Genomic DNA, 144,179 nt, shown 5'->3' with positions numbered 1-144,179 from the left:
TCATGCACTTTGTTTGGCATTAGTGACACCTTCTGGACGTGTCCCACCTAAGAGATCAATCAGAGCAGTGATGTGGTGGTGATTACTGTGTGTGAGAGAGAAACACAGGGTACAAATGAAATAGAGGGGAGTGATGCATCAGCACATTACTCACCCTTATCCCCTCGATTCTTGTTAGGGAAACATCACGCAGAAACTCAGGCTTTGATGGCGGACGTCGCGGCTCGGGGTGCTGGTGGTTACTGCTCGGAGCATCACGACTCTGGTTGGCATCTTCCTGCCCGCTGTTGTAGTGAACGTAAAATAGCAGTAATATAACATTAATGATGTATACGTGAAAAAAGACCATCACTACCACGAAGTAGGAGCGGGAGCACACGCTGCTCTTGTTGCAAGGGAGGCGGTCGATCGGCGGCCGGAGCGGCAAGGTCGCGCTCCTGGACGGAGAAGTGTCTTCCTCAGCATCTGATGTTTCCTGGTTGTCATTCATTTTCCTGATTTACGACCGAGTTGATACTTCCTCAACAGCAAAGTCCATCTGATTAATCCAACGATAGGGTGAGCGTTTGCTGGCTGCTTATTTAGATGTGCCGACTGACAGATGTTAGTTTAATTAAAAAAAAGAAAGCCAGATTCTCAGCTGCAGAAATTAAGTCGTTGCGCACTGCACTGAAAAAAAAAAAAAAAAAAAAAAAAAAGCACGGAGGGTTCACCATGAAACCGTCTTCATCTACCATTGACACTGTGTCGTTATCTTGTTGCCCACTGACAGCAGCGCTGCAGGCTCGGACGGTCTTGTTTACACTGCAGCAGTGCCAGTCAGCAGCGGCAGCAAAGCGCACTGCGCATCCCAAACCACGGCGGAGCTCATCTCAAAAGACCTGCTCCATACACCTGATCCAGCATAAACCGAGTACAATAATCACTATCTAAAATAAATAACTAAAATGAAAACAGGAATAACATAACACCACGGTCTGCCGTATATCCTACTATACATACGCCATCGACCGAGCTCCATTCACAGCAACAGTCTGCCTACCGCGCAATGGTGACCTCTGGTGACCTGAACAAATAACACACTCCTGTCTTTATACACATCTCTCTCTTTCTTTGTCTCTTTACATTGCCAAAGATATATATAGTGTGCAACATAAACAAATGTACGTCTAATAACTAAAGATCTACTAGAATACAGTAATGTGTTAATATTCTGTACATGCATTTATATATTTGCATGAATGTACAGAACATATACCTCTCTCTTTTTGCACCAGTGATCTACAACAATGCTTTAGATAAGGATTACTTTTATGATTGTTGTATTTTATTACCAGCTTTTACTTATTGTTGCTTGTTTTGGTTTTATAAACTTGAGGGTGTTCACGTCCATATTGGGACACTGTAAGACTTGTGGACCCTTGAACACATTTTTTTCCCCATACAGAAACTCAAATACAAAGCAATTATTAAGGTTTTATGGCCATAAGACAAAGTTTTTGACTGGCCAAATCCTGATCGCAATCCAACTGAACAGTTAAGTATAGATGGATGCACTAAAGTATACTGACCAGGCAGAGAATTATATAAGATTTTTTTTTGCTGTTGGCAATGTCTATACGTCGGGAAGTAATTCATTGCAAGGGATATACAACCACATAAAAAATGAACTGACTTATAAATATTATCTTAATTTATTTCTTTCCCAAATAATGTTTTGCACAGAGATATAGGCCTGGACTTTATGAAATAGAAATTGATAGAAAAAATATATATTTACAAAATAATTTATCTAAAATTATTATTTGTGTGTGTTTGTGTTTTTTTTGTTTTTTTTTTACAGCTTTCTTATTTAGTTATTTTAACCAACTACAGGTTCTCGATCCAAATTATGCCAACAGACAGCCCATCATTTTCTTATTATTTTCCTGGAATTGATAACAATAGTTGTGAGACATCCCAAGAATGAACGTTAAGAAATTAACATACATATTTCTGGGAATTGTGATAGCAAAAGTTTTATTTTTGATCTTGCCTCTAGCCAGACAACCAGTTTGTCACTTCCAGTTACCATCTTTGTTTTGCTGAAAGAGTTGCAATTTGAGAAACAGGTTAAAAAACAAAAAAACCTTACTTGTGCAGCCCAGTGAATGTTTTTGTCCCAGATAAAGATAAGAGTTTTGAAGCATCCTGAAATACCTTTTAAACAATGTTAAGTGCTGCCAAACATGCAGTGTTTGAATTGTAGCGTTGAGTTATAATACCATCTACATCTTTGAGATAAATTAGCTTAAACTCTAAAGTTACCAATATTGTAGGAGCTAACGGTAGCAGTTCAAATACAAGTTAGCTTAATTGCCTAAAGAGGTTAATAAGAACAGTAGCTAAATGTTTGAGAGGGATAATCTGGTCTTTAAATATATTACATTAGCGTCACTTTACTAAGTTAGTTAGCATTAGCCCTAACAGTACTGATATATTGTTGTTTATCTACACTTTAAAATACCATCATCTCAAGGCGGGTGGATTCTAAAGTTGTTAGTACAACACCATGTTTCTAACATTAACATGGAACTTAGACATTGATTTGGGACAGATAATGAATCATCTCTGTACTTGGTGTCAGAATACAAAGAGGTAGAAATGGTGTATCAGTTTGGGAAGCTAAACATATCATTGTGTAAAAATGACAATTAAATTAAATTATTTTATGTGATTATATATGTTATTTGGAAATAAAGTTATACAGTGTACGCTATGCTTATTGGGTTTACAAAGTATACATTTTTGAGAGAAAAAATAATTTGATTTATATAATATTGAACTTGAGAACATGAATTTAAACAAAAGTGTTATATCAGAATATTTCCTTTTCTTTAAATCCCTTTGAGTCTTGTAGGATTAGCATGCAGTAAATCAGTAACCTTGAACTAACTTGGACTAAAGGGACATACTGCAGCGCTAATTGTTTATTCATTGTATTGTCTGTAAAACATTGTGCCTTATTGTGTATTGTGTGTACATTGCATTGTGTCTTATATTTGACCATACATTTTTTACTTTTTATCTCATAACTTATTTGTGTTACTACATTGTCTAAGCTACATAATGAATCAAAATGTAAGCCCCCAATGGCTTGAAAATGTCAGTATGCATGTTAAATATTCCCTCATTAAATCAGTAATCGAAATGAAAGGACGTACACAAAAAAGATGCAACAAACTACTTTTTATTGACTTTTGGTTATGGCAGCATGCTTAGGAGTGAACAAGTAACAATATTCTCATATTGTATGGCTTATTGCTACTGTATAACCACGATTTGTTCCTCACTCTTCATCCTTGGTCTGAAATGACAGAACAAAAACATGTAAAACATTTGTCCAGATCATTTCAATTTAAAGGTCCAGTGTGTAGGATTTTGGCATTAGGTGATGAGGTTGAAAATTATTATTATTATAAACACATTGCAAAGTTGTATCCTTATATAAAATGGTATTTTATACACACTTGATTCATCTCAGATAGTCATCTTTTTTACCTTGGTGATTTCCCGACTCTTTGCTCTCAGCTTGTTGACCTGAGACTCAGCGATGTCAGCTCTCTCCTGAGCTTCCTCCATCTCATGCTGCACCTTCCTGTACCTGGACAGGTGAGTGTTGGCCTGCTCCTCCTGTATGACAAGCCACAGTGAAGTCAATACCTGTGGACTGAGTGACATTTTCTGTGTGTCTTTAGCAATAATTAGGTGTACTCACAGCCTCCTCAGACTGCCTCTTGTAGGATTTCACTTTCAGCTGCAACTTGTCCACCAGATCCTGAAGTCTGGCAATATTCTTCTTGTCCTCCTCAAACTGTTGTAAGACAGGAATGATATAACATTGTAATTCAGTCTCAATCCTAAATTAAGCCTATTGTTTTCATTACCATTTTTACCATTTGGATTTAGAGTTGTTTAAATTTTAGTATTTTAAATTGAAATTTACCTGATAGTTAAGCTCCTTTACTTTTCTCTCATATTTTCGCACTCCCTTGATAGCATCAGCACCCCGCCTCTGCTCAGCATCAACTTCAGCTTCCAATTCTCGAACCTTGAATGAAGAAGATGTTACAGAAAAATCATTTATTGTATTAATGTTGTATTGACTTTCAGCAAATATGAAAAGGTTTGTCTTTATGGCACTTACTCTAGCCTCCAGTTTCTGGAGCTGCTTCTTTCCGCCCTTCATGGCCAGATTTTCAGCTTCATCCAGGCGGTGCTGCAGGTCTTTCACTGTCACCTCCAGGTTCTTCTTCATCCTCTCCAAATGAGAGCTGGTGTCCTGCTCCTTCTTCAGCTCTTCTGCCATCATGGCAGCCTGAAATTTTGTTGATTTTTTATATTATTGATACAAACTTATTGCACTCTGATGTTTCAACTGCTAGAGCACCATCAATTGAGAAGTGGCCTAAAGTATTATTTTATGCGCATGTATCTCTCAAATCTGACACCCAGCATGTCCATTCTCTCTATATGCCTGCTCACCAAAACGTTGCTCTGCGCTTAATAAGAGTAGTTACCGTTATGGTTGTATCAAAAATGTCAGTTTATACATTTAAAGCTTTGATTGTGGTTTGTGTTTGAGAGTTTCTTTAAGTTTTCTTTAAGTTATTGATAATAATAACAATAATAATAATAATAATAATAATAATAATAATAATAATAATGATTATTATTATTAGAATGTCAGAATTATGAATTAAGCTTTGAACTATTCTGTACAGCCCTACCACGAGTGTGATGTGATTTGGATTGTAATATTATAGATAAGGAAAATAGCTTAATGTTATTGATGCTGTGCTATTGTCCAACTGTGCACAGACACATGGACTTTAGGTAGTCGCTGTTGAAAAGAGGAGACATTGCTATTAACCAGATTGTTTTAGAGGTTAGATATTTTAAATAAAATGTTGTATTTATGTAACTTGTACTGTCCTACTTGCAAAAAGCTTAAAGGTTATGTTTCAAAGGTCCTACAGAACTGAGACACATGGCACTGCTTATTGGCGGTAGGTTCACCTATTATCGATCTTGAGTATCCATGATTGAACGCTAAGAAAAAAGAAACAATCGCACAACCCTAGTTAAGTTGCGTAAGGATAACTCACATCAGTGATGGCCTTCTTGGCCTTCTCTTCAGCATTTCTTGCCTCCTGGACAGAATCTTCAACTTCACCCTGGATCTGAACGAGGTCAGCCTCCAACTTCTTCTTGGTGTTGATGAGGCTGGTATTCTAAACAGATAATAGTGTGGGTTGGACTACATAGTGTCATTTTCTGTTGTTAAGTGTTTCACATGTCATTGTTGGAATCTTGATTTACCTGAGAGTGCAGCAGTCCCACACGCTCGCTGGCATCAACCAGCTCCTGTTCAGCCACTTTGCGGCTTCTCTCCGTCTGCTCCAGTGCAGCTCTCAGCTCCTCGATCTCAACCAGCATCAGGGTGTTCCTGCGCTCCACCATGGCAACCTGCTCCTTCATGTCTTCCTGACCTCTAACAGCTTCATCAAGGTGCAGTAGCGAATCCTTTATGAATAGTTATAAAAATATATAAATATATAACATTTGCAATGCAGTCTGAAAAAAGAAAACTTTATTTTAAAAAAATGTCAACAAGCCACTTTACCTTAAGTTGTCCCTGCACGTTCCTCAGCTGTTTCTGGGCTTCAGCTGCCTGACGGTTGGCGTGGCTCAGCTGAATCTCCATCTCATTCAGGTCTCCCTCCATCTTCTTCTTGATTCTCAGGGCATCATTCCTGCTCCTGACCTCGGCATCCAAGGTGCTCTGCATGGACTCGATCACTCTCTGGCTGTTCCTCTTGATCTGCTCGATCTCCTCGTCTTTCTCTGCAAGTTTTCTGTCAATTTCACTCTTGACTTGGGTGAGTTCAAGCTGAACACGCATAATCTTGGATTCCTCATGCTCCAGGGTAGCCTTGACACAAAAATAAATATATATTGTGTAGCCCCAGGCTGCAGCATCATTTCAAATTTAATGTAATGAGATATATTTGGCTAGACAGTACCTCTGCCTCTTCAAGGGATGTCTGGAGTTCGCACTTCTCTACCTCTACAGTCTTTTTCCCTTTCTCCAGTTCATGAATGGTTTTTCCACTCTCACCAATATGCTCAGTTAGATCGGAGATCTCCTCTGTAAGAAACAAGGTATAAGTGGTTATGTAAGTAAGTGTAAACTGAATTATTTGTTTAGTCTAGGACCATGCACATTAATCATGTTTGCCCACTAGGGGGCCCACTTTTCCTCCTTTCCTCCTGTCCTTTCATTTAAAGCATATGCCACAGCTTCCTCTGGAAAACTCTGTACAACCAGACCACTTTCAATGGTTTCCATTAGTGGTCTATTTGAGTAATCTGCCTTTTTAAAAGTTTGCATACGTTGCAGGTTTTTGTTCTCTCTCTTCAGGGTCTCCAGGTGGTCCAAAGCTTCCTCATATGAATTTTTCAGCTTGAACATCTCAGTGCTGAGCGAACGAGACTCTTTTAGAGCTCCCTCCAGCTCTGCCTGGCTTTCCTCATACTTCTGCTTCCACTCAGCTAGAACCTGAAGACAAAAAAACACCCACGTGTTTCAGTAATTGACAACTCTAGGGTCTTCATTTAAACAAACAATGCACAAATAGAAATTGAACCTTGTCAAAGTTCCTTTGCTTCTTGTCAAGGCTGGAAGCGAGAGCATTAGCTCTCTCCACGTCAATCATCATGTCCTCGACTTCACCTTGCAGTCTCTGTTTTGTCTTTTCCAGAGAGGCACATTTTGCATTCACAGCCTCGATGGATTCCTCTGCATCCTGAAGACGCTGGGCGAGCTTTTTCCTGTTAAACCACACAGTAAACAGGTTCTGTAATGATTTACCCGACCAGTGCATGTGGAAACAGTGTGATTTCAGGACAGTTCATTACTTGGCCTCCTCCAGCTCCTCAGTTCGCTGAATGGCATCAGTCTCGTATTTGGTTCTCCACTGAGCCACCTCGCTGTTTGCCTTTGACATTGCCCGCTGCAGCTCACATTTGGCCTCCTGCTCCTCCTCATACTGCTCTCTGAGCAGGTCGCAGTCATGACGAGCTGACTGAACAGCATGAGCCAGGGCGTTCTTGGCCTTACAAATAAATAGAGATTTATTTTATTAACTGAAACATGTGTGACTTAACATTGCCGTCCTGGGACAGTGTTAGTGGTTTTAATGTGCAAATACCTTCACTTCCTCTTCAATGTGCCTCTTGAGCTCCTCAATTTGCTGGGTATAAGCCTGCTTGCCCCTTGTAAGCTGAGAGACCAGGGCTTCTTTCTCCTCCAGCTGGCGACCAAACTCACCTAAGTAGAGACAGAGATTTAGAACTAATCTAAATGCAAATATGGGCATTGTATTGGAAAGATAAGATTAGATCCCACCATTCTCTGTTAGCAGTCTTGCTCTTTGCGCCCCAATGTCATTCAGCTGTCGCACATGTTCTTCATCTTTGGTCTTTATCTCACTCAGTTGATCCTCAAGAGTACGACATATTTTCTCAAGATTGCCCTGAAATTTAAAGTTTTGTTGATTCAAAATAATTATTTTAGTATAATTCAGTGAATGTCGAACAAAGGCAGAGTAAGTGAAATATGACCGTTATCTTTCGCTCCCTATAAGGAAATGTAGTTCTCTCACCTTTGATTTGGCAATAGACTCCATATTGCTGCTGAGGTCATCGACCTCCATCTTGTATTCGCTTTTCTCTTTCTCCAGCTTCTGTTTGACTCTCTGCAGGTTATCAATCTGTTCTCCCAGCTCGGCCACACTGTCAGCCTGCTTCTTGCGGAGAGCTGCAGCGGTGGACTCGTGCTAGGGTGGACTCTTCAAGATCACGACGCAGCTTCTGAAACTCGGCCTCACGCTTCTTGTTCATCTCGATCTGAGCAGACGTTGCTCCACCAGCTTCTTCCAGCCTCTCACTGATTTCCTCAAGTTCCCTGGAGAGATCAGACCTCTGTTTCTCCACCTTGGCCCGAGCAGCCCGCTCAGCCTCAATCTCCTCCTCCAGCTCCTCAATACGAGCCTGAAACACACAGGGGTTACATGAAAATCTTTCAAGATATTTGAAAGTTCCTGTTACCTTTGACTAGTACTAAAAGTTGCACCTGCAGTTCCTTAATCTTTTTCTGTAGCTGGATTCCAAGAGTCTGTTCATCCTCAATCTTACTCAGGAGCTGGCTTATCTCAAAGTCCTTCCTGCAGGGGACAGAATAAATCGTCACATTTAAGTTAGGTGTAAGTAGTGCCTCTAATGAAATCATTTATTTCAAGCACGTAGAAGGATGCCGTTTGTTTATTCTTACTTCTTTATTTTCTCGTCAGACTGCTGCTTGTCATTCTCTAGGTCCATTATGGATTCCTGGGCCAGTTTCAGATCTCCTTCAAGCTTTCTTTTTGCTCGCTCGAGATCCATACGGAGTTTCTTTTCCTGCTCCAGAGAACCTTCAAGCTGTCCACGAAAATAGATTTTTATATAATTTAAGTGATAATTGTTAATACTTTCAAAAAATCTAACACCCTTTTTGATGATATATGTAGTTTGGTGTTGTATGTTATCCAGCACAATTTTGTTTAGTTGATAATAGCATCAGTGCTTATTGTTCACTCTTTTAACAGTGTGTCAAAGCTGTATTAAGTTATAATAGATAATTAAAATGTGTCTATAAAGCAACATTCATATTGTCAGTGCTGTTAAAACGGTAACCATGGGTGTCATCAAATTAACCATGACTGAGATAATAATAATCAAGTTAAACTTTTGTTTTTAAATGCAGATATTCCTCACATCGTCCACTTGCTGCTCCAGCTTGGTCTTGGCCTTCGTCAGAGTGTTGACTTTGTCTTCCTCTGCCTGCAGATCATCAAGGGTCTGCTGATGGGCCTCTTGGAGGGCTTTCTTCTCTTTGGTCAACTTGTTAATGGTCTCATCTTGAGATGTCATTTCCTCAACCAGGTTTTTAACCTGCATTCACAACATTGTGAAAACAATTTTAAAGGTTTAAGCATTTTACAAAGAGCTGACTTTAAGGCCTTATGGAAGATTTACCAACCTTGTTCTCAGTGGCATGCTTCTCCTTTTCTACTTTGGCCAGGGTGAGCTCCAAGTCATCAATGTCTTTCTTCAACTCAGAGCACTCATCCTCCAGCTTCCTCTTCTTTGCAGTCAGCTCAGCATTCATTTCCTCCTCATCATCCAGTCTTTCAGACGTCTCTTTGAGTTTAGCCTCAAGCTGGATTTTTGATTTGATGAGCCCCTCACACCTTTCCTCTGCATCGCTGAGGTTTTCACCTTCCTAGATTTGACATGACATTCAATTTAAATATTTAGTTAGTTGTGAAAACTTGGATAATTGAAGTAACAAATGATCTTGCTCAATGTAACGTACAGACTGAATTTGTAGCTGCAAGTCATTCTTCTCCTGCAGCAGAGAAACCATCTTCTCCTCCAGTTCTTTCTTCTTAGCCAGAGCCTTTGCTAGATCCTCTTTCATCTTTACAAAGTTCTCTTTCATTTGGGCCATTTCTTTCTCAGTCTCGGCAGTCTTCAGCAGAGGCTTGATCTTGAAGTACACCTTCATCCATGGCCAGGTTTTGACATTCATGAATGCGCGAATGTTGTACTGGATGGAGTAAACAGCCTCCCTGGGTAAAACAGGGATCGAAGTAAATAAACAAAGTGATTTAGATTCTTAAAACTGTATTGTACGTACTTATTTACTTATTTATAATACTTGTTTTGATCTAGTTTTTTACTTATATCTCTTGTTTGCACTATCCACTCTGCTGCTGTAATCCTGCAAATGTCCCCGCTGTGGGACTAGTAAAGGATTATGTTATTTTATTGATAAGGGGCTTTGGGATTTGGGCTTTCGAAGTAAATATTTGGGTTGAAAATTACAATCAATTTGTCATCTGTAAATTACATTACATTACAGTCATAAATGTATGGTTGCCCTTTGATGTATGAAGCTAATTGTCCACATTACCTCCTCTCCATCATCTTAATAAACTCTGTCCTCATGAGGAAACCTCTGCAGAGAGCTTGAGTCATTGTGACCAGCTGAGCCAGTTTCTCGTCTCTCATCTCCTCCAGAGTTCCCAGCAGACCGGCTTTGAAGAACACCTGAGAGTCAATGATTATAATTATCTTTAAGCAATTAATTAGATATGATATTTAATCTTATACCTCGTTGTAAAATGTATTGTCCTCTACCTTGGTGTGGCCAAACTTGTATTGAGTGTGGTCCACATTGATGGATCCCAGCAGTTTCTCTGAGGCCTTTTTGTTGTCAATGAATTGTCCCTCAGGGATGACACTAGCATTCAATACTTTGTATCTGAAAGTAAATATTTATTTCAGTTAGACACACTAGCTTAAAGATAATGATAATTTTTTCAATGACTGTCAATGTCATATTTCTGCTACCTCTGCTTGAAGTCAGCGTAGAGGATTCTGCTGGGGAAACCTTTCCTGCAGATCCTGATACCCTCCAGCACACCGTTACACCTCAGCTGGTGGATGACCAGGAAGTTCTCCATGAGACCTTAAAGACATGCCAAATTCAGTCTTGTTTTGCATAATTACAGTAGTGTTTGAATAAATGAAACTTATATTAGGCTTACCAGGTGTTTTTGATTCATTTGGAATCAAACAACGTACAAAATGAGGATGAGTGCTTCTTAAGTTGGTCATCAACTTGCCTAAATTCTCCTGAAATATTGAAAAATTCAATTTGTTACCGAATAACATAATAACATGGCCTATTTCCCTGGTTCTTACATTTTGCAGTATTTTGGAATTTACAAGTTTACATGTTTAATTGTAGTTATGTATTGAGATAGTCATTTGTGATACTTACCCTGAACAGAGCAGATACAGTCTGAAAAGACCCACCCTTTTTCTTGCCGCCTTTTTTTGCACCACCTTCAGCTGTATCATAAACATTTAAGTTGAATTATTAACTTGTGCAAATGTGATACATTTAGTCATACTCAATTCACAGTACTGTAGCTACAAATCAACCAATGTAATTTAAGTTTGAGAACACCTCCAACTTGTGTTCTTTCAAATTATCACCTTCTGATCCAGCATGTGATGCATAGAGGTGAGCCAACAGTTTGGCTGAAGACTTCTGGTAGAGCTGAACCACTGAGTCGTTCAGGGGGTCTTTGTTCTTTTCCAGCCAGCCAGTGACATTGTAGTCAACTGTGCCAGCATAGTGCATCAGAGCAAAGTGAGCCTCAGCTTTGCCTTTGGCAGGTTTGGGTTTCTGGAAGGAAGGACTTTTACCAAGATGCTGGTCATACAGTTTGTTCTTGAAGGTGACATCTGTTGCCTTGGGGAACATGCACTCCTCTTCCAGGATGGAGAAGATGCCCATTGGCTGTCATGAAGAAATGATTATTTAAAACAAAATATTAAAAGTCATGGGATAGTTGTCTGTGTTTGTGAATATTCAGCGTGTCTCTCACCTTCTCAATCAGCTCAATGCAGGCAGCCAAATCCATACCAAAATCAATGAACTCCCAGTCAATTCCCTCTTTCTTGTACTCTTCTTGCTCCAGGACAAACATGTGGTGGTTGAAAAACTGTTGCAGTTTTTCATTGGTGAAGTTGATGCACAGCTGCTCCAAGCTGTTGTACTAGAAATTGAAATATCAAAAGCCAGCAAAGGCCTTAAGTGATAGTCCTAATTGAAGATGCATAAGATTATGTAGTATAAATCAGCAAAGGATACTTACATCAAAAATTTCAAACCCAGCAATATCCAGGACACCGATGAAGTACTGTCTGGGCTGCCTGGTATCCAGCATCTCATTAATTCTGACGACCATCCACAAGAACATTTTCTCATAGACAGACTTGCAGAGGGCACTGACGGAATTGTTGACCTGATTTAACAAATCAGTAATACTATATTAATGAGGATATTGTGAGAAATAACAAAATTGATTCTACATTTACAAACCTAATGAAAGCCATAATATGTTAAATTGTCTTAATTGTGAAGATAGTAGAACAAGTCATCTGTCATCATGTGTAATTTTTTTCTTATTGTCTGTGTGTGTTCTTGCTGACTTCCCATACCTGAGGGACAGTTTGACCTTTGGTCACAAACTCATTTCCAACCTTCACTCTCGGGTAGCATAGTGCTTTTAGCAAATCAGCAGAGTTCAGACCCATGAGGTAGGCGATTTTATCTGCCACTAAAAGAAGAACACAAACAGTCTTCTATAAAACCTGGTCTAGGATAACTTAATAAATATACTTTTAATTCACATGTTTTTTTTTACATGGCGAAAATTTGACTACTACATTTAAGCTCATGGTGTTTGGGTTTCATACCCTCATTGCCATCGGGCTCAGCCTGCTCTTCACGCTGCTTCTGCTTAAACTTCATGTTTCCATGATGCATCACAGATCCAGTCAGCTTGTAGATGTTTGCCTTCTCTTCTGCAGTGAAGCCCAGGATGTCAATAGCAGTCTGTGAAATAAAGAGTCAGTTTGAATCACAAACCTACATAAGTCTTGGAGGTAAATAGCTGCAATATAACTACTTTGCTTTAAAGCAAACAGCAGCAGTATTCTGTCAAAAATCTAAATGGTGTATTATTATTAGTTTAAAATTAACTTTAAGTAGTAATGATATGTATAAGATATAACAAATAAGTAATTTAGTGTAAAGTTGTCATTACATCAGTGGCAATGAATTCTTCAATGTCATCGATACTCTTGACGGTGATTTCACCCTGACTGATCATGTGATAGTCATAAGGATTTTTGGTGATCAGGAGAGCATCTAAAGAAAAGGGGGGGAGTATGTTAATATAACAATATATATATTGTGATGAACCATTGTTGTTTACTTTCTGTAGAATATTATTTACTACTGTAAATATACTCACCTATCAGCTCAGGTTTGTGGCCTGTCATGAGCTGATAGAAGATGTGGTAGCTTCTCTCAGCAGACAGCTGGAACGTCACTCGAGACTTCTCCAGCAGATCTGTATTAATTTATGTTGTGAAAAAAAAAGGGAAATCTCCAGTGAAGCACAGTTGAAGGAGTTTGAAATGTAATAAAACAGATTATTCTCAATGAGTTCCACAAAAAATCGAGCAGACAGCTAGAACGTCACTCAAGACTCTTCCAGCAGATCTTTAAAACAAGGTGACAATAAGCTGGTTTACAGTTTGTGCTTTCATCAAACCTTCTGGATAATGATGGAGGCTTACATGTTTCAATATCAGCTGAAGCCAGCTTTCCAGTTGTCCCAAAGTGGATTCTGATAAATTTTCCCTTTACAAAAATAGATTTTAAATTAATCTCACAGTGAATGATTGTTGCCACAAAATAACACACAATTTCAAGTGAAAGAGAAATCCTCCAAATATCTTACAAAACGTGATGAGTTGTCATTCCTCACAGTCTTGGCATTACCATAAGCTTCCAACAGTGGGTTTGCTGCAATGATTTGATCTTCCAGTGACCCCTAGAAATAAAATTAAAGTGGGTTATTGTAACAATACTTGTAATATATATACATATTTTTATTTCCTATTTATATTGTCCAACTTTTCTCACCTGTATCTTGCCAGCAGTTTGCTCAGGTGCCTTTTTTCCTCCAGCCACTGCGATTGTCGCAAAGTACTGGATGACACGTTTGGTGTTGACGGTCTTTCCTGCACCGGATTCTCCACTGTGTGTTCATGAATATAATTAGATTTTACTCCTGTTACCAATACTTATATGTAGATAATATGAAAAAAACGTCACTTACGTAATCAGGATTGACTGGTTTTCTCTATCTGCAAGACATCAAAATAGTGTACAACAGTTAGGAGTTCTCCTTAAGTACACCTGCTATATTTCTGGACACTAAATGGTTTACAAACGGAGTGATACCTTGGAGCATGAACTGATAGGCGTTGTCAGAGATGGAGAAGATGTGTGGTGGAGCCTCAATCCTCTTTTTGCCTCTGTATCCTTGTACAACCCCTGCATCATACACTGGGAGCCACTTGTAGGGGTTCACAGTCACGCAGAACAGCCCTGAGTAGGTCTATAACAGTAGGAAATATGAAAGAATGATCCATTTTTCTACAAATACATTTCTATGTAATCAAGGTTATGTCACTCCTTAACAAAACTCACGTAGATCATCCATGCTGCATAGCGCTCTTTGAGGTTATACAGCACAGAGGGCTCACTGAGGTGGGTCATCATGGCCATGTCCTCAATCTTATCATACTTCGGAGGGTTCATGGGAAAGATTTCCGTATCTTTTACAGTGATAGTCTGTTACAAGGACAAGAGGCACACAAATAAGATTAGTTGCTGTCCAGCAGGCAATTGTTGTCTAATGTATTGTCAGATTTTAGATCTTAGTAACGGATCACAAATTATTCATGTCTGTTTCAACTGTTCATTTAAATGTTTTAAATCATCAAATAGTTGACATGTCAGAGCAGTCCAGTCTCTAAATCAAAAATGTTAAGCACTGTAAAACTATGAATTCTAGGTCACTCATTCTCACCTTTCCACAGAGCGTTTCCACGGTGGCTTTGCCGCCCTCTCTCTTAGTAAGTTTCCCCTTGAGGTACATCTCTGCAGGCTCGGTCACAAAGTATGCAGATTTAGCATCAAAGGGAGTGTTTTGAGCTTCAATTCTCTCTCGTTCTGGCTTCCGGAGGTAGAAGGCCGCCGCGCCAAAACACTCCATTTCCGGTTCGAGACTCATGATGACCCTTTACTGCACAAGAGGAGACAAGGTCATTCATTTTAAATTCAAGGGAAGCTGGATGGGTGCCCAAGTAGTGACCTCTATAACGTCCTATAGTACCGTAGTCAATTGAGTGCTTGACCATTAAGATTGGTTAAATAGAGACAGGTACTGGCATACCAGAACTCAGCAAAGCAACAAGTTTGTGATGTTCAAAGGGGACAAGCTTAAGATAAAAGTACATATGCATTGGTAATAAAACAATCAGATTTTTGTTTCATAATCATTCAGCACTATAATTACCTTGTATGACACCAGGTGAGCAGGGGTTTTCTGAAAGACTTCAATGCAGACTTCTGCAAAAAAAAAGAACAAACATGTAAGGTTCAGAGAGGCTACATCAGAGAATCTATCATATTTTATTTTAAAATAAGGTAAGAAATTAAAAGTCTAATTTAAATATATTAATTTACAAACTGTTTTTAGTCATATAAATGTTTATCTTCTATTTTTTAAACGCCATATAAACTTGATACAAATAATGCATGGCATTAATAATTTATCTTTAACTCAAGTAGTTTAATGACTAAATAAGTCCAATACACAAACAATAGGTACCTTTGCTGGCTCTCTGTCCTTGGTGGAGACATGCTGTGCCTTTTTATTCAGGGTGATGGGAGCATATCACATGTGTATTTCTGTATTTGGTCATGTGGCATGGCATAATGCCTGTACAGCAGTTATTACCGTTAGCCTTGAAGGGTCATTGTCAGACTTTGAATGTGTTGGAAATAGAGGTTTTTTTTTGTTTTTTTTTTATATAATCCATATTCCTGTGATTATTGGCATAAACAATTAGGGTTTTTGTGTTGCCTTTAGTAATACATGTTGTCATAAATTGATAAGATAAGAGCAATTTTTTGAGATGTAACCACACATTTATATATTTTTTGTAGCTATTAGTTTAACATGTTAATGTAGCAGGCAGATGTGAAGTTGGTTCTGCGTCTGCACAAGCTTAGTTACAGACAGTCCAAAGGTGTGACTAATGCATCTTTGGCACAACAGAAGTTTTTGAGAAGCTTTAAAAAGTCACTGATATACAGTTTCAGAGTCCTTACAAGTCAGACATCATATAAAAAATATGCATTGAGTGCCAATGAGCTTTAAAGAAAAGGAAAGGCTTGCCAAGGGATTCTCTCTAACAATAGTGCGAACAGCTGTTTTCCTTCCTGATCTTAGGGGATAAACATGGGAGACTGAGACAGTCCCCAAATGTGGAGTAGCTGAGTGATGGATTCCAGCTGTACTTCCTTTATGTTTTACAAGTCACCTCACCATGATTGTTTTTATGTATCAACGTTCACAATGTTTAGGGCATTCCAACCTAAACAGTTTTGTTTGATACAATCTTCAGTATGTGGGTAGAAGATGTTTTTAGTTTACTAAAGTTTACTTGTCAGCAGAACATAGCACAGAAAAGTGTGGGTATACAGCTATTAGGCACTATTTCCATTGGAAAGAGTATCTACATTTGGTAGTGATTAAGAAGAAGAAATTCTGAAGTGGTTACCAACAAGATATAATGAGCCACTGTCTTCCATGAACACGTGATACACGATACCTTCTCTGACATCTTCTGTTGTATTAGGGCAAAACTCAAATATAGCACCAGGCTTGTATTGATGCTCAAGCCAAATGCTTGAGAGGCTTATTGTGTTTTTATGATCTTTCATTTGTCAAACAGCAACAGCTGGACTCCAAGGGGAGTGTTGAGTAACATTCCAATCTACAAGTTGGTCACAGAGCATGTATATGCATTTACAGTAACAGTAGCATCCATATTTTATATTGTAAGTACAAACTTTTTGAATACATTTGTTAATTGCAATTACAAATCTGCATGTTATATTTTAATTGATTAATTAATTAATTAATTAATTCTATAGATGAATGCTGATCTGCCTGTGTTTTAAACTTCACTAATTGGACTGACTTTCAAACCCTGTTTTTGGAGTTTGACTGTATGTTGTGATGTGGCAATCATTCAGACTATTTGGAATTTTACTAATGGTTGTTTTTAGAAGAGTAAAGTAAAACAATTCTAACTTTCGGTGCCCATCTTTTTTAACTTTATTACCATTATTAAAGTACAACAAAATTGCATTTGTGTCAGACTTCTTGGCAATTAGCTGTTTTTCAGCCTGTTTATGTGTGCGAGAATGTGTTCTTCTTTTTAAGAACGTCTGTATTGAAAATGCTTTGGTGTCATTCATGCATCAGGACGTACATTTCATTTGCAATTGCAATCCTTCAATGAAATTCACTTTAAGCTGTAAAAATAATACCCCATGAACCGGTGACTTTCATTTCGAAGAAAGTCACACCATTTGGTTGTGACAACGTCAAGGGTTTGTTGGTTAAAATTAGATCTCAGTGTTGAATTCTGACCCTGGTCACTTATCCATCTTGCAGTAGAGCCCCTGGGATAAGGGTGTGAAAAGTGGGGAGTGACCATGGACTCCAACAATCTATTAGTCACACATGATATTTTGGAAACTTCTGACTTATGTGCGTTGATAAAATTTGGCATGACACTCTGCATCATCTATATGATAAAAATCAATTGTTCTTTTGAAACCTTTGTGCAGTAACAACTTTCCTTAATGACCACATTGACCCCGATTGCTTGGGGTCCTGTGAGTTCCTTGGCAGTGTGAAGGACTGTCACAAGGATTATAAATGTTTGTGGTGGGGGTCACTGACATCGTATAAACACAGCTGCTTATGACACCAGCCAGTCATAAACCTATAGTGTCTTGGCAGTACACCATGTCACCAACTTATGCATTAAGTAGTGACTTAAGTACGGTATACAAATGTTAAAGACTTTCTCACAAATTAGACTTACATTTTAAAAATACAAATATGCACACAATTTTTTTTTCAAAATAATAGCTATGTAAATAGATACATTTCTGTAAAAAAGGGCAAAGTTGATTTCTTACCATTGCCATCCTTGTCAGCTTTGAGCCCAGCATAGATTTCTCGCAGATTCTCCGGTGTGAGCCAGATGCCGTCCCTCACTCGAGAATGAGTCAGTATCTATTAGAGGCACAATAGTAAAGACAGGGTGAGTTAACGAACTCTGAACCAAAGAACGACTGTAGTCATACAGTACATGCCCATGATTCCACAAACTGACATACACCTCATGGAGCTGCAACTGTCCATCCTGGTTGATATCCAGAAGGTTGAATATCTCCTCTGGGCTGAGGTTGAGCTCCTTGGCCAGCTCCTCCTGGCCTTCTTGCACCATTAGCTGACTCTCCATTAGACCCTTTAGCTGTGCAAGTTGCATTACCACACGGCACTCATCCTCCGACAAAAACCCAGGGATCTCTGCAGGAAAACATAGACGGACAGTTATTAACAGAGTAAAATCTCTTGGCTTAACAGGAGTGCAGCATTTTCTCTGCTGCATGCTTCCTATTTTCTGATTTGAAACAAATCTTATTGTATTGTAGTTTTATCTAGAAGTCGAATCAATTTTATTTATATAGCCCAACATCACAGATTTGCCTCAAGGGGCTTTACAACCGGTACAGCATACAAAACCCTCTGTCCTTAGACCCTCGCTTCAGAAATGGAAAAAGAGTAAAGCTGATGTGGTATATTTTCAGGTCTTGCACAATACAGCGAAGGACCTAAGTGTTTTTGTCTTACATAGGGTGCAGGAAGCAGATGGACAGGATACCAGGGGCCAAATGTGATTAAGTGTGTATAATGACGGAGCCACATACATTATCTTGACTTTCCCCCCCAAATGTGATTAACATGTATCCTATATAATGAGGTGTAAGAGCTCGAAAGTGAGGGAACTCACAGATTCGACTCGAGACCTCCGGGCGCTCTAGACGTCCGTCATGACATGTGTTGCTTGTTTGTAATAAACTTTATTATACCAGCAAGAACAGTGTCTGCGGAGCATCCTTTCTCATCACTACAACAGCACTGTCGCATGAAAGATACGACAAATTTGGCGTCACGAACAGGATCGGAGGTGGCCTCGCGGTTTTCTGCTACAACTTCACATACGGTGAGCGCACTCGATTGAATGCTTGTCATAAATTGGGGCTGTTATGTGGAGTTGTTTGGTCACACCGTAAATTAAGAATCTTCTTGTTATGGACACGTCCTGATGATTTGATGTTTAAAGTGAGGCTCCGTGCTAAATTAAATGTAAAAAGGGGGAAGATAAAAAGTGAAGAAAAGAAGTATGAGAAATACTAGGAATAGTTTAGAATAGCTTCATGGTAACGATAAGGTGTGCTAAACAGTATCGTGCAAGATTAATTGAAGAGGGGCCCTCAACTTCTTAACGGTAAGACACATGCATATTAGCCACTGCGTAACGATGGCTCTGACATAGTCCGGAATTAAGTTAGAAAGACAAAATTGGGGAAACCTGGATCCAGGTAATTTGAATAAATAAATGTAAAAAGTGATAAGGAAATAAGGAAATAAAGGAAATAAAGGAAATGATCATATGACTGAGCCGCAAAATCGGATAGGATAGAGCCCTCAAGAGCAGGAGCATGTAGTACGGGCCGAGTAAAACCTGGAACGACATCTTATGGTCAGTTTAATAACTGGAGAGTGTAGAATCACAATTCGATTGACTGTTACCACTCTGACATTTGTTGACGAACGGTGTCTGATGCAGCCTCTCATCGAAATCTACATCTCAGAGGTAGCATAAATTTTATAAAAAATAAGGAAATAGCGGCAATAAGCATGCTGTATGAATGAAGGGATCTAAAACGGGTGAAGAGAATGAGTGTGTGTGTTTACTTTGGGATGAGAAGAAACAGGGGAGAATGGGTGTGCGTAGGAGTGCTGAATGTGTGTGTGTGAAACTTGGCTGCTGATGTGTTCCAGCTGTGTGCCATAAAATGCATAGGAAAAGAATAGATGTGTTAAAGTTAAAAGAAAGAAAAACACATTATGATTGAATAAACATGCATAGGTGGTGATTTGAGAACGGGACATTTAATAATTTGTGAGGATAGATGAGCTTCTTTTTAGAAGACGTAATGAATTGAACGAGTTAGTAAATAAAACATGAGCTCTTCTTAAAAGGGACGTAATATAATAAATAAGCTGTTAAATGCACAATGAACTTCGTTTAAGAAGGGTAGCATTTGAAACCCCCCCTCACTCGTCTCAAAAAAGGCGTTCGGTGACACTTTCTTGGGAGTTACAAAGAAGTCCTTTGCCGTTTGAACTGTTTGGTCCAGTCGGGGTTCACTAAATACTACAATGTTTAGGTAGGGGTTTAATTTAGGAATAAAATGTATGATGCTGTTAAAGGGACCTAATGGGTTCACAAGAGACTAAATCATTGCCTGTTTCTTGTCTGTTATGTCATTTACGGTGAATGAGAATTGAGACGGGAGGCAAGGCAGCGGGCCGGCACATCACGGAGTGTGGCTTGCTGACGTCCACGGGGAGGCTTCCGTTTCAATCTACTAAAGGCCGGTACAACTTTATCCACAGACTCTTTGGCAAAAACAAAACCTGCATTTTCCATATTTGTATGTGTTCTCAGTCGTAGGTAATATTGATGGTACACATATAAACCTGCTTTCATTTATAAGCCTAAGAGGATGCTGACCTGCTCCTATACACATGAAAGAATACATGCTCTAGGCAGTTAGGAGAAATAAATAAATAAATAAATAGAAAACTTGGCAACTGATTGACTAGTTAATGCATTTAATTGATTAGTGGCATATGATTGTTTGGTCTAACCTCTGCTGACAATTACAGACGTCCATTTTTGTTATTGTGCGTGGTTTGTTCTGATCTGTGCTGTGGTGGACATTCAATATGGTGTCTGTTTGACGATTTGAGCTGAATATTGGGTAATTGGTTGATTTGTTGATTAGCTAATTGGATAATTGGATAATTGGATAATTGGGTTTAAAAAAAAAAAAAAAAGAAGTAATCTAAATAGCCTTGAGTAGTTTTAATTTTAGCAATTACTTCTTAAAGTACAATAACGAAACATAAGGAAGCCGTTATAATGGGGAAAAAGAACACTAAAAATCCAAAAGTAATCACTCCTGTTGATATAGTACAGAAGAATAATCCTTTAATTAGAGGCATCGCAAACATTGCAAAAATATCGGAAAAATGGCACAAACGCTGGCCTGAAATTGACCAACCATGGCCAGTGGAGGGGACTCTTAACCCAGATGTAATTAAAATAATGCTGGTACTTGTATCCACATACAAGGCAGAGCAAAAGAAGGGAAAAAAGGGGAGAAAACGACTTTTTAAGGCGGGTGTTTTAAGGATAACACAGGATCCCCAGAGCAACACGCCTTTGTTGCAGATAAAGAAGCCAGATAATTCATATCGCCTGACACATGATTTAAGAGCGGTCAATGAAGTGGTGGTTGATTTTCCAGCAGAAGTGCCGGATCCACATACTTTGTTAGCCCAACTTCCGCCAAATGCGACACATTTCACAGTGTTAGATTTATGTGGTGCGTTTTTCAGTGTTCCACTTAGTAGGGAAAGCCAAAGCTTATTTGGGTTCACGTACAACGGACAATCTTATGAGTATGAGAGACTGCCACAAGGGTTCAAACATAGTCCTCACATTTTCAACAAAATAGTGAAAGACGATTTGGATGGGATAGAGCAGGTATTAAAAAGCAATGTAATTCAATACGTGGACGACATCATCATTTGTTCACCAGATGAGGAGACATGTCATAAGGACTCAATTAAATTGCTACAAATACTGGCAGAGAGGGGTCACAAGGCCTCTCTGAAGAAACTGCAGTATTGTCAGGAGAAGGTAACTTATTTGGGTCAAACAATAACGCAGGGACACAGAAGCATCTCTGATAGTCACGTGGAGGCTATTCGCAAGGCTCCAAAACCCAGAACAGTCCGAGAGATGATGACATTTCTTGGTATTGCAGGATATTCTTCAGCATGGGTTGAGGATTATGCTAGCTTGACGGGGCCTTTGAGACTATGATTAAAAGTACTGGGAATGCTAAGCTACACTGTAATCTGTCCTGGACACACGATGGCCTTTTGGCATTTGAAACAACAAAAAAGAAGTTGCAAGAGGCTCCGGCGCTAGCAATTCCAGACTACTCTAAGAATTTTGTGTTATATGTATCGACTTCTACTGGGGGTAAACATGCATGTGCAGTTCTTTGTCAACCAACGGGTACGGGGACGAGTCCTCAACCCATTTCATATTACTCCACGGCTTATTCAGAAGTGGAGCTAGGGTTACCACTGTGTTACAGAGCTATGGTGGGAGTTTCTCTAATGTACAATAAAGCATCATCTGTAACAATGGGTTATCCAGTGACAATTCTTACACATCATAGTCTCAGAAATCTTTTGAATTATGGTAAGAACAACTTGACTATGTCTAGGCTCAGAGACTATCATAGGCTCTTAGAGCAGGAAGATGTTACCCTAGCAAGGTGTGTTACGGTAAATCCAGCTGAGAATTTGCAACTCCAGAAGATGGTGAGCCACACGATTGTGTTCAAGAAGCAGAGAAATACTCTAGGCTTAGATCAGATTTACAAGCTCTCCCATTGCATGTGGTGGACCTGGAGTATTGGACTGATGGGTCTTGTTATCGTGTGGGCGATAAATTAAGTGCTGGCTATGCGGTAGTAAAAGCCCAAGGAACTGGATTTGCAGTTGAGAAGGCTGAAGGGATACCACAGCCTGCATCGGCACAACTTGCTGAGCTGGTGGGGCTAACTGAAGCGTGTTTGTTGGCAGAAGGGAAGCGAGTGACGATATATACCGACTCTGCATATGCACATAATGTGTGCCACTTGTTTGGAGCAGTGTGGAAGAACCGAGGGTTTAAGAAAACGGATGGTTCGCCGATACAGCATCACGCTCAGATCATGAAATTGCTACATGCTATGATGAAGCCTAAAGAAATAGCAATAGCTAAATGTGCAGCACATAGGAGGGATGCATCAAGGGTTTCAAGGGAATAGAGCGGCCGATGAAGCTGCAAGAGCAGTCACAGGAGCAGATAAATTGGGCAAAGTTCTTCTCGTCACGCATGAAGTGAACTTGGAAGACAAAATTACGCTCAAAGATGTGATTTTAATGCAGGAAGCTGCTCCTGAAATGGACAAACAGTTGTGGCTAGACCGAGGTGCCACCCGAGATTCTACTGGACTTTGGAGAAATCATGAGGGGCTGATACTATCACCTCCAGACCTGTTGGGTCTGATGATTCAGGAGGCGCATGGTTTAGCTCACGTTGCAAGGGGGGAAGTTAAGAGAAAGATTACAAAAGAGTATGGTTTTTGGGCACCATGTTTGCTTGAACAGATTGATTATGTCATAAGCAGGTGCACTATCTGTCTGAAAAACAATGTTCGGAGGGGAGTGACGGTTCCTCCTGGCTACATCCCAACTCCAAGGGGTCCTATGCGTGAACTAGTTGTGGACTATGTTGACATGATAAAACCGATTGAAGGGAAAAGATACATGCTAGTCGTTGTGGACAGATTTTCACGATGGCCTGAGGCTTGTCCAACAAAACGGAAAGATGCTCAATCGGTCGCCAAGTTCTTATGTAGAGAGGTCATAAGCAGGTGGGGACTTCCAGATCGAATATCCTCAGACAATGGGAAAGAGTTTGTGGATAAGACGGTGAAATTGATTTTGCAAAAACTAGGAATTAAACAGCGTCTTGGTGCAGTCTATCATCCGCAAAGTCAAGGGATGTGCGAAAGAATGAATGGTGTTCTGAAAAATCGGATTGTCAAAATATGCCAGCACACAGGGTTAAATTGGATAGCAGCGCTTCCATTGGCGTTAATGGTATGTCGCTCTAGTGAGCTCCGCGATTTACATATGACACCTCATGAGTTGGTTACAGGACGACTGATGCCAACACCTTGTCTGCGGACAAGTGGGAAAGGTCCAAGTCTGGCCCTTTTAGAAGATGAAATGCAAACATATGTCACATACATGGTTAATCTACATAAAAGAATATCCACATATGTGTCTGACAGGCAAACTAAGGAGGAGGTGCAGGAGAAGCTCAATGAGCAAAAAAGGATCACAGTGCAACCTGGAGACAAGGTGTTCGTGAAGGTGTTTAGACGGAAGTGGTATAACGAACGCCGGGAAGGACCATTTGAAGTAGTTCGCAGTACTGGAACCGCGGTCCAGGTTAAAGGGTCTCCCACGTGGTATCATTTATCACATTGTGTCAAAGCGCCAAGTGAAGAGGCGCCACATTCACCGATCCAAGATGTTGAAGGCTCAAGAGAGCCCGAAGACAATGTGGAAGAACACACACCGGAGAGGGAGATGCATGAAAATCCCCAGAGTCAGAATTCAGAAGGAGAGATCGTCCAAGTTGTGGACAATGCTGATGTTTCTGTGCATATTCCTGATGATGCCAGAAATGACTCGGCAGTTGATGGACAGGAAAGAAGATTTAGAGACATTGTCTTTCAACATGTCCCAAACCCAGCGGGACCTATTTCAGTTGCCTGCAAAGCGCCAGAGATATCAAAGGGCGGTGACTCCGCTGCAGGACAACCCAGGGATCCAGTTAGACAAAGGAGCCCGAGACCAGTTAGGAGAAGAGTCAAACCAAACCGTTACAAGAACCAGGGTTGAAGCAACCTTGGGGGAGTCAGTTCGGCTTCCATGTCAGTGTACAGAAGAAAATAGTGGTAAAGGGAAACTCAGAGTTCAGTGGAAAGATGGCCATGGTAAGATCCTAGATCTGTCAGAGACATTACCAGTAGGGAAATATACATTACTTAATGACAAAAGGAGAGTGAAGGGTGAGGGAGACTGTAGTCTCTATGTACACAAGCCTCAACAGGAAGATCAGGGTGATTACAGGTGTACTTTTTACGATCGACATATTGGAAGTAAGCGGCCCGAGTTAGGATTTAGAGTTCGCATAGTGTCTCTAGTGATACTAGGGGGGAATAAGAGTATGGACTTCCAAGATGTTGGGGAAACAAGAGAATTGACAACAATGACATCAACTCGCCAGACGAAAGCTGGGAAAATGGAAGAGAAATCTACTCTTTCAATGGCAAAAGCTATTGGAAGTATAAATGCATCACATGTAACTACAAAGGCGCCTCAGATGGTATCTATAACGTCACCTCCTTTGAGTACTGTGATCAGAGTTAGGTTAGGAGGAACAGCTTACCTTCCTTGTCAATGTGGGAGATGGAACAGTGGTGGTAACTTGCCTCCCAAATGGGAGAATAGTCGTGGTGAAGATTTGTTGTTGACAAGACCTGAAGATGACATTGTGCCTCGTGATCAAAGGAAGTATATTTTGTTTAATGAGATGAGGTGGAAGAAAAGTACAGATGATTGTTCACTTGTCCTGCGTAACGTTACTCGGGAAGACGAAGGAGAATACATGTGTACTTATGTAGAACCTGACTCTTTTAGTGACCACTCTATGATTTTTTGTATTTGGAAAATCAAAGTGCCTTCCTCCTAAAATGATTAAAGTAAGACAATTTAATAAAATTAACCCTGAACACTTCACTCAGGATATACTAAATATAAATTGGGAGAGATTCAAATTAATCCCATCTGTTGAAGACGCTTGGAATTTATTTTATACTGAGTTTGTCGAGATAATCAACAAGCATGCTCCTTTGAAATCAATTATGGTCAAGGGTCGACATCTACCTTGGATCAAGGGAGATCTCATACACTTATTCAAACAAAGAGACAAGGCCTGGAAAAAATACCGTAAAACAAATGATGCTGCTGACTGGAATGCTTATAAGGAGCTAAGGAATAAATGTAAAACCAACACAAGAAATGCTAAAGGAAATTACTATAAAGACTGCTTATCAACTGATTTTAAGAACCCGAAGAAATTTTGGAAGAGAATCAATAGTATAACCAATAAATCCACAAAAAGCCCTACAACGCATATTAGACTAAATAATCAAACTGTGAGTGAACCTTTATTAATTGCAGGCATTTAGCCAGCACTTCGCTACAATTGGTAGCTCTTTATCTGGTTACTCTGGTCTTACCTCGAATCAGAATAGGTGTGGCAGCTCTTTTTGCTTTAAAACTATCTTTCCAATTGATGTTCAGCGGGTTATTGATAGTCTAAGCTCTGGATGCAGTGCTGGTCCAGATGGTCTGGAAATTAAGTTCTTTAAACTTGCCTCTCAAGTTTTGTCATTTCCACTGGCTGATTTATTTAATTTATCTTTCGCAACTTGTGAAACACCGTCATCATGGAAAAGCGCTAGAGTAACCCCTCTTCATAAAGGAGGTGACACCTCAGACACCAACAATTATAGACCAATCTCAATTATCAACAGTATAGCAAAAATATTTGAAAAACTAATATTTAATCAATTATCTAAATACCTTGCAGACAATAACATATTATCTCCACACCAATCAGGTTTTCGACCTAATTACTCTACCACCACTGCTCTTCTAAAATTTACAAATGACATATTGTCAGCAGCTGACAGCAAGATGCCTACAGGTGCTATATTTATTGACCTTTCAAAAGCATTTGATATGATCGATCATTATCTTCTCTTAGATAAATTGTATGCTATTGGTCTTTCTACTAACTCTCTATTATTTTTTAACAATATTTTTCATTTTAGAAGTCAGTGTGTCTCCTTTCAGGGAAGTCTATCAGAATTTAAGATCAATGATAAAGGTGTTCCACAAGGCTCATCCTTAGGTCCTCTTTTGTTCTCGATCTTTATTAATGATCTTCCTCAAATCTGTTTGGACTCTCAAATTCATTTATATGCAGATGACACTGTATTATACTCATCCAGCTCTGATATCTTACAAATTCAACACTCTCTACAATCTGATTTTAATTTGGTTCAAATATGGTTCTCTTCAAATAAGCTTCTGTTGAATAAGAAAAAATCATATAGTATGTTGTTTTGTACTCAACCTGATCATTTGTTGTCAAGTAACTGGTCTATTAGTCTTCTTGATGGAACAACAATAGAAAAAATTGAAGAATTTAAATATCTAGGCCTCTGGCTTGATTCTCAGCTATCCTTTAAACCCCATATTAATGCAATCACCAAGAAAATCTTTGGTTGTCTGAAATCTCTTTATCGTTCTGTTGACTGCTTCTCACAAGAAGTCCGGAAAAGACTTATAATGCAATTAATACTCCCAATATTGGACTATGCTGATGTTATCTATGGTAACACTTTTGAAACAAATCTCCGTCCTCTTAATGTGTTATATAATAGTCTTTGTAGATTTGTGCTCAGGTGTCCTTATATAACCCATCACTGCCTCATGTATGAGTCCCTGAACTGGCTTGCCCCTAATTCCAGAAGGCAATTCCATTGGTCAATACTTACATTCAAATGCATCCATCTCAATTTCCCTTCATATTTGAAACAACTCTTAATCCCTTTAACTTCTCAATACAGCCTACGGCACATGGACCACCTGTTTCTAATTAAACCTAGAATCAGAAAAGAAATTGGTCGTCGGGCATTCAAATTCAAAGCTCCATCAGATTGGAACAACCTTCCCTCCTCACTTAGGTCTATTACTTCTTTCCATATCTTCAAATCATCTTTAGTTTTGCATTATAAAACATCCTGCTCTTGTTTCTGATCTATCTTACCTTTTCTCTCTAGGACTCATTCTACTCATACCTGCTTTCCTTTTGTCCACTATACTATTTACATGTGTGTATCTGGGTTCAAATATGTACTGTATATTCTACTTGTGCATGCAAGAAAATGTATTTATTGTATGTAATGTATATTAATATATTTGATTGTACTCTGTGTAATACTGGCTGGTAGGGGGTGGGAAGGGGGGTAGCTATGGGGAGCATTGTTGGAGTGTGTGTGGGTGTGTGAGTGTGCGTGCGTTTGTCCTTGTGCTTATGTGTTTGAATTTATGTTTATAACTTACTTTTTACTTTCATTGTATTATTTGTCATTATTGTAAGGACCCCTCGAAAATGAGATGATACATCTCAAGGGGCTATCCTTGAAATAAAGAAATAAAAAAAATAAAAAAATAAAAAAAGAACCGGAGTTTAAATTTGTTCCATATCAAAATTATTGGATCGAAGGTCGTGTAACTCGTAGAGTGTCACTCCTGATAAGAGATTTGGGGCCTATTGGAGTTTCTACGAATACTAACGGGGTTCAGAAACAATTTACTACAGTAACTACTCCAAAGATGATTAGTACACAGATGAAGCTTGTTACGTTAGTTCCAGAAACAACTAAGAATGGTCATACACCTACTCAGGCTACTACTCTAGCTATGACTCCAAAGGGGATGAATGCTACAACGGTGACGACATCTGTGGCATCTACGACATTTGTAAATATAACGCAGACATCTAATATGACATCTTGGACATTTAAGGATGTGATTAATGCAACCCAGAAGCTAATGTCAAAAATAGAGCCTAGCGTGAACAGCAGTAATGACACTGTTGAAGTTAGAGAACAGAGGATAGAAGAGAGGTATGTAGAGTCATCTATGACAGCTCAGAGGACTATGTCAAACGTAGAGAATAACTTTGTTGACTCACTGAAAGAGAGACACTAAATGGAAGGCATTTGGGTTTGATCCTTCAGTGTTACACATCGCAGACCCTTGGGCAGGTAGGAACTTATGGTTCCAGCAAGTAACCCACTCCGTAAGATCGGTTGTGAAAACGGATGGTCCATGTCTGGTGAAAGTCCTATCGCCGAACTCATGGCCTGCGATTTTAGAGACTATACCAGAACCACTAACCGATAGGTGTCAAAGTTATGCATTATCATGGCTGTTGTATCACCAGCAGTCAGCAGTAGATATAGTGATGTCTTTGTCAGTGCATCTGTTTAGGCCTAGATTTACTTGTTCTTGGTTGATGGAATTACCATATGTAAATTTACTTGATCAGCATGAAGATATCAGAACTGCGTTCCCTGATGTAATGGAGGTGACAGAAGTGGGAGCTACCAGCTGTTTTTGTTCAAATACAACTTATGATGGGCCGGGAACGTTTATGGGGTTATCAGATTGTGATGACTATATGATGGACTTGGGTAAAATGAAACATGGGAATAGTAATGATTCGTATGAAGCATCTTTTCAGGTACCAGAACACAAAAAGAAGACAATTTTAAGGGTACATAACCAGATATTGCCGGGGAATGTGACTATAGGAAATTTCAAAGATATTTGGTGGGTCTGTGGTAATAAGGCATACATATTTCTACCATATGGGTGGACAGGATGCTGTTATATGGCACTGTTGAAACTTCCATATGAGGTTCTTACGATCCAGAAGGGAGTAGGGCCAGATGGGGTCCAATCCGATGTCGCTTCAAGTAATAGGAAGAAACGTGAGTTGGCACAGTTCCACAATTTGGAATCTTACCATTGGAGAATAAGTATAGGAGAGAAGTGGGGTATAGGATTATTTCCATGGTATGGGGTGACATTCTTGGCAGATCACATCGACAACATTACCTACACCTTGCAGGGCTTTGCGAACGAAACCATAAGAGGTTTTGAATATTTGTCAAACACTCAGAAAAGCCACAGACTGACGTTGCTAAAACATGACATGGCTCTTGACTATATTTTGGCCAGACAAGGGGGCCTTTGTATGACTTTGAACTTAACAGGGTCGGCTTGCTATACGTTGATTCCTGATAGTTCTGATAATATGACTAGTGTCATAGAGGCATTGAAGCTCATAAGAGATGCGTTTGGCCCGTCAGAAGACGCGGGATGGTCTGCAAATGCTTGGTTGCAGGATAAATTGGGGCCACTAGGAGCAGTGTTAGTTCAGGTTGTGGCAGCGCTCGTTCTGTCGTTGTGTGTGATGTTTTGTTTTTGTACGCTGTTGTTGACCTTTGCAAAGGCTATGATAATTAGATGGGTTGGAGTTGTGCTGCCCGGCGATCAAACTCTGATGCCATTATTACACGAAGCTGACACGGACGTGGATGAGGATGACGCGATACAGATCGAATTGGTGGAGGAATATCCATTTTGAATATCTCATATGATTATAATCCTATTATTTACCTCTGTTATCGCTTGCGTAGTTTGTAGTGTTGATTTTGTTTTATTTTTTCGAGACTTTGTGTAAGTCTCGAAGGGGGGAATATGTGGTATATTTTCAGGTCTTGCACAATACAGCGAAGGACCTAAGTGTTTTTGTCTTACATAGGGTGCAGGAAGCAGATGGACAGGATACCAGGGGCCAAATGTGATTAAGTGTGTATAATGACGGAGCCACATACATTATCTTGACTTTCCCCCCAAAATGTGATTAACATGTATCCTATATAATGAGGTGTAAGAGCTCGAAAGTGAGGGAACTCACAGATTCGACTCGAGACCTCCGGGCGCTCTAGACGTCCGTCATGACATGTGTTGCTTGTTTGTAATAAACTTTATTATACCAGCAAGAACAGTGTCCGCGGAGCATCCTTTCTCATCACTTCAACAGCACTGTCGCATGAAAGATACGACACTGATCTTATAAGTCAATTAATCAATTAGTCAGTTAATAGAAACTTCATCAGCAATTATTTTGATATTCGATTAATCATTTCATCCATAGAGGAGGAATGCAAAACTTTTCCAGCTACTTCACTTGAAGGATTTGCTACTTTGACTCATTTGGCCCCTGCAAATTTGACATGTTTGTCTATTTTGTACGATTTCATAGAGAAAATAATCAGCAAAAAAATGTAGCTGTAGCCCAAATATAGACAATTATTTAATTGATCACATGTTTTGCAGAGCCAACCACGCAGATTAGAACCATTCATATCAAGAGTTTACTTCTTTCTACGTCAAAATCATAGTAAGACATAAACAGTTAAATGCTTGTTACCAAAACGAAACACAAATAAAGAGAACGACAAAAACAAACAATATAGTAGACTTTACATTTTTCAACTTCAAAATGTTCGTACCATCTTTACTCCAACACATCTAATGACTAAATGTATGTTTTGAATTGTGTTAGGTCCAGATCTATTTCTATTAGCCCTTCATTGGGGTAGTTGCCTCAGGACTTATTGACCTTTTTCATGTAGCCTTGATTGACCTGAGCATCCGCATATGTTCAAACTAGGTTATGTGTATAGGGGTGGAAGTGATGAAGATGAAAACAAGGGTGAGTGTGTGGTGAATGCATGTCTGCTTTCATCATCAGAAGAAGAGGAAGACTCTTTGGCCACTCGAGGCTCATGCTGGTGTGCTGCAAATTTGTTTTGACACATGGGTTGTCTCGGCTCTTACCAAACAGCAGTGGTTTCAGACTCAGAGTCCGCATTTCATGCACTTTGTTTGGCATTAGTGACACCTTCTGGACGTGTCCCACCTAAGAGATCAATCAGAGCAGTGATGTGGTGGTGATTACTGTGTGTGAGAGAGAAACACAGGGTACAAATGAAATAGAGGGGAGTGATGCATCAGCACATTACTCACCCTTATCCCCTCGATTCTTGTTAGGGAAACATCACGCAGAAACTCAGGCTTTGATGGCGGACGTCGCGGCTCGGGGTGCTGGTGGTTACTGCTCGGAGCATCACGACTCTGGTTGGCATCTTCCTGCCCGCTGTTGTAGTGAACGTAAAATAGCAGTAATATAACATTAATGATGTATACGTGAAAAAAGACCATCACTACCACGAAGTAGGAGCGGGAGCACACGCTGCTCTTGTTGCAAGGGAGGCGGTCGATCGGCGGCCGGAGCGGCAAGGTCGCGCTCCTGGACGGAGAAGTGTCTTCCTCAGCATCTGATGTTTCCTGGTTGTCATTCATTTTCCTGATTTACGACCGAGTTGATACTTCCTCAACAGCAAAGTCCATCTGATTAATCCAACGATAGGGTGAGCGTTTGCTGGCTGCTTATTTAGATGTGCCGACTGACAGATGTTAGTTTAATTAAAAAGCGCAAAGCGCAAAGCGCACTGCGCATCCCAAACCACGGCGGAGCTCATCTCAAAAAACCTGCTCCATACACCTGATCCAGCATAAACCGAGTACAATAATCACTATCTAAAATAAATAACTAAAATGAAAACAGAAATAACATAACATCACGGTCTGCCGTATATCCTACTATACATACGCCATCGACCGAGCTCCATTCACAGCAACAGTCTGCCTACCGCGCAATGGTGACCTCTGGTGACCTGAACAAATAACACACTCCTGTCTTTATACACATCTCTCTCTTTCTTTGTCTCTTTACATTGCCAAAGATATATATAGTGTGCAACATAAACAAATGTACGTCTAATAACTAAAGATCTACTAGAATACAGTAATGTGTTAATATTCTGTACATGCATTTATATATTTGCATGAATGTACAGAACATATACCTCTCTCTTTTTGCACCAGTGATCTACAACAATGCTTTAGATAAGGATTACTTTTATGATTGTTGTATTTTATTACCAGCTTTTACTTATTGTTGCTTGTTTTGGTTTTATAAACTTGAGGGTGTTCACGTCCATATTGGGACACTGTAAGACTTGTGGACCCTTGAACACATTTTTTTCCCCATACAGAAACACAAATACAAAGCAATTATTAAGGTTTTATGGCCATAAGACAAAGTTTTTGACTGGCCAAATCCTGATCGCAATCCAACTGAACAGTTAAGTATAGATGGATGCACTAAAGTATACTGACCAGGCAGAGAATTATATAAGATTTTTTTTTGCTGTTGGCAATGTCTATACGTCGGGAAGTAATTCATTGCAAGGGATATACAACCACGTAAAAAATGAACTGACTTATAAATATTATCTTAATTTATTTCTTTCCCAAATAATGTTTTGCACAGAGATATAGGCCTGGACTTTATGAAATATAAATTGATAGAAAAAATATATATTTACAAAATGATTTATCTAAAATTATTATTTGTGTGTGTTTGTGTTGTTTTTTTTTTCTTATTTAGTTATTTTAACCAACTACAGGTTCTCGATCCAAATTATGCCAACAGACAGCCCATCATTTTCTTATTATTTTCCTGGAATTGATAACAATAGTTGTGAGACATCCCAAGAATGAACGTTAAGAAATTAACATACATATTTCTGGAAATTGTGATAGCAAAAGTTTTATTTTTGATCTTGCCTCTAGCCAGACAACCAGTTTGTCACTTCCAGTTACCATCTTTGTTTTGCTGAAAGAGTTGCAATTTGAGAAACAGGTTAAAAAACAAAAAAACCTGACTTGTGCAGCCCAGTGAATGCTTTTGTCCCAGATAAAGATAAGAGTTTTGAAGCATCCTGAAATACCTTTTAAACAATGTTAAGTGCTGCCAAACATGCAGTGTTTGAATTGTAGCATTGAGTTATAATACCATCTACACAGTGGTGTATAGTAACTAAGTAGAAATACTTCGTTACTGTACTTAAGTCGTTTTTTTGGATATCTGTACTTTACTTTACTATTTATATTTCTGTTGACTTTCACTTTTACTTCACTACATTTTGCAAAGAAAACTGATACTTTGACTCCGCTACATTTCCCCTGAAACCTTCGTTACTCGCTACAAAATCAAATCTATCTTTATAAAAAAAATGAATCATGAGACCAACGTCGGGGACTGTGGTGGAACACAGACTGCAAGCAAGCAGGTTAGTGAATCAGTGGTCCTAGCTTGCAAGTTAAATCACTGGTTAATCACGTTAATGCGCAATTGCAAACACGTGCTCTCAAAGCCGCGGTTTTTTTATGCCCAGGATGCCAGCTAGCGAGCGACCACACTGCGATGACTGATTTCATGATGGAAGCACCTGCTACTCCCGCAACAAACCACGGTGGAGACGAAGACCAACACCCGTGGCCATATTTGCGAGACATGTTTTCTTATGTTGGAGTGAAAGACTCTTCGTACCGGATGAAGTGCCTCTTATGCTTACCCAAAGCTACTGAAATATTGGCATTCAAAAACTCCCCATCCAACCTCAGGAAACACATTGAGGTTAATTAAGATTAATCCCATGAGCCGCAACGTTAATGTTTAGTTATCATAATTAGCATAAACCTGTTAAGATATCTAGCAGTGTTTCCCACAGGATTGGAGTATATCTTTGGAGGGGGGGAGACAGGTGTCTGATCTTCTAATTTAGCTACACATGGTGTATGTTAGGCTAACGTTTGCTAGCTATCATAAATCAAATGAGACAATTAGTGTAGTAGACAGATCGCTAGCGAGTTAGTGAGCTGAGGAAGTGTTGACAGTTGTGAGATTTTGTTGATTTGAGTCATCTTAGCTATAATCATTGCAGCACTAGTTAGCTAACTTAACGTTAGCTAACGTTAAGTTAGCTAGCTTAACGTTAGCTAGCCACCACACCATAGGATTGACAGGAGCCGCAAGAGCGCAGCATTACGATTTGAACCGCGTTGGAGATGCATGGAAGTGTGTGTAGCAAGTGGGGCTAGCTAAACTCGTTATGCTTACAAAATGTCTTTCTCTCACTGTTTCAGAGAAAGCATGTACACCACCTTAAAAAATATGGAGAGCTGACATCAACAAAGAGAAAAAGGGCACCTGAGACTCCCTCCACCAGCAAGCAGACCACATTAGTGAACACCTTGACTGTGTCTCAGAGGTCCATTGACAAAGCTGTCGTGAGGAATGTGGTCCAAGGGCTCCAGCCATTCTGTGTTGTTGAACAAGAACCATTTAGAGATTTTGTGAAGGAACTGCAGCCTAATGCAAAAATGATGACACGGCTGACCCTGCGCTCCATGATTGATGACGCCTCCAAGGGAATGAAGAAGGCGGTGACTGAGGCCATGAGGGGAGTTGACCATATCGCCACCACCACCGACTGCTGGTCTGTCAGAAGGCGGAGCTTCATTGGTGTTACTGCCCATTGGATTGACCCTGACAGTCTCAAAAGATGCTCAGCAGCCCTAGCCTGTAAACAACTGAGAGGTTCGCACACATTTGATGTGTTGGCAAACGCCCTGAATGACATCCATTCCGAGTAAGAAATTTGCGAGAAGATTCAGAGAACAACAACAGACAACGGCTCTAACTTCATAAAAGCTTTCCAAGTTTTTGGTGAAGATGAGAACAACAATGAAGTCGGACGTGATGGTGATGCATCTCAACCAGCAGAGGATGAAGAGGATCAAGAGGGGGGTGAAGAAGTGGAGTTTGTTGATGTGTCGGCGCTTCTGAATGAAGATGATGGTTTGGAGTTCCAGCTCCCAAAGCACCAGCGCTGTGCTTGTCACCTACTCAACCTAATAGCTACGGTTGATGCCCAGAAAGCAACATCCAATGAGGCATACAAGAAAGTGTACCGTTCAACATTTGGCAAGTGTAATGCACTTTGGAACAAATGTGGAAGATCCACACTTGCAGCCGAAACTGTTGAAGATGCTTGCTCTCTCCAACTGCTGCGCCCGAATGCTACCAGGTGGAACTCCTTGTTCCTGGCAGTGGAAAGACTGCTGAGGATAATCAAAGACAAGGGAGAGGGGCCCATCAGAGTCATCTGCACAGACCTAAAGGTTCCGATGTAAGTAAGAATTATGTATGTTTTATTATTTCATCATAATTGAACATAATGTCTTGAATGTCTCTAGAACTGTGGATGTGTTTCCCCACCCTTTCTTGGGCACTAATAACTGTTTCACATTGTATCCCAACTTCCACTTATCATTGATCCATTTTAGTTAATTACTCATCCAGCAATTTTTTGTTGAATCTGATGAAATGGTTATATAGTGTTATAAAACGGTGTTTTTGTTTTCATCACAGGTTCAATCCAGTGGAACTCGCATTCCTCACAGAGTATGCCGCTGCCATGAGCCCAGTCGCCCAGGCAACCAACATCTTGCAAGCAGAGGCAAATGCTCAGATGGGGTGGCTACTTCCAACAATCAACCTGCTGACTGCCAAACTTGACAGAGTCAAGTTGCCATTGAAGTACTGCAAGCCTTTGGTGGATGCTCTACAGGTGGGAATAAAGAATCGTTTTGGCCACATGTCAGGAGACCCTGAGTTGATCGCAGCTGCGATTCTTCTTCCAAAATTCCGAACAACTTGGACAAAGGATGATGCCACAATCAGAATGGGTAAGACAACATGGGGATAGTGAAAAATAAGTGTATGGGTGTACATTTTGACTCTTTGTAATATTGGCAAATCCACAAATCAATTATGGATGCATGGACAGTGCATGAAACTAAATGTATAAACCTCAAATTAAAACAAACTATTTAGTACAAAACCTTAGGTTGGGGTCATGACATGTTAGAAAGTTGTATTAATCCTATTATTTATATTTTCACCCTCACTATATTTCAGGAATGGACTACATCAAGCAGCACATGGAAGAACCCTCCCTGCAGCTAGGTGATGCCACCAGGTCCAGTTCATCTGATGAAGATGACTTCTTCTCTGCCCTGCAGTCGTCTCAAGCACGAGACAGCACCAAACAACTGGATGGATACTTGGCCTGTTCAGCAGATCACATGACCTTGCTGAAATCCTTCCCAGCTGTGTGCAAGCTGTCTGTGAAGCTGAACACACCTCTACCTGCCTCAGCGGCCTGTGAAAGGCTATTTAGCATCGCAGGACTAGTCTTCAGCCCAAGAAGAGCAAGACTGAATTCTCGCAATTTTGAAAACCAACTTCTTTTGAAGATGAACAGGACATTTTTCAGTTTCAAGTAATGACTGGGTTGTTACTTTCGGTGCTGCTTTAGTATTGATCATGTTTTGTTCGAGTTATGATGGTAGCAGTCGCCCAATTGCAGATTCAGCTTGAGCAAAACCTTTGCCCATTGTGTTCAACATTGTTGCTCCTGGATGGATCACAGCCAACCCAATTATTTTCAACACAACTCCTTGTCCTTGGTCATGGTGGCCACAACACTTAAAAGAATAAACCTCATAATTCTCAAAATTCTGACCCTTTGCTTTTTTATTAACAGCATTTACTTGTACTTTTACTTTCAATACTTAAGTACATTTAATATCAGAAAATTACTTTTGATACTTAAGTACAGCAAATATCAGATACTTTAATACTTTTACTCAAGTAGTATTCTAATAGGTGACTTTTACTTTTACGAGTCATTTTCCAGGAAGGTATCTTTACTTTTACTCAAGTATGGCTTTTGGGTACTTTATACACCACTGCATCTACATCTTTGAGATAAATTAGCTTAAACTCTAAAGTTACCAATATTGTAGGAGCTAACGGTAGCAGTTCAAATACAAGTTAGCTTAATTGCCTAAAGAGGTTAAACATAATAAGAACAGTAGCTAAATGTTTGAGAGGGATAATCTGGTCTTTAAATATATTACATTAGCGTCACTTTACTAAGTTAGTTAGCATTAGCCCTAACAGTACTGATATATTGTTGTTTATCTACACTTTAAAATACCATCATCTCAAGGCGGGTGGATTCTAAAGTTGTTAGTACAACACCATGTTTCTAACATTAACATGGAACTTAGACATTTGGGACAGATAATGAATCATCTCTGTACTTGGTGTCAGAATACAAAGAGGTAGAAATGGTGTATCAGTTTGGGAAGCTAAACATATCATTGTGTAAAAATGACAATTAAATTAAATTATTTTATGTGATTATATATGTTATTTGGAAATAAAGTTATACAGTGTACGCTATGCTTACTGGGTTTACAAAGTATACAATTTTGAGAGAAAAAATAATTTGATTTATATAATATTGAACTTGAGAACATTGATTGATTGTCTTTATTTCGAACATGCAAGCAATAAAAAACATGATTATTAATCAATTAATGATTATCAATTGATTATTAATAGATGAAATAAAAAATAAAAGAGACAACAAAAGAACACACAAAAGAAGTAAAATTTAAAAAAAAACTTTCTACATGCTCGAAAGGGGGTAGGAGGAAGTAAAAAAACTTATCTAGTCCTACCCCTTAATAGATCAATTTAGCTTGGATAGATGTCACCAACATGTCAGTATAATGCAAGCTATAATAATGCATACAAATATGAATACAGAATACAGAATAACTGTGTGTATATATATATATATCTACGCATATATATCTACGTATATTTATAAATAGTCAATATAATCACACACAAATATTGTAAACAATTATATATATAATTGTATACAATTATATATATATATATATATATATATATATATATATATATACTATAAACAATTTATATTACATTATAAATACCTATACATGTATATTATAAGTTACTATATATATAGATATTACAAATATAAATACAAATACCATGTATATTACAAACTACAGTCTACATATGTCAATGTTACAGAGGCTTTTCTAAATTTCTGTACTTTGTGAAGACGATGTCTTTATATTTGTTTTTGAACTGTCTTATGCTTTGGCTTTTCTGTACTTCCACACTTAACTTATTCCACAATTTAACTCCGTAGATGCTGATACAAAAGCTCTTTTTCGTTGTGCGTGTGTGGTGGACCTTGAAGTTCAGCTGTCCCCTTAAGTTATAACGTCCCTCCCTTTCAGAAAACATTGCCTGTATGTTTTTTGGTAGCATATCATTTCTGGCTTTGAAGATTGTTTGGGCAGTTTTGAATTCAACCAGATCAGGAAATTTGAGAGTTTTGGACTGTATGAATAGTTGATTAGTATGTTCATGATAAGTTACATTATGGATTATTCTAATGGCTCGCTTCTGAAGAATACACAACGGTTGTAAAGAGCTTTTGTATGTGTTTCCCCAGATTTCTGAACAGTAATACAAATATGGTAATATTAATGAGTTATAAAGAATATGGAGTGATTTAATATTCAGGAAGTGCTTGGCTTTGCACAGGACTGAGATGCTTCTTGATAGTTTGGTTTGTATGTGTTTTATATGAGGTTTCCAGCAAATTTTGTCGTCAATGATTACCCCTAGAAATTTGTTTTATACCCTTTCTAAGTTTACACCCTCTATTTGTACCTCAATGTTTTCCGATTTTTTACAGTTTCCAAATATCATAATTTTAGTTTTATTTAGGTTTAGAGATAACTTATTTCTGTCAAACCATTTTTTTAGTCTACTAATCTCTACGGTCAATGTGGACAGAAGTTGCTGCAAATTTTCCCCAGAAACCAGTATATTTGTGTCATCTGCAAAAAGTATGAATTTCAGAGATTTCGATACGTTGCAAATATCATTGATATACATGTTAAATAACATTGGTCCCAGCACTGACCCCTGCGGAACCCCACACACAATGTCCAAGCATTCTGACTTAAATCCATCCATCATCACAAATTGTTGCCTTCTCTCTAAATAGCTCCTCACCCAATTCAAAACGACCCCCCGGATCCCATATTGTTCTAGTTTTGTAATTAATATATTGTGATTTATAGTATCAAATGCTTTTTTTAAGTCTATAAATGTCCCGATCGTAAATTTCTTATTGTCTGTGGCGTTAGTGATTTCTTCTGTGAGTTCTGTTAAGGCTAGTGCTGTTGACCGGTTTGTTCTGAATCCATATTGACTGTCGGTGAGTAATTTGTATTTATCTATGAATTTGCATAATCTGTCATTAAAGAGTTTTTTCAACATGAATTTAAACAAAAGTGTTATATCAGAATATTTCCTTTTCTTTAAATCCCTTTGAGTCTTGTAGGATTAGCATGCAGTAAATCAGTAACCTTGAACTAACTTGGACTAAAGGGACATACTGCAGCGCTAATTGTTTATTCATTGTATTGTCTGTAAAACATTGTGCCTTATTGTGTATTGTGTGTACATTGCATTGTGTCTTATATTTGACCATACATTTTTTACTTTTTATCTCATAACTTATTTGTGTTACTACATTGTCTAAGCTACATAATGAATCAAAATGTAAGCCCCCAATGGCTTGAAAATGTCAGTATGCATGTTAAATATTCCCTCATTAAATCAGTAATCGAAATGAAAGGACGTACACAAAAAAGATGCAACAAACTACTTTTTATTGACTTTTGGTTATGGCAGCATGCTTAGGAGTGAACAAGTAACAATATTCTCATATTGTATGGCTTATTGCTACTGTATAACCACGATTTGTTCCTCACTCTTCATCCTTGGTCTGAAATGACAGAACAAAAACATGTAAAACATTTGTCCAGATCATTTCAATTTAAAGGTCCAGTGTGTAGGATTTTGGCATTAGGTGATGAGGTTGAAAATTATTATTATTATAAACACATTGCAAAGTTGTATCCTTATATAAAATGGTATTTTATACACACTTGATTCATCTCAGATAGTCATCTTTTTTACCTTGGTGATTTCCCGACTCTTTGCTCTCAGCTTGTTGACCTGAGACTCAGCGATGTCAGCTCTCTCCTGAGCTTCCTCCATCTCATGCTGCACCTTCCTGTACCTGGACAGGTGAGTGTTGGCCTGCTCCTCCTGTATGACAAGCCACAGTGAAGTCAATACCTGTGGACTGAGTGACATTTTCTGTGTGTCTTTAGCAATAATTAGGTGTACTCACAGCCTCCTCAGACTGCCTCTTGTAGGATTTCACTTTCAGCTGCAACTTGTCCACCAGATCCTGAAGTCTGGCAATATTCTTCTTGTCCTCCTCAAACTGTTGTAAAACAGGAATGATATAACATTGTAATTCAGTCTCAATCCTAAATTAAGCCTATTGTTTTCATTACCATTTTTACCATTTGGATTTAGAGTTGTTTAAATTTTAGTATTTTAAATTGAAATTTACCTGATAGTTAAGCTCCTTTACTTTTCTCTCATATTTTCGCACTCCCTTGATAGCATCAGCACCCCGCCTCTGCTCAGCATCAACTTCAGCTTCCAATTCTCGAACCTTGAATGAAGAAGATGTTACAGAAAAATCATTTATTGTATTAATGTTGTATTGACTTTCAGCAAATATGAAAAGGTTTGTCTTTATGGCACTTACTCTAGCCTCCAGTTTCTGGAGCTGCTTCTTTCCGCCCTTCATGGCCAGATTTTCAGCTTCATCCAGGCGGTGCTGCAGGTCTTTCACTGTCACCTCCAGGTTCTTCTTCATCCTCTCCAAATGAGAGCTAGTGTCCTGCTCCTTCTTCAGCTCTTCTGCCATCATGGCAGCCTGAAATGTTGTTGATTTTTTATATTATTGATACAAACTTATTGCACTCTGATGTTTCAACTGCTAGAGCACCATCAATTGAGAAGTGGCCTAAAGTATTATTTTATGCGCATGTATCTCTCAAATCTGACACCCAGCATGTCCATTCTCTCTATATGCCTGCTCACCAAAACGTTGCTCTGCGCTTAATAAGAGTAGTTACCGTTATGGTTGTATCAAAAATGTCAGTTTATACATTTAAAGCTTTGATTGTGGTTTGTGTTTGAGAGTTTCTTTAAGTTTTCTTTAAGTTATTGATAATAATAACAATAATAATAATAATAATAATAATAATAATAATGATTATTATTATTAGAATGTCAGAATTATGAATTAAGCTTTGAACTATTCTGTACAGCCCTACCACGAGTGTGATGTGATTTGGATTGTAATATTATAGATAAGGAAAATAGCTTAATGTTATTGATGCTGTGCTATTGTCCAACTGTGCACAGACACATGGACTTTAGGTAGTCGCTGTTGAAAAGAGGAGACATTGCTATTAACCAGATTGTTTTAGAGGTTAGATATTTTAAATAAAATGTTGTATTTATGTAACTTGTACTGTCCTACTTGCAAAAAGCTTAAAGGTTATGTTTCAAAGGTCCTACAGAACTGAGACACATGGCACTGCTTATTGGCAATAGGTTCACCTATTATCGATCTTGAGTATCCATGATTGAACGCTAAGAAAAAAGAAACAATCGCACAACCCTAGTTAAGTTGCGTAAGGATAACTCACATCAGTGATGGCCTTCTTGGCCTTCTCTTCAGCATTTCTTGCCTCCTGGACAGAATCTTCAACTTCACCCTGGATCTGAACGAGGTCAGCCTCCAACTTCTTCTTGGTGTTGATGAGGCTGGTATTCTAAACAGATAATAGTGTGGGTTGGACTACATAGTGTCATTTTCTGTTGTTAAGTGTTTCACATGTCATTGTTGGAATCTTGATTTACCTGAGAGTGCAGCAGTCCCACACGCTCGCTGGCATCAACCAGCTCCTGTTCAGCCACTTTGCGGCTTCTCTCCGTCTGCTCCAGTGCAGCTCTCAGCTCCTCGATCTCAACCAGCATCAGGGTGTTCCTGCGCTCCACCATGGCAACCTGCTCCTTCATGTCTTCCTGACCTCTAACAGCTTCATCAAGGTGCAGTAGCGAATCCTTTATGAATAGTTATAAAAATATATAAATATATAACATTTGCAATGCAGTCTGAAAAAAGAAAACTTTATTTTAAAAAAATGTCAACAAGCCACTTTACCTTAAGTTGTCCCTGCACGTTCCTCAGCTGTTTCTGGGCTTCAGCTGCCTGACGGTTGGCGTGGCTCAGCTGAATCTCCATCTCATTCAGGTCTCCCTCCATCTTCTTCTTGATTCTCAGGGCATCATTCCTGCTCCTGACCTCGGCATCCAAGGTGCTCTGCATGGACTCGATCACTCTCTGGCTGTTCCTCTTGATCTGCTCGATCTCCTCGTCTTTCTCTGCAAGTTTTCTGTCAATTTCACTCTTGACTTGGGTGAGTTCAAGCTGAACACGCATAATCTTGGATTCCTCATGCTCCAGGGTAGCCTTGACACAAAAATAAATATATATTGTGTAGCCCCAGGCTGCAGCATCATTTCAAATTTAATGTAATGAGATATATTTGGCTAGACAGTACCTCTGCCTCTTCAAGGGATGTCTGGAGTTCGCACTTCTCTACCTCTACGGTCTTTTTCCCTTTCTCCAGTTCATGAATGGTTTTTCCACTCTCACCAATATGCTCAGTTAGATCGGAGATCTCCTCTGTAAGAAACAAGGTATAAGTGGTTATGTAAGTAAGTGTAAACTGAATTATTTGTTTAGTCTAGGACCATGCACATTAATCATGTTTGCCCACTAGGGGGCCCACTTTTCCTCCTTTCCTCCTGTCCTTTCATTTAAAGCATATGCCACAGCTTCCTCTGGAAAACTCTGTACAACCAGACCACTTTCAATGGTTTCCATTAGTGGTCTATTTGAGTAATCTGCCTTTTTAAAAGTTTGCATACGTTGCAGGTTTTTGTTCTCTCTCTTCAGGGTCTCCAGGTGGTCCAAAGCTTCCTCATATGAATTTTTCAGCTTGAACATCTCAGTGCTGAGCGAACGAGACTCTTTTAGAGCTCCCTCCAGCTCTGCCTGGCTTTCCTCATACTTCTGCTTCCACTCAGCTAGAACCTGAAGACAAAAAAACACCCACGTGTTTCAGTAATTGACAACTCTAGGGTCTTCATTTAAACAAACAATGCACAAATAGAAATTGAACCTTGTCAAAGTTCCTTTGCTTCTTGTCAAGGCTGGAAGCGAGAGCATTAGCTCTCTCCACGTCAATCATCATGTCCTCGACTTCACCTTGCAGTCTCTGTTTTGTCTTTTCCAGAGAGGCACATTTTGCATTCACAGCCTCGATGCATTCCTCTGCATCCTGAAGACGCTGGGCGAGCTTTTTCCTGTTAAACCACACAGTAAACAGGTTCTGTAATGATTTACCCGACCAGTGCATGTGGAAACAGTGTGATTTCAGGACAGTTCATTACTTGGCCTCCTCCAGCTCCTCAGTTCGCTGAATGGCATCAGTCTCGTATTTGGTTCTCCACTGAGCCACCTCGCTGTTTGCCTTTGACATTGCCCGCTGCAGCTCACATTTGGCCTCCTGCTCCTCCTCATACTGCTCTCTGAGCAGGTCGCAGTCATGACGAGCTGACTGAACAGCATGAGCCAGGGCGTTCTTGGCCTTACAAATAAATAGAGATTTATTTTATTAACTGAAACATGTGTGACTTAACATTGCCGTCCTGGGACAGTGTTAGTGGTTTTAATGTGCAAATACCTTCACTTCCTCTTCAATGTGCCTCTTGAGCTCCTCAATTTGCTGGGTATAAGCCTGCTTGCCCCTTGTAAGCTGAGAGACCAGGGCTTCTTTCTCCTCCAGCTGGCGACCAAACTCACCTAAGTAGAGACAGAGATTTAGAACTAATCTAAATGCAAATATGGGCATTGTATTGGAAAGATAAGATTAGATCCCACCATTCTCTGTTAGCAGTCTTGCTCTTTGCGCCCCAATGTCATTCAGCTGTCGCACATGTTCTTCATCTTTGGTCTTTATCTCACTCAGTTGATCCTCAAGAGTACGACATATTTTCTCAAGATTGCCCTGAAATTTAAAGTTTTGTTGATTCAAAATAATTATTTTAGTATAATTCAGTGAATGTCGAACAAAGGCAGAGTAAGTGAAATATGACCGTTATCTTTCGCTCCCTATAAGGAAATGTAGTTCTCTCACCTTTGATTTGGCAATAGACTCCATATTGCTGCTGAGGTCATCGACCTCCATCTTGTATTCGCTTTTCTCTTTCTCCAGCTTCTGTTTGACTCTCTGCAGGTTATCAATCTGTTCTCCCAGCTCGGCCACACTGTCAGCCTGCTTCTTGCGGAGAGCTGCAGCGGTGGACTCGTGCTGCAGGGTGGACTCTTCAAGATCACGACGCAGCTTCTGAAACTCGGCCTCACGCTTCTTGTTCATCTCGATCTGAGCAGACGTTGCTCCACCAGCTTCTTCCAGCCTCTCACTGATTTCCTCAAGTTCCCTGGAGAGATCAGACCTCTGTTTCTCCACCTTGGCCCGAGCAGCCCGCTCAGCCTCAATCTCCTCCTCCAGCTCCTCAATACGAGCCTGAAACACACAGGGGTTACATGAAAATCTTTCAAGATATTTGAAAGTTCCTGTTACCTTTGACTAGTACTAAAAGTTGCACCTGCAGTTCCTTAATCTTTTTCTGTAGCTGGATTCCAAGAGTCTGTTCATCCTCAATCTTACTCAGGAGCTGGCTTATCTCAAAGTCCTTCCTGCAGGGGACAGAATAAATCGTCACATTTAAGTTAGGTGTAAGTAGTGCCTCTAATGAAATCATTTATTTCAAGCACGTAGAAGGATGCCGTTTGTTTATTCTTACTTCTTTATTTTCTCGTCAGACTGCTGCTTGTCATTCTCTAGGTCCATTATGGATTCCTGGGCCAGTTTCAGATCTCCTTCAAGCTTTCTTTTTGCTCGCTCGAGATCCATACGGAGTTTCTTTTCCTGCTCCAGAGAACCTTCAAGCTGTCCACGAAAATAGATTTTTATATAATTTAAGTGATAATTGTTAATACTTTCAAAAAATCTAACACCCTTTTTGATGATATATGTAGTTTGGTGTTGTATGTTATCCAGCACAATTTTGTTTAGTTGATAATAGCATCAGTGCTTATTGTTCACTCTTTTAACAGTGTGTCAAAGCTGTATTAAGTTATAATAGATAATTAAAATGTGTCTATAAAGCAACATTCATATTGTCAGTGCTGTTAAAACGGTAACCATGGGTGTCATCAAATTAACCATGACTGAGATAATAATAATCAAGTTAAACTTTTGTTTTTAAATGCAGATATTCCTCACATCGTCCACTTGCTGCTCCAGCTTGGTCTTGGCCTTCGTCAGAGTGTTGACTTTGTCTTCCTCTGCCTGCAGATCATCAAGGGTCTGCTGATGGGCCTCTTGGAGGGCTTTCTTCTCTTTGGTCAACTTGTTAATGGTCTCATCTTGAGATGTCATTTCCTCAACCAGGTTTTTAACCTGCATTCACAACATTGTGAAAACAATTTTAAAGGTTTAAGCATTTTACAAAGAGCTGACTTTAAGGCCTTATGGAAGATTTACCAACCTTGTTCTCAGTGGCATGCTTCTCCTTTTCTACTTTGGCCAGGGTGAGCTCCAAGTCATCAATGTCTTTCTTCAACTCAGAGCACTCATCCTCCAGCTTCCTCTTCTTTGCAGTCAGCTCAGCATTCATTTCCTCCTCATCATCCAGTCTTTCAGACGTCTCTTTGAGTTTAGCCTCAAGCTGGATTTTTGATTTGATGAGCCCCTCACACCTTTCCTCTGCATCGCTGAGGTTTTCACCTTCCTAGATTTGACATGACATTCAATTTAAATATTTAGTTAGTTGTGAAAACTTGGATAATTGAAGTAACAAATGATCTTGCTCAATGTAACGTACAGACTGAATTTGTAGCTGCAAGTCATTCTTCTCCTGCAGCAGAGAAACCATCTTCTCCTCCAGTTCTTTCTTCTTAGCCAGAGCCTTTGCTAGATCCTCTTTCATTTTTACAAAGTTCTCTTTCATTTGGGCCATTTCTTTCTCAGTCTCGGCAGTCTTCAGCAGAGGCTTGATCTTGAAGTACACCTTCATCCATGGCCAGGTTTTGACATTCATGAATGCGCGAATGTTGTACTGGATGGAGTAAACAGCCTCCCTGGGTAAAACAGGGATCGAAGTAAATAAACAAAGTGATTTAGATTCTTAAAACTGTATTGTACGTACTTATTTACTTATTTATAATACTTGTTTTGATCTAGTTTTTTACTTATATCTCTTGTTTGCACTATCCACTCTGCTGCTGTAATCCTGCAAATGTCCCCGCTGTGGGACTAGTAAAGGATTATGTTATTTTATTGATAAGGGGCTTTGGGATTTGGGCTTTCGAAGTAAATATTTGGGTTGAAAATTACAATCAATTTGTCATCTGTAAATTACATTACATTACAGTCATAAATGTATGGTTGCCCTTTGATGTATGAAGCTAATTGTCCACATTACCTCCTCTCCATCATCTTAATAAACTCTGTCCTCATGAGGAAACCTCTGCAGAGAGCTTGAGTCATTGTGACCAGCTGAGCCAGTTTCTCGTCTCTCATCTCCTCCAGAGTTCCCAGCAGACCGGCTTTGAAGAACACCTGAGAGTCAATGATTATAATTATCTTTAAGCAATTAATTAGATATGATATTTAATCTTATACCTCGTTGTAAAATGTATTGTCCTCTACCTTGGTGTGGCCAAACTTGTATTGAGTGTGGTCCACATTGATGGATCCCAGCAGTTTCTCTGAGGCCTTTTTGTTGTCAATGAATTGTCCCTCAGGGATGACACTAGCATTCAATACTTTGTATCTGAAAGTAAATATTTATTTCAGTTAGACACACTAGCTTAAAGATAATGATAATTTTTTCAATGACTGTCAATGTCCTATTTCTGCTACCTCTGCTTGAAGTCAGCGTAGAGGATTCTGCTGGGGAAACCTTTCCTGCAGATCCTGATACCCTCCAGCACACCGTTACACCTCAGCTGGTGGATGACCAGGAAGTTCTCCATGAGACCTTAAAGACATGCCAAATTCAGTCTTGTTTTGCATAATTACAGTAGTGTTTGAATAAATGAAACTTATATTAGGCTTACCAGGTGTTTTTGATTCATTTGGAATCAAACAACGTACAAAATGAGGATGAGTGCTTCTTAAGTTGGTCATCAACTTGCCTAAATTCTCCTGAAATATTGAAAAATTCAATTTGTTACCGAATAACATAATAACATGGCCTATTTCCCTGGTTCTTACATTTTTCAGTATTTTGGAATTTACAAGTTTACATGTTTAATTGTAGTTATGTATTGAGATAGTCATTTGTGATACTTACCCTGAACAGAGCAGATACAGTCTGAAAAGACCCACCCTTTTTCTTGCCGCCTTTTTTTGCACCACCTTCAGCTGTATCATAAACATTTAAGTTGAATTATTAACTTGTGCAAATGTGATACATTTAGTCATACTCAATTCACAGTACTGTAGCTACAAATCAACCAATGTAATTTAAGTTTGAGAACACCTCCAACTTGTGTTCTTTCAAATTATCACCTTCTGATCCAGCATGTGATGCATAGAGGTGAGCCAACAGTTTGGCTGAAGACTTCTGGTAGAGCTGAACCACTGAGTCGTTCAGGGGGTCTTTGTTCTTTTCCAGCCAGCCAGTGACATTGTAGTCAACTGTGCCAGCATAGTGCATCAGAGCAAAGTGAGCCTCAGCTTTGCCTTTGGCAGGTTTGGGTTTCTGGAAGGAAGGACTTTTACCAAGATGCTGGTCATACAGTTTGTTCTTGAAGGTGACATCTGTTGCCTTGGGGAACATGCACTCCTCTTCCAGGATGGAGAAGATGCCCATTGGCTGTCATGAAGAAATGATTATTTAAAACAAAATATTAAAAGTCATGGGATAGTTGTCTGTGTTTGTGAATATTCAGCGTGTCTCTCACCTTCTCAATCAGCTCAATGCAGGCAGCCAAATCCATACCAAAATCAATGAACTCCCAGTCAATTCCCTCTTTCTTGTACTCTTCTTGCTCCAGGACAAACATGTGGTGGTTGAAAAACTGTTGCAGTTTTTCATTGGTGAAGTTGATGCACAGCTGCTCCAAGCTGTTGTACTAGAAATTGAAATATCAAAAGCCAGCAAAGGCCTTAAGTGATAGTCCTAATTGAAGATGCATAAGATTATGTAGTATAAATCAGCAAAGGATACTTACATCAAAAATTTCAAACCCAGCAATATCCAGGACACCGATGAAGTACTGTCTGGGCTGCCTGGTATCCAGCATCTCATTAATTCTGACGACCATCCACAAGAACATTTTCTCATAGACAGACTTGCAGAGGGCACTGACGGAATTGTTGACCTGATTTAACAAATCAGTAATACTATATTAATGAGGATATTGTGAGAAATAACAAAATTGATTCTACATTTACAAACCTAATGAAAGCCATAATATGTTAAATTGTCTTAATTGTGAAGATAGTAGAACAAGTCATCTGTCATCATGTGTAATTTTTTTTCTTATTGTCTGTGTGTGTTCTTGCTGACTTCCCATACCTGAGGGACAGTTTGACCTTTGGTCACAAACTCATTTCCAACCTTCACTCTCGGGTAGCATAGTGCTTTTAGCAAATCAGCAGAGTTCAGACCCATGAGGTAGGCGATTTTATCTGCCACTAAAAGAAGAACACAAACAGTCTTCTATAAAACCTGGTCTAGGATAACTTAATAAATATACTTTTAATTCACATGTTTTTTTTTACATGGCGAAAATTTGACTACTACATTTAAGCTCATGGTGTTTGGGTTTCATACCCTCATTGCCATCGGGCTCAGCCTGCTCTTCACGCTGCTTCTGCTTAAACTTCATGTTTCCATGATGCATCACAGATCCAGTCAGCTTGTAGATGTTTGCCTTCTCTTCTGCAGTGAAGCCCAGGATGTCAATAGCAGTCTGTGAAATAAAGAGTCAGTTTGAATCACAAACCTACATAAGTCTTGGAGGTAAATAGCTGCAATATAACTACTTTGCTTTAAAGCAAACAGCAGCAGTATTCTGTCAAAAATCTAAATGGTGTATTATTATTAGTTTAAAATTAACTTTAAGTAGTAATGATATGTATAAGATATAACAAATAAGTAATTTAGTGTAAAGTTGTCATTACATCAGTGGCAATGAATTCTTCAATGTCATCGATACTCTTGACGGTGATTTCACCCTGACTGATCATGTGATAGTCATAAGGATTTTTGGTGATCAGGAGAGCATCTAAAGAAAAGGGGGGGGGGAAGTATGTTAATATAACAATATATATATTGTGATGAACCATTGTTGTTTACTTTCTGTAGAATATTATTTACTACTGTAAATATACTCACCTATCAGCTCAGGTTTGTGGCCTGTCATGAGCTGATAGAAGATGTGGTAGCTTCTCTCAGCAGACAGCTGGAACGTCACTCGAGACTTCTCCAGCAGATCTGTATTAATTTATGTTGTGAAAAAAAAGGGAAATCTCCAGTGAAGCACAGTTGAAGGAGTTTGAAATGTAATAAAACAGATTATTCTCAATGAGTTCCACAAAAATCGAGCAGACAGCTAGAACGTCACTCAAGACTCTTCCAGCAGATCTTTAAAACAAGGTGACAATAAGCTGGTTTACAGTTTGTGCTTTCATCAAACCTTCTGGATAATGATGGAGGCTTACATGTTTCAATATCAGCTGAAGCCAGCTTTCCAGTTGTCCCAAAGTGGATTCTGATAAATTTTCCCTTTACAAAAATAGATTTTAAATTAATCTCACAGTGAATGATTGTTGCCACAAAATAACACACAATTTCAAGTGAAAGAGAAATCCTCCAAATATCTTACAAAACGTGATGAGTTGTCATTCCTCACAGTCTTGGCATTACCATAAGCTTCCAACAGTGGGTTTGCTGCAATGATTTGATCTTCCAGTGACCCCTAGAAATAAAATTAAAGTGGGTTATTGTAACAATACTTGTAATATATATACATATTTTTATTTCCTATTTATATTGTCCAACTTTTCTCACCTGTATCTTGCCAGCAGTTTGCTCAGGTGCCTTTTTTCCTCCAGCCACTGCGATTGTCGCAAAGTACTGGATGACACGTTTGGTGTTGACGGTCTTTCCTGCACCGGATTCTCCACTGTGTGTTCATGAATATAATTAGATTTTACTCCTGTTACCAATACTTATATGTAGATAATATGAAAAAAAAACGTCACTTACGTAATCAGGATTGACTGGTTTTCTCTATCTGCAAGACATCAAAATAGTGTACAACAGTTAGGAGTTCTCCTTAAGTACACCTGCTATATTTCTGGACACTAAATGGTTTACAAACGGAGTGATACCTTGGAGCATGAACTGATAGGCGTTGTCAGAGATGGAGAAGATGTGTGGTGGAGCCTCAATCCTCTTTTTGCCTCTGTATCCTTGTACAACCCCTGCATCATACACTGGGAGCCACTTGTAGGGGTTCACAGTCACGCAGAACAGCCCTGAGTAGGTCTATAACAGTAGGAAATATGAAAGAATGATCCATTTTTCTACAAATACATTTCTATGTAATCAAGGTTATGTCACTCCTTAACAAAACTCACGTAGATCATCCATGCTGCATAGCGCTCTTTGAGGTTATACAGCACAGAGGGCTCACTGAGGTGGGTCATCATGGCCATGTCCTCAATCTTATCATACTTTGGAGGGTTCATGGGAAAGATTTCCGTATCTTTTACAGTGATAGTCTGTTACAAGGACAAGAGGCACACAAATAAGATTAGTTGCTGTCCAGCAGGCAATTGTTGTCTAATGTATTGTCAGATTTTAGATCTTAGTAACGGATCACAAATTATTCATGTCTGTTTCAACTGTTCATTTAAATGTTTTAAATCATCAAATAGTTGACATGTCAGAGCAGTCCAGTCTCTAAATCAAAAATGTTAAGCACTGTAAAACTATGAATTCTAGGTCACTCATTCTCACCTTTCCACAGAGCGTTTCCACGGTGGCTTTGCCGCCCTCTCTCTTAGTAAGTTTCCCCTTGAGGTACATCTCTGCAGGCTCGGTCACAAAGTATGCAGATTTAGCATCAAAGGGAGTGTTTTGAGCTTCAATTCTCTCTCGTTCTGGCTTCCGGAGGTAGAAGGCCGCCGCGCCAAAACACTCCATTTCCGGTTCGAGACTCATGATGACCCTTTACTGCACAAGAGGAGACAAGGTCATTCATTTTAAATTCAAGGGAAGCTGGATGGGTGCCCAAGTAGTGACCTCTATAACGTCCTATAGTACCGTAGTCAATTGAGTGCTTGACCATTAAGATTGGTTAAATAGAGACAGGTACTGGCATACCAGAACTCAGCAAAGCAACAAGTTTGTGATGTTCAAAGGGGACAAGCTTAAGATAAAAGTACATATGCATTGGTAATAAAACCAATCAGATTTTTGTTTCATAATCATTCAGCACTATAATTACCTTGTATGACACCAGGTGAGCAGGGGTTTTCTGAAAGACTTCAATGCAGACTTCTGCAAAAAAAAAGAACAAACATGTAAGGTTCAGAGAGGCTACATCAGAGAATCTATCATATTTTATTTTAAAATAAGGTAAGAAATTAAAAGTCTAATTTAAATATATTAATTTACAAACTGTTTTTAGTCATATAAATGTTTATCTTCTATTTTTTAAACGCCATATAAACTTGATACAAATAATGCATGGCAGTAATAATTTATCTTTAACTCAAGTAGTTTAATGACTAAATAAGTCCAATACACAAACAATAGGTACCTTTGCTGGCTCTCTGTCCTTGGTGGAGACATGCTGTGCCTTTTTATTCAGGGTGATGGGAGCATATCACATGTGTATTTCTGTATTTGGTCATGTGGCATGGCATAATGCCTGTACAGCAGTTATTACCGCTAGCCTTGAAGGGTCATTGTCAGACTTTGAATGTGTTGGAAATAGAGGTTTTTTTTTTATTTTTTATATAATCCATATTCCTGTGATTATTGGCATAAACAATTAGGGTTTTTGTGTTGCCTTTAGTAATACATGTTGTCATAAATTGATAAGATAAGAGCAATTTTTTGAGATGTAACCACACATTTATATATTTTTTGTAGCTATTAGTTTAACATGTTAATGTAGCAGGCAGATGTGAAGTTGGTTCTGCGTCTGCACAAGCTTAGTTACAGACAGTCCAAAGGTGTGACTAATGCATCTTTGGCACAACAGAAGTTTTTGAGAAGCTTTAAAAAGTCACTGATATACAGTTTCAGAGTCCTTACAAGTCAGACATTATATAAAAAAAATGCATTGAGTGCCAATGAGCTTTAAAGAAAAGGAAAGGCTTGCCAAGGGATTCTCTCTAACAATAGTGCGAACAGCTGTTTTCCTTCCTGATCTTAGGGGATAAACATGGGAGACTGAGACAGTCCCCAAATGTGGAGTAGCTGAGTGATGGATTCCAGCTGTACTTCCTTTATGTTTTACAAGTCACCTCACCATGATTGTTTTTATGTATCAACGTTCACAATGTTTAGGGCATTCCAACCTAAACAGTTTTGTTTGATACAATCTTCAGTATGTGGGTAGAAGATGTTTTTAGTTTACTAAAGTTTACTTGTCAGCAGAACATAGCACAGAAAAGTGTGGGTATACAGCTATTAGGCACTATTTCCATTGGAAAGAGTATCTACATTTGGTAGTGATTAAGAAGAAGAAATTCTGAAGTGGTTACCAACAAGATATAATGAGCCACTGTCTTCCATGAACACGTGATACACGATACCTTCTCTGACATCTTCTGTTGTATTAGGGCAAAACCCAAATATAGCAACAGGCTTGTATTGATGCTCAAGCCAAATGCTCGAGAGGCTTATTGTGTTTTTATGATCTTTGATCGCCGTCTGTCAGTTTCTTCATTTGTCAAACAGCAACAGCTGGACTCCAAGGGGAGTGTTGAGTAACATTCCAATCTACAAGTTGGTCACAGAGCATGTATATGCATTTACAGTAACAGTAGCATCCATATTTTATATTGTAAGTACAAACTTTTTGAATACATTTGTTAATTGTAATTACAAATCTGCATGTTATATTTTAATTGATTAATTAATTAATTCTATAGATGAATGCTGATCTGCCTGTGTTTTAAACTTCACTAATTGGACTGACTTTCAAACCCTGTTTTTGGAGTTTGACTGTATGTTGTGATGTGGCAATCATTCAGACTATTTGGAATTTTACTAATGGTTGTTTTTAGAAGAGTAAAGTAAAACAATTCTAACTTTCGGTGCCCATCTTTTTTTAACTTTATTACCATTATTAAAGTACAACAAAATTGCATTTGTGTCAGACTTCTTGGCAATTAGCTGTTTTTCAGCCTGTTTATGTGTGCGAGAATGTGTTCTTCTTTTTAAGAGCGTCTGTATTGAAAATGCTTTGGTGTCATTCATGCATCAATGACATACATTTCATTTGCAATTGCAATCCTTCAATGAAATTCACTTTAAGCTGTAAAAATAATACCCCATGAACCGGTGACTTTCATTTCGAAGAAAGTCACACCATTTGGTTGAGACAACGTCAAGGGTTTGTTGGTTAAAATTAGATCTCAGTGTTGAATTCTGACCCTGGTCACTTAACCATCTTGCAGTAGAGCCCCTGGGATAAGGGTGTGAAAAGTGGGGAGTGACCATGGACTCCAACAATCTATTAGTCACACATGATATTTTGGAAACTTCTGACTTGCGTTGATAAAATTTGGCATGACACTCTGCATCATCTATATGATAAAATCAATTGTTCTTTTGAAACCTTTGTGCAGTAACAACTTTCCTTAATGACCACATTGACCCCGATTGCTTGGGGTCCTGTGAGTTCCTTGGCAGTGTGAAGGACTGTCACAAGGATTATAAATGTTTGTGGTGGGGGTCACTGACATCGTATAAACACCAGAGGGAGCCTCAAGTTGCAAAGGTGCAAACATGCTGCTTATGACACCAGCCAGTCATAAACCTATAGTGTCTTGGCAGTACACCATGTCAACAACTTATGCATTAAGTAGTGACTTAAGTATGCTAACACTAAGCCATTAATGATACAAAATTGTCAAAAACAAATATATGAATTTACTTATGTTTCGTCTTTACTTTGTTTCTATTCAGAGTCACAAAGGAATGTTGGAATCTCTCCCACCACACATTGGACAAAAGGCAGATCAAAACCCTGGACAGTCCACCATAACCCTTTTAAAATATGGTATGACACATTTATACTCTGATATCACAAATTGTGATTCATGTTTAAGGTTATAGTACCTACATGTCAGAACTTCACTGTTTTAACTGTAATTCATTACTTCACTATTGTATTATCTGATTTCAAATGTAGTGAAGTGCTGTAGTTCATTAATTAAATTAATATTAGGCAGCTCTTGAATTGCATTTTTGAAAGTATGATTTAAAATGTTCAATTAAAATAAAACCAGTGTAGCCAGTTGCAGAGTTTTGTAACAAGAAGGTCATGTGTGACCTATTGTATGCCTCCGGTGTAATGCACCCAGTATAGAAACTTAAATATACATCTAGTTACTCACTTAGGCATCACGAGTCTATCTGTCCCAAGTGGCCAATAGTGAGCATGGCAGTTATGTTTTTATCAAACAGGTACTACAGCTATTTAGTATTGCACTTCCTTTTAAATTGGGAAACTCACAAGAGACAGATTAATGTAAAGGTTCACAGTTTTTCATGTCTGATTTAAACATTGCTCATATGCCCATATGACCATTGAAACAGTAATTGCTTGCTTTAATTATTCCTTGTAGTTATATCAGCCATTAAGAGATCCCTTCCTAATGGGTTTCCAAAATAAGTGTTGGGGGAAAACATCTACATATCTCATTCTGTGCCAGATTACATTCCTACGTCATCTGAAATTATATGGGATTTAAACAACCTGATTAAGACAAATTCCAAATTCCAAATCACAGTCTTTTTTTGTAAAAAAAAACCTGTCTTTGCATTTCCCTAGACAGCATTTACTGTTTCAATACTTCAATTCAGTACCCATCGTTTTGAAAGAGGAATGGTTATTATCAAAACAGCAGACAAAGATCGTGACTTGAGTCTTTAATATTGTTCAAGCACTAAAAATACTGGTACCTTTTTCACAGTTTGTGTTGCAGGTTTTCTGTTACAATGTCAAGCCCCAGTTGGGATAACCCTGATGACATCATGAGAGCTATTTTTTCACATTTTGTAAAGCCCCTTTCAAGCCACAGAAGACATTACAGCTGTTCTCACAGGCTGTGTTTTACTCCTTTTAAACCAAATGTCATTTTTAAAATAGGTTGAGTTAACCTCAATTTCATAAATGACTACATACAAGATCAAGCTAACCCTAACCCTAGACCTGCACTTTTCTTATCAAGAAAACCAATTACCTAATAAAGAAAACAAACTAACTGAAACCGACTAACTGATTCTATATTATTCCTCATCTACAGTACACAGAAAGTGGAAGAAGAAGAAAAGAGACCTGGGAAAGATGGATCGATGTTCACTGACAGAAACCTCAAAGAAAAGTTTGACAGATAGCTGAAGGTATAATATTTATCTCTTACATGTGTTGCAAATCAGTTTTTCTGTAATTTATTTGAAGAACACCGGCAATTGTTCCCCGGAAAAAAATGGTAAATACGCTATGATAAATTGAAATAAAACCAACAATCCTCAATGAATCAACCAAATTACCTTTATTTACCTCTAATAAAGAGTATTCCTGGATGACAAAATGTTGTCTTTGTAATACAAGAATACTAATAAATTAGAGAGAATAACTGGATTTTCATCTGTAGTCCCATGTAGAAAGCCACTTTTCTGACGGGACCGAAATGACCAGAATTACAAATAAGTCAATATATGAGCTAAACTAAGCATGTCACTCATTCAGCATTTTGGATTCATAGTTATGCAATGCTGTTTCATTAAAAGGCTATGTAAAAGCCACTTTTTCAATAGGTTTTAGAAAATCGGTTTAGTAGTTGCACTAAGCACACTTACCAAACGAATTCATGAAGAGTCAATCACTGACAGCCTCATGCACTCACATCTCTGTTCATGGAGATCTAGAACAAGCTGGTGATTGGCAGGGGTACCTGACATTCCTTATTTTCATGTCAACACACCAAACAAACAAACTTTAATGATTAATGCTGAAACACTAACACAGTAAATGTATTTACATTTTAAGATAAAATGTCATCACAACAGGACTCGTATCTTCACCTTACCTCCACACTTCCTCACTGTGGTGGCTGTGTGCTCTGTACCTTTAAATTCATCCATTTCGTCCACATTTGTTCTACCCTCATCTTAATGAAATACTGTTTTTTGATAGTTTGACCTCAATTAGAATTTTAGTAAACAAAAAAAAGCCTTAAATACTCTGCATTAATACTAATTACATGCACACTCACAAACTTATTTAGGATGTTATCATTACCTAGCAACCATTTATACTTATAAAAGCCTTTAACACTGACTTTATTATTACACTCAGGTTTAATTCAGGTATGCCAGTATTGAGTTTTGAATATTTAACAACATATGAAGACAAATATGTAGAAAATTATACAAAGAGTCTGAAGAGGAGGAATTAATTTCACCAGGCTGGAAGTGATTTGCCTACACACTTTGAAATTTAAGTTGATGCAAAAGGTGTTTTACTCTCAGGCCAGATCAGGTTTCAGCATGCATCCTACAGTCACTGCATCACTTATCAACAAGAAGCCATTGTGTTGTCTATAAAGCAGGTTTATATCAATTTATAAAGCCTCAAATGTAATGGATAATAGGGTGATACAAACATCTTGTTATAATCATCAACAGGTAACTGCTTCAATGTTACAAATAATACACATCTAAATGCAGACAATAACATGATATTAAGTTCATTACATTTCACGTACTAACAACAAAAATGCAAAGGCCCAGTATTTAACTTACTTGAATTTGCTGCTTTCATTATTCTAAATAAAATTCAGAGCGTTTCCATTTGGGAGTCGACTCAAGAAAACCGCAATGAAAAAACATCACTCTCCATCTCTCTTCTCCTCCCTCCCTCTCTACTCTTAGTAATATTAATTTCTCTCTCACACAACATTAAATGGTAACACATGCACACACAAACAGCATTTTCAGCTACATAACACCTGCGCCGAAATGTCTTATTTATCACACACAAGGGAATATAACTGTCTTGGCCACCCTGAAGACTAGATGGTGTTTACCCAAAACCAACAGGTGGTCTATTATGTGGACAAGTTGTTCATCTGTGTCCATCTAGGCAAATATTTGCAGTCGCATTAACTGAACTCAAAATTATTTTAATTGTAACTAAAAAAACTCCAAGAAGCTCTCATCAAACAATTTCAAGATTATATATTTTTTACTTACTTTTACCTAATCCAGGACACTACACTTGCTTAACGCCTACTGTTAAGAAATAAAGATTATTTTTTATTAACTATAATAACTGTTACCATAAATTCCACAGTTAGACATAGCTCATTTGGGTGGCCCATTTTTCCAAATACTTACAGCACAAGCATATCTAGCCTTAGAGGCCCCTGCAGGAACCAAACAAAAAGCATTGCTTGCACAATGCTGCGGCCATCAAACTCTTCAAACAACAGAGGAAAAGAAAAAACAACAAACTTCTATAGATCTCTACTTACAACGATACAGAACCTAACTAAATTTAACTTAATGAGATTATCACCAAGTCACATTACTGATAGTCTGGAGCAAAAATAAAAAGTTTCACAGTCTGGATTTTTTTCTGAGGTGCTTAGTAACAGGATGCTGAAATACATCTGACATGTAATTAACAAAGGTATTCAATGTATTTGTCAACAATTGCAAAAGTAAGACCATGGGAATTTATGAGCTGGAGGCTATTTTTGCTTTAAGTCCTAATAAGACTGAAGAAAGGCCAGAGATATTGAATGTCAGCTTTTATTGCAACATAATCACACCACAAGAGAATACTTTCCCAGCAGCCCAGGTTTCATCTTTCTTTGGAGAGAAAGCACAACAGTATAATGGACCATAATGGGATCTTAAATTAGCTTCAACTGAACACTTGGCCCTGTGCTCAAAAGATGTTTTAAACAATGTCACTGCTGAACGTTTGTTTTATGCTGTAATTAACTTGTGTGCATGCAGATGTAGAAAATAACAGTGTCATAAGACTTTTAAAACCACATTCACAAAGATTTTGAGTAATACAGCTTAATTCATAATTTTCATTTATACAAAAAAATCATAATGTTACTGAAAAATACATTATATATCAATTATTCATGGAGTTAAATCGCTTAGTAAAGAATATTGAGTTTTAAAAGTGAATTGTCATTTTCAGATGTTTGGTTTCTGGACAGGAATCTATCATTTTTAATATCACTTTTTATTTGATGGTAATATTGTTTTTGTATCATATGGGATTAGATGACAGCAGTTGGGGTGGAAAGGCCATCTGACATCATTCTCCAGACAAGCTGAGTGACCTAAACAGGAGTGCTGTTCTTGTGTTGTGTCCAGAGATTTCAGTATAAAAGAAGCACTCCCAGGCCTTGTCAGAAGTTCTGGACTGAGAGGTTTTCAACATAGGTGAGTCTCCTATCACACTTTTTGCAGTGATGAGTGCTTTTAATGATTTAAATGATGAGTTATGACTGCAGAAAGTTGCATGTGTTTCTTTTGCTAATTTAATATTGACTTTTTCTTAGTATCCACAAAACGAACTTCTTCACTTTGCAACAAAAAGGTAAATGACATTCATGCAAATAATTACTTAACGGAAAAAATATATTAAATTAAATTATAAGTGTATTGATTAGCCAATAGACTTTTGATTTAGTTGAATCTTAAAAATGTCTTTCTAGAAATCCAAATTTTATTATTTTATTCCACTTTAATTACAGAGGTGCCATGAGTACAGACGCAGAAATGCAGTGTTTTGGCCCGGCTGCCATATACCTCCGGAAATCTGAAAGGGAGAGAATCGAAGCTCAAAACACTCCCTTTGATGCCAAATCAGCCTATTACGTGACGGAGCCCACTGAGATGTACTTGAAGGGGAAACTAGTAAAGAAGGAAGGTGGCAAAGCCACAGTTGAAATTCAGGGTGGGAAGGTATGTCATTTATTGTTATATTATATTATAGACACAAGTAATATTAATGCTACAAATCCTCACTCTTTATTTCATTATGGCACAGCACATTCCTAAAACTAATTCTTCTTTTTTTGGTGCAGACCCTCACTGTTAAGGACGATGACATTTTCCCCATGAACCCTCCAAAGTATGATAAGATTGAGGACATGGCCATGATGACCCACCTCAGTGAGCCCTCTGTGCTGTATAACCTCAAAGAGCGCTATGCAGCATGGATGATTTATGTAAGACCAGTGGTTGCTGTGTTAATACAGTAAACATTGCAAGTATGAAGGATATATTTAATATAAACGTCTTCTTTTTATAACAGACTTACTCAGGGCTGTTCTGCGTGACTGTGAACCCCTACAAGTGGCTCCCAGTGTATGATGCAGTGGTTGTACAAGGATACAGAGGCAAAAAGAGGATTGAGGCTCCACCACACATCTTCTCCATCTCTGACAACGCCTATCAGTTCATGCTCCAAGGTATTCTACAGTTTTTAGATTGCAATCTGTCTTGAATCTGTCACTCTATAAAAGGAGGCAGTCTTTGAAAAATATACACCGTTTTGTATCTTCACAACAGTTTGTTGTCACTGGAAAACATACAGGTCATTGTGACAACATGACTTCTACAATATATAATAAAAATGTTTGGATAAATGAATGCAATAACACAATGTTTGTGTTGAAATTTCATTTTTCTCAACAGATCGTGAGAATCAGTCAATCCTGATTACGTAAGTCAATGTATAAGAGTGCAAATTTGGACTGATAAACTACAGACTGGTTATTTTTGGGCTGTATCATGTCAGACTCATACCAATAAATGTGTCATATAATTATCTGCATTCTAGCGGAGAATCTGGTGCAGGAAAGACCGTCAACACCAAACGTGTCATCCAGTACTTTGCGACAATCGCAGTGGCTGGAGGAAAAAAGGGACCTGAGCAAACTGCTGGCAAGATACAGGTGAGAAAAGTTGGACAATATAAATAGGAAATAAAAATATGTATATATATTACAAGTATTGTTACAATAACTAATAAATAATGTAAAATACTGCACATATGTACGATATATATGAAAGTGTAAATACAAACACATGTCATATAACATTGTTTTAAGGGGTCACTGGAGGATCAAATCATTGCAGCCAACCCCCTGCTGGAAGCTTATGGTAACGCCAAAACTGTGAGGAATGACAACTCATCCCGCTTTGTAAGTTTTGGTTCACTAAATCCTGCTTCTTTAATATAGTGTCTGTTTTTAAGATCTGCTTGTCCTTTGTCCTCCGTATTTGTTTTTACACTATAGAATGTAGTACAATATCAAAAGTGAGAAGCATGCTGTTTTTGCTTGTATGATACTGAATAATAACATTTGCTACCAAGTGTAAGACATGTGTACTAGCAGAGTGAGTCAAAAATATGCCCACACTGATAACTGCTTTCTTCTGTAGGGTAAATTCATCAGAATCCATTTTGGAACAACTGGAAAGCTGGCTTCAGCTGATATCGAAACATGTAAGCCTCCAGCCTATTATTAACCAGAATGTTTGTTGAAAGCACAAACTGTAAACCAGCTTATCATCACCTTGTTTTATAGATCTGCTGGAGAAGTCTCGAGTGACGTTCCAGCTGTCTGCTGAGAGGAGCTACCACATCTTCTATCAGCTCGCAACAGGCCACAAACCTGAGCTGATAGGTGAGACATTTTGCAATATATCATTTTGTTCGCTGCTGCTGGCTGGCTGAGGGCTACCAAACGGAATTTTGTTGTATCACTACAATGACAATAAAAACCTCTTTATCTTTATCTTATCTTTATCGTATGTGTCACCTGAGTCTCTATAATGAAAAAAAATATATATTTTTCAGAGGGCCTCCTCATCACCACCAACCCTTACGACTTCCCCATGATCAGTCATGGTGAAATCACAGTCAAGAGTATCAATGACATTGAGGAATTCATTGCCACTGATGTGAGTACACATGCTGCAACATCCAAAACATTGACGCTCTAACTTTAATGTGATTACATATTTCCAAGCTGTAAGGGTTCCTCAGATGTAATTTTTATGTCTTGTTGGAGCAACTGATAACACACAGTGGACCAATAAACCTTTGTATGTAATGAGGATCCTTTACTGAAAGACAAAATATTAAGAGAAATCTGTGTTTTTGATTATCCATTCTGCAGACTGCCATCGATATCCTGGGCTTCACTGGTGAAGAGAAAATAAGCATTTACAAGCTGACTGGAGCTGTGATGCATCATGGAAACATGAAGTTCAAGCAGAAGCAGCGTGAAGAGCAGGCTGAGCCCGATGGCAATGAAGGTAAATGCTTCTTAATATCAACCAATGAATCATTGCAAACATACTCAAATGTTTTTTTGCCACTGCATATGTTTAATCAGAATTACACCTATATACTGTGTATTTGTTTATTCAATCATGCTTCAACAATTGAGATGGATGGCATTGCAAAAGTAAGGATGTATAGGGTGTCTCAAATTCCCTTTAAGACCAGAATGAGGGTCCAGGGAGCTCAGAGTAGACCTACTGATCCTTTTTACCTTTGTAACTTATTAGCATCATTGAGTGATAATTTGTGGGTTTTTTGTTCTTAACAGAGGCAGATAAAATCGCCTACCTCCTGGGCCTGAACTCGGCTGATATGCTCAAGGCTGTATGCTACCCAAGAGTCAAGGTCGGCAATGAAATGGTGGTTAAAGGTCAAACGGTGCCACAGGTAATTTACATAAAACAATATAGAAGTAAATTAACATATATGAAATAATTCATATAAAAATACCCCTTGTTCAAAATAACCAGAACTCCAACTATTTAAATATTCAGGTGCATAATGCAGTGATGGCTCTCTGCAAGTCTGTCTATGAGAAAATGTTCTTGTGGATGGTCGTCAGAATTAATGAGATGCTGGATACAAAGCAGCCCAGACACTGTTTCATTGGTGTCTTGGACATTGCAGGGTTTGAAATCTTTGATGTGAGTAAACAACACATGGCACTTGTTAAAAATGTACAGATTGAACCAGCACAATGAAGGTTTGACACTGTCTTTTGTCCCATCACAAGTACAACAGCTTGGAGCAGCTGTGCATCAACTTCACCAATGAAAAACTGCAACAGTTTTTCAACCACCACATGTTTGTCCTGGAGCAAGAAGAGTACAAGAAAGAGGGAATTGAATGGGAGTTCATTGATTTTGGTATGGATTTGGCTGCCTGCATTGAGCTGATTGAGAAGGTGAGAGACACGCTGAATATTCACAAACACAGACAACTATCCCATGACTTTTAATATTTTGTTTTAAATAATAATTTCTTCATGACAGCCAATGGGCATCTTCTCCATCCTGGAAGAGGAGTGCATGTTCCCCAAGGCATCAGACGTCACCTTCAAGAACAAACTTTATGACCAGCATATTGGAAAAAGTCCTCCCTTCCAGAAACCCAAACCTGCCAAAGGCAAAGCTGAGGCTCACTTTGCTCTGGTGCACTATGCTGGCACAGTTGACTACAATGTCACTGGCTGGCTGGATAAGAACAAAGACCCCCTGAACGACTCAGTGGTTCAGCTCTACCAGAAGTCTTCAGTCAAACTGTTGGCTCACCTCTATGCATCACATGCTGGATCAGAAGGTATTTTTTTTACATATAAGGAATATTACACAACATGTAATATCAAAGGAAATGTACAGCATCAAAGTAATTATAGCCAGACATCAACAGTACATATCATAGTTTTTTTTAACAGGGAAGGTTTAAGAGAAGCTAAGAGGGTTTGTACAAATTCACCACTTAAGAATTTAAGATAAGAATATAAAAAGTAGCCAATATTCTGCAACATCAATACCATCATACTTGGAAATAATTAATATAACAAATAGCTAAATTAAAATAACATTTTAAATCCTTTCTACAGAGGGTAAAGGTGGAAAGAAGGGTGGCGGCAAGAAAAAGGGGGGCTCCTTCCAGACGGTGTCGGCTCTCTTCAGGGTATTTAAATGTTTTGGTCAACCTTAAATGTTTATATGAATAACTGTCCACTTTGCAGGGGATTGTTCATGATAGGAGATCCTAACACTAAGCAAGCATGTAATGACTCATCTATACCATAGATTTCTTCTTGTAGCAGGTCAGGTTTGTTACCTGAATGCACATTGCTGCAGACCGAGGTGGTGTATTGATTAGGTAGACCTTCAACATGAATGGTCTGGTCTCAATCTTCAGATAAATCAAATTGTGGTAGAAGCGAGGAAAGTTAGAAATTTATTTCAGATTATTTGTAAAACATTTATTAATGAAAAAGAGTCTGAGGTAATAACAAAAACATATGTATACATTTTAATATAATTAAGTTCAGACACACCACACCGCTCCCATTCAACTTGAATAAACTTAAATTTCAATGTTAAGCTCATTCATTGCCACTATTTCAGTGACAGTTGTTCTCTGAGTTATGAAACATGTACTATTGGATAGTGCAGTCATGTCAGTGTCAACATTTTGAGGAAAATACTTATAATAAATAATTTGTCCCTCAACAGGAAAACTTGGGCAAGCTGATGTACAACTTAAGGAGCACTCATCCACACTTTGTGCGCTGTTTGATTCCCAATGAATCAAAGACACCAGGTTAGTCCCAATAAAATCATATCTATAACTGACAGAAATCTCAAATTCCTCACAGCAATTAGGATGTGCAAGGTCTTCATCAGCTATTACATTGGTGTGCTTGTTACTTTTCAAGGTCTCATGCAGAACTTCCTGGTCATCCACCAGCTGAGGTGTAATGGAGTGCTGGAAGGTATCAGGATCTGCAGGAAAGGTTTCCCCAGCAGAATCCTCTACGGTGACTTCAAGCAGAGGTAGCAGAAGTTATTTCTGTACTTCTCAGTCCACATTTGTTGATTCTGTTCTGTTGATGATCTGATTAAACCATTCATTTTAGATACAAAGTATTGAATGCCAGTGTCATCCCTGAGGGACAGTTCATGGACAACAAGAAGGCCTCAGAGAAACTGCTGGCATCCATCAGTGTGGACAAATCACAGTATCGATTTGGCCATACTAAGGTAAATAAACAGACTTCATTACAATCAGGGCATCATGAAATCACTGTGTAGCTTGAAACAAAGCATGTTTTCGTTAAATCAATGTTGTTACATCTATCGTCAGGTGTTCTTCAAGGCTGGACTACTGGGTACGCTGGAGGAGATGAGAGATGAGAAACTGGTTGAACTGGTCACAATGACTCAGGCTCTCTGCAGAGGTTACCTCATGAGACAAGAATTTGTCAAAATGATGCAGAGAAGGTGGGTTTAGTGTTTTGTTATACACTGTGGCATTTAAATCCAAAATTATTGGAATTGATTATTTTAAATGATTTTGATAACAGCAAGTTATATTATTATCAGTGCAGGTTTAGTGTCATGTACATGTTCTAATGAAGCTCGAGGACTTGTCCAGTGAAAACTTAAAATGTGATAGTTTTTTTTTTGCTCATACCCTGTACATTGAGCCAGTCACTACCAAGGAAAAGTAATGCTACACAAAGCGACATAAGTAAATGACGATTGAAAAAGCACTTATACTATAAAATCTTTCCGATCAAGATATTGTATCTAGATCAGATTATTGTTTAAGCGCCATATTCTTCATACTTCCAGTAACTATAATTGTGAATGAAGTTACTGTCTGAGTATAGGAATATGTAGGATTGCTTCAAAGTGGTCGACCCTGCTTAATATTTAATTCGGTCAGTATATCTCTGACATCCTAAAGATGTCCAGAGAGACATGGCTTTGCATAATATAGGAATGAATGATATACATGTTGGTCTTATTTTTCTACTAAAATACTATGAGTTTTTTAATTTAGGGTTTTATTACAGTGCCATTGCAAGTGCAAGCCACTGGGTGGACTGCTAGAGGACACACACTCATCTAATTATTTATTTGACAGCAAAGGAGCTTTCTCCATGTGTGTCGAATCATCTTTGTTTTATTATCAACAACGAACTCTTTGATGTGGGGACAGTGTGTGAGTGTATACTATTCACAGAGACAAGGAGCAGTTGCTGGATCAGAGGAAGTTACATACTGAACAGCTGTGTGTGAAGCCGTGTAATATCAGGAACTTAATACAACTGATTTTGTTGTCTTTTTTAATATGTTGTAAGCTCTGGACAGAGTTTTCCATGATGAGTGAGGTCCAGGTTTCAGGCTCCGGCCATATATATTTTTAATAACAGTAGATTTAGACTTCCTAACTACTGTACATTTTTATACAACCGTGGTTCTTGATGTGATGGACCACATGATCTCTTTCCTGCTCTGGAGGAAACACATCTGGCATGCCTTTTGATGGCTCTTCCTACATTGGCCAGGAGTTCACTAGATAAGACTTAATCAAAGAGGTCAACTGTCCACAACACAGTATCATCATCCCACAATGCTTCATTCTTAATTTGTTGAGCTTTAATTTCTACACACCAAAATGGGTTTAAGGGTTGCAGCAAAAAGAAACAGTTTCTTTAATAAGAGCGTGTGTTTCTATAAAGCTTTTTTTCATGTATTCTTGTTTCCCCAGGGAAGCTATTTACTCCATCCAGTACAACATTCGCGCATTCATGAATGTCAAAACCTGGCCATGGATGAAGCTGTACTTCAAAATAAAGCCTCTGCTGAAGAGTGCCGAGACTGAGAAAGAAATGGCCCAAATGAAAGAGGACTTTGAAAAGATGAAAGAGGATCTAGCAAAGGCTCTGGCTAAGAAGAAAGAACTGGAGGAGAAGATGGTTTCTCTGCTGCAGGAGAAGAATGACTTGCAGCTACAAATTCAGTCTGTACGTCACAAAGAAAGTGGGAATTGCTTTCTCAGAGATCCTGGTTTTAAAAGTTCATTAAATATCATTTTGATGTTATCTCATATCAAATCTAGGAAGGTGAAAACCTCAGTGATGCAGAGGAAAGGTGTGAGGGGCTCATTAAAGCAAAAATCCATCTTGAGGCCAAAGTCAAGGAGACGTCTGAGAGACTGGAGGATGAGGAGGAAATGAATGCTGAGCTGACTGCAAAGAAGAGGAAGCTGGAGGATGAGTGCTCTGAGTTGAAGAAAGACATTGATGACTTGGAGCTCACCCTGGCCAAAGTAGAAAAGGAGAAGCATGCCACTGAGAACAAGGTTCATGTCTCTCATTTCACTTTACTAAACTTTCTTGATTTGATATACAATGTAATAATTAAATAACTGTATTTATGTAAACTGTTAAGGTTAAAAACCTGGTTGAGGAAATGACATCTCAAGATGAGACCATTGCCAAGTTGACCAAAGAGAAGAAAGCCCTCCAAGAGGCCCATCAGCAGACCCTTGATGATCTGCAGGCAGAGGAAGACAAAGTCAACACTCTGACGAAGGCCAATACCAAGCTGGAGCAGCAAGTGGACGATGTAAGAGGCTGTGTTTTTGTTTGAAACAAGTGCACCAAAGTATTTCTATATTTCCACTGGTACTGATTACACTATATGTGAATGCACTAGATTGAAGGTTCCCTGGAGCAAGAGAAGAAGCTACGTATGGATCTTGAGCGATCAAAAAGAAAGCTTGAAGGAGATCTGAAACTGGCCCAGGAATCCATAATGGACCTGGAGAATGAAAAGCAACAGTCTGACGAGAAAATTAAGAAGTATGTTATAATGAAACCTTTATTTATAGCTTCCACAATTCACAAATTAACAGTACGCTTCTTACTTTTTTGATTATTTTTTTCATCTAAGGAGGGACTTTGAGATAAGTCAGCTTCTTGGCAAGATAGAAGATGAGCAGTCAATTGGCATTCAACTTCAAAAGAAAATCAAGGAACTGCAGGTAATGTGTAAATATGTGTTCGGGCTTTGCTGAAGGAACTTTTATTGAATGTTTGTGATTGTATCTCAGTCAAAAATATATGTTTACAGTTATGGAAGAGATTGGATGGATGGAATGAAGTTCAGAAATGCAGTACTTTTACACTCTGTTTTAAATGCATGTTTGTAATTAAGCTATTTGTCATAACCATAAATAGGAACGTGAATAGTGAATTCTAAGCATCAATAATCGGCTTCGGCGTCACTTGAGACTTATACGTTTTGTCACAGGCTCGTATTGAGGAGCTGGAGGAGGAGATTGAGGCTGAACGGGCTGCTCGGGCCAAGGTGGAGAAACAGAGGTCTGATCTCTCCAGGGAACTTGAGGAAATCAGTGAGAGGCTGGAAGAAGCTGGTGGAGCAACGTCTGTTCAAATCGAGATGAACAAGAAGCGTGAGGCCGAGTTTCAGAAGCTGCGTCGTGATCTTGAAGAGTCCACCCTGCAGCACGAGTCCACCGCTGCAGCTCTCCGCAAGAAGCAGGCTGACAGTGTGGCCGAGCTGGGAGAACAGATTGATAACCTCCAGAGAGTCAAACAGAAGCTGGAGAAAGAGAAAAGCGAATACAAGATGGAGATCGATGACCTCACCAGCAATATGGAGTCTATTGCCAAATCAAAAGTAAAATTTAAAATGTTTCTTTAATTTAAAGAAAAAAATGAACATAGTTCCTGTTTTATCATCTACAGTAGCATTATGACTTCAGTGAACTTAACATTTTGTTGATTTGTGTCCGTAGGGTTACCTTGAGAAAATGTGCCGTTCTCTTGAGGATCAACTAAGTGAATTAAAGACCAAGAATGAAGAACATATGCGTCAGTTAAATGACATTAATGTTCAAAGATCCAGACTGTTGACTGAAAATGGTGAGAACAACATTTAGGATGAGAAGAGTAATTCAATCTGAACTTCGAACCTTTCCAAAAACATTAAAATGTAAGTCTGCATAAATCCCTAACCCAAGAATAATTTTCCTATCAGGGGAATTCTGTCGTCAGTTGGAGGAAAAGGAGTCTCTTGTTTCACAGCTAACCAGGGCAAAACAGGCTTATATTCATCAAATTGAGGAGCTCAAAAGGCACCTTGAGGACGAAGTTAAGGTATTGCAGTATGCCTTTGTTTAATCTAGCAGCATTCTTCTTTTTTTATAAGAAGAATTTTGATTTGCCTCATTATATATTTTCTCATTATTAGGCCAAGAACGCCCTGGCTCATGCTGTTCAGTCAGCTCGTCATGACTGCGACCTGCTCAGAGAGCAGTATGAGGAGGAGCAGGAGGCCAAATGTGAGCTGCAGCGGGCAATGTCAAAGGCAAACAGCGAGGTGGCTCAGTGGAGAGCCAAATACGAGACTGATGCCATTCAGCGCACTGAGGAGCTGGAGGAGGCTAAGTAAGTTATTACAATTTAAACATTGTATGAACATTTTCAATGACAATTTAAGCACTTCCACTGTAGCACTTAACACATTTTCATTTAGTTGATTGGGAGGGAAGCTCTTACATAGGAGCTTGAGTCTGTTATCACATGTATCCATTCTATAACTAATCATTGATTGTTCAACAGGAAAAAGCTCGCCCAGCGTCTTCAGGATGCAGAGGAATCCATCGAGGCTGTGAATGCAAAATGTGCCTCTCTGGAAAAGACAAAACAGAGACTGCAAGGTGAAGTGGAGGACCTGATGATTGATGCAGAGAGAGCTAATGCTCTCGCTGCAAACCTGGACAAGAAGCAAAGGAACTTCGATAAGGTTAGATATATCTCCCATTGCACTGTTTCAACTGGTTAACATGAGGTGACAGAAAACACTAATTAGTTTCTTACATGTTCAGGTTCTCGCTGAGTGGAAACAGAAGTATGAGGAGAGCCATGCAGAGCTTGAAGGAGCTCAGAAGGAGGCTCGCGCTTTAAGCACAGAAATGTTTAAAATGAAAAACTCTTATGAAGAAGCTCTGGACCAGCTGGAGACCTTGAAGAGAGAGAACAAGAACCTGCAGCGTAAGGCAACAAATACTGCATGTGATTGTAAACATCAAATGCATTCTTTAATTAATATTTGAAATGTTCACGATTGGGGAAAAACAAAAAACTTGCAGCATATGCAAAATTTATGAGTTGAATTGTTTTTTGTTAACATGACACAAGTTTGGGCTCCTGTGTCTGGCCTGATCTCACTAGATAATTAGATAAATAAAGTTTGCAACACTATAATTACACTTAAAAAACACTTGGCTTTTGCTGACATAATTTTATTGCATTATATGAATTTTGTGTTGTTTCTTTTTTTCATAGAGGAAATTTCAGATTTGACTGAACATATTGCTGAATCAGGAAAGACAATTCATGAGCTTGAAAAGGGGAAGAAGACAGCAGAGAACGAGAGAGCAGAAGTCCAGTCAGCCCTTGAGGAGGCAGAGGTATTATAAAATGACTTGTTTGCAAAGAAAAATACAAATGAGAAACTTAGTTGGGAATCTAGGTCTTTATCCAAAACGGCAACCTTCTGTATATTTAATACTTCTTCATTCTGAGGTTTTCCAACATATATTTAATTTTGTAGGCTACACTGGAGCACGAAGAATCAAAGATCCTTCGTATCCAGCTCGAGCTCACCCAGGTGAAAAATGAAATTGACAGAAAACTTGCAGAGAAAGACGAGGAGATCGAGCAGATCAAGAGGAACAGCCAGAGAGTGATCGAGTCCATGCAGAGCACCTTGGATGCCGAGGTCAGGAGCAGGAATGATGCCCTGAGAATAAAGAAGAAGATGGAGGGAGATCTCAATGAGATGGAGATTCAGCTGAGCCACGCCAACCGCCAGGCAGCTGAAGCCCAGAAACAGCTGAGAAACGTGCAGGGACAGTTTAAGGTACATCCACTGAAGGATTTGTGGCAAAGCATTTTGAAAACAAGCGGAAAGTGTTTTCTGAAGTTTAAATCAATGTTTTACAATTTAGGATGCGATACTGCACCTTGATGAAGCCCTAAGAGGTCAGGAAGACATGAAGGAGCAGGTTGCCATGGTGGAGCGCAGGAACACCCTGATGCTGGCTGAGATCGAGGAGCTGAGAGCTGCACTGGAGCAGACGGACAGAAGCCGCAAAGTGGCTGAACAGGAGCTGGTTGATGCCAGCGAGCGTGTGGGACTGCTGCACTCTCAGGTATAATAAATCTGTATTTTTCTACTACTTTTAAAGACAAATCACTTCAGTAAATGTGTAGAAACCTCACTATATATTTCCTTTTTAGAATACCAACCTCATCAACACCAAGAAGAAGTTGGAGGCTGACCTTGTCCAGATCCAGGGTGAAGTTGAAGATTCTATCCAGGACGCAAGGAATGCTGAAGAAAAGGCCAAAAAGGCCATCACTGATGTGAGCTCTGTCTTAGTATTTAGCATGTTCTTATTGTTTCATTAAAAACCCAGATGCTTATACAGAAGGTCCAGTATTGAATCTCAAAGTTGAGACATTCCAGTGGTTACTTTGGAGCAGCCCTTGTTTAAATAAAGGACAGCTAAAATAAATTGATGACTAATGACTGGAGAAGTAAAAACGACACTTGTGGACTCATCATGACAGTCTTATTAAAAAAAACATGTTGGGGGTAGTCTGTGAGTGTGTGACAGAGGAATTTAGCTGCTTTAATGACATCAGTCTGGCATACCTACTAACCGAGGAGTAAAGCCGGTCACCGCACGCGCTGCAGATTGAGTTGAATATGCACTGTTGATTAATACCAAAGCTGCGGAGCCCAAAATATTGGTAGTCGGAACAGCCCTGCAGCTAAACACTATCCTGTAGCAATCTCCTCTTTTGTTTTACAATTGGCTTACAAATTAGGCCTTATTTTCTTTGATCATTCTACTCATTGCCCTTCTTACAATCACTTCATGTTTAGGCTGCCATGATGGCAGAAGAGCTGAAGAAGGAGCAGGACACCAGCTCTCATTTGGAGAGGATGAAGAAGAACCTGGAGGTGACAGTGAAAGACCTGCAGCACCGCTTGGATGAAGCTGAGAATCTCGCCCTGAAGGGCGGCAAGAAGCAGCTCCAGAAACTGGAGGCTAGAGTAAGTTAATTTGTTTATTTCAGTTCTTTTTTGACTCTGTGCTCTTGCAATTTGGATTTGAAAATGAAACCATGATTGAGGTTAAATTGCTGAATTTCAGCTTTAAGATTAGGGTTGAGTCACCATAAAATCTGAACCTGTTATTGTCAAGGTCCGAGAGCTTGAGTCGGAGGTCGAGGCCGAGCAGAGACGTGGAGCTGAAGCTGTGAAAGGCGTCCGCAAATATGAACGGAGGGTGAAGGAACTGACATACCAGGTACAGAAAAACCATAACGTAAAACTTGCATTGTGCACCTTAAAATTGAAGTTGAAGTCAAACTGGATGTAGAATATATTTCAAACCCTAGAGGGCATGAATTGCCATCATATGTCTGAAGCTCTGACAAACATACTGAAGTTAGTAAGAGTAGATCCCAGCTAAAAATAAGCATTTTACTGATGCAGCTATAAATACATGTAGAGGTCTTGCAGGTTAAGATAACTGAAAAGCTTTGCCTGGTGGTGACAATGTTACTGACATGTGCATATATAAGTATAACCAAATGTGTGATATTTATAGATATTTTTACAGATTTACACTATGAAATATTGTAAAGAGAAGGAATGCTTCCATGTAAACTCAGTTCTCACAGGCAGCTTGATTGACAGGACTGAAGGATTACCTATATACATTGTGTAAATGTATCTGCTGTTGTGCTTTAATTAAGATAAGATAAGAGATAAGATAATCCTTTATTAGTCCCGCAGCGGGGAAATTTGCAGGCTTACAGCAGCGTAGAGTAAAGTGCACACAAGAGACATAGTAGAAGAAGACAAGATAAAAAAATAATAATAATAAATAAGAATTAAAAAAAACAAGTATTATAAATAAGCGATAAAAAAAAAAAAAACAGTAGAAAAACAACAATAACTGAAATATTATATTTACAGACAGAAAAAAACTATTTTAACTATTTTAACTTTTTTTTTTTTAACTATTATTGCACAGTGTAATGTGTAATGTATTGCACAGGTTTTTATTGTCATGTTATTATTGTCATGTGGTCTGCTGGGAGCAGAGAATTCATATTGTTGGAGCATGTTTCGTTGCTCTTGTCAGTTTTTTTGATGTTGGGATGATGGTATTGGCTCTAGTTTTGGTCTGACAAACTGTACTGTATACCTCCTCTAGAACGAGGAGGACAAGAAGAATATCGCCCGACTTCAGGATCTGGTGGACAAGCTGCAGCTGAAAGTGAAATCCTACAAGCGGCAGTCTGAGGAGGCTGTGAGTGTGAAATATTTTACACATGCAACACAAATAGTCATCACACCAGTAACACCTTTCCCAACACCAGAGGACTGACAGCATGATGCAGCGTGATTTAATGGTTTTCATCTCATATGACTGGAAAGATTGTTTAAGATATCACCTCTTTAACTTTGTGCTTTCCAGGAGGAGCAGGCCAACACTCACCTGTCCAGGTACAAGAAGGTGCAGCATGAGATGGAGGAAGCTGAGGAGAGAGCTGACATCGCTGAGTCTCAGGTCAACAAGCTGAGAGCCAAAAGCCGTGAGATCGTCAGGGTATGTTCATTTTTATTTATTTTCACTCTGTACACTAAGGATATTCATTCATCTTGATAATAATATCAAGATGAATGAATATACTATGAATAATAGTTTCTCACTGTTTCTTTGTAATTGATTCAAAGGGAAAGGAAGGTGAAGAATGAGCATCAGTCCAGACATGACACAGTGCAAGAGGTCATACAATATGATGTTTTTGTTGAAGTGTAACAAGAAATAAATCTGCAGACAATTGAATGCTTTCTGTATCATTAAACCATTTGTTTCGCATTACACTTAATTCAAAGGATGTTTGGAATAAATCACACACAAACACTACAAGCACAACGTTCAAATGTAATTCATATTATTTTAAAGTACACAGAGAATATTTTTAAACAAATAAGCCAATGTCTCCAATGTCCACTCCATTAATTCAGCAACTACATGCAGAGATTCATTTATCAAAGACTCTTAGTGAACCTTCACAAAGTCAAAATTGATTTCCTGAGCTACATTTAAAGACAATTATTAAGATAAGATAAGATAATCCTTTATTAGTCCCGCAGCGGGGAAATTTGCAGGATTGACATTTTTAATTTGACATTTTTAATACATTTAAAAACAAATGATCAAACTGTTATCAGAGAACATAAATCGAATTACTAATAGTAACACTGTAGATTTTGAGTGGAGTATTTGGTTGTTTTCAAATTTGAGCAGCAGCGTGTGTAGCTTCACATTTCAAAATAGACAGTATGTCAACTGTCGCCTGTTATCATGTAGAAGTCTTGCAGGTTAAGATAACTGCAAAGCTATGCCTGGTGGTGATAATGTTACTGACAGTCCAGTGACCTTACCGTTTTTGATGTGCTTCAAAACACATGTTGAACCTTGTCAAGTTGTGATGAAAATAGACCTATTAGTGAACCACAACACACAGCGATACCTCAGTGTGTATGTGCACTGTGATGTCTCTGCTTAGGTAGCTACACTGTACTTTAACATCCATTATAAGAACTAAAGCATTTGGCTTTTTACTGTATGGCCAATAAGGAAATTACAACCTTACTTGATACTTGACTAGTATTCTGACTTAAAACTTTGGTGTGTATCAAAAGCAAAATACTTTACGGGCAGGACAAAGCAATATTCTAGTACTAGTAATTCTTAAAAGATGAAGTAAAGAAAACAATGATAATAACTGAGAGAATTAATCTGGTTGGCATGTATTTCTCAAATCCTGTTGTTTAGAAATGGTTTAGGAAGAATGGACTGTGGCAAAAAGACAGATGGGAGATATTATTCAGTATTTAACCGTTCGGAGGAAAGAACATAAATAAATGTATCTTAAAGAAGGAAAACTAACGCTGCCTGATAGAGATCATGGTAATGAGGAGCTATATGTTTGTCTACCATCAGATATTTTGCACTAAAATGTATACAGAAGTAACTAGCTCTTAAATGTATTTAATATTGCTGCATTATGTGCAGTGTGATTAAATATTCTTGATTGGTAAGGTATTTAATCACTTATTAGCTAAAATCAATCCAAACTGGTGCAATAGGTTTTCTGGGATATATGTTCATGTTTTAGTATAAAACTACTTCTGCCTTGATAGACAAGTTTATCCCCATCTGTTAAGGACCTTTTAATACTTTATATATACATACTGTAGGTATGTCGCACATCACAATTTCCATATTTTCACTTCTCCTTCTGTTATTACTTTTATTTGAGACCTAAAGCTTGTTGGACAGTTATAGAAAATTAGCAAAAGTGGTTGATTGTTGGATCTCATTAATCAGTTATCCTTTAAAATTGTGTTTATTTATCTGTTATCAGTACAAGCAGTTGCTGCTGTAGAACGCTGAGTAAGATTTGTCACACAGTGAATAAACCCAATAGGATTTTAAGACGTAAGACTACAATATATTGATATAAGCATCAGTATGTTTGTTATATTTGAGACTAAGACCACCAAGGAAGTGAATGTTTTATATCAAAGGTTGTTCCACAATAAGACTTGAGGCAGTGACAAATGACTGAGCTCTGAGAGCATTGCTGAGGAGACAGCTATATTTGTATTTCTTCCTAATAAGCACACCCGGGAGCACAAGAGATCTGGTTTCACATTTTTATTGAGTATATAGGCCTCTTTTCTAGGGTGTGAAGTCCTCAGTATTTAGCTTCTAATGCCGTCTTCCCATCTTTGCCAATTCAGTGTCATCTTTCAACAGGGAAAGCATGCAAACTACTACACATCAAATGACATGATCCCATTCTTGCCGCGTATGGGTAACAAACACTTGCCATATGGGAAGGTCAAGCTACAAGCCTGGCCTTGTCTTCTGTTCATCTGTCAGGACACCCTGTACAACGAGACCATTTAAAGAAAGGGTTTATAAATACATCAACACTCTTGAGACAACACAAGTGCCTGTCTCAAAAAACCTGGAGACACAAATCTAATCACCTGTTCACTAAAGTTTTCATATTGGACAAAAGAGCTGTAAGTTTACTGACAAATAAACCGGGAGATGTAGGACTTTTAGACCACCAGCCGAGTCCCAAGAGCCACCAGGATACGGGGTCGTTTCTCATGTCTGATACTGACAGTTGAGTTGTCAACACCAAACCTTTAAAAAATGTACTTTCAGCAGCACAAAGGGGAGATGAGAGGGTCATGGCTAACACCTGCCCACAAATTCAGACAGACAAACAAACACACTGGTTATACTGTCAGAAATGCAAACATGAAATCTGATATGCTAGAAAATATAACAGGCAAAAGTAACAAAAAAAAAAATTTAGATACAAAAATGTCATTTGTTCAAATGTATCAGGATGATGTATGTAAGAGAAAAAATGTTATATGTTAAAATCAGAAGCCTTATTTTAGTTTTTCAGGCTATACATTCTAAGTTTTATTGTTATGTGAGCAAACTAATGCTCTAAGGGTCAAACTGGAAACATGATTAAAATGTAGAAATTGAAGTGAAAGAGTGAAAAACTCAAGGTGACTCAAAAGTGATCATGATTTGTGCAACAAGTTTATTAATATAGTTGTTATTTGTAAAAAGCAACCTTTATACTTCATTAAGTATTTTATGATAGAAATAATCTCTAGTTTTGATTCAAATCCAGGTAAATTATAATGCCCAGGAGTTTTTCTCCTTTTCAATTAATTTGCAGTTCTTCAGTTTTATCTTATATTAGTGTGCTAATCTTTTGTTTGAGGGATTTAATTACCTTTATTGGATATACAGGTGAAGATAGACATAGAAAGGGGGAGAGAGAGGAGGTCACATGCAGCAGGAGGAAGGAATAGGGCTGTAAGTCAGAGTTGAACTCCGAGCACTAGGGCATTATTTATAATGTAGGTAAAAACTAAAAGTCAATTCAATTCAGTTTAAGTCAAAATACTTTATTTGTCTCTCAAGTTGCAATTACATGCAAACAGTTTGCCAACACAAATACACAAACAATTAATTCACAATCTATGCAGCTATGACAATGATAAAAATAGTTATGTCGAACTAATAAAACAACCTGTAACCTGAATGAATCAGATGCTGTAGGGCAGTCGGTCTTTTTACATTACCTGTTTGTAAACACTGGTGTTGTGCTTTGAATCAGTTGAGAAACACCCTTCAGATTACTGTTAAAAGTCAAACTCAGTGTATTTGAAAATTAATACATTTGGCCAAAAACTATGAGCATTTTGAAATATTCTAACACCTCTCTATGTGCGATAGTGTGATAATGTTCATAATATCATATTTCAGAGACAGTCCCTAGGAAGCTGAGGCCCTTTCACCCAGCTAGCCGACCCCATTTAGGACGAACATGTCTGTCATCTGGCTGGGCACAAGGATCATCACACCCTCATAAACCAAACGGAAAGTCAGACATCTGAGCCGGTAGACCAGTAAATATTTGGCATTCTGTAGATTCACAAGCTTGAGATTTTAGGGCCAATTGAGGGTCAAAAATAGTAAAAATGAAGCCTCAGACTGTGTTAGAGCACTGTCACTAGAGGATTAATGGAAACTTGACACTCCTTACCCTCCAGACAGCTCTTTAGGAGTCATGAAAACAAATATCAGCTGACAGAGAGCGTAAACATGGCAACAAGTTTTCACTTCTTACCTAAATATAGTATGTCCAGTTATTTATTGTGGTCTATTACTACCTCTTTAAATTCTGCACTTACAAATCATTTGTCCGGAGCCGCCATGAAAAGTACGTTTGTTAAGATATATTGAAAATGACCTAAACACACTTGTGAGAGCACCGAAAGAGATCGTAGTGTTTACAGATCTCCTTCCATCCAATGTCCCAAACTTAAACAAAAAGCTCAGGCTCCACACCAGCTCGCTTCATTCCAGACAGTAGAAGTTCAAGTTCAAGTTTATTTGTGTTTCACATTTTCATACAAATTACAATGTCTCAGACTTCAGACTTGCTGGAAAGTAATAAGTACAAAATAGAACGTGGACCTCTTCAATCATCACCTGTTCCTTTATGCATTATAATCAGGCGGTTATACGGCTGTGGAGCCTAAAATATTCCTCAGTAATTGCAAAAATTCTTTGGGATAATATGTCATGAGTCTAAAAACAGGACTGCTTTTGTTAAACCAGTTTAAATAATATCTGTTGAAGTTAGTTCTGCCCCCCAAAAAAAAATGTGTCTGAGAAGATACAAAATGTACAACTTTTAACACAAATCTCTACTGCACAAGTGTTTTATATCATCTATTTTGTGGTTGAACTGTGTAACAATACATTTTGGTAAAACAATAAAGCATTCATTAGAAGTATAGACGCTTTATTGCTTTATAACACACTAAAATGAAGTTGTAAGCAGATATGTATTTATGTTTATTAATGTCCAGTATTGTCAACAACTTCTCCTATGAAAATATTCTACATCATTACAACTGTGTTTTACTATATTGTCATTCATCATCTGTTGTCATCTTTGTAATCTTGTCACATTAACTCAAACATTGGCCCTGCTCCAAAAGATGTCCACCATTGGTTGTTATAACGAGATAATTTGTTATATCACTAAAAGTGGAGTCATTTTTGGGTTTTAATGTCATGACACTATGCTGGCATTACTTCACACCGCAAATTCTGAATAGAAATACATAATGTGTATGAAGAAATTGTAAATGGTAACATTTTTATTTGCACTTTCGATAAGATGCATTGACACTGAGCTAACAGTGCCAAAAGGGATTTGTACTGGACTTTTGTATCAAGGGAACTTCAAAGCAAATGCCATCACCATTTATTTGTTTTACCGGAGATCTCCTGGATACATAAATTAAACAACAGAGGAAATTAAAGCACTATAAATATGAGTATTGTTCTTCTTCCAATTGTCCTTCATCCCTACAGAACAAATCTAATTAAGTTTGGGATTTCATAAAACGCAGACCTCAGCAAGTGTTTCTGGGATCATGAGGTATCATCATTTCACAGGTTCTTAGACTAGCATCTGTTAGGCTCAATTCTGCCCCTTTGTCACAGGAAAGACTTGCAAGGCTTCTGCAACAGAATACCAGTGACACATGAGAGCTTCTCCACGGCTAAAGTCAGATCCTCTGCAGTGCCAAGGTGCATTAAGGAGATTATCGTAGAGACCAAAACAATGTCTGAACTTCAGTAACCCATACGGCTGCCAGAACAATATTTGTACAGGGTTTAAAAAAATGCTGTGTCTTGATCTATTTATACACCTTTGAATTCAGTGTCTTTGATAACTGTGACTATTGTATGGCACCATACTCGTCCTGAAATAGTTTATTATGAGTTTTACATGTAAAATGTTCCGAATAACGAGGATCACATCAACAACCTGTTCTAGTTGATAAAGTTGGGGTACTCTGGCGATGACACCAACAATAAGCCGTTTATAATGTATGCACTGATTCACCATAATCTTTTCAAAGAATAGTCTGTGTGAATATGTCTCATTTAAATTCGTATGACTTGCCTCTTTAAACCAGTGACTGTTCAGTGACAAAAGATGCCAGAGGTCAGATAAGATGCCAAAATACCCAAGCATGAGCGCATTAAAGTACATGCCCAAATAAAGCAGGTCATTTCTGCTGAGTGAAGTCTGATCTCTCTATATAAGAAGGGAGGCTGGACACACGCAGGACTGACAGATGCCCAGTCAAGGTGAGTGAGTCTTTTATGAGCAGGAGGCAAACCAGCAGCTTAATGAACAATGCAGGGCATGACCACGAATGTCCAAAAGCCACAAAGTGAATACAGAACTGTTTTGTTTGTGGCAGGACTTCAGTGTACAGTAAGTTTATTTTTTAATAATAGAAATTGTTTAATGACAGTTATTAATTCAAACTATTTGTGTCTTTCTTCAGAACCTTCATTAATCCATCAATATCTGTTCATCTGAGGGGAGGGAAGAAGGTATTTTATTTATTTTACCACTGTTTAATTTTGTTTAAGGACATTTTTAATCAGTATATATGTAATACATCAGACTTTGTTACATGTTTATTAAACCTTAACCTTGTGAGGAATCGGTAGCAAATCAATTAACGGATAATTTTATGCATCTGATGTCTGCTTCATTAGATAGAAGAAATAAATTGTCCCTGTTACCTTTGACCAAAGTGTTGGAAACTTTTAAACAAACATTTAGTGGTGCATCTAACAAGTCATGGCATCAACAAAGATAATAGGCTATACAGTTAATGGAAAATGTAACAGCAATGTCTACCCGTTGTTACAAACTGTAAACTGCTTTTGTGTTTAACTTTTCATTTAGCATGAAACATAAATAAGTAAAGTCATACCATTGTCCATTTTTTTCCTGTTCATCACTTGAGTATAACATTCATAAACGTTAACAGCTATGATCATTAGTAAAGTACCATCATGAAAATAAATAATGACCGCTGTCCTGTTTTTACTTACTTGCAGTAAGGGGTCACAATGAGTACGGACGCTGAAATGCAGTGTTTTGGCCCGGCGGCCCTTTACCTCCGGAAATCTGAAAGGGAGAGAATTGAAGCTCAAAACACTCCCTTTGATGCTAAAACTGCATTCTTTGTAACTGAGCCTGCAGAGATGTACCTCAAGGGGAAACTTGTTAAGAAAGACGGCGCTAAAGCCACCGTGGAAACACTCTGTGGAAAGGTGAGCAGGTGTTGACAGTTTTAATCACAGTGAGAGTGACAGACTGTGTGCTCCTCTGTGTGAAGTCTTTTTGTTTTAATTTGTCGACGTACCAGTGCATAAAGTGCATGTCTTTTCTCTGTAAAAAAAGTTTTAAACTGATATTGTTTAGTGGTTTTATAATTCCTCTGACTGTAATACAAATAATAATGAATACTTACCAGCTCATTCTCATCATCAGTCTGTTGGCAAAAACTGAAATCCTGTGTTGTTCCTTTCCTTGTAACAGACCCTCAATGTTAAAGATACAGAAATCTTTCCCATGAACCCTCCAAAGTATGACAAAATTGAGGACATGGCCATGATGACCCACCTCAGTGAACCTTCTGTGCTGTATAACCTCAAAGAGCGCTATGCAGCATGGATGATCTACGTGAGTTTGGACCTAATCATCACATCAGTAGTCAAAACAATGACTAAAAGAAGACGTATGTCAGTAAAAATCCTTTCTGTCTCCACAGACCTACTCAGGGCTGTTCTGCGTGACTGTGAACCCCTACAAGTGGCTCCCAGTGTATGATGCAGGGGTTGTACAAGGATACAGAGGCAAAAAGAGGATTGAGGCTCCACCCCACATCTTCTCCATCTCTGACAACGCCTATCAGTTCATGCTCACTGGTGTGTGAGAAGTGTATAGAAACTTTGCATGTCTTAAACCATATGAGAAGAGAGCAACTATGACAGTATATATAAAATGTTTTAACTTTAAAAACATATCTATTAAGCAAGTAGCAGCTAATAAAAGCTAATTTGGGGTTTTTTAAAGGCTTGACATTATGGTTTATTATAACTCCACATCATTGGTGTACATTTCTAGCAAATGTTAGCAGATTTTAAATTAAACATTATGTAAATAATCTGAAAATATGTTACTTCTTTTTTTACAGACCGGGATAATCAGTCCATCCTCATCACGTACGTTTGCCAATTTTATAAATTATTTGTCTAACATAAAGTAAGGCTGAAATCAATGTAACTCAATGTTGAGTACAAGTCCCAGCAAACTTTATATTATTTGACATAAACAACGTACCACAACATTGACAGTATGCTCTACATCACAAGTCATGTTTCTGCTGCTAACTGATTCGTTTTTTTGCTCTAAGTGGAGAATCTGGTGCAGGAAAGACCGTCAACACCAAAAGAGTCATCCAGTACTTTGCGACAATCGCAGTGGCTGGAGGAAAGAAAGCAGATCATACTTCTGGAAAAATTAAGGGGTCGCTGGAGGATCAAATCATTGCAGCCAATCCCCTGCTGGAGGCTTATGGTAATGCCAAAACTGTGAGGAATGACAACTCATCTCGCTTTGTAAGTGTTTGTTAACCTGATTATTTTTAAACATTATCAGAATGTAATAAGTTTTAATACTAATCTAAAAGTCCTTTTTGAATAGGGTAAATTCATCAGAATCCATTTTGCAACAACTGGGAAGTTGGCCTCAGCAGACATTGAAACATGTAAGGTAGAAATGATAAAGCAGATACTTCAGGTGTTTTTGTTAAGCTCATTGAACAGAACTGACTAGTGTTCAACTGTGATCAACAGATCTGCTGGAGAAGTCTCGGGTGACGTTCCAGCTGTCTGCTGAAAGGAGCTACCACATCTTCTATCAGCTCATGACAGGCCACAAACCTGAGCTGATAGGTGATTTTTGATTTGTAAAGACCATTCATTACCTTCTGTACACATATGTGCTTACAAGAATCAACAACAAGGGCTTTCTTTCTTCAGAGGCCCTCCTCATCACCACCAATCCATACGACTATCCCATGATCAGTCAGGGTGAAATCACTGTCAAGAGCATTGACGATATTGAGGAGTTCGTTGCCACCGATGTAAGGAATTTATAAAGTCCCCACCCGCAAGAAATGAATGAATTTTGAAATTGTTTTATTTGTAGAGCAGCATTATAGAGCAGAACTTATGACTTTTCTTTGAATTCTCACAGACTGCTATCGACATCCTGGGCTTCAGTGGTGATGAGAAGATCGGCATTTACAAGCTGACTGGAGCTGTGATGCATCACGGAGCAATGAAGTTCAAGCAGAAGCAGCGTGAAGAGCAGGCTGAGCCCGATGGCAATGAGGGTATGTTGCACTCTTGAAAACAAGTAAAAAATTGTGAATTTTAATATTTAAATTCTCTATAAAATGACCTCTTCTTTTTAGTCGCTGACAAAATTGCCTACCTCATGGGCTTGAACTCGGCTGATGTACTGAAGGCCCTGTGCTACCCGAAGGTGAAAGTTGGAAATGAGTTTGTGACTAAGGGCCAGACTGTGCCTCAGGTAAAACATACAGTCCTGTGAATCTTAAAGCTATAGTCTGTTTGACCCCTGAACACTTTGATTAATTATATTGTTTTGGCACTGTTGCATCTGTAAAAAAATCAGGTCAACAATTCCGTCAGTGCCCTCTGCAAGTCTGTCTATGAGAAAATGTTCTTGTGGATGGTCGTCAGAATTAATGAGATGCTGGATACCAGGCAGCCCAGACAGTTCTTCATCGGTGTCCTGGATATTGCTGGGTTTGAAATCTTTGATGTAAGTATCCTTGGCTGATACTACATAATCTTATGCATCTTCAATTAGGACTATCACTTCAGGCCTTTGCTGACCTTTGATATTTTAATTTGTCTAGTACAACAGCTTGGAGCAGCTGTGCATCAACTTCACCAATGAAAAACTGCAACAGTTTTTCAACCACCACATGTTTGTCCTGGAGCAAGAAGAGTACAAGAAAGAGGGAATTGAATGGGAGTTCATTGATTTTGGTATGGATTTGGCTGCCTGCATTGAGCTGATTGAGAAGGTGAGAGACACGCTGAATATTCTCAAACACAGACAACTATCCCATGACTTTTAATATTTTGTTTTAAATAATAATTTCTTCATGACAGCCAATGGGCATCTTCTCCATCCTGGAAGAGGAGTGCATGTTCCCCAAGGCATCAGACGTCACCTTCAAGAACAAACTGTATGACCAGCATCTTGGTAAAACCAAGGCTTTTGAGAAGCCAAAACCTACTAAAGGCAAAGCTGAGGCCCATTTCTCCCTGTTGCACTATGCTGGCACAGTTGACTACAACATCAACGGATGGCTGGAAAAGAACAAAGACCCCCTGAACGACTCAGTGGTTCAGCTCTACCAGAAGTCTTCAGTCAAACTGTTGGCTCACCTCTATATATCGCATGCATCAGATGGTACATGCTGTTACCTATCTCTACATTATGACATATAAAATAATGCAAATTAATTTGTGTTAAATTTAATAATTTCCATGTAATTGTTCCAATAACAGCTGAAGGTGGCTCAAAGAAAGGTGGCAAGAAGAAGGGTGGTTCCTTCCAGACTGTGTCTGCATTGTTCAGGGTAGGATATAAAAGAAGGACTTATGTACTTAATTGCACTCATTTTTACCTTTTGCCAATGAAATATCTTTTTAAATCTACAGGAGAATTTGGGCAAGCTGATGACAAATTTGAGATGCACACATCCTCATTTTGTGCGCTGCCTGATTCCCAATGAATCAAAGACACCTGGTACGTGCTCTTTGTATCAATGTTGATTTAATAAATAAAGTTATAGAAATTGGAGACAAAAGGCAAGTCAAAGAAAAAGTATCATGGGATTTGACCATTTCTTGTACTGTTACTAATTAATTACATATAATAAATGATCATAGGTCTCATGGAGAACTTCCTGGTCATCCACCAGCTGAGGTGTAACGGTGTGCTGGAGGGTATCAGGATCTGCAGGAAAGGTTTCCCCAGCAGAATCCTCTACGGTGACTTCAAGCAGAGGTAGCAGAAATATGACATTGACAGTCATTGAAAAAATTATCATTATCTTTAAGCTAGTGTGTCTAACTGAAAGAAATCTTTACTTTCAGATACAAAGTATTGAATGCTAGTGTCATCCCTGAGGGACAATTCATTGACAACAAGAAGGCCTCAGAGAAACTGCTGGGATCCATCAATGTGGACCAGACTCAATACAAGTTTGGCCACACCAAGGTAGAGGACAATACATTTTACAACGAGGTATAAGATTAAATATCATATCTAATTAATTGCTTAAAGATAATTATAATCATTGACTCTCAGGTGTTCTTCAAAGCCGGTCTGCTGGGAACTCTGGAGGAGATGAGAGACGAGAAACTGGCTGAGCTGGTCACAATGACTCAAGCTCTCTGCAGAGGTTTCCTCATGAGGACAGAGTTTATTCAGATGATGGAGAGGAGGTAATGTGTCTGTTATTTATGTTGTCTAAAATTGTAAAGCATGTTTTAAAAGTCCGCAACTTTTCAACATTTTCTAACTACATTTTTTCCTTGTTTTTGTCAGGGAGGCCATTTACTCCATCCAGTACAACATTCGCTCATTCATGAATGTCAAAACTTGGCCATGGATGAAGCTGTATTTCAAGATCAAGCCTCTGCTGAAGAGTGCAGAGAGTGAGAAAGAAATGGTCCAAATGAAAGAGAACTTTGAAAAGATGAAAGAGGATCTAGCAAAGGCTCTGGCTAGGAAGAAAGAACTGGAGGAGAAGATGGTTTCTCTGCTGCAGGAAAAAAATGACTTGTCGATGCAAGTGCAATCTGTAAGTTAGATCATCACTCTGATGTGCATTTATATTGGATATCATTCATCAAATTACTGATGTGGCAACAACGTGAACGTGTTTGCATTTGGCTGTGGGAATTGCTTTCTCAGAGATCCTGTTTTTAAAGTTCATTGAATATAATTTGATGTTATCTCATATCAAATCTAGGAAGGTGAAAACCTCAGTGATGCAGAGGAAAGGTGTGAGGGGCTCATTAAAGCAAAAATACAGCTTGAGGCTAAACTCAAAGAGACGTCTGAAAGACTGGAGGATGAGGAGGAAATGAATGCTGAGCTGACTGCAAAGAAGAGGAAGCTGGAGGATGAGTGCTCTGAGTTGAAGAAAGACATTGATGACTTGGAGCTCACCCTGGCCAAAGTAGAAAAGGAGAAGCATGCCACTGAGAACAAGGTTGGTAAATCTTCCATAAGGCCTTAAAGTCGGCTTTTTGTAAAATGCTTAAACCTTTAAAATTGTTTTCACAATGTTGTGAATGCAGGTTAAAAACCTGGTTGAGGAAATGACATCTCAAGATGAGACCATTGCCAAGTTGACCAAAGAGAAGAAAGCCCTCCAAGAGGCCCATCAGCAGACCCTTGATGATCTGCAGGCAGAGGAAGACAAAGTCAACACTCTGACGAAGGCCAAGACCAAGCTGGAGCAGCAAGTGGACGATGTGAGGAATATCTGCATTTAAAAACAAAAGTTTAACTTGATTATTATTATCTCAGTCATGGTTAATTTGATGACACCCATGGTTACCGTTTTAACAGCACTGACAATATGACTGTTGCTTTATAGACACATTTTAATTATCTATTATAACGTAATACAGCTTTGACACACTGTTAAAAGAGTGAACAATAAGCACTGATGCTATTATCAACTAAACAAAATTGTGCTGGATAACATACAACACCAAACTACATATATCATCAAAAAGGGTGTTAGATTTTTTGAAAGTATTAACAATTATAACTTAAATTATATAAAAATCTATTTTCGTGGACAGCTTGAAGGTTCTCTGGAGCAGGAAAAGAAACTCCGTATGGATCTCGAGCGAGCAAAAAGAAAGCTTGAAGGAGATCTGAAACTGGCCCAGGAATCCATAATGGACCTAGAGAATGACAAGCAGCAGTCTGACGAGAAAATAAAGAAGTAAGAATAAACAAACGGCATCCTTCTACGTGCTTGAAATAAATGATTTCATTAGAGGCACTACTTACACCTAACTTAAATGTGACGATTTATTCTGTCCCCTGCAGGAAGGACTTTGAGATAAGCCAGTTCCTGAGTAAGATTGAGGATGAACAGACTCTTGGAATCCAGCTACAGAAAAAGATTAAGGAACTGCAGGTGCAACTTTTAGTACTAGTCAAAGGTAACAGGAACTTTCAAATATCTTGAAAGATTTTCATGTAACCCCTGTGTGTTTCAGGCTCGTATTGAGGAGCTGGAGGAGGAGATTGAGGCTGAGCGGGCTGCTCGGGCCAAGGTGGAGAAACAGAGGTCTGATCTCTCCAGGGAACTTGAGGAAATCAGTGAGAGGCTAGAAGAAGCTGGTGGAGCAACGTCTGCTCAGATCGAGATGAACAAGAAGCGTGAGGCCGAGTTTCAGAAGCTGCGTCGTGATCTTGAAGAGTCCACCCTGCAGCACGAGTCCACCGCTGCAGCTCTCCGCAAGAAGCAGGCTGACAGTGTGGCCGAGCTGGGAGAACAGATTGATAACCTGCAGAGAGTCAAACAGAAGCTGGAGAAAGAGAAAAGCGAATACAAGATGGAGGTCGATGACCTCAGCAGCAATATGGAGTCTATTGCCAAATCAAAGGTGAGAGAACTACATTTCCTTATAGGGAGCGAAAGATAACGGTCATATTTTAATAATTATTTATGTTTTCTTTTACCAGGGCAACCTTGAAAAGTTATGCAGGACATTAGAAGATCAGCTGAGTGAGCTCAAATCCAAGAATGATGAAAATGTTCGTCAGCTGAACGACCTGAATTCACAGAAAGCAAGACTTCAAACGGAAAATGGTATGAATATCGTAGTTTGGGGTGTTCAAAAACTAGGCTACTGTTGCATACATTCTGTATTTCAAACTGTTATCTTAAAGATACCTAAATCAAACTTTACATCCTATTGTTAAATTTAACATTAAATTGCCCATTGTACATATCTGCATATGTCACTACCTCCAAACTTTCAAAATGTATCCCTGTTAAACATGATGGCCCAAGAGGAAAACCTTTCTTGCATGATAAAATGAATGATATCCTTTATACAGTTTGTTACATGAGCAGTTGCTCTGATGTTCATCAAGTTCACTAATATCTTTGATTAGGCGAATTTGCGCGTCAGGTGGAGGAGAAAGAAGCTCTTGTTTCTCAGCTGACGAGAGCCAAGCAGGCTTACACTCAGCAGATTGAGGAGCTGAAGAGGCACGTCGAGGAGGAAGTTAAGGTAACAATCTATGGAATCAGCAGGGTTATTACAGAGAAAAAGGCCACCTGACAATTGGTAACAAATATTTATGAGGTACTCATTTGGTTCATAGGCCAAGAACGCCCTGGCTCATGGTGTTCAGTCAGCTCGTCATGACTGCGACCTGCTCAGAGAGCAGTATGAGGAGGAGCAGGAGGCCAAATGTGAGCTGCAGCGGGCAATGTCAAAGGCAAACAGCGAGGTGGCTCAGTGGAGAGCCAAATACGAGACTGATGCCATTCAGCGCACTGAGGAGCTGGAGGAGGCCAAGTAATGAACTCTCCTGAAATCACACTGTTTCCACATGCACTGATCTGGTAAATCATTACAGAACCTGTTTACTGTATGGTTTAACAGGAAAAAGCTCGCCCAGCGTCTTCAGGATGCAGAGGAATGCATCGAGGCTGTGAATGCAAAATGTGCCTCTCTGGAAAAGACAAAACAGAGACTGCAAGGTGAAGTGGAGGACCTGATGATTGACGTGGAGAGAGCTAATGCTCTCGCTTCTAACCTGGACAAGAAACAAAGGAACTTTGACAAGGTTAGATGTTTTGTACGTGATGTTTGGACTCGTTAATGCTAGGTGACAAAACCCACTCAATTGTTTGTTGTACTTTCAGATTCTTGCAGAGTGGAAACAGAAGTATGAGGAAAGCCAGGCAGAGCTTGAAGGATCTCAGAAGGAGGCTCGGTCATTAAGCACTGAGATGTTCAAGCTGAAAAACTCATACGAAGAATCTCTCGACCATCTGGAGACCCTGAAGAGAGAGAACAAAAACTTGCAACGTAAAACAGTTATTCTATTCTCCCCAATAGAAATGCAATTACTGCAATTAATCTGAAGTGTCTCTATTACTGTATTCTTTATACTGCCTTACATTCTGAAATGTATACTTTATAAATCTGCTCTAACAGAGGAGATCTCAGACTTGACTGAACAACTTGGTGACACTGGTAAAACGATTCATGAGCTTGAGAAGGGAAAGAAGACACTAGAATGTGAGAAGACAGAGATCCAGACTGCTCTGGAGGAGGCAGAGGTAAATATAAGCAGAGCTTGTAAAGGTGTTGGACTTGACACAGTGCTATTTTCCCCTCTTTGCGACTCAGCCTCCGTTTTCTGTATTTTGAATAAAGGACTGTTATGTGCTCTAGTTGATCAATTAAGCACACTTGTTCACAGGCTACCCTGGAGCATGAAGAATCCAAGATTATGCGTGTTCAGCTTGAACTCACCCAAGTCAAGAGTGAAATTGACAGAAAACTTGCAGAGAAAGACGAAGAGATCGAGCAGATCAAGAGGAACAGCCAGAGAGTGATCGAGTCCATGCAGAGCACTTTGGATGCCGAGGTCAGGAGCAGGAATGATGCCCTGAGAATCAAGAAGAAGATGGAGGGAGACCTCAATGAGATGGAGATTCAGCTGAGCCACGCCAACCGCCAGGCAGCTGAAGCCCAGAAACAGCTGAGGAACGTGCAGGGACAGTTCAAGGTACATCCACTGAAGGATTTGTGGCAAAGCATCTTGAAAACAAGCGGAAAGTGTTTGCTGACGTATCTTTCAATGTTTTATAATTTAGGATGCCCAACTTCATCTTGATGAAGCCATAAGATGCCAGGAAGACATGAAGGAGCAGGTTGCCATGGTGGAGCGCAGGAACACCCTGATGCTGGCTGAGATCGAGGAGCTGAGAGCTGCACTGGAGCAGACGGACAGAAGCCGCAAAGTGGCTGAACAGGAGCTGGTTGATGCCAGCGAGCGTGTGGGACTGCTGCACTCTCAGGTATGCTCAAAGGGTTGAGAAATAAGAATGTGCTTTAATAGTTCAATACATTAAAATTGATTTTTGCTGCTTTAATCATAGAATACCAGCCTCATCAACACCAAGAAGAAGTTGGAGGCTGACCTTGTCCAAATCCAGGGTGAAGTTGAAGATTCTGTCCAGGAGGCAAGAAATGCTGAAGAGAAGGCCAAGAAAGCCATCACTGATGTAGGTCAACCTTACCATGCAATTCATCATAAAGTATAGTGCATAATATGTCAGTGCATAAAATAATACTTTAGACTATTTCTCCTCAATTTCTGGTGCTCTAGCAGTTTAAATATTAGACTACAATAGGTTTATATCCAATAATATAAAAATCCACAAAATTTCAGGCTGCCATGATGGCAGAAGAGCTGAAGAAGGAGCAGGACACCAGCTCTCATTTGGAGAGGATGAAGAAGAACCTGGAGGTGACAGTGAAAGACCTGCAGCACCGCCTGGATGAAGCTGAAAATCTGGCCATGAAGGGCGGAAAGAAGCAGCTCCAGAAACTGGAGGCTAGGGTAAGGACAAATGTGATCTGATCTCAAATGTTCTTTTATAGTACACTTTGCCGTCCAAGTAATAGCATACATCGTTCATATTTTAGGTGCGTGAGCTTGAAGCTGAAGTTGAAGCCGAGCAGAGACGAGGAGCAGATGCTATCAAAGGTGTTCGTAAATATGAAAGAAGAGTGAAGGAGCTCACCTATCAGGTATGCAGGTTTTTTTTCTTCCTACTGTATAGATTTATACCAAGTTGACAAATGTGCAAATTAATCAATTACAATCATGTATTCATGCAGACAGAGGAGGACAAGAAGAATGTTGCCAGACTTCAGGACCTGGTTGACAAGCTGCAGCTCAAAGTGAAGGCCTACAAGAGGCAGTCTGAGGACGCTGTGAGTCAGAAACTTGTTAAACCATTTCACTGTATTGTCTCAAACAAAGCTGAATGCAGTGCAGTCAGACCTGGAAACAGAAAAAAATACACTCACACTATTCTTGTATGTCTGTAATGATGATTGATGTTGACTCCAGCGTTGAATTTCCTCACAGGAGGAGCAGGCCAACACTCACCTGTCCAGGTACAGGAAGGTGCAGCATGAGATGGAGGAAGCTCAGGAGAGAGCTGACATCGCTGAGTCTCAGGTCAACAAGCTGAGAGCAAAGAGTCGGGAAATTGGAAAAGTAAGTGTTACATAAAACTCTGGCAGTTCAAATGTTATTGATAATCTTACAGTAAAGCAACAACATAGTTTTCATGATCTAATGTTGTTTGACTGTTTGATATTTCACATGCATGATTATGCAGCTGTGTTTTAAGAATAATTCAATTTGGATTTGAAATGGAGCAAGTTAAAGCTACACGCAATGTACATGACAATATATTCCTCCCATACCCGGATTGACATTCATTATTTCTTCTCTCCATTTTCTCTCCATTTAAGGCAAAGGATGCTGAAGAATAAACTGCAACCTCTTTGAGACACAAATGAAAATCATAAAATATGCTTTTTTATTGAACTGCTCTCACTAAATATTGTAGATCTATAATAAAATAAATTATATTGCACAGTCTGCTGTCTTTACACTTTTCTTTGCACAACACAAAGGTGAGCACTACTTGGTTTATGGAAGATATAAAAGCGCAGATTGGGTTTCTTCTTCTCTACACTTAAGGACTTGAGCAAATGTAGTAGTAGTACTCTCTTATAGTAAATTAAAATTGGGTATATAGTGTAATTATGGTGTTGGGATCGCAATCTAAAAATCAAAATCACAATAACCTTGTTTTTAGGTAATTTCGTTGAGGGGAACAATTGTGTCAGTATTGGTCCAAAACTGAGTTCAGTCATTAGACAGAACCAACAACAGCAACAAAATTAGCATCTGAGTTACCAACACACTGTGCATCAAAAAATGCAGAATCAGAAGTAATTTCAGTTAAATATGGATATGTACCCAAATTATATCATAGCTGCAGTGAGTGAAACCGTAATGGAAAAGTTTGACATTTTGGAAAATAAGTTTAGTCAAGACGCTGGATGAGAAGCCACTACCAATCCCAAAATAGAGTGCTGGGGGAATAACCTGGAAGTTAGTTAAAAAATGTTCCCTGCCGGTTACTTCATCTTGAAGCCTGTGGGTTCTTTTGTTAAGATTCCTGAAATAAGGTCTGTGGTTAACACAAGCCTCAGACATTTTAACGTTTTGTTGTATGATCTAAAATACATCAGAAAATACCCCTCAAGTGAATTTTGAAGCTATTACGTGTCTTAAAGAAGGACTCTGCTATCAAACGGCTAAGTGGGACTACAAAACATCAACACGCCAACCAGTCCTCCTCAACAGCCTTGTTGTGTATGTTTGTGCTCATGCAACCGTGATGTAGTTCTTTTATGGCTTAAAGTTAGTTTTATACTTCTGCCAATTGCATTTAGGCTTAAAAAATCATAACAGTGCTGTTCATTTGTGAACATTATCCTGATTAACCAAATGTGTAATTATCATAAAGATTTGTTTGCCATGGATATCTTTGCAAATATCCGAAAAATCTCATTGGCTTTCTTGTACAGAGTACCAGTGCGTTGCTGACTTCAAGGGTGGGCCTACAAAAGTACATCATGCCTGCAGCACTCTATTGTTTTTTCAATATAAAAGCCTCAGCTAGCAGCTGGTTAGCTTAGCTTAGCACAAAGACTGGAAGCAGCTAGCCTCACTCTGATTAACAGTAACTTAATCAACCGTCCAGCTGCTCTTCAGCTCACTAATTAACTTGTGATTTCACATTTATTTAACCTGACTCAAAATGACACATTGTGTGTTAAATGGGTTAAATCTATAAAATCTCAGCTAGCAGCTGGTTAGCTTATCTTAGCTCAAAGACACGAGGCAGCTAGCCTGGCTTTGTGTTAACTGGCTTAAATGTACTCTTGGCTGTGTGCAATAACTCCATTGAGTCCTGTCGTTGCCATGTGGTGAATGAAATGCCACATTGAAATTGTTTTGTGTAAGAGTGTGCTCTTACACAAAACAATTTCCCTATGCACAAATAAAACTGATAGATAACCACTGCTTAAAGTTGGGACATATATTCCTGCTTTCATCTTTACTACAACACTTTGATAGTGTTTCTCACCTCGATCACTGTGCAGGTCTTGCTGTGAAGCAGTGAACACACGCTCTATATATCATATTGTAGTTATTGTTGTTTTAATGTTTTTTACTTATTTATTATTATCTATTGTGTGATTACAGTAAACACACAGTAAGTGATTACTTATTTAGTATACCTGTTTTGATCTTTTTTTTTTATTTATGTCTCTTGTTTGCACTATCCACTCTGCTGCTGTAATCCTGCAAATTTAATAAAGGATTATCTTATCTAGATTCAATCTTTAAAGGCAAACATATACCCAAATTGTGAGTTAAATGGTAGTAAAGATGGAGTGTGTTTTACTTGTTGCACCATCGCTCTTCCTGAAAGCAGAAAAGAAAATAAATTACACAAATCCCTTAGGAGTAAAGCAACCATCCAGTACTGTGTGCTTCCTCTTTGGGGAGCCATTTCATTAACGTTGTGACAAATGACAACTGGCTTTCCCACCACTAATCTTAGTGCACCTGTTTGCTCCTGAATCTGTGGCACCAGACACATCTCTATGTCAGAGGTCTCTCATTACTGGACACACAGGGGACAAGTATTTGCATTGTTAAATGTTGTATTTTGGTCTTTTTCTGTTTCTATACATAAATATCAATACACAACTTAGTATAGTTTACAGTGGTATTTATTTTCTGATTAACTTATAACTTTAAATAGACGGCCTACCAAATAAGTGTATCCAAGTTAGAGAAGCATCAAATTCACAAAAAAAGAAACTCTCTCAGTTCTGTTACACTTGTTAGCCCATTTCACATTTCTCATAAACACTTCCTAAAAAAAAGTGAAATCTATTAATTGCCTCAAGTGTTTAAGCAGTTATTAACAATGTAGTGGAACCCCCTACCTTCTGAATATGGTTTTACAATCTTGAAAAGGAAAATGCTTTCTCATGCATAATGCAGAAACCTTTCATCATATTTATGAGCTATTCAACTATAGAAGAACAAAACTAATTGACACAACTGACATTACAACAGATTCTAGTTCTCTTCAATAATTTGTAATAAAAAACTGTTTTACCCAACAGGAAGCCATGTTCTGCAGCAGACCTCATATCTCCTGAAAGCATCATCTGTTCAGTGTCTCTGATGTTCAGCTTATGAGAGACAAGCCTCTGAGGTCTGCTGGTTATACTTTATGTGATGCATTGAAATAACAATGAGCCAAACTGCTTTGCCAAACACTGATGGTCTGATATCATGGCTAAATCAGACGGTGTATCTGTCTTTAAGCCCCATAACGAGGCGCAATGCCTGCTGGAAAAAAAGTATCACTAATCCAAACAATTGAAACCATTGAAACCATCTGTCATGCAGGACTGTTGGTTTAATAAATCAGAGCAGCCAAAACATCCCACAACTCCCATCTAGAGCTTTTTGTGTCTGCGGAAGTAGCCAGGGACCTATCATCTCAGCTTGGTGTTGACATTACAACAATAACTGACATTATGAGCAAATGCACATGACCTCCACACAAGCTGCTCGACGCTTTCTTTTCTGGTCCTTGCCACGCCTCCAAGTACTCAGGTTTTAATCTTTAACAGCTGACACAGAGTCTCTCTGCATTAGATAATGGAATAGCTGCTCACTGGAACATACTGGAGTGATACAGTTCACAGAATTGTGAACCTACAAGTGAACACATAAAACTAAAATATCTTTTCCATCTCACGTCCATATTAAACCAAAAGAGCTTACTTTAGCTAACAGCACTAGCTTGGATGACAAGTAAATTCCTGCAACACTCACAAGGTGCAACTACAACTAGTAGCTTTCTGCAAGTTGTCTAATAGCATTCTAAATGTTTTTTTTCTCAATATTTTTATGATACATGTTAAAATTACATTTTCATTACATTTTCATTACATTGTATCCTATTTATTATATGACATCTTTATAAGACATTTTTAACAACATTATACTTCCGACTTTTAATGACTTACCACACTACATTTTTTATGACATCCTATAACCATGGACTTTATTATGACATTGTAATGACATTCTATACAATGTTTTAATGCAATTCTTTAATATAAATTACGATGCCATTTTCTGATATTTTCAAGACCTACTACTGTTTTATGACATTTTTTGATGTTCTGATGGTATTCATACTATACTATGACACTATTGATCACATACTATACCATGACCTTTTACATACTATTTTTATGACTTACTATAAAATGACTTAATACAATATATTTTTTTATGAAAGTTTTATGACAAATTCTTTCATGACAGAGTATACTTTGATATACTAGACTATGAATTTCTTCATGAAATTGATGTAAAATTATACTTTTTGTGGCATTTCTTATAAAAAACTGTAACATGATGCATTTTTATTACTTTCGATTCTGTGATAATTTTACGACAATATATGGGCATATTATAGTATTCATCATTATAGACATTTTATACTGACATTTTTATGACATTCTCTACTATGACATTTTTATGACGTTTTTGAATTGCCTACTGTACTAGAACATTTGTAACACATTGTAATGATACTCTATACAATATTTCTATGATTTTTTTATATATGTTTTTATGTCATTTTCTCTGACATTTAGGGACTAACTATACTAAGATTTTTTGACATTTCAATGGCAAAGCATACTATGACAATTTATATGATTTTTTCTATACATACGTTTATTATATTTTTGATGACATACTAAACTTTGACATTTTTATGACATTTTTTACTGCTTACTATGCTATGACGTTTTTATGACATTTTGATGACTTTTCTATAACTTTTTACTTAAACTTTTATAACATACTATTCTATGACTTTTTATATGATATTTTTATACAACATATCTTTCTATGCCTATTTGTTTCACATGTTTCATGTAGTTATTGACATATTATTATGTTATGATTGTATGACATACTATATCATGGCATTATTTTTGGACTTTTTTGATGACATACTATGGTTTATTACATTACATTTTTGAGACATACCATACTATGACTTTTGATGATATTTTTGGACATTGTTAAGGACATATTATACTATGCCATTTTTTTACATTTTCCATAATTTTCCTTGACCTATTTATGACTTTTTGGATGATATACAATATCTTTCATCCCCTTCATCAATTTTGACGACATATGACTTATTACATACTTTTTTGTGACCTTTTAATGGCATAGTAGACTAAGACTTTTTGGATGACATACTTACCTATGAAATTTTTCATGAAGATTTTGAGAGATGACTATTTTTGACATTTTTTGACAATGGAAATGACATATTATTCAATGCTATTTTTATGACATCATGATGCTTCCTTGACATATTATATTATGACCATTGTATGACTTTTTATTTGACATACTATATTATGATTTTTTTGACTTTTTATTTGACATACTATATTATGATTTTTTTTATGACTTTTTGATGACATACTGTACTATGACATTTTATTATTACGTTATGATGACAAACTATATTATGACTTTTTACGTGACATATTTGAAACATACTATACTGTGATTTTTTTTAATGAAATTTTTGATGACATAATGAACTATGACTTTTTACTTGACATTTTGGGACATAATACTCTGACTTTTTCGATTTTTTTTGTGACATACTATACTATGACTCTTTCCAGTCAATTTTTATACATACTATTCTATGACATATAATATATTTTTGACATATAATATGACCATTTTATGACTTTTATATGGCCTACTATATTATACTGTGACTTTTGACATGACTTATTTTGATATATTTTTGTCGACATTCTATACTATGACTTTTTACATTCATTTTTAAGAGTTATTTGCTATAACTTTTTAGATGACATTTTATAACATTTTTTATGACATTTATAATGACATATTATATCATTTCTTTTTTTTAATGACAATTTTCTGACGTTTTTTTAAACATATTATAGTATGGGTTTTTTTGACTAGTGCACACATCAAACAAAATATATTTTCTAAATCAGTTCAATATTAGATTGCGGATTTGTCCCTAAAATTCGCTAACTTTAGCCAATAATACTAGTATTGATGACAGAAGGCAATTGCAGTGACAATTGCAAGGTGCGACTGTTGTTATGCAACCAGTAGTTTTTCTACAAAGTGTCATTACTAACCTGACACACGCATGTTAAAAGAGTACAGTTTTATGCTATAGCCGAGAAGTATATTAAACGCAAGGTGCTGAAAGTAAGAAAAACAAACAGAAAAAAAAAATGTGTGTATTTCATATCACGTTAGGGGCATTGAAGACAAATTCTGTGAGCTGCCATTGGTCCGTGGGCCGCACTTTGAAAAACTATGGTCTTAAAAAAGATCAATGAAGAACAATAAAGAATCAGAGCTGATGTGAAAAATATCAACAGCATTTAATGACCAAAGATATAAACATTTAAATATCCATTTTTGCAATGTGACTGACAAAATCTTTACAAATTTAGCCTTCATCTTCTGCTGACTGCTTCGCATTGTCTGTACAAAAATGAGGTGGCATTGGAGACTGGCACAAAGAGAGGAATCTGTCCCGAGTAAACAACGTCAGCAAGAGGAAAAGCAAAATTACAGCAAAAAACATTAACATTCTTCTGTTTGATACTCAGTAAATAAAAATGACATTAACATACAGTATATATATATATATATATATATATATATTTTTTTCTGTTTTTACATTTTCTTGTAAACTGCTAAGTGAGCTTCAAACACATTCAATTCCTTCATGTTCCAATTTTTTCACAATATCCAAATAAATAAACAAATAAAATAATACATAAATTAATTAAATATGCAACATCAATTTAATAAACAAAGTGAATTAATAAAAGGGTGTCCACATACATGCCACTGCCTTATTTGTATGTTATGAGAGCCTTTAAATGCATAAATCATCTCCAGCCGTCTTTTTTTTCACTTTTTTCCTAAATAAATGACAAAAGTTGAATCAGGCAGTAAGTTGCTCATAACTTCTCTGTGCTTTTACTTACTTACTAAGACCTAAATTGCAAACACTGACAGTTATTGTAGGCTTCACTGAAGTCAAACTTTTTTCAGTTACACACAGCAAAGAGCTCTGAGGCCTCTACATCACCCCAAATATCCGCAGAGGGCGCCTTCACTTCTCCCCACAGTAATGGAGAGCTGAATGTGGACAGGAATGTAAAATATTCATCAGACTATGTACACAAATTTGTAAATTGTTCAAAATATCATGCAAATGAATACCGGTAATTCAAAACGAAACTACAACACTGACCTCAACAGTAGTAATATATTGTAGGCTATAAAGAGTTCCATAAAATGTATTTCCTTCAGTGTACAGCTGTGTTGTTTGAATAATGCAATATGACCGTATTAATACTTGATACTCTTTTGAAAGCAGTGTTTTTGCTGAGGTCTCCAAACTGTGTTGAGCTCAAATCTGCTTCTCCTGGTTCCCAACATGCTCGGGTACAGCAGAGAAGCACAACAGTAGGTATTACTGTACATAAACATTCACTCTTTCAGTCAGTACTAATGGAAAATTACATGTTTCCGACAGGCTTCAAATATAGAATATACAGTGTGCATATGGGACAAAGTAAATCTATGAAAATGGACAGTGTCTGTGCTTTGATTCAAGGCTGAACCACAGTGTAGAGATAAACGACACATAGTAGAAGGGCGGCAGGGTTCGTTCTCGTAACTTCGACAAACATCTGTCCACGAGAAGGCAGGAAGGGAGGCCAGTTGCTTGACACACTTCTGTTGTGCTCTTTCACAACTGTGCTGTGCTCCTTTAAAATGCTTCATACGTTCATGAAGAGCATTTTTTTTGTTCCCTGACTAAGAAGTCCATTTAGAGCTGAACCATTGTAACCCTTGAACTACAAGTGTGTCTTTCGTATGGCCCTGCAGGATGAACATCAACACATCTAAGAGCCAAAGGTTCCTGCCATCCAAAATGAGTGCGACAAGGCACTGCAGGGTGGAACACCAGGCAGATGGAGAGAAACAACATTTTACAAATATTTTGTCAAAACAGCTTGTTAAAAATATCCCCAATAACTCTTTAACCAGATCAAATGATCAAAAACAAAAACAGACACCAGGGACTGATGAATCACTGATGGAAAATGTTTTCAGGATTTTATCATGCATAACTCCCCAGAAACAAAGACAGATTTACACTGTTAGGATACCAAGACTTCACTAGAATAAATAAAAGATTTGTGCTTTGTGCTTTTCATAAATAAAATAAATTGTGGTCCAATATTCAGGAGTCATCTTGTGTCCATCTGTTAAACCTCTGAAAATGTCATTTTTAATTTTCTTTAACAAGTTAATCAATCTTTTTTTTTGTGGAAAAACATTTATACTTGCCTTAAACAAGATCTCTAAAATAGCACAATAATTTACACATTTAATGTGTTTTAACATCACATATGCTGTAGCCTTGTTAGTCAAATTAAGCAACAAATAGAGAGTTTTAGTGAAAACAGCCTGTATGGCTACTGGACACCCTGCCTACCAGGCCTACCAGTACAGAGCTATATATATATATATATATATATATATATATATATATAATATAATAATAATTTTAGAGCTGAAATTATTAAGTTGATCAAGAGAAAATTAATTAGCAAAATTAATTTTGACAATCAAGCGGCAAACAGTCCCAATAATTTGCTTGTTTCAGCTTGTGCCATTGTTAGAATTTGATGCTTTTCTATACTTTATATGACTTTAAAAGGAATATTTTTAGGTTTTGGACTGTTGGTCCATTTTGACATTTTATAAACAAAACCACTAATAGCTTATTAATTGAAAAAAATTGACAGAGTAAGAGATAATGAAAATAGTTGTTACTTTCAGCCCTAATAGTGTATTCTTTTTCTGCCATGGTATAATATTACACCTGAACAAAAAGAGATTTAATCCTGACATAAATTAAATACATTTTACAATCTAAAAATGTTTTGGTGCCACACTTCAACTGAAGCAGTAATATTCCCATACGTACAGTACCGGGCTGACATTTCCTTGTGAATAAATAACTTAATTTTTACAGCTTCATAATTTAGTAAAAAGTTGAATCAGATATCATTGCTGTGACAAGGTAAGCATGATAAAATTAAAAATATTCGCCACAGCAAATCATCACTTTCAACGAGACATCAGGAGAATCTCAACAGGGGTCAAAAAGCTTAACATACTCATAACATATTGATAACATTGAAAGCTGTTCAGAAGCTACATTCCCCATACAGAAGCATACATAAGTGCATAAATTCAGGTTTGACAAATAGTGGCAATACGAGATACAAAAAATGGACAGATAACTTCCCATCCATCAAATAACTGATGTTTAAAAACATGTCTGTCACACACTGATGTCTGCGCATGTTTTGTGCTATAAGACTACAGAGATAACACTGCATGTACATTTCTTAAAATCTATATTGGCTGACAAATTGATGGCAATGATAATTACTGCTAAATTCAGATTAACACGGCATCATTGCACTAAACCATGCAGTGGTTTGGAGGATTCACTACTACAGTTCTGTAAAAAAATCACTGTTTACATTTGATCATTTGGGTTGTTTTTGTTTGATTTTACACTCTTTAACAATTCTTATCAACTGGAAGCATCATACCGTGTACAACTGGAAGCATTTCAACAAACCTTGTCTTTAACAATTCTCGTATGAATGAAACTACTTTGATTTTGAAAGTCACAAAATCTTGCTGAAGGTCTAACACTGGTATTTTTCCTCATACTGGCCTTTCTCCTCTGTGGTCTCATTTGTCAAAGTGCTCTGAGAAAATATTTTTAGGGGGGACAAAAAATACAGAAATCCTTCTGGGGCATGTCATGTATGATATAATTTAAAGTACTGTAAGTCTTGGCAGAAAGTCAGAGTTGGATTGAAAGACACTGAAGTGAATGTGAGGTCAAGGCCCGGATCTACTATCATGTAAAAACTGCTGAAGGTGCAGTGAGCTTCTTTATGTGCAAAGCTATTTACCAGGATGGGACATAAAAAGGAAAACTGGCAGAGATAATTCATTTAAAATTTCACAAAGCCAACAAAAGCAGGGTCTGAGCTCAGCAGATTCTGTCTATCTATTTACATTTTACTGCTGTAGCAGTTAGCTGTGGTGTGCACAATGTAAAGTTGTGTAAATGCCTTGGATAGCTTTACCCAGCAGTTGTTTGGAAATTGTAGATCCATATACACAGATAAGTATTTTGGTGGGCCTCATCTAATGAGCCATACCAAACATACAGATGCTGTTATATAAATATATTTAGAGCTGTTCAACATTGTGTCAGACAGTGACAACAAAAGATCTAAAAACTCAAACTACTCTTTCCACAAAGCTGTTGTGTCAACAGCTGTGCTCAGCCAATCACAAAGCTCTTTTTGTTAGCTTGGGTGCATTCTTGATGTTGTTGCACTTTACATAAATAATACCATGTTTTGCTACTTTAAAAGGTACTCTGTGCAGTTTTTGACCACTAGTATCGCTATAGAGCAATGTTTTGTAAGTGGGTCCACGTTTTGGTGCTGTTGTGTACGTGATATAAATGTTCCTGCCAATGATTTCACGCTATTCCACTGATCTACAGGTGGCAGTGACACGCCAAGAAATGCAAACAAGTAAACACGTATGTAAACAATGCGGTTGCAACATTTTCCAAAGATTACCAAAATGTTTTATGAGGCAGGAAGTGCATTCGACACATTTGCTAGACCTCTAGAAGACACACAATTTGTTTGTAAACAGAAACTTTGCTTGCAAGAAAACTCCACAGAGCACCTTTAATACTTCCAACTCACCTATATCGTAAAGGGAAATATTGTACTTGTAACTCCACTACATTTGTCTGACAGCTGTAATTACTTTTTACTTTAACATTTTACATAGAAAAGCTATGCTGAGTTTTTAAAATAATTGTTATGGATAAAACTACCCCACAGTAGATAAAGTAGTTAAAATGAGCTCTATCTTGACGAGCTACAACATTAAAATGGATGCTTAATACATAAGTAATAATAACCTGATAATATAATGCATGATATGTGGAGATAACACTGATAGGACCCATTCTGCCGTCAAATAAGTAAAATCTTGACTGCGTGACTTTTTCTGGTATCTTAAGAGCAACATAAGAAAAACTTGAATCATTCTTTCCACCATTGTGTATTTACCACAAAGTAAATAAGTCCAACAGAGTTTTAGATCTTTTATAATTTCAGCACCACAATAAAACCTAAAATTGCGATTGACCTTTGTTCCTGTTGGGTGATCCCTTATTGGCCTGTTAAAAGTACATTTCAGCTACCTCCCTGACTTTTTGGTGGTTGCTTACATGGCTGAGCATGTGTGCAAAAATGTTAAACATGCTGGTCTTAGTTTAAGCGGCATGCACACGCGACACATTCTATAATTTGCACTCAAGCAAGCCCTGAAACACCAAGGAAATGCATAAGCAATAAGGCAATAAACACTAAGAGCTGTTCCACAATTTCTTTTCAAGCACAAATGCACTGTGTGCCGTTTGTACATCAAAAAATAATAATTTTGCAGTAGCTGTTTGATCTGACCTTCAGTAGATCCGAGCCTAAACCCAAAGAGATGAAAGATGTCAGTTAGAGTGTTTGCCCGTGTCAGAGATGAAAAAGAGGCAGAGTAAGCTGAATAAAGAGGAGGACTCCTATAGAGGACTGCAGTGCACAACCTCGTCCACACTCTGACGTGTTTTCCTGCAACGAGAGTTAACAATAAAACATTTTTTTCAAAAGCAAATAACTCATCACTTGTACATCCAATACCAATACATGTTTTTGCACATCATAAATGGAATTTGTGCCTCATTTCTAAGTGTGCATTTGACATTTCTAATAGAGAAAATTATATTATCAGAAACAGATATTTTGCGAGCATATACTTATAGTTTGTAGGAAAATAATTGTTTTGTTACACTAATTACTGTTCACCATTTTATAGCATGCTTTTAAAATGATGTAGCACATTATGTTTTAGTGGCACTTTTTTTAATTAACTACATTAATGAGTAATGCTTTGGCTATGTAGTTAGCCAACTATCTTAGCTAACTACTGTTTGTCTGGAGGGATTAGCTAGCTACAGACCAAGGAAGCGAGGTAGAGGCTAATTTGCAACTACATTTTCATAAAGATGAGTGCACAGAGCAGGGACACAGAGAAGGCACATTTTTGTTTGTTAAATATCCAATTATTCTATCTGTTATAATAATTTGCTATGAAATATAGTTTATGTGTTTACAAAAATATTTTTTGTGCTGAAAATGTCCCATTGCACGCTCAGGATTGAGGCACAAATATAATGCCATATTTATACAGTGTCTACTTACTAAGGCACTGTAGTCAAAGCAGGATGTCGGGCCTTTACGATACCGTGCGTTGCTCAGTACTTCACATGGATTCTCCTCCTGAACTGTTAGTTTTTAGTTAAGGGTGGTAACAGTGAACTTACCTGCCCCACAAGATTGAAGCGATTTCCATCTTTAGCACAAATGAAAGCATCCCAGAGTATGTGAGCTAGAAAGGATACACTCAGTCCTGATCTGTGTCAATCTCTCTATCTCACATGAGCTGCAGGGGAGCGTCTCAGCGACCACAAAGAGGAGGTTGGTATTTTCTATCCGCTTAGCGTGGAAAAGCCTGTGGGAGACAGTGATGGATATTTAGCCAACTTCATACAGTACGTATAGTGCATGTATAAGAGCACAAACACATTCTGCTGACGCTCCATAAAAACATACCGCGAGCAGTTTCCACAGTCCTGCAGCACGTTGTAGGAGTTGGTGGTGTTGGTAAAGTAGAACTGGCTTTGGATGGTCACACAGCTGCTTTCCCTCGTCTCAAAACCTTCAACCAGGAGATGATCTACAACACAAAAGTTGAAAATTTTATATAATTTTTAAGTTTATAATATTTTTAAAGTTTATTCTTTTATTTTTATTTTGGCTAAGATGTTCTAAACAAGAGCAAAGTGGTTAAAATTTTTACCCAGATTTTATACACATTCATCTAAATGTTGTTGGTGCCGGAGGCTCCATTGCAAGAACACACTTCATTGTTAATAAAATCCCCTTTTAACGGGGTCGGCTCAGAACATGTTTATGGTCAGAAAAGGCCAAAAATAGGGACAAAATTCAAATGAGCTGCTTGTGAGAGGTTGTAGGAGTAACATTTTTCATCTAATTTGTATCATTGTTAACATAAAAACAAAAAGTCATCACACAGATATTTATGTGCACCCAAAATTGTGTTAAGATGCACAAATCCACCTTGGTAGAGCCAGCTGTTGTAGGTGAGTCCATAAAGCAGCTGCTGGGTCACAGACCTGGAAAAAGTGTTCACATTGTACTTAAATTACATACAATCTGTAAACATCACTAAATATCAGTAAACATGTCACAGCTACTGGTTTCATGTAAAGAAGTTTATACACAGTTAAGAATGGTTTACAGGACACCTCACATGCTCTTGGTGTTGTTTGATTTGCAGTAAACAGAGTCTCACCATGCCACCGTGGATGTCCACCAGGCCAAGCTGAGGATGTCAGCAATGGACGGCTACAGAAACATGGTTACAGTGGTAACTGGTAAGAGCTTTCCACCAACTCAAAACGTTATAAAATGTTCCTGAATCTAAAATCTGCAGGTGTTCTCTTACCACAAAGATGCCCCTCGGTGCTGCTCCAGTATGGCTGCTGCTGACTGGTTCACATGCAGACTGGTAGTGAAAAGACTGACGGCGATTGAAGATTGAGTTGTTGTAGAGTGCATGCATCAGGTAAGGGTCAACATCACCAAAGAAAAGACCAATCTGTAATGGATGAAAGAAAATAAATAAGACAGTTACAGAGACAAAAAGAAAGCACATATGGGAAACAGCGCTACATGGTGGCTTAACATAAACTCTGTTCAAGTGTCCCACTTGTTCCTTTCTTCTCTCTATTGTTGTTTCAGTTATTTGGCCCTGCAGTGACAACTTAACTGAACTGCTATTAACCAAAGAGTTGAGTTAAATACCTGTAACCTGTAACAAAAACAATTTTCAACAAAAAAAACATAGTAGTTATGATGTAAAACCTGAAATAACAATAACACCATTCACAACCGCTAGGTTGATAAAACCCCACATAAATTCCCATCTGCTTACAAAATTGTTAATATTTTTGCATACTTTCTTCTAAAGGTAGATAGTGCTTGACATCCTACAGTATTAAAGACTACATACATTACCATGCAAAGACATACCTTTTTCCAATGATCTCTTTGATTAGACATAACCAGGAATCCACCATCATCAATGAGATAACAGAGGAGGTCCTACAAACAACACAGCACAGTTTACATCAAGTGAGAAGTTTTTTAACTCTGTACTTTACCCCTGAGCAGCAACAGCACAGTCGACCTCAAGATACAGGTTGACATGATCTTCTAAGAGAAAGCAGCAAGTGTGTAAAGCTGAAATTCAATAAATGTATAATGTATCTTTCATAAATGCTAAAGACAGAGTATATGTATTTTTTCTATATAAAAATATATCAAAGTGTAAAGTAATTTGGTCGTAACTTAAGCATGCCAGACTCCATTGTCAAAACAAGCCAATATATATTATATTAAGTGATAATATATGTACACTAGTTTCAAGTTTTCTAGTAATGAAATGTCAAAACAGAATAAAACAGGTTTATAAACTGTTCACAAAGTTCCCTCTAAGCGAATTAAATAATCGAGTATGAATTTAAGAACACATTTAACCTCTAAGTAATGCAACTGTGGTCACAAAACTGAGGACAGCATCTGGCTGAAGTTGCAGGCCTGCTACAATCTACAAATCATTCTTACGTCAGTGTTCACTTCACAGTCCATCTCACAGCTTCTGGATGGTCCACACTGGTTCAACAAAATGTGTAATGAGACAATAAATGTCACTTTATTTCCAGTATATGCAGTTTAATTAAGTAATTAGTGATTCGTTATTAGTGGCCCAGCACTGTACCTTGTGTGAGCCCTGTCGACTGTCTGACACGTTGCTGGCCAGGATCTTAAACTTGTCCACCCAAGCCTCCAAGTCCAGCTTCACTCCAACCACTGAGTGACAACATCCACAGGATCAGCACAAGAGAGGAAGAAGTGGGTAAGAAGCAGTGTTTTGGTGAGAAGGGAATAAAACAGAGGTAGCTGAAATATCTGAAGACATGTTTTCGATAAAAGAACTTCCCTGGGAATCCCACATGACACAGAATACCACATTAAGTCTCATACATAACAGCATTTTTCTTACCTGAAGGTTTCAGCAGTTTGCCTCCTAAATTAACCTCCACAGCCGAACTAACCAGAATTCCAACGGTGCCGTTTTCTGAGCCTACAGGGTCGTCCAACGCTGTTCACAAACAAAATGTGATTGAAATAAACAAATGTGTGGTCGTAGTTTGCTGTCACATACGTATGAATACTGAATTTATCATTTCACAATTCTGACCCGTCTCAGTTCAAAAACGTCCCACACTCGATGACACCTGAGGTTGTTTGCCGATTAGAACTATGAGATTATTTTTTATCAACGTTCTCATCCCAAATCAATCTGTTTAAATTTATCACAAAAAATTTACTCAAGTCTGTGCGTTAAACATGCAGTCGCAATTTTGTTTGTTTTTTTGGCAACTTAAAGGCAGAATAATCAAGCTGTGAACACAAAATTTACCTAAATTTAACACATAATTCTGAAGTAATATTGTGAAATTATTAGCAAACAGCTTATTTACACATTCAGCAATTATGGAGCAACAATATTATTCATTTGGAGTCATGCTATTCACTCTCTTTCAGCTTTGTTTCGGTCTCCACCAACTTCAGAGGGAAACACTATGATTAGCAGCTAGGAAAGACCTTGTCAGTTTGTCGATTGGTGCTGAGCAGTGAACGGTGTTTTTTTAGAGCTGCTTCCTGTGACCGAAAACGATACTCTGAGAGTGAACAGCAAAGCTACGGGTCGTAAAACCAAAACAATGAGCTGCAAGATCCTATAAAGCTCTGCAGTGAAAAGGGAATCTGCAGAGATGGGTGATAATTATCTGTGGGTTCATCACTATGAGTGACCCCTTTCACATACACAGTAATTTGATCCACTGCTATCATACAAATCTTGATTGTAGCCACATTAAGATGTGTTTGCACAGTTACTCACAGGCTCTGGATGGAGCTCTGAACATGTAGCCTTTGTTATCGAGGCTCCGTCTGTAATAATTTGAATTGAAGGGTTCGGGATCCTCATCCCATAACTCAGCAGCTCTGCACAAACACAACACATATCATTACAAAAGTTTTTTTTGTGAGATAACTTTATATTTCTCTGCTTTAGTAGATGCATTCATTTTACTCACATGTTGGGGAAAACACGTGTTATTCCTCCATCGGTGGATGCAAACACAGCCAGGAAGCCGTACCTGTAACAATTACTTTTTACTCAGCCAGCTCTGTTTGTTACAACTGTGATACCATCAAAGCAGTTTTTTAAAGTAACAAAAACAAGTTGACTCACGAATTCAGGTCCTTGTTCTTCCAAACACGAGAGGCCAGCTGCCCGATAATCCTTGAATCCAAAATCAGGTTGTGGATGAGGCCTTGGTCACCTTAAACAAATAAAAAACACATCTAAGTATATTATATATGCTATATCACTATATTTATTATTATATAATCTCATCCGTGCATCTGCAGCAGTGGCAAATATTGCTAACTACGTTATGCTGTTAACACACTCACATTCATCAGATTCTGGGGAAATGTCCAGCATGAGCGAGAGGAAGTTCTGCAAAAACTGTGTGTTGTTGTCAGAAAGATGCAGACGTTTACAGTATTCCCTGAAGAAAGAGAGGAAATAAATACTGAAAACTTTTCTTTCACTAACAGATTGAGAAATATAAAGAAATATGGTCGTCACCTGGGAGCCAGAAACACGTGTCCTGAGGATTCAAAGGAGCTGGGCAGCAGCGACTGCATATCTGTAACAGAGGCAGAGGGCGATGTTAGTTTTTTTCATCTCCTTCTTGTGTTCCATCTTATAAAACAGAAGCTTGAAAGCTGTTCCTCTCTGTACTCACACTGGAGCTGCAGCATCACATCACTCAAATCTGCCTGGATGAAGTATTCATTGTAGGGGGGTAATACCAGACCAAGACTGCAGGTGGCGGCATCCCAACGGGGTGACACAAGAATGAGGAGACCGCCACAGCTGATTGGTTATTATTTGTAATTCATAACATTGTAACTGCTCACCTGTAATCTGTGCCGTTGATAGGAGTCCATGTGTAACTCCTGTACACCTCGTCAATGTATTGCTACAGTAAAGGAGACATTTGAGGACGCTTCAGTCAACCAGAGTAAAGAGGTAACAGTTTATCTGTTTTTACTTCAGGTAATTTCTTTTTTGTGCTGTGTTTGGATGATTGTTTGAAGAAGAATTTTAAGGCCTAATCAAAACTACAATTCAACACAGCATTGGAACACGTTATCACTCTTTTGATACAGGGGCTAACACCAACTTCTAAATTTGAACAACCTTAAGTTATAAATGTTTCTGACACTGTTAAGAGTTTTCTTACACCAATATTATGTGTAAACAGGAAAGTAAACTGGTTTTAATGTTAAACCATAATGGGTAGAAAGAACCACTACTAAATGGACCTTGTCATTTGTTTTTTTCAACAAGATGATGAGTTTGTCAACGTGGCCAGGGTTAGTATCTGCTACATTCACTGACTCTTCATCACTGATCCTCTCATTTCACATCTCTCTACCGTTCACTTGTTTCCTTAACTTCAGTTTTTACATATTGAAGCCCAAACTGTGTCTGTTGTTGTGTTTCAGTTCAACGAGAAGGCCGAGGCTGTGGTTCCCTGCTTCAAACATCTCGTCCAGGCTAATGTGCGAAACAAAAAGATCTTCAAGGACGCAGTACAGCAGATGCAGGCTAAAGGCACCACTGACTACAAGTCTGGATTTCATTTTGCCTTCAACCAGCTGTTAAATGTGAGTCACACATTGATTTACATCGACCATCAAATACTATAGGAAATTTACTCAAATACAATGTATATGGTCAAACAATTACGTGGGGAAAGAATGAGAATTGGGCCTTTAACACAATTATTCAAACCACTTATTTGGAAATAAATACAGAGTAAGTTTAAAATAATTCCTTTAAATGTCTATTCAATGCATTGCAGATGCACTTTATCTTGAAGCTCATCTGTTCATACAGTATGCTGCTCATTATTGTCATATTCTGATAAATAAGACAACAGCAGGTTTAACAGTAGTCATAGAGTATGTGTGTCACCATGGCAACAATCTGAACAATCTATTTTACTAATAAGGAACATGTTCAAACGTATTCATCATTAGTTCTGACCATTGTGTTTGTATACTCTACGTGACGGCTACAGTCAGACTGAAAAGGTGACATATGTGGAGCTTATAAGAAAGGGAATTTACTTGCCTCATCAATTGACTTGACCAGAGTTTTGACCTGCATTTCACCTGGTCTTCCATCAATCATTTGTCGCCGGATCTAGAAAATGAAAATACAAAGTGTTTTCTTTTTTGTCACAAACAAGTAAAACATGTAACGTTGGGCCTCAACTGGTTGGCCAATTGTCCTGAGGCAGATTATGTTGTTCACTGTCCAAGTAAGAACTTTGAACAACAACAACAACAACAACAAGGAACAGAAAATACCTGAAATCAGAAAGTTTTCAATTCCAATTGCCACTAATTGCTCACCTCCTCTTTGTTGCTGTCCTCCACCTCTGCATCCAGGAAGTCCAGTGTCACAGGCTCAGGGAGGTTCACCAGCTGAGAGGAGTCAAGTGAGAAAAGATATTTAAAATAACATAAAACGCAGAACATTTTTACCTTCATCATAATTATCTAAACTATACACAAAGGACCTGTATGGCCCATATACCTCCTCGTTCCTGTAACCTGCAGTAAAATCTTTTATAAATAATGTTTAATATACACCACCTTTGGCTGAAGGTTAGGGTGGAGGAGAAGATATCCATTTGGATCAATGGCAAATATGTATCCATTGGCTCCAAGCTGTTCAGAAAAATAATAAAAGCAAGGAATAGCAGTGATATGTCAGTCGGTACAAACGATGAAAAATGTGGCTAATAATGGTGCTAATGAGATGAACATACATTGTACCGTGGTGTAAGTCGCTTTATCTCGTCAAGATGCACGTCGACCCCCATGACACCTAATATCAGCTGATTCTGGTCAGACAAAATACATACAGCTGGTTTTAAGAAATGTTTGATATTTTGGGAAATATGCTTTTTCTCTTTTTTTGGTGAAAGTAAGATGTGAATATTGATACGGCTCTCATGTCTGTCTGGTAAATATGTAGCTGTAGCCAGTAGGCACTTATCTCAGACGTCACTATGCCTGGCCAAGAAATAGTCGAGGCACATATCCAGATACACCACACCAAAACTTGGTAATTTTACAATTCAGTTTTTGTATTGTGTTACCTTAGGACAGAGTCAGGTTAGCTGTTTCTCCTTGTTTCCAGTCTTTATGCTAAGCTACAGTAGCTTAATATTACCGTACAGTCATAACAGTGTCATCAATTTATTTACTTTTGGCAACAAAGCAAATAAGTTTATTTAAAGTTTGTTATTAAGTATTCTAAGATATACAAACAGTGCTACATTCTGTCTTTCTAGAATAATGAAAAGAGAAAGTGACCATAACCTTTAATATAAAAACACTCAACCTTTCATATAATTCCAAGTTTTGTTACCTGTGAGTTTCCATCCATAGTGAGATTAAATACGGGCAAAGTCCCAGTTACTACCATGCCAAGACCCTACAGAATCCCAAAACACATACATTATTCAGTGTGTGCATACTGTATGTTTGGTGCATTTAGTATATTTAATCACATACAGCCAACAAGGTCATGGAGTCTCACCAAAGCATCCTGATACACATTCGTCCACTGAACCTGCTTGGCATCGCTGCCTGCCAGAACCATGGGGCGCCCCAGCACGTCGAGGTACTCCTGACCAAACAAAAGAGATACGTGACCGGCTGCAGCCTCAAAACAACCTAATACATCAGGCCACAAGGAGAATGGGTGTGCAAACAAATGGAAGTAGATGTTTCTACAGTGTGAATGAGCGCCACAAGGAGATCTTGAAACAGTGAACTGGGATCAGCTGTGTCAGAGGCACTAGACGAACCCACCTGGGTGTTAATCCTTATAGCACAGATGGAACGGATCTCAAAATAGTAACCTGGCAAGCGACAGAGAAAAAAGACAAACAGAGAGAGAGAGAGACGGAGAGAGAGAGGAAGAGCATATGTGAGCGATGCTATCAGAAAAAAACCCCACAAGAGTGGTGCTCATAAATATTCCAGTTTACTCGATGTTACTAGACCAGTGACTCAGCCACTTAACTTTCACAGATACAGAGAGAGAGGAATACCACTGAGCTTTAAACTGATGTATCTGTATCTACACAGTTAGGTCAGGACAATTACATCAGCTGAAATTGCAAGCATGCAGAGTTGAAATAGTTAGCTAAAAGTAATTATTTGACTGTTGACACAATGAAGGGCTGTGGGAGTATATCAAACAAAAAGGCTCGGGACCTCTGTGATATGGGGAATAAAATAAAATCAATCAATCACACAGAAAATTCAGCTCACCTTTATTGGTGCATGCGATCCACTGTAAAGGTGTAACATCATAGTTGTGTTGACCCACAGAAAAGGTGAAAACTCGAACCTTCGCAGGAACAAATGGAGAAAAATATACAGGTTTTCAGAGGGAGGTCAAGATACCACAGTGCAAAAATGCTGGATGCAAGTGAAAGGTGTCTGTTATGGTCAGAAGAAACCAACCGTTTTGTTGGGCCAATTGTATTGCATGAAGACATCCTGAGCTCTGTCTTCTCCTCCATCAGTAAACAGCATGATTATCTTATTGCAGTTGGCCCGAGGAACATGTGTCTTCTGAAAAATACATTTAAAAGGGAGATGAATGAGAGGGAACAGTAGAGTTGGTCGATACAGTAAAAGTGTGTCGAGACGTTAGTATTGACATAATCCAAGGTCAATGTAAATCAATGTGTGACTCACATTTAACAGCTGGTTGAAGGCAAAATGAAATCCAGACTTGTAGTCAGTGGTGCCTTTAGCCTGCATCTGCTGTACTGCGTCCTTGAAGATCTTTTTGTTTCGCACATTAGCCTGGACGAGATGTTTGAAGCAGGGAACCACAGCCTCGGCCTTCTCGTTGAACTGAAACACAACAGCAGACACAGTTTGGGCTTCAAAATGTAAAAACTGAAGTTAAGGAAACAAGTGAACGGTACAGAGATGTGAAATGAGAGGATCAGTGATGAAGAGTCAGTGAATGTAGCAGATACTAACCCTGGCCACGTTGACATAGTCATCATCAGACAAAGTGTCCAGCATCTCCATCACTGACGCTTTGATGAGCTTCAGGGTGAGTCCACTGACACTGCCGCTCCTGAGGAAACACACAAGTATCATCCCAGTCACATGCTAAAATACTAATAAATATAACACCAACAAAAAGATAATTTTACTTAGAGGTCTGCAAAATGACGCTGCATGCACATTTTTCAGTGAGGCAGAGTATTTACTCATCCAGTCCAGCTGCAGTTGATATGAGTAAAGTGCTGCTAAATTGGACCTAAGTTTGAAAAACTAGGAGACAAATTTTGTGCAAATTAGTTGTGCACTTTTGTCCCCACAACAATGGAGGATCTGTGAGGAAAATATTAGCTCAACAAAAAAAGGAGTTGTTTAAAAACCAAATTTTACGGGAAAAATATTAATGTAGAAGATTTTTGGTCAACGTTTAAACTCCTTTTATGTGGCTGCTAGACAGATTTTCAAAAAATCCAATAGGTCCATTTAAGTCACTGCTTAAATAACAATGCACACTAAGAATGCACACTCACTCCCTCTGAGCACCTGACCAAAGTCTTCAGCAGTGCTGAAAACCTTACACGTGTTTCTCCAGATGTTCAATCATAGACATGATTTCCCCTGCCGCAGCGATTAATCAGCATTGATAAATCCTTTTCTGTGGCTATTTGTTTGTATTTCCTTCTCCCGTGTTTTGCAGTCCACAGATGAAACACACTAATGTAGTTTGATAATGAACTGTTTGTTTTTACCCAAACACAATTTTCAATGGGGCTGCACTAAGGTTGTTTTTGCACAAATAACCATAACGCAACTCCAATGAAAATATGGACAAATACTTTTTAGCCAATATACCCTGATCTCTCTTAATACTGTCTGAATGAATAAATATAGAGCAAATGATTTTCAGGTTTTGAGGCCTAGAGTTTATTCAGCAGCATTTCTTCACTATGGGTGAAAAATAATTCGATTCCATTGTTCATTACTAATTGTTTTCTATTTGTAACTGAATACACCACAGCCTCTACCACTATCTTTATGCACATGTTATTGAACCATGTTGATGAAAGGTCACTCATGAGGGCTACTCTCATATTTTCCTCATTTCATTCAATAATAGGATTAACTTTGCAAACACTCCCAATGAATGGCTACATTACCACCACAATAAATAGCAACCAACGGGACAACACAGTGACAACAATATGCTGCTGTACTTGAACATGACCTTGAGTTTGACTACACTCAGCAAAACACACTCTACTGTCTGATCTACCACAGAAACAGGAAGCAGAACTTCGTCTCATCATGTTTACGCTTAAATCAATCGTTTGACATTTTGGATAAAATACGCTTATTCAGTTTCTGGCAAAGAGTTAGATGAATAATAATACTTTTGTGTCTGTCTGTTAAATGCTCTGTCCAACGGTAACAAAATCCACCTACCAGCACCTTCGAAGCTCACTAATTAACATGTTTTATCTCATTAGTTTAATCTAGTTAGAGACTGTTACAAAGCAACATAATGTACAAACCATTTAGATTTTCTTCTTGTGTTTGAATCATCTCTTACTTGGCCTTTAGGTTGTTTCACATGATAAGCAATATGTGCAGAATCAGTGACAGGTGCACTGTTTTAAACTAAAATTCAAATCAGTCTGGCTTGTTTCTCTAGTTTTGCTGGCTTATAGGACCAGAGTCACGAAGAAGCTGCTCACTTGTGTGAAATAACACCATAGATGGTCTCTTTCACTTGTGAGTGAGACAGAAATGCAAGCCAGGCTTAGAAAACTTCACAAATGGATTTCAACACCACTTAATTATTTAAAGCTGCAAAGAAAGGGACAGTTTTGTACGTTTTTTAAAAATTCACCTATATATTACCAGTCGAAGCAACACGCATGTCATTTTTGCCAGTAGACCTATGCAGCATTTACATGTTAGCCAATTACTAAACAAGAACATTTCTGAACACTATTTATTACTTACACATCAACAAGAATGACCATATCTTTTGGGGACGAGGCTCCCTGGATGTACCTGTGGCAAAGAAAAAGAGAGGATTCAATTTGTCAGCCCTGTAAATCTATTACACCTGTCATAGGCAGACATGAAAATATGTTTTAAGAAGCATACTGTACCAGGGTCTCCTCCTGACGTCATACAAATCGATTTTATCAGGGGCTTTCCAAGGTGTAGCTGAAAAAATTATATATATTATTGTCCCTGATACTGTTTATGTAAATTTGAGTTAGCCCTTGTTCCATCCTTTTAAAATGTCCCGTGACCCTTCATATTCAACATCAGGTGAGGAATCACAGGGTAAAAGGTCAAAGCTACCTGGGTAGTAGCGAGTGACACCAGTCGCACTCCCGAACGCTTGCCACAGCAGTGATGGATCCTCCTGACTGTTCTCCATGAACACTTTCTCCAGCGCCTGCGTCCAGTTCAACTCATTCAGAATGACCGGAGCTGATTGGAAAAGAGTTGAAACTTCTTAGATATGCTCCTTAAAATATGTCAAATAAATCTAATTAAATCACCAGCATATGACATATTTACAAGTAATAAATAATATAATCAGAACTTCACTTGCCTCCTTTGTAAATATCTGTGGGAATCTGAACAGCTGTGTAGGAATAGTTGACATTATTTTTGAAGTTTGGATCGTAAACAAACTCCAGCTTGATGTGCGAAGGATTTTCCACCTCTCCCTCTCCATCCATGGAGTACTGTGAGATAGAGAAAGCACGCATTTCACATTAACCATCACCTTTTCATCAGTACTATAACAACAAAATACTTTTCTTAATTGCATTGCAGACTATTTATTTCAAATGAGACACATTAAATAATCTCTTTTCTATCGAAGGGCCTCAGTAGATATAAACAAAGCAGACCAATCTGTTTACAGGTCCTATTACTCACATAGTCCAGCTCTGCCTTGGAGTCATAATAAGCCATGTCCAGCTCCTAGGAGAAAACAGATGCAGGCATGAGGAGGCTGCAATGTTGACAACTGTGAAACAACATGAGGTCTATTAAATATTGTACACACAGGTCAGGTCAACGTCTAGACACATGGAGGCTACTTAATTAAGATTGCAACTAAAGATTGTTTTGATGCATCATGATTCATCTTCACTGATGATTAACCGTAGAAATTTCTAAACTGCATTTTGTTCAAATATGGATGTAATGCATATTCTCTTTTAGGATAGCCCAAACTGTTTACAAATAACGAAAATAATAATAAAAAAATTCAATTATTGTGAATAGTTGCATTCAAAATCTGAATTCTATGAATTAAATTAATGTAGAATATATGTTTTGCCTAGAAAGACCTCTATTATTATACAGGTGCCAAATATATATCATTACAGAATAGTTATAAAGCTAATTGGTGAAATCAGTACGTTTCTTTGACTGACAGAGACTACGGGCATCAAAACACCAGCATCATAAACTATAAGTAACAAACAGTAGGCTACTATTTACAATAATGATAGTGAACTATTTATTCATTTCGGTAGAGTGAGTCAGAAACAAAGATATGTTGCTTGGATCGCCATAGCAACACTTTAAAAAACAAGTTACAACCGTGCATCACAAGAACCAGTTAAATGAATGTGTTGATTGACATACGTCAATCAACACATTCGTATACAGTTGCAACGTATACATAGAATAATTTGTGGGACTAATATGGTTACTTTTAAATTACTTTTGTGCAATTAATTAATCTATAACTCCATCTGTAACATGGCAACAATAGAGACAAATATGCATCAAAAGTTGCCATATCCCAGAGTTATATCTCAAAAGAATTGTTAATTTACACAATGACATGAAACAGGACAAAGTCTCAAATCCTCGCATTAGTGAAGCTGTAACCACCAAATGTTTGCTCTTGTTTTCTGCTCAGTAATCTCACATTTTGAATCAGTAGACAGGCTGTACGGCTTGGATAGAGCAACGCCATCTGTTCGTCTTAGTTTCTGAGGAGACCTAACATACTTCAGAATAAGCTTGACATCCACTCGGAGGCTGCAATGCTCTTATTTTTGGCCTGTTCTGATCACCAAATCTTATCATATCGCCTGAGCCTATATCACATTTCAACTTAATGACGTGTCTTTCTGATGACTATTTGTCTTCTTGCTGTGAGTAAATGAAACTTCCAGCCGTTACCAGCCAGTGTTTCTTATTAGTCAGTCCAGAGAAGTGACATTGCGAGCCCTGGTTCTGTAAATTTTAGTGTTTCAATCCTATAGAAAATGTTTCACCTGTTTTATATGGATAAAAGATGTATTGATTGATAAAATAAGAAATGTAGGTGCGGGAATCTTGAAAATCTTAGGATGTTTGAATCAAAATGATTTTTGATTCAATAAAAGAGAGGCAGGCATTATAATTTGGCTTTTATTCCGGGTAGGAGATGTTACCTTTGGACGAATTCAAGGTATCTGTTTCCCCTGTTTCCAGTCTTAATGGCAAGCTAAGTTAACCAGTTGCTGTAGCTTTATATTTTGCAGGTAAATGGGGCGGCTGTGGCACACGAGGTAGAGCGCTTGTCCCGTAACCACAAGGGTTGGTGGTTCGAACCCCTCTTGAGTCAACATGCCGAGGTGTTCCTGAGCAAGATACCCAATCCCAAGTTGCTCCCTGGGTGGGACTAATGGGACTAATAAAGGCTTAATTATTATTAAATACATTAGTGGTATTGATCTTCTTCTACAACCAGAAAATGTTTTAGAAATGTTTAGAATACATCATTTGGAAAACTACACCATTTTCATTGAATGGGGCTCAAAAATACAAAGCCACCAGTGTCTTTAAAAATGGCAGAGGGATTCAGTGCCTCAGGAAAGTTCGTGAGAGGTCATGTGAGAGGATGAGGTTAACCCCAACTCATTTTGTTGGGCAAATGAAGCAGACCGAGTGGAAAAGTGGATTGCCAATGTGTGTAGGACTCAACGGAACCGCACAGCTGAGTGCACTCGGTCATCTGTTTCACCCAGCTGAGCGCTGAGGGATCGGCTCAGCTGACCGGTGGAAATGTTCTGCCTCTCTTAGGTCGTCCCATTTAGAGTCACAGTGCTCAAAGGCATCAGACCCATCTGGTTTGAATTTACATCAGTGGTTAAATTTGACTGCGTAATGTTGCCGCTATATTAGGAAATGAGGATTAAAAAAAAAATCCCCAAAACATTACAGACGAAAGAAAGTTTGGGAAGTTTGTGTACATGAGAAAATTAAAGGGTTGTCAATAACACTGATCAGATACAGTATTATCTTTATATCAAAGGCTCTCAGTAATACTGACTATAGTCCATGTAATATTAACTGTGATCAACAATTACAAATTAATTATTTTAACTTCAAATAGAATGTTATTTAAGATTCTACCTTGATTCCATCCTGCCACAGATGCTCTCGCTGGAGCCGCTCTGCTTCACTGGCTAACCTCTACATGTTGGAAACAGAGAAACATTAAGGGAGCAAGTAGCATGACATGTTGGTTTTCTCTTGTCAAAGGGGGATGAACACGGTGAAACATGGCACTTAGACAAAATTTGGGTTTAGTAGCTTTTGCAAATAATGTAGCCTTGCACTTTCAACTACAAGAGAGCCGTTCAGAAAATATCAGTTATGCTTTCAATCAAACACTTCTCTATTTATGTCAATTTTTTGGGTTGTTATTTGCAAACCCTATAGCCATCTTAAGCTACACTGTTTAAAACCATCCTTTAAAATAAGGATATAACAATATATACAGTAAATGTATATACTACCTGGAATCAAAGAACTATGACAGACCTTTAGTAATGTATGAATTATAGATAGCAAGTAATTGTTTTAATATTCTTGCAATGTCTTTATTTAAGTGCTGCAGTGCTGGCTTTGTCCCCAAATGTATCTGCAAGATGAAACAAATCAAATTCTCATTTGTATCCCACTGATTCAACACTTGCTGTCTCAGAAATGTATGAATGTTACACTGTATTATTATTACATGGAAGCATACTAAATCTAAACTTAAAATAAGCAAGAGGCTACTACTTTACTTTCTTACTCAAAACAGAAAAATGTAGTTCTGAGAGTGATCACTTAATTTGCAGAAAAAAACCCATGAACATTTAAAAACATAAAAGATAAAAAAGCAACACTCAGTTATATCAATAAAATATTTCATATTTAACAGAAATAATATACTTACGTCGAGCGCTTTGCGCTTCTTAGCCAGGAGTTTCTCTATATCTGAGGCCACCTTCTCCACAATCTTCCGAGGCTGATTCTTCACCAGAGTAAACCGTCGTCTTTCTTCATTGTATATCTGTACATTTTTCATGGGAAAAGTGAAAAACTTAAGAGCAATAATGGATGAATATTCTTTCAATTAAGTGTAGTTGATTATTATGGGCAGTATCTGTGTGGTGTTATTTTAAAATGATGATCTGGATGACAAATCTGGAGAGAAACAAAAACTTTTCAAACAAGTTTGAAGCTCAAGATATCAGAACAATCCTATAACAAAGAAGAATAATCCAAATACTGAATTTGCCAAAGCAGATCTATTTTATATTTCAATACTATGGCACAGGGGAATAGTCACTTGTTGTGTTTGTGTGTTCACTCCAAATCTAAATATAGATCCTTTCATGAGATCTATTCATACACAACGTCTGTTGTCTTTGAACCAAGTTTTCACAGAAGAATCGCATTACTGGAATTTCTTACCAAAATGACAGACACTATGTTGCATTTATTCTCTTAGCCATAAAATAATCTAATAATAATAATTTTTACATGCAAGAACAGGATGGTTTTCGAATGAACAATTCACAAAATTGCTCTTGAAAACAAACAATAGAGCATTTGGAATAAAAAAGAACACATCGCCATAAATACAACATCCTGCGTAACTGCTACATGCTATTTAAAAATACAACCAAAGCCACCAACGGTGGCTTGTAACAACAAAATAACAAGACAAAGCAAAGGTGTGACTTTGTCCAATAAAGCTCGTGGGAGATTTACAGGATGACTATGAGGTTTAAAACACACTAGTTGATGGTGAGATAGTCACCTTTGTTTGCTCAGCCAATAATGTCTTCCAGTGAAGTTGAAGATCAACGTTTATTTTATGTTCTCAACTAACCTAAAAATTTATAAATATTCCTGGAATAAATGAGAAGCGTATAGCCCATTTAAACAAGACTACAAAAGTCTATTTCAACGTAGTTTTAAAAAAAAAAAACTGTTTGCCTTTTTCATTACATTCTGACTAAAGTTTACAGATTAACCCAGATTCTGCTCTTAATGCTCTTCCACAGAGGACCTGAAGTTAAATTAGACCATACATCACAGTTATCTTCTGAAATGTGGCCTTTCAACATGCTCACAAAGTATTCCTTATGATTTCTTACAAGAGAGAACTTTATGGGTCATCAGGAGACATCTGGGAACAACACTTAGCAGCAAGAGCAAATGTCTGAGGGACTATTTTGTTTCAAACTAATTTCTACTTTCTTGAGAAAGTTTGCTACTTTTTGGCATGAAATACTGCCTGTTAGCTCAGAACACATCTATTCATAAATAGGTTAGAGGAACTTTCATAGCTTTAGTTGGGAGCTCTCCAAAGAGCTCTCCAAAAAACAAATAACACCTTTTATTATATGCTTGGTCTTGCCTGCAATATCTAACTGTACAAACACTTTCTTCAGCTGTATATTGTTACACATATATCCATGATGACCAAGATGATCAAGAGGTTCATCATGAACAGATATGCAGCGGACAAGACACCAACAGCATCTTTCTATAAGCTCACTGTCTGGTGGGTTGAAGGCCATCACTCTCTACCTCAAGAGCAAATACATGAGAGAGAACATGGAGACAGACAATGACCTGGATGAATGTATTTAGCAAACCTGCATACCGTATAACATCACTCTCTCAATAAATGGACTTCATCAAATGCACTTCAAGACGTCCCTCAAGTTGTGTACTGACAAGATGCTTTATTGGCTCAAGCCGCACAAATGGGAACATGCAGTAATGAACAGGGTGTTTCTGTGAACTGGCTGCTGTCTGAGAGGAAACAGGTTCTGTGTAGAATATATTGACAATCAAGATGTAAAACTGACGACGGATATGATGTAGATAAAACATTTAGCAAACCAGACTGACATGGGACCACGAAATGGCCATGGTTTCACATAACTTCTACAAAATCAAAATTTCTTGCAATTTCCTACCAAATCGTAGAGCATGTTAGCTTTGTCTTTGTGAGCATATTAGCACGCTGTGGTTAACATTGAGCTTGATTTAGCTCTGTCCCTAAGGACAGCCTCACAGATTGGCCAGCATGGCTGAAGACTCTTAGTCTTCTTATTTTGACAAATAGTAAAGGGGGTCTTGAAGAGTTTTTAAACTAGTATCACAGATTTTCCTAAACCTTCAGATAATCACGTTAGGTTTATTTATAATAAGACAAAATGCAAAAATTGGAGGGATGCCATTGAAAGCATCATGATCAAAAAGTGTCCTGCTAAACAGTAGTCAAGCAGTCTGAGCAGTAAAAACCTGATGCAGAGCTGGGCTGTATCATGGAGGCCATCAAAAGTAGCTGCAAATGTAAAATTGCTTTGTATTGGTTGAGAAATTGAAAATGAAGTTTAATTTAAGCTACAAGCGTTTCCTCGAGGAGAGAAGATTGCACTCAGTTTTCCGGGCAGAGAAAAACAATTTCTTTAACAGATCCAGAGTGTTTCAGGAGCATCAACGGATTAATAAGGACTGAATGAACGAGCTGTGTGTGTCTCACATCACGGCATTACTGCAGGCTGCAGGCTGACCATCTGCTCTGCTGTGACACAAACAGAGAGGACACGTGCCGCGGGTCTCTGCTGAGGAAACGCCCCCACACATCCTCACAGAGCAGGACTCTCTTGCCCCCTGCAGATGATCTCTGGTCCATGAAAATAGAGGCAGATTCATTTTCTATCGACTTATCTAATAATCAACTTATTGTTTCAGCTCTAAATTATTTTCTCCACAACAATGCAAAGACCCATTAAGAGTGTAACATAGCCAACTAATCAGCTCCCTTTCTCTTATCCCCTTAAAGGGTTCACTAAGATCATGTGCTCAGATTTGCAAAATGGATCTGATTGAGAGCTTTAAGAAAGATAACGCTGCATGAATACAAAGTCATAAAACACTTCATGAATTGTTCCACTCGTAACAAATAACACGTACATTACATGATCAGCTTATGAATGACCTGAATTAGTATTCATGACTGTAGGTGTTATAAGCTCATGCCTTCATGGAACATAATACTAGATACTCTCAATCTGATCACTGTAGGCGGATGTTCAGGCATCTCTTTCGCTTTGTAGGAGTTGTGCAACATGTAAAGATTGATAATGATTGCAAACAGTACACAAAGTGCCAGCAAATCATGGCTTCAGCATTTTAAAAAACAGAGCTATTAGAAATGCTGCTCATAACTCAGAAAAAAGAAGAGTTAAAAAAAAACATGAAAAAAAGAAACAGTGATTTCTGAAATGTAGACTGTAATTGTTTTCTTGTTTTATTCACCTATTAAGCTTTAGCTATTAAACCAACTGGATTTGCAGATATGTTGCATGCTGACCTCTTATTAAGTAAGTAAGAGTAAGAACTGTGTACTAGAAAAAGAGAGCTACACACTCACCCCTTTCAACTGCTGAGCGCCAGTGATGTGCTGAAAGACTCTGTCAATCTCCTGTTCGATACGCCTGGCCCAGTGCATTATCCTGTGGATAAACATCACAGGCCGACTGTCACACAACACAAACAATGAAAAGGATACGTGTCTGTGTGTGTGTGTGTGTGTGTGTGTGTGTGTGTGTGTGTGTGTGTGTGTGTTTCACAGAAGCAAGCAGTGAAGTTGGAACAATAATCTGTTACCTGTTCATGGATTAAAACACAAGTAATGAAAAATTGCTTCATTGAACAATAACTAACACACATTTAAATCTCAAAAACGTCTTTTGTCTTTTTATTAAAATAAATATCTGTTTCAAGATGTACTAAAAATAAATGAAAGATCTCCTTTCATACTGCAACCAAAACCATTAATAAAGCACCAGTGAATTTCCCATGAAGAGGAGTGAACAGGAAATCTGATCACGTCTGGGAATTTCACACGTTGGAAAAAAAACTTCAGACTTTTGCACCTCATAGATGCAATAACTATTCAAGCAAAAAACACCGTTTACACCAATTCAGCGATGAATTCACAAATTCATTGAATGACAACAGGAATGAAAAAAAAAGCTTAGACAAATGTGCTTGGTTGAGAGTAAGCCTTGAAATGTAAGTAATGCCTCCTAATCAGCTTTGTTGACTCATCTTCATAATTCTGTGAAAAGATATTTCCAAGGCAGGAGAAAAATATAGAATTTGCTACATCATTATTATATACTCAGTATGTAAACAGCTATTTAAACCTGCTGCGACAGCCAAGATCACTTGATGCGACTGGAATTTCTCGCAGCCCTGAAAATAGAGCAACTAATGAAGCAGGATACACAAAACATCCACTGTGTTCCCTCTCTGGGTTGAGAGTAACAAGAACAGAGGCAATTCAAGGAAGGAGAAGTACAGTATATGTGTGGCTGTACAGCCGAGTAATTTAGCAGACTCTGTCAACAAATAAGAGTTAAAAATGCTTAATATCAAAGACAATATATAAAAAATATTCCACGAAGAGCAGTTACTATCTATGAAAATGGCTTTGAGCTGTGATGATCTTGAGTTGTGAAGCTGTTTTTTACACAATGATCTGCAGTAAAATGTAGGTTCTATTGTATTGTTAAAATACAAAGTGTTTGAGTGCTTAACTGTTTTATCATATCGTCACCTTTTAAATTAATATGTAAAACAATTAGCGAACAGCGTCGATTGAAAAGTGAAAATATCTTAAGCTTTAGATCTCATTTCAGGCATCTAACTAAAAAACACTTCAAAAAACCAATACGCTTTAAGATGAAGGAACTCATTAGGACTCATTCCTTCAGCACCTTATAACTTTTCAACCTTGCCACCTTAAAATAAATTCTGCTGTATTGAGCTTCAAATGAGCAATGGCCTTAAATGTGAACGAGTGTGTGTGAATTTTGTGTGATTATATGAATAATTATAGTCATATACTTTGAATGTGTTGTTACTGTTATGCTGTTCATTCTGTACACATGACATCTATTGCATTCTGTCCATCCTGGGAGAAGGATCCCTCCTCTGTCGTTCTCCCATAGGTTTCTACCTTTTTTCTCCCTGTGAAAGGTTTTTTTAGGGGAGTTTTTCCTGTGCCGATGTGAGGGAAGGACAGAGGATGTCGCATGTGCACAGATTGTAAAGCCCTCTGAGGCAAATTTGTCATTTGTGATTTTGGGCTATACAAAATAAACTGAATTGAATTTAATTTAATTTTGTTCTCAGTATTTAAGGTCGTCATTTTTTTTATTGCTATCAAGGCGACCTTCACGTAATATTTAATATGACAATAAAACAAATTATTCGGTAGTTTTCATTTGAACAACAATGGAAAGCAAAACTATTCTTCACTCAACCAGCTCATGTGGAGTGCATACTAGATAATAATACCATACTAACAATGGAGGTCTGTCAGTTTTACAAATCCTTCCCCACATTTTAATATTTTGTTTTGTTAACGTCTCAACAATATTACAGGGTTTGGTAACATGAGCTGTATTTGTTACAGAGAGTCTCCACACTGGGCTTGTGAAACAGTGCAGTTGTGTTGCAAATACATCAAAGTCAGCAGCCGAAACACCAGTGATATCGACAACAACCACTGCACCCGATGATGGAGGACTGCCAGCACCATCACATATTTTTTTGTGAAGCACTGTTAAAAAGAGAAGGCTGTACTGAATGATAAAGGTTTGGGTGCCTGGCTATTTAACAGTAGCATCAGCACTCTTCAGTATCAGCACTCCTACCAATACCTTTGTTAAATGTCAACTCCAACACAGAAATCACACCCACCATCGCTGCACACCAGAAACACCAACCACCAGCCACCAGCCCTGTATAAGCGCATGTGGTTCCAGCAGATTATTATCTCCGAGCCTACGCAAACCAATACACGGCTTCTACTATAAAAAAGAAAGGAGGAAAAAGAAGCAGCTTGATGACCTTTCGAATGGAATGTGTATTTTGCTTGTAGATAGAGAAAACAAGGCTAGTTAAGTTTAAGAAAACTAAACTGGCCTTGTTTAATGTGTATGGACTTAGTATCTCCTTCAGAAGCACAATCTGTTTCCTCCATGAACAATTCTAGTATTTTCAGACCATATATTAACAGAGAGAAACATCAAGTGAAAAGGTTGCGTGAAACAAACACTAAATGCAATCTTGCAATGTCAGGAAAATAAATATTTGCAGAGGAAGATTTTCTCTTGTTTTGATGAGACTGCAGATGATTCTAAAGGGTCCAATTTATAGAGATTTTAATAATCTTCAGAAAAATGTTGAGAGACATGCTGCTACTGATTAACACACTTTCAGAATACTGATCAGAATTAATCTGCACTAAATTATTTACAAATAAAGATATTTAGTGAAATGAAAATTCCATTTTTGTTTCCTGTCACTTTTCAGTGTTTTTTTCTCAGACTTTAGAAACCTTCATTAAACAACTGTTTCAAAAGTAGTGCTTCTTATGAATAGTGCCAATTTTAAGTAAATGGTGTGGCTGTAAGGTGGAAATGTAGCAGCTGTTCTCTGCCATCTTTAGTGATGGCAGAGACCCTAACCCTAACCCTCTCTCTAATGCAAGACGCAATCAAGTTATCGTATAACGTTAACCACTCACAACCAATCACAAAAAGTTGTGTTTCAGTGTTTGGACCTGACTAATCGAACAAAACATTTTTTAACTACTTCTTTAACTGATTTAAACATTTGTGTGGAATATTTGTTTGATAAAAAGGCCAGTTCATTACTTAATTTAACACTAAACAGTGGTAAGATGAACAATATCAGACCACCTTCACTTAAATTATCATTTTACTAAGAACCTTTCACTCCAATGAACCTTAAACTGTACTTTGCTTTAATGGCCACGAGACCAGAGTCGATGGAATTTGTTTTCAGTACAGCGTGGAAATAAAAAAAAAAACACCCAGTGCACAATCTCAGCAACACAACACATTAAGTGTTCTGTGTGTCTTCTTCCAAAAAGTATTCTCAGTGATAAACAGCATAATCTCCTGCAGGATAAGAAGAACTGCTGTCTTTCAGTGCCATGTTGAAGGGCATGCTATTAGCCACCTGGAACATAATGCAAATATGCTTCAAAAGACTAATCTTAACTAAACTAGACTCCCTGTACGCCCAGACTTTGCCACCCCTCAATAGACCCTGAGGATCAGGGAATAAACGCAGTCTCAATAAAGATTCACATCTCCCTCTGTTCACCTGCCTCACTTCACTGGTTCAACCTTCATTCACTGGCTGGACATGCGATCCTGATCCTGGCAAATGGATTAAAGAAGACTTTACAAAACATTCATCTGCGCTTTCTATCTAAATTAGTTCAAATCAGGAACTTAATCTTACTACCCACAAAATCGCCTTGGATCCTCTTAAGTTCCCTGAGCGTCGTTTCATTATCAATGACTCATCTCCCAGCAGAGTAACGAGACAACATCACAGATCAAAGTCTTGTTGGGCTTGTTTCTAGAGTGGGATGAGACACAAATCTCGACTCAACTGTCGACACTCTTCATAATGAAGACCCATTTGAATATATTTATTTTCCCCTGCTTTTTGATTTTATTATGAGCTGAACAAGAGTAAAAGATGTTAAGACCTGATGATGAATAGACCACCCTTAAAAGTACTAGTGCTTGACTTTGTGATAGAAAAGTAGCCAAGTTAAAGGAGTGGTGAAGCTTTTTTTTTTTATTCAATTAACTCCAGCATCATCCAGACTATCACTCAAAAAAGCCAGTTGAAGATATGATAGAGAGCCTGATGAAGTGTCTGTGACAAGCACAGCTCTATCTAAAAGTGAAATTATGTTCAGCTTGAGGAAGTCGAGGCAGCAGCAAAAGAGTGAGGAATGCTCTAAAAAAAAAGAGCAGCAGGAGGCTGACCTTTTTTTAAAAAAAAATCTCTCTACCTATTGACAACTGCGTAGTTATGAAAAGTAATTAATATAAAAACCTTTTTAAAATACATTCCAATAGTCAACTGGGTTCATGTTTCAAAGTGATTACTGCAGCCTTGACACCAAGACCACCCTGGCTGATCAAATGAAAATGTGTATGAAATTATAACTGAGCAGTTGTTATTGCAACAGAGATACATTTGCAACTTTATCTTGGGATTCTCAAACAATTCTAATAAAATAGCCAACATAAAATTATAAAAAAGACGGACATGCATTTGCTATTTTTGGATTATTCTGAAGACTTAAATCAGTCTGACTTTATTCTCATTCTGTCGTTCTCTAATCCCATTATGTTTTCAGATGAATGTTTTGTGGATGCCATAGTGGTTCTCACAATGGTGCAACACCTGAGGGTTAAACAGAAAAGTATATGAAAAATTCACTGAATGGCACAAAAAATTAAGTCAAACATTTATGATTCTTAGCGGATGCATGTTGCCCGAAACTATATCGGAGATCGGTCCGATACTGACTCAAATAGCTGGATCCTGGAATAGCTCGACGTAAAATAATGATACCAGTCTCTTCCACACAGTGAGGCATACAGTTTATTAAATAAACACTGTTAACGGCCGATACCAAAAGTCTAGTATCAGGACTGAAAATGTTGGATCGGTGCATCCGTAGTGAGGAGATATATTCGCTGGATTTGACAAAAAGTGAACTGTAACAGAATCCTGACCACAACTTTATTGCCTGATTAGTGCTGATTTAAAATTTGAAAAGTATATGCGAGCAGAAACGCTCGCATACATCATTAACCAACGTCATCCAGCTACAGCGTCATGATTGCAGCAAAAGTACATTTAATTTACTTAACACATAAATAGTGCACTAGAACCTTTTTAAAAAGCCAGAGTCAACAGGCTTGTTGCATCACAAAATAATTAAAATTGCCCTTGTAAAAAATCCTTTGAGTGAATAAATCAGGTTTGCTACATGACTGTTGCCCATGGAACAGCAGAGCAGCTTTAACCGTGTGGTGTGAGTCAGTGCAGATGAAGCACGATCCCAAGTTTTTTAGTGTGTGCTCCATTTCCTCTGCTCTCGAGCCCTGTGGGACGTCACAAAACTCTGTACGGCAGTGCTGCTATGAAACGGCTGAATAGCGCAGCGCTCTTGTGCCTCGTCTCTGTTAACTGCTTTACTCACACACCCCTGGGATGATATAGAGTGAAGCACTATGTGATGTGACCCATATTCACTTACAGCAGAGAGAGCGATAGGTTGAGAGGGTGGAGCAGCAGAGCGATAGGTGGAGTATAAGAAGCAGAGAGAGGAGACATTTTATGTGCTCTATCTATCTATCTATCTATCTATATATATATAGATATATATATCTGTCCATCTGTACATCTATCCATCTATCTAGTATGTATCTACTATCTAGCTTTCTATCTATCTAGTATCCAGTATCTAGTATCTTTCTAGTATCTATCTATCCATCTAGTATCTATATCTATCTAGAATCTATCCAGTATCTATCTGGTATCTATCTATTACCTGTCTAGTATGTATGCATTTATGTATGTATGTAGTTATGTATGTAATCTATCTATCTATCTATCTATCTATCTATCTATCTATCTATCTATCTATCTATCTATCTATCTATCTATCTATCTGTCTGTATATATATATCTAGTATGTATCTCTCAAATATCTATCAAGTATGACTTTGGTGATCCTCTGACTTTTCATCTGGCGCTATCACATGCTTCACATTTGTGGTTTTAAATTAAAATTCTCAACAACTGCTCAGACATTAGTGTCCCTCTCAGGAAGATTTGTGATCGCTACTGTAAACCAACACTTTGCTTTATGACCAAATACCTGCAAGTATAATGACATTTCCATCAGCCTCAGCTGTACTTTACGTTAAGTGGTAGGTAGTAAATGTTTGCATGCTAAGACACTAACATAGTCAACACGATAAACATCTTATGTACTTAACATCAGCATGTAAGCATTTATTCAATAGAAAGCTGTAGAGGCTCATAGACGCTGGCATATTTGTTGCCTTTTAGTCTTGTTATCAAACTTCTGTTAAACTGTAGTGTGATTAACATTGTTATGGTCATATTAAGGCCACTCAAAGCTAGCTAGCTAAGGCAAGGGGAAGACCATGTTTACTGTTTAATGTTAAAAAGTCAACACTTCTTTGAACTTCATGACCTTTGTAAATATTCAACCAAAAAAAGTCATGCTGAAGCAATTAGTAGTTTAATAGATTATTCGATCAACAGGAAAATTAATCCGTTTAGGCCAGTTATGAAGCAAAAATGGCAAATTGTGAGGATCTGCTGCTCCTCTCATCGTAAGTTGATTACATTTGGGTTTTGGTCTGTTGATTCCAAACTACAAGACATTTGAAGAGTTCCCATCGGGCTTTTCTAAGCTGTTAACTTTATTTTACTAATGATCAATCCAGTGGTTCTGAAACATTTCCTTCCATTCGTCCATTTGGAAGACAAAGGCAAGCAAATTAAACAGACTGAATTCAAATGAATATTATCTTGATGTAACATTATCTAGAACATGAACTGATGGTTTCTTTCCATGTCTGTTTCTCATAAGTCACTGCGGTGCAAATCTAAAATACTAAATACTTATCGAACACACACACACAAAAGACGCAAGGCTCTCCGCTCACACTGACAGTGATCTTGAGAGCATGACAGGCCTTCGTCATTTCTCAGATTTGACTCGATGATACTGGATGAGCATCACCAGTCTTTATTTTTCCTCCCCTGATTAAACTCCACACACTTTGCACTTTCCATGTCGGTTTGTTTGAATAAATCTAATCAAACTTCTGATTGAAAATGATTAAAGGATTAATCACTGATGAAAAATAATCATTAGGTGCAGCCCTAGAGCTGTGATCCTTCCATACATTTAATCAAGTGTTTGGATAGCATTAACAAAAAAATAAAATAATGTTCAAAGCAGGATGCAAACTCCAACCTCCAGTGTCCAAGTCCTGCGCTGTGAAGTAAATTAATGCCACATTTCCTGGATAGGAAAAAACATTGCCAGTAAATCTAATCCAGGCGGCAATTGCATTTCCTCCATAACGTACTTGGAAAGCAATTAAGTAGTCATATAAACATATTTTGTAGGAGAGGGGGTTGCTATCTATCTAGATATCTATCTGTCTGTCTATCCATCCATCCATCTATCTATCTATCTATCTATACATCTATGTATCTATCTATCTATCTATCTATCTATCTATCTATCTATCTATCTATCTATCTATCTATCTATCTGGTATCTATCTAATAGATGGAGTCAAGACAGAAGGGGTGGGAGTGAAAAGGGCGAAGTGAGGGAGGGTGGGGGAGAATAAATTCTCACTGCTGCAGTATTAATTCTTAATTGGAAAGAGATGCTATTCTTCAGCGTAGTGATTCTGCTTCATTTAGTTTACATGAAGAGACCCAGGGCAGAGGGCTATGTAACCGTTTCAGAGCACTCAGCAGAAAAATCAGCAGAGAGGAGGAGGAGGTCGAGAAAGCAACGGCTATACCCTACTTGAAATAACCCAATTCATCATAAAACACTCACATACACACACCCACACCTCCCTGATTTACAGACCCCATTCCTAATTGGTAAATACAGCACGAATCTCCAGTTGTGATTGGCTAGAAATCCCTCAACATGTGCCCCCCGAAGATGAGTGGACCATCTGGCCTGTTCCTCCCTCCAGAGCAGCCTGATTGCAGAGCCTGGAGGTGGGCCCAGATAACTGTAGTCTCAAGTGTCAGCCGTACTTAACAGCAACGGGTTAAAGGTTAACAATTAAGAGTTAAGCTCGGGATTGATTGAAATACAGAGATGATTTAGGAGGAATCAACAGTAAAACCACTCCTTTCTTTTTCTATGAAGCATGGTAAGCCTATTGGCACTAGAACTGAACCAATGTGGTACTACCAATGTAGGAGATATAACTGCACTGTTTATTTTCTAAGGAGGTTGCCAGAGAGAGGAGTGTTTTTACAAAATAACACAACTTGAAAGACTGCATGGAAAAATCGATACTGGCGCACAAGAAGCCCTTTTCAGTTTCACAAATTTAATGTTGCCTGTAAAATACCTTGAGCCTCTGATTGCTTTAACTAATAAAAGCCATGATCAGCATCATCTATAACTTCACTGACATTACTTTAAAGTAAAGAGTGTCAATAGGAAAACATCTCTTTATTCTTGCCATTGCTTTTTTTTTTTTAACAAAGAAAAAGAAAAAAAACAGCTTAATGAGATTCATTCTGCATTAATAACAGAGACGTTTGATCTGATTTGAGTCAATATGCCAATAGATCTATGGCTTTCAGTGGTCAGAGGATATAAACATGAAGGCTATAACTCATAAAATGTAAATGGAAAAGCTATTTTTGGTTAAAACACTACACTTTATATCTGATATAAACACCAACTTGATTAAAAAAAAAAAAAAAAAAAAAAAAAAAAAAACATTAACGAGGTTCTGTTCAACTGGAACACTGAAATCTGATTGTTCATTTATGAATATATATCCCTGTAAATGATCTGAATATAGCTTATGAATGCCCATACTGTGGATTACACCTTGTATGGCACTGATCTTTAGATACTCAACGTTTACATTGATGTTATCGCCAACACTGTCAAATTATATAACACCAGAAAACACAACAGGGTGACTGAAGTGTCTCTTGACACCGTGGCTGAGTGGACAAGCCCAAAGTTGTCTCCCATCCAGACCCCCGGTATGTTCTTTTTTTCAATCGGGGTATCCGTCACTTACGTGTATTGCTGTGGGAACGTGAGACCCGCTGCTCCAGGCCACGATGCGCTGAAAATCAAGATAATCTGGATAGATACCAAGCAGACGATGCTGCAAGACCTTTTGCCTATCGCCATTTTCCATTAACAATTCTCTTCACGGGGGGTTTTTCTGTTGCGTGAATGAGCCGCTCCGGACCGTCTCCGGGGCATACAGCGTGCTGGTGTGAAGGTCCGGCTCAGTGTCCCGACGAGCTCACATCGGTGTGTGTTTTCAAGCGGACGCGGAGGAGGCGGGCATTGGCCGCGGAGGCATCGTGGACGGTGGGAGATGCTCTAATGCAGCTGCCAAGACACTGCAGAGTCTCTCCTCCTGCTCCCACATATACACCACCAACACCACCAACGCTAACACACAGGCCGGCGCGTCCACGAGTCTCTCTCCCTCTCTCTCTCTCATCAGCAGCAGCAGCAGCAGCGCGTTGAGCCAGGCGCGTTCACGCTCACCAGGCAACAGCGGAGCAGAAGAATCTAGTTTAGGCTTTATTTATCTCTGCAAACCCACGTGGGCTTTATCATCGGCATAAATTTAGTTTTTTTTTTTTTTTTTTTTTAAAACAAGACTGGCCGCTGCTCTGCTGTTTGGGGTTCTGTAGACCAGGAGGATGCAACAGCTGAATAATAAAGGGTCTCTGAATGCAACAAGATGAAGAAAGTGTTGAACTGCACCGGCCAACGACCCCCAGGGGCCTCAGAAGTCACGTGTTCAGCACAATCCACCTGATTTTTTTGTTATTCAATTAGTATAGTTACTTTTGAGTAATGACGTTTATGAATATAAATATGTTTTTTAGAATACAATGCATTGTTAAAGATGAAACCAGTGATTTCAAACATGCTTGGTTTGTGGCCCTTTAGGGGAAAATAAGCTTTTCTAATCGGGGCCCCTTGACATGTTTCAGACGTCTATGAGCACTTATGGGTTGAAAGGGCCTTTCTAGGCTAAAGCCTGTTTGACTTTACAACAAGACATTTAACAGTACAGTCACTTCACAGAGATTTATTGATCACATTTTTTTAGCTGTCATTTATTTTGAGTCATCTATCTGCCTACCAAATCTAATCCATGTATATTTCAGCTGTAAAAAAATACTGAGACTACAGTAACATTTAATTAAAATACAGTTAGTAAAGCAATTTAAGTCAATTTGACAGCAGAATAGTTCTGCTTTTAGAAAATATAACATGTTTGATGTTTTTAATATTTTGTATGTGTGTTGCTATTTTGTTCGATATCAGAGCAGAGAAGTGTCTGTGTGGACCTGTTGCTGCAGGAATCTTTGATCAAGAGTCAGATACCATTTCTTCATCTCCACTGTGAACGATATGTTCAGGTTCAATTGAACCAGCTGCAGTCCTTCAGAATGCCAGAGAAGACAAACAACTAAATGATTCAGACCTCCATGGAAGCAACTGAAAGTACAATGACGTGCTTGATTGGAACAAAATGAGATAACGGTTGAATTAGTCACAAGGCTGGATTAACAAACAGACAAAGTGAGCAACTGGCGCCCAAAAACCTGAGGTTCATTAAGCCTTTTAAGCCCTGAAACTGACAGAATGTTGTAAAAACCTACCAGACAAATCATATGCTGAATATATCAACAAATAATAATCAAACACCGGAGTAACTTATAACATTAATGAAGCCTCTTCTCCATTTAAGTATCCCAGTAAGCCAGAGAGCCAGTATGAATAAAACCAGGGCCATGGAACTGGGATACATAAGCTGAATGCAGTCACTGTTGATGTTACATATGTGCTTCTCCTACAATGACATGTCAAAATGTCTGCTGTGCTGCTATGCGTAGTCTGCTATGGGCTTTGTACTAAATGGGAACATGGAGGAGACGGGTACATACACAATGCGGTAGAACGGACGTCGGGGCCCAGCAGCAAATTTGTCTCCCGGAGCTCCCAAACAGGTTATTGATAGTGCAGTCCTTAGAGGGGAGCACGCAAAACACTAAATTATGGAGCCCCAGATGGGGAAAAATGTGTCTATTTAAGTGAATGCATAAGTGCATATACAGTACATTGCTTTTCAGTCCAGTATGGTTCTAGGAGTTTGTACATTGGTTATCCTGCATCTTGCCTAAATATAAGATGGGATGTGCACACCTTTTTGCATTATAACATAAATACATTATAGTGTGTTAAATGATTTAAGGAGATTTAAGAATTTATGCATATACAAAGTAAAGTCCAATGTCAAGTCATTTTTATTATAATGAAAGCCCAAAATCATAATTTTGCCTCAAAGTGTAAAATAAACATATGGCCTAAATAACAAAATATTAAAACAGATTTTAGAAAAAGCATGATATAAAAATATCAAATTGATAAAAAACTGTATTTTTCACTGAATATGTTTTAAATGCGCATGTGTCTCCCATTTTTCTTTAACTGTTTCTTTTTATTTCTTACCTCCTCACTTTTCCTAATATACATTCAATCAGTAGACCTTACTCATAGCAGATACTTGGACTTATTAAACACAGGTTTAACTAATAACATCAATAACGGCTGAATTCCATTTAGCTGTGACAGTGACTGTGCTGGTGTTGAGTAGGTTTGCTGTAAACCTAAATAGAACAAAGGCATTGTGAATGTTATTTGTCACAGCTGTGTTCTGTTATCTATTTATTATATGAAATTATAATTATATTATTTTATAATAATTTTTTTCTACTAAGAAGATCTGTAGCCTACAAATCACAGCTTGTGTAACAAAATAAATCAGACAGGATCCCCTCGGATATTTAAACATATGAGAATTCAACTAGCCTCTTATCTTCATTAAAACCTCTTATTTTTAATGTAGACTTTCAGGTTATATGCAAAAATAAAAACCTAAACTATAACAATATTGAAAAATAGTGTAACAGGACAACAAAATGCATTGACCACAGTAAAGAGATTGTAGAATATCAAAATTTGACCGACTACAATTAATTCCCACCTAAATGTTGTGGCTATCACAAAATGATTTGGCTGTAATTTCCATCAGAAGGCAGTTGCATAGCAGGAGAGCACAGTAAGAGAAATGCCATGCAGCTGAAAGACTTACAGCATGCATGTTCCATCATACACTGCAGCGTCTGTGAATATAAACAGCTCTCCCCAGAAGCAAGAAAACCAGCGAGCTGAGACTCAACACTGTGATGCTGTAAGGACAGTGAAATGGAGATTGATTTTGTGGATTTAAAGATAATTTCTGACTCTTTTTCTATTTCTATTTTATTTATTTCCCAGTAGTGTAAAGAATGTACACGTTTCCCCCTCAGTCTGGTGCTTTTTATCTTTTCATTTCATCCCTATATCCAAGGTCACAGCCATTACCGGCGCAAGTCATTTCCCTAATTGCAATATGTCTTTAAGAGCTGTTTGTATATTATATATTGATGCTGAAAAAAATCCCAGCAGGATGTATGTGGAGAAACTGCAGGAGTCAGGTTAAATCTCTCCATGTGGTAAGCCCCCTGTTCAGGCGTCCTTGACCGAGACTTGAATCCCCATCTCACCTCACCTCGCCTCAGATTTGCTGTTATGAATCTAAACCAGACCCCTGACCGTAGGAGCGGGAGAAAGACAGCGCAACTGTCAAAGGATCAAACTAGAAGGACCTGGCTGAAATTTTGACAGAAGAAATGGTTATGCTGTACCAAATTCATAAAAATCTTTTCTGAAACTGTGAGATTTTGAACTTTTCTTCAATAAACTGGTTAACAGCACCTGTTTTTCTGCAGCCAGGCATTCAAATGCTCGACGGCTCACCCGACAGGATGACTGCACCTCATCCTGCCTCCTCTGGGAGAAAGGATGTGGGTTCAGCTTTTAGTCGTCTCCCTGACGGCCCCATGTGCTAATACTGCTGTCATGTCCTGGGGAGAGAGAAGACTAATTACTGACTGCACAGTCTTCCTGCCAGTCCCCCTTGGAGAACCATACGCTGTTAATTGGACAACTACTCCAAAGGGAGCTGAACTGTAGATGAGACCGACCTTTGCCTCATGTTAACAGCATTACGTATGAAATTACATTTTTATTTTCTCATTTCCCTTGTTGTATCTCCATTATACAAAATCCTTGTTTACAACAATTGGGTCAGTTCTCTCGAATAAATGCAAATAATGTTTTGTTAAGGTGATTGTCTGTAGAAAACAATTTTAGACCGTCTTGTTCTGATAAATGTTAAAATCTCAATGCTAGCATGCTGATGTTTTTTCATGTATGTTTCCAAGTTCAAAATCATAGTTTAGGGTGTAAGCATGCTTACATTTGCTAAATAGTACTAAGAGTAGGGTACAGCTGAGGCTGATGGGAATGTCATTAGTTTTGCAGGACTTTGAATCTAAATTGGTGCGATAGCGAAATTAAAATAATATATTAGAAGAAAGGTTAGGGGGTCACAAAAGTTGTTAGAATTCATGATGGATGTCTGAGAAGATATACTGTATATATTAAGATATTGACTGATGTTTGGACATTTTTTATTGATGTAGTTATGGTAAATTATATTGCCCATCCTTGAAGCAGATGTCTTTTTGGAGGTTGAATGCCTTTGCCGTAGGCAGTCAGAAATCTTCCTCCATAACACAGCTCTAATCCTGCTGCTCGTTCATTGTTCTTTTAAATTGCTTGTCAGTGTGCCTCAGAAAATATGACCAGGAAAGTAATGAACGAATATATTCCTTCAATTCCAGTTTGTTTAATAAAATTATACATGTGCAATTATAGTTTTAAAATTAAGCTAAATTTAAAAAGTGGCAACTAAATGATGTTTGATCAAAGAGTTAATCAAAAACATCTTCACATTTTAGTAAGTTCTTTCCCCCATACTAATGGCATTGTGTACACAACAGGTGATACATCTTTAAGACTGCACACACACACACAGGCATACTCAATCAACAATGTTTACATACAGTAAGTATGTTGTTAAAAAACTGCTGCAGTAGTGAGTAATGCAAAGCTGATCGAGCCTATATCCTGAGAATCATCACAAAAAAAAAATCAATAATACCAAAGGCTAAGTGCTCAGTTTGGCTTAATGATATACATGATATTATTCTTTGGTAATCTCTGCAAAGATTTCAAGTTAAATATTCAGATCATCAGTGAAATACGTTTTTAGAGAGGATTAAAAAGAAGACTCGTCTAAGCCTCCTCAGGAAAGGCAGGAACACTAGCAAGAGCTGAGATTAGCCTCTCGAACACGCTGATGCCTTTCAGGAAGACTCGCTCATTCAGATACTCGTTGTGATCGTGCAGCAGGATTGGTGTCCGGTTCATTGGGGAAAAGCCGATAGCAGGGATACCCACCTAGATTAAATAAACAAAACTATTACCAGGCACAGAACTGAAGGAGTGGAATATCTAAATAAAGAATAAAGAGTCAGATTGAATGGATTTATACTCACTGCTCTGATAAAACGGCTATCGGTGGCAGCTGGAAATATCTCCTTTTCCAGAGTTAAGTTCCTACAGTGGAGATATTGACAGTTTTTTTTAATGATACATGGACAGATTCAGTACAGTCCTAGAGCACCTTTATGGTTTTGTCAGCTATTATTATCTGAATAAACATTTTGAAAACGTATCCTTAAAGTGCCCGTTTTAGACAGGCATGACCAAAAGCCTATAAGCATTTCCAAGAGAATACATAGTAAATGTAGAAAGAAAATCAACTTTTCTTCAGATGCTGAGACAAGCAAGTGTAGACAGGGACTGACAATACAGTTATTTCTAAACAAGAGAAGTGGTTTGTGAGAACGGTGTGAATATTTTCAGTTGAGGTATTAAACATCATCGAGCAAATGCATTAAACATGAGGATACAAAAATCTGAATTGAGGTTAACATTTTTGGTTAGCTTGTATCAAGTGAATAGTGTCAGTACATAATTATATTAAATGCTTTACACAACATCAGCCTTGTATTTGCCTCTGCACTGTAACATGCAAAAGAAAATGGTGGAATCACACACAGATTGTGCGTTATTGTGTACGGTGTACTCACATTGCCTTGCAGGCTGCACTGAAGGCGCTCCACCAAGGATCATTCTCCGCTGTAGAAGTCACTGTTTGGTTCATACTTTTCTGCAATGGATGGCAGCTAATTTAATTTATTTGACAACAGGAGCAAGGCAACAGCACTTTTACAACTCTAGTGCACTGACCTGAGCAAATTCGTAAGTGACATCGTCTCCTGCTTCTTTACACCACTGTTTGATCTGTCTTTCAAACTCCTGGGAGGATAATATTAATTCAGAGGTTAGTTGAGCTGGAGGTCATTTCATACCGACACATCCTCCTGTAGATCACATGTTTGCATGTTTACATGAGTAACACAGACAAGCTCATACAGACATAAACGTGTACACACCTGTAGATTTACTTTGGGTGGTATTCTTAGGTCAAAACTGACGTCCATTTCAGCTGGGATGACATTGTAGGCCACGCCTCCTTTGACCATGGTCATATTGATTGTGGTGACATCACCAAGCGTGAAACACTCACTGGTATTGAGCCTGAAATACACACACACACACACACACACACACACACACACACACACACACACAGCGGTAATGACAGTACTGCAATGAAATCTAGAGTAGAATTGCATTTCTGAAAGGCCAACACTGAAAACGGACTTGAATTTTAATCAAAGAAATCCACATCAAATCTGTTTACATCAAAATTCTTTGTTCCAGAGAACTAATTAGCACCTCGTTGTTTCCGCTCATATTCATTTAGGTCTCTGGGACACAAACACAACACATAATGGCTGATTAGCATTTTGACCAGGGGCCAGATTCATGAAATGACTTACAATCCTTTATATGCCCATGCTTTTGTAATAATTCCCTTGAAAATCTCCTGGAGAGAATTATGTAATTTGGTACTAATTATAGGGAACACAGATGAAATGTTCTAAACTGGTACTAGAAATTAGTTGTGTTGAGTTCATAATTTCCAAGGCAGTTTTCCTACTGAGATCTTTTAATGAAGCATATGTACACTAAAAATGCCACATTCATGTTTAAAGCTGAAGAATGTAAGAAGACCTGATTTATGGACTGTAACAATGATCTGCCACCTGTGCAAAAAACTCATTAACAGAATAATGACAATAAAAAATGAAGTAGAACTCAGTGATGTTATTATACAGGTGACGGTTAAAAGTTTGTGAATTTCCACAAATACCTTCATGATTTTATGAAAGGTTTTGAACTAGTTAGTCTATTACTCTAACACATTAAGCACATTAATGAATTATTTTACAGGGCTTCATTTCTATTAGTAATATAGTTTTCATTAGTCTTTTCAGGGCATTTTGATTCTGTGGAGGCCTTAAATTCAACACTCATCTATTTGCCTTAATTTTCCATTAGTAACTATTCTTTCATTATTTGGCTGGAGGGTCAGTCTCAGTGTCAGTGTATTCTTTCAGCCTAGTAGTTCTACAGATGAGAATAAAGAGATTAACTTGAAGTCACATAACCCTTGTTGGCACTGCTGTGTCTCTCTCTCTCTCTCTCCCTCTGTGTGCTCTCCTGTCTGTGGTAATGATGTGCTTGAGATCACGTTGTTATAATGTGTTAACATTTTAAGTATCAGTTTTGTTATTTGGATTGTCTATGTTGTAATTGTGTTGCTGATACTGTAACAAGATATCTATTGCACGTTTGCCTGTCATGTTAGAAGGATCTCAGTTGTTTTCCTGAGGTTTCTTCCATATAACCCCCGTTAAAAGGCTTTTTGTTTTTCCCTCATCAGCTGCGAGGGTCCAAGGTCAGAGGGTGTCATATGCTGTATCAATTGTAAATTTGTGATACTCGGCTATATGAATGAAATGAACTTGACTTAACATTAAGTGATGCTTACAGCATATTATGTTTATCTACTCTATGAAAAGTAGCATAGCAAGGACTTTAATACCAGGACTTCCTGTAGGGATCAAGCCATAAAGCTTAAATTTAGGGAATCACTGCACAAAGCAGATCCAGTGTTATAAATTTGAAAATGTCTTTCCATAAACATTATGTACAAAATGTAAACAGATCAATCTCACCTATGTTTCTCCTTCTCTCTGAAGTCCAGGAAGGAGTTTATGACTTGGCGCTGAGAAAAAAAAGGCAGTATGGTCACTGACATGGTCTTTCTCAGTCCTTGTACAACAAGTTTTTATGATTTAACAGATGTATCAACTGGTTGCATGACGTTGAAACTTACCAGCTTCTCAGCAGCTGTGTTCTCCACAAACCTGGACCCATGACCTGGACTGCCTGGGCAGTGGACTGTAATCCCTGGAAAGAAGAAGTCATTCTGCTCGATTCAAGATTGACTTTATCATCCTTCTAAAATCCTGTAACCTCATAAGAGAGTGGATTCTTTTAAGGTATTTATTTCATACTCACACCAGGGGTTCCTCTCTCCATAAAACACAGTGAAAGCCTCGCCAGGGTTTGCCAGACCTACAGAATAAATAAAAAACTGTTAACATTAGTGTAGTGCATAAAAACAACTATTTAAAGGAAGAACTGTGGGGGAAAGGACAGAAGTTGATGATGTACAAATTAGCAACTACACCACAGGAGGGTTAATGAACCTCCACACGCAGGGGCTGAATCTAAGCACACATTTGCTTCAAAATCAATAACAAGTAATTTGGTACAGTGGGTAAAATATTTGCTTGACATTGTAAAATGTCTCAAAGACATTTAACCAAAATTTTAATCATCCAATTACCTCACAGTAAAGTCTTTATCAGGTCATACTGTAATTAATTAGGACAAACATCACAAGTGACCTCTCACAAGGAAACATATGCATCGCTTTTTAAAAGAAAGATCATTATGGGGCTCCAAAAGGGTCCACTGTAATATAATCCTGCCCTAGTTTGGTCGGTATTTATAATTTATGTCTGACAGGATGTCTTGATTTGGGAATAAGATTAATGTCAAGGATGCCACAACAGGAAGTGAGGTTTCATCTCTGAATTTCACCTTTGAGGCCAATAAACCAAACAGTCTTAACAAAGGGAAAAAAGAGAGGAGGAATTTTAATAGCATTCATTTTCTAAAGTTTATTAGTGTTCAGTTAGCTTATCTTCACCGAAGACTTACTGGTAATGTAACATGATATATATTATTGGCAGAAATGTTTCAGGTGTCCAGATATTTAAATTTAAAAATAGACAACTGCCAAATAAATAGAAAACCGAGTTTTACGTGGTCATGGTATAAACTCAATAATTGAACCCGGTTTCAACTTATTAAGCAACTGAGTAACCTTCAGTGTTCATATTCTTATTCATTAACTCTGAAAGAAGACGTTGCAAACAGTTATTTATTTACCTTCATCAAGCGCAAAGCCAATGTTTAATTTTTGGAACTCCGGATGCTTCACGAATGTTTCCATTCCCTTGTGACCTCCAACTTCTTCATCTGAAAAAAAAGATTACATTTTGGTTACCATATTTCTATTTGAAATAATCCTCATAGTTGGCAAGGATATAGTTTGACTTCTGCTAAACAAGTACTAAAACAAGTAGTAGTTGTTGTTGTTGTTGTTGTTGTTGTTGTTGCTGTTGTTTTAGAGAACAGATTATATCCTGGTTAAAGGCAGTAAGCACCCAAACTGGTGTTTTCAAACCTCCTGGCTGATTAGAAGTCTGATGAAGTCACAAACTCCACATACCATAATCAATACAGGCTATTAAACACATATTTATTGTGGCTGTAGTGGATGAATTTAAATGGAAAAGGTAATTTACTGTCTTTACGGATTCTAATAAAATGTAAAAAGGTCATATTTTCATCTCAACACCCTGCTGCTGTTTGATTATCAGCTGATGAAGATTCATGGCCACACTTGCTGCCTCAGATGTTACTTGCTCCACATTAAACAGGTTATTCCAGCCTTGCCACTTCTACATACCAGTATTAGCATCTCTGGGTTGTGTGCCTCTGCTAACCAAACATGTTGCAGTTTACATGTTTGTCTGTCCAAAATGTTATCACTTCATCATTCTATTTTCTGCTAGACATTTGAGTAAATAGTTTAATTTGCATATTAATTATTTTGTTATGGCCAAAGATGTCTTCTGTGAGGTCACAGCGATCTTTGACCACACATTTCTAATCACTTCGTCTTTGAGTCCAGGCGGGCGTTTGTGACAAATTTAAAGAAATACGCTCAAGGTGTTCCTGAGATATCACATTAATGAGAATGGAGGAAGTTATTTCTCCAGCATGTTTGATATCCGTGATATACATCGACACACTGCCAGGCAACAAATATTAGTTTTACTCTCATTCACTGTTTAGTTTACAATTGCTCTGATATATATTTATTAATTGCCAGCATCAGAGCCATATAATCAGGTCCTTCTTCGCAGCTAACTGCAGGGAAATTGGTTGGACCAAGGGTGTGTGAATGCCTTGACAACAAACTACAAATAGAGGAGGGCAGCAATCAAATATCTTACCAGGAACAAACATTAAGTGCACAGTGCGCATCAGTTTCTGTCCCTCTGCCTTCAGTCTTCTGACTGCCTGGATGTACCTGCAGTGAACAAAAGAAAACACTGCAGAGTCATGACACAAATAGGAAATGGAGTCTGGACTGGCAGTATGCAGGTTGAGGGAGTGGGTGTTAAAACAGGTGTTTCTCAGTGAACATAATCAAATGAAGTTCAAAACAACACTAGAGCACACATCCTGTTCAATTAAACAAGTTATCAAGTCAGTTTATACCCACTGTATAGTTACACATTTCATGTCCTGTGATCCCCGGGCAAAAATGTTGCCCTCTGCATCTTTGAAAGCACTGAAAGCATCGTATTTCCAATGTTCCTGGAGAAGAGATTCATATCAAATCCATTTTTTTCATGTCTATTACAGATAATCTGAGAATTGTAACGCCATAAACAGAGAGAGGCGCCATACCTGGTAAACAGGTACAACATCTGTGTGGGAATTCAGTAAAATGGATTTCAAGGTCGGGTTGGTCCCTTCCCATGTCATGATCGTCACAACTCTGCCTGGCCAAACCTACAGGGAGAGGGAACAACAGATAACCGTTTCCTTTCAGAAGTAGTATTACCTATTTTTGTAATGTATTTACACCATGTACACAAATGTGTGCAACGTGAATTATATTATCATATTATACACCGACACACACCTCAATCTTTCTAATAGGTAGCTCAAGCTCCTCTGCTATTCTGTCCAGGAAACGAAGAGCAGCATCTATAAATGAATAAACAGATAGCAGAACAACCTGTTTAAATATTAATAATTATGTAAAAACTCTCAGAACAGTAGAGAGTCATAATTCCGGCTGCTGCCAGCTGCGGCAGTGTTGGTGGACTTTGGTACAGAAAAGCAAAAGCTTTCTCTTATTACCTTACCATTTTCAGATTAGTTTGTGGAGACAACCGGCTGAGAAAAGCAGCCAAAAAGGTCCTCTAGCCAGCCACTTTTCCTAACCCTCACTACTCGGGGATCCCACATTTTCCCAGGTCAGCTGGAAGATATTGTACCTCCAGCATGACCACAATTTTAAACTGAACTAACACAAATGGCTTAGAGGTCATTCATGGAGAGTGAGGCCAGACCTCCTGCAGACAAAACAATCACAGCTGCCACTATGTACAATGCCATTCTTTTGGTCAGGGCTGCAGTTTGTTTGTTTTGTTTGTTAAGTGAGAGCTTTGCTCAGGATCTGAGCTTTCTTTTTTTTTATTATATAAAGCATGTAAAGCTACATCCATGGAGAAAAAACACAACCCATATTCAGAAACTGTTCCCTTAAACGAGGTCAGATTTCTGTATGGTTGTGTAGTAACAACTATATAATGTATGGACAATTTTAAACAAACATTCTAAATGTGTCCCAGTATAAGTCCAGTTGCAGTGTTTGTGAATAATCAGCTGACAGGAAGGAGACATGGACCCAAGCTGTTGCCTAGCAACAAAATTCCATTGAAACATGCTAAAATGGGTTTCAGACTGAGGGTGAATACAGGTATATTTAAAGGCAGTAAGAAAAAACATTAAAGCATGTAATTATGTTCTAGTAGAAACCGTATCAATTATGTATAGTAGAAACCCAAAATATAAGTATGAACCTGGAAATGAGCTTAATGTGTCTCCCTTAATATTTAACTGATGCAGATAAGAATTGGACTTTGATAAATCATAGAAGATATTACAAGTGACCGGGTTTCTTATAAACAGATCTACAGCGATAACTATGGGTGTGTAAAGTGATATGATCTTAAATTGATAATATTTGAAGTAAAACATCATAAAAATAGTGTAAACTGGAAAGTAAATCCAAAAGCTGTTTTGACTCTGATCCCAACAAACAGGGTTAATAAATGACAGGAAATATCAGTGTCTTGTGATGAACATCTCTCACCATAATCAGGGTCTGGGTGGACAGTTTTGAGACGCAGGTACTCTCTGAACAGACTCACAGAGAGGTCCTCTCCCCCAGGAGGGCTATGTCCACCTCCAGCACCTGGACCATCCTTGTCAGGCAGCATGGTGTGATGTATGTACTCCTCTGAGGACACACACATGTCACAATGTCAAAATAACACAACAACATATTACAATAAGTATAATAACCATCTGACGCTAGCTCCAGTTGTAGCTGCTGTCTCAATAACTGGGCCAGGAGCCTGTGACTCCACCGTCAGCTGTCGGTACCTGTTAAAGCCTGGAGGAGGAGGAGGAGGAGGAGGAGGAACACATCTTTGCTAAATCAGCTAGCTAGCCTTGTAGCTGGTTAAGTTATTAGTATCTCTTTAGCTAGCCTCAGTTTAAACGCTTTGTTAGTTAACTGGCCAAAACACTTCTGCTAATAAACAGAGATTACAGTAGGCAAATAACGTAGTTTTATTAAATCTTTTAAGCTAAAGTTTTCACAGTACTCACCCTGTGCTGTCAATTCGCCGTCAGGTAACGCTAAGCACTTGTGTCAGCTGACCGCTGCCGACGAGACCCTTTATTCCCCTTCAAAATAAAAGACCTGTCGCCGGAATCAAACACAAGGACTGAAATAAATACATGTTTACAACTGTGTTCAGGCCTTAACATAAAATATATATTAATATATTACAAAGACATATAGTATTTAAGTACAATGTTTTGAGGTATTAGCAAATAAATATATATTAATATATTACAAAGACATATAGTATTTAAGTACAATGTTTTGAG

At 38.2% G+C, this 144,179-nt stretch overlaps 8 protein-coding genes and 1 pseudogene across 8 annotated transcripts in view; 2 read left to right on the top strand and 7 right to left on the bottom strand.

The window, feature by feature from the left end:
• The window catches only part of p4htmb (prolyl 4-hydroxylase, transmembrane b), a 4,619-nt gene extending 4,129 nt beyond the window's left edge, over positions 1-490 (bottom strand). Inside the window, exons 1-2 of the mRNA XM_054617867.1 lie at positions 155-490; positions 1-47 (exon numbers count right to left, since the gene is read on the bottom strand). The exon at positions 1-47 is cut by the window's left edge and continues 35 nt beyond it. Coding sequence (XP_054473842.1) covers positions 1-47; positions 155-490 — 383 coding nt within the window. The remainder of the gene's footprint in view (positions 48-154) is intronic.
• Positions 491-3,328: 2,838 nt separating this feature from the next.
• Positions 3,329-4,348, bottom strand: LOC129106311 (myosin-8-like). The gene is made up of 5 exons (XM_054617697.1): positions 4,187-4,348; positions 3,986-4,090; positions 3,758-3,853; positions 3,541-3,672; positions 3,329-3,346 (listed from the first exon to the last, which is right to left on the bottom strand). Exons 1-5 carry the CDS (start codon positions 4,346-4,348, stop codon positions 3,329-3,331), a joined length of 513 nt encoding a protein of 170 aa, XP_054473672.1.
• Positions 4,349-5,143: 795 nt separating this feature from the next.
• LOC129106459 (myosin heavy chain, fast skeletal muscle-like) lies at positions 5,144-14,810 on the bottom strand (annotated as a pseudogene).
• Positions 14,811-39,958: 25,148 nt separating this feature from the next.
• LOC129106309 (myosin-8-like) lies at positions 39,959-40,978 on the bottom strand. The gene is made up of 5 exons (XM_054617695.1): positions 40,817-40,978; positions 40,616-40,720; positions 40,388-40,483; positions 40,171-40,302; positions 39,959-39,976 (listed from the first exon to the last, which is right to left on the bottom strand). Exons 1-5 carry the CDS (start codon positions 40,976-40,978, stop codon positions 39,959-39,961), a joined length of 513 nt encoding a protein of 170 aa, XP_054473670.1.
• Positions 40,979-41,764: 786 nt separating this feature from the next.
• Positions 41,765-51,438, bottom strand: LOC129106461 (myosin heavy chain, fast skeletal muscle-like). Its single transcript, XM_054617868.1, has 33 exons — positions 51,235-51,438; positions 50,853-50,996; positions 50,604-50,760; positions 50,479-50,506; positions 50,281-50,395; positions 50,096-50,188; positions 49,932-49,995; positions 49,606-49,704; positions 49,392-49,495; positions 49,042-49,180; positions 48,784-48,902; positions 48,437-48,586; positions 48,167-48,337; positions 47,772-48,078; positions 47,554-47,624; positions 47,318-47,405; positions 47,121-47,238; positions 46,908-47,031; positions 46,681-46,817; positions 46,081-46,336; positions 45,745-45,987; positions 45,480-45,656; positions 44,998-45,143; positions 44,800-44,890; positions 44,328-44,717; positions 44,072-44,198; positions 43,875-43,993; positions 43,582-43,778; positions 43,311-43,494; positions 43,057-43,222; positions 42,687-42,811; positions 42,510-42,595; positions 41,765-41,804 (listed from the first exon to the last, which is right to left on the bottom strand). Exons 1-33 carry the CDS (start codon positions 51,436-51,438, stop codon positions 41,765-41,767), a joined length of 4,779 nt encoding a protein of 1,592 aa, XP_054473843.1.
• A 7,812-nt stretch (positions 51,439-59,250) lies between these two features.
• On the top strand, positions 59,251-74,900 carry LOC129106307 (myosin heavy chain, fast skeletal muscle-like). The gene is made up of 39 exons (XM_054617693.1): positions 59,251-59,454; positions 59,577-59,720; positions 59,807-59,963; positions 60,190-60,217; positions 60,335-60,449; positions 60,606-60,698; positions 60,940-61,003; positions 61,086-61,184; positions 61,358-61,461; positions 61,680-61,818; positions 62,115-62,233; positions 62,341-62,490; positions 62,580-62,750; positions 62,839-63,145; positions 63,429-63,502; positions 64,054-64,141; positions 64,257-64,374; positions 64,458-64,581; positions 64,685-64,821; positions 66,098-66,353; positions 66,449-66,691; positions 66,781-66,957; positions 67,048-67,193; positions 67,285-67,375; positions 67,645-68,034; positions 68,153-68,279; positions 68,395-68,513; positions 68,608-68,804; positions 68,979-69,162; positions 69,245-69,410; positions 69,705-69,829; positions 69,973-70,281; positions 70,370-70,573; positions 70,662-70,787; positions 71,314-71,484; positions 71,636-71,740; positions 72,656-72,751; positions 72,920-73,051; positions 74,880-74,900. Exons 1-39 carry the CDS (start codon positions 59,251-59,253, stop codon positions 74,898-74,900), a joined length of 5,820 nt encoding a protein of 1,939 aa, XP_054473668.1.
• A 5,111-nt stretch (positions 74,901-80,011) lies between these two features.
• LOC129105701 (myosin heavy chain, fast skeletal muscle-like) lies at positions 80,012-90,726 on the top strand. The gene is made up of 38 exons (XM_054616863.1): positions 80,012-80,215; positions 80,484-80,627; positions 80,716-80,872; positions 81,142-81,169; positions 81,361-81,565; positions 81,651-81,714; positions 81,803-81,901; positions 81,989-82,092; positions 82,206-82,344; positions 82,426-82,544; positions 82,650-82,799; positions 82,897-83,067; positions 83,156-83,459; positions 83,558-83,628; positions 83,711-83,798; positions 83,942-84,059; positions 84,149-84,272; positions 84,363-84,499; positions 84,603-84,858; positions 85,030-85,272; positions 85,361-85,537; positions 85,874-86,019; positions 86,127-86,217; positions 86,300-86,689; positions 86,769-86,895; positions 87,204-87,322; positions 87,417-87,613; positions 87,701-87,884; positions 87,964-88,129; positions 88,259-88,383; positions 88,527-88,835; positions 88,924-89,127; positions 89,209-89,334; positions 89,502-89,672; positions 89,759-89,863; positions 89,954-90,049; positions 90,207-90,338; positions 90,599-90,726. The coding sequence occupies exons 1-38, from the start codon at positions 80,012-80,014 to the stop codon at positions 90,617-90,619; spliced, it is 5,811 nt and encodes a 1,936-aa protein (XP_054472838.1). The 3' UTR covers positions 90,620-90,726.
• An 11,271-nt stretch (positions 90,727-101,997) lies between these two features.
• Positions 101,998-131,018, bottom strand: LOC129105681 (voltage-dependent calcium channel subunit alpha-2/delta-2-like). Its single transcript, XM_054616838.1, has 38 exons — positions 130,903-131,018; positions 121,581-121,662; positions 118,077-118,193; positions 117,266-117,325; positions 114,785-114,829; positions 114,453-114,588; positions 114,197-114,328; positions 113,998-114,055; positions 113,846-113,896; positions 111,833-111,932; positions 111,539-111,700; positions 111,302-111,412; positions 111,107-111,185; positions 110,642-110,691; positions 110,367-110,456; positions 110,196-110,261; positions 109,591-109,665; positions 109,415-109,489; positions 109,172-109,243; positions 108,888-108,959; positions 107,666-107,727; positions 107,491-107,567; positions 107,331-107,391; positions 107,153-107,250; positions 106,929-107,019; positions 106,771-106,833; positions 106,575-106,678; positions 105,672-105,770; positions 105,387-105,478; positions 105,233-105,280; positions 104,639-104,710; positions 104,052-104,204; positions 103,899-103,951; positions 103,664-103,719; positions 103,136-103,259; positions 102,925-103,034; positions 102,725-102,807; positions 101,998-102,094 (listed from the first exon to the last, which is right to left on the bottom strand). The coding sequence occupies exons 1-38, from the start codon at positions 131,016-131,018 to the stop codon at positions 101,999-102,001; spliced, it is 3,291 nt and encodes a 1,096-aa protein (XP_054472813.1). The 3' UTR covers position 101,998.
• A 4,008-nt stretch (positions 131,019-135,026) lies between these two features.
• Positions 135,027-143,961, bottom strand: LOC129105509 (aminoacylase-1-like). Its single transcript, XM_054616575.1, has 15 exons — positions 143,895-143,961; positions 143,374-143,520; positions 142,135-142,199; positions 141,897-142,001; positions 141,709-141,803; positions 141,437-141,513; positions 140,304-140,393; positions 139,365-139,421; positions 139,180-139,253; positions 139,019-139,068; positions 137,327-137,471; positions 137,121-137,189; positions 136,961-137,040; positions 136,364-136,424; positions 135,027-136,265 (listed from the first exon to the last, which is right to left on the bottom strand). Exons 2-15 carry the CDS (start codon positions 143,498-143,500, stop codon positions 136,101-136,103), a joined length of 1,260 nt encoding a protein of 419 aa, XP_054472550.1. The 5' UTR covers positions 143,501-143,520; positions 143,895-143,961; the 3' UTR covers positions 135,027-136,100.
• Positions 143,962-144,179: the final 218 nt, after the last annotated feature.

Source organism: Anoplopoma fimbria, chromosome 17 (genome assembly GCF_027596085.1).
Source record: "Anoplopoma fimbria isolate UVic2021 breed Golden Eagle Sablefish chromosome 17, Afim_UVic_2022, whole genome shotgun sequence".
NCBI classification, from domain to species: domain Eukaryota; kingdom Metazoa; phylum Chordata; class Actinopteri; order Perciformes; family Anoplopomatidae; genus Anoplopoma; species Anoplopoma fimbria.
This window is presented reverse-complemented; position numbering and strand designations above follow the sequence as displayed.

Excerpts from the sequence above, each read along its gene's own strand:
- LOC129106311 (XM_054617697.1), bottom strand. The coding sequence starts at position 4,348 with ATGGCAGAAGAGCTGAAGAAGGAGCAGGACACCAGCTCTCATTTGGAG. Across the intron at positions 4,091-4,186 it reads TCCAGAAACTGGAGGCTAGA|GTTCGAGAATTGGAAGCTGA; the intron begins GTAAGTGCCATA and ends TCTTCATTCAAG. Across the intron at positions 3,673-3,757 it reads AGAGGCAGTCTGAGGAGGCT|GAGGAGCAGGCCAACACTCA; the intron begins GTGAGTACACCT and ends CTTGTCATACAG.
- LOC129106309 (XM_054617695.1), bottom strand. The coding sequence starts at position 40,978 with ATGGCAGAAGAGCTGAAGAAGGAGCAGGACACTAGCTCTCATTTGGAG. Across the intron at positions 40,484-40,615 it reads TAAAGGAGCTTAACTATCAG|TTTGAGGAGGACAAGAAGAA; the intron begins GTAAATTTCAAT and ends GTTTTACAACAG. Across the intron at positions 40,303-40,387 it reads AGAGGCAGTCTGAGGAGGCT|GAGGAGCAGGCCAACACTCA; the intron begins GTGAGTACACCT and ends CTTGTCATACAG.
- LOC129106461 (XM_054617868.1), bottom strand. The coding sequence starts at position 51,438 with ATGAGTCTCGAACCGGAAATGGAGTGTTTTGGCGCGGCGGCCTTCTAC. Across the intron at positions 50,507-50,603 it reads CTATCAGTTCATGCTCCAAG|ATAGAGAAAACCAGTCAATC; the intron begins GTATCACTCCGT and ends GATGTCTTGCAG. Across the intron at positions 43,994-44,071 it reads AAGACTGCTAACAGAGAATG|GTGAGTTTGGTCGCCAGCTG; the intron begins GTGGGATCTAAT and ends GTCTCTACTTAG.
- LOC129106307 (XM_054617693.1), top strand. The coding sequence starts at position 59,251 with ATGAGTACAGACGCAGAAATGCAGTGTTTTGGCCCGGCTGCCATATAC. Across the intron at positions 63,503-64,053 it reads CGGTGTCGGCTCTCTTCAGG|GAAAACTTGGGCAAGCTGAT; the intron begins GTATTTAAATGT and ends GTCCCTCAACAG. Across the intron at positions 70,282-70,369 it reads ACGTGCAGGGACAGTTTAAG|GATGCGATACTGCACCTTGA; the intron begins GTACATCCACTG and ends TTTACAATTTAG.
- LOC129105701 (XM_054616863.1), top strand. The coding sequence starts at position 80,012 with ATGAGTACGGACGCTGAAATGCAGTGTTTTGGCCCGGCGGCCCTTTAC. Across the intron at positions 81,715-81,802 it reads CTCAGCAGACATTGAAACAT|ATCTGCTGGAGAAGTCTCGG; the intron begins GTAAGGTAGAAA and ends TGTGATCAACAG. Across the intron at positions 83,068-83,155 it reads GCATTGAGCTGATTGAGAAG|CCAATGGGCATCTTCTCCAT; the intron begins GTGAGAGACACG and ends TCTTCATGACAG.
- LOC129105681 (XM_054616838.1), bottom strand. The coding sequence starts at position 131,018 with ATGGCGATAGGCAAAAGGTCTTGCAGCATCGTCTGCTTGGTATCTATC. Across the intron at positions 110,692-111,106 it reads GATCGCATGCACCAATAAAG|GTTACTATTTTGAGATCCGT; the intron begins GTGAGCTGAATT and ends GTCGCTTGCCAG. Across the intron at positions 103,035-103,135 it reads GACTGTGGAAACTGCTCGCG|GCTTTTCCACGCTAAGCGGA; the intron begins GTATGTTTTTAT and ends TGTCTCCCACAG.
- LOC129105509 (XM_054616575.1), bottom strand. The coding sequence starts at position 143,500 with ATGCTGCCTGACAAGGATGGTCCAGGTGCTGGAGGTGGACATAGCCCT. Across the intron at positions 142,002-142,134 it reads TACCTATTAGAAAGATTGAG|GTTTGGCCAGGCAGAGTTGT; the intron begins GTGTGTGTCGGT and ends CTCTCCCTGTAG. Across the intron at positions 141,514-141,708 it reads ATGAAATGTGTAACTATACA|GTACATCCAGGCAGTCAGAA; the intron begins GTGGGTATAAAC and ends TGTTCACTGCAG.